Source organism: Ruditapes philippinarum, unplaced genomic scaffold, assembly GCF_026571515.1.
Source record: "Ruditapes philippinarum isolate M1 unplaced genomic scaffold, ASM2657151v2 ctg737_1_1_1_1, whole genome shotgun sequence".
NCBI classification, from domain to species: Eukaryota; Metazoa; Mollusca; class Bivalvia; order Venerida; family Veneridae; genus Ruditapes; species Ruditapes philippinarum.
Genome location: NW_026854988.1, coordinates 164418 through 308596, shown reverse-complemented (window position 1 = coordinate 308596; position 144179 = coordinate 164418). Strand labels below are relative to the sequence as shown.

The 144179-nt window shown below is 30.5% G+C and overlaps 10 protein-coding genes and 1 long non-coding RNA gene across 21 annotated transcripts; 5 read left to right on the top strand and 6 right to left on the bottom strand.

Moving 5' to 3' along the window:
• The first annotated feature begins 18894 nt into the window (after nt 1-18894).
• Nucleotides 18895-19302, top strand: LOC132741700 (single-pass membrane and coiled-coil domain-containing protein 3-like). Its single transcript, XM_060729927.1, has one exon. It carries the CDS (start codon nt 18895-18897, stop codon nt 19300-19302), a length of 408 nt encoding a protein of 135 aa, XP_060585910.1.
• A 9871-nt stretch (nt 19303-29173) lies between these two features.
• On the top strand, nt 29174-30785 carry LOC132741698 (single-pass membrane and coiled-coil domain-containing protein 3-like). Its single transcript, XM_060729926.1, has 2 exons — nt 29174-29283; nt 29734-30785. Exon 2 carries the CDS (start codon nt 29743-29745, stop codon nt 30424-30426), a length of 684 nt encoding a protein of 227 aa, XP_060585909.1. The 5' UTR covers nt 29174-29283; nt 29734-29742; the 3' UTR covers nt 30427-30785.
• A 3320-nt stretch (nt 30786-34105) lies between these two features.
• On the bottom strand, nt 34106-40667 carry LOC132741718 (uncharacterized). Of its 4 annotated transcripts, none has more exons than XM_060729964.1 (5): nt 40366-40667; nt 38413-38506; nt 37399-37485; nt 35847-36014; nt 34106-35261 (listed from the first exon to the last, which is right to left on the bottom strand). In XM_060729964.1, exons 2-5 carry the CDS (start codon nt 38476-38478, stop codon nt 34761-34763), a joined length of 822 nt encoding a protein of 273 aa, XP_060585947.1. In that variant the 5' UTR covers nt 38479-38506; nt 40366-40667; the 3' UTR covers nt 34106-34760. The 4 variants fall into 4 exon arrangements, with proteins under 4 accessions (XP_060585947.1, XP_060585949.1, XP_060585950.1 ...); XM_060729966.1 differs by lacking the exon at nt 40366-40667 and adding an exon at nt 39686-39742; XM_060729967.1 differs by lacking the exon at nt 40366-40667 and adding an exon at nt 38957-39088.
• A 7584-nt stretch (nt 40668-48251) lies between these two features.
• On the top strand, nt 48252-51391 carry LOC132741697 (cytochrome P450 1A2-like). The gene is made up of 4 exons (XM_060729925.1): nt 48252-48407; nt 48911-49176; nt 49598-49725; nt 50406-51391. Exons 2-4 carry the CDS (start codon nt 48946-48948, stop codon nt 50626-50628), a joined length of 582 nt encoding a protein of 193 aa, XP_060585908.1. The 5' UTR covers nt 48252-48407; nt 48911-48945; the 3' UTR covers nt 50629-51391.
• A 7190-nt stretch (nt 51392-58581) lies between these two features.
• LOC132741705 (SCO-spondin-like) lies at nt 58582-71727 on the top strand. The gene is made up of 19 exons (XM_060729948.1): nt 58582-58699; nt 59292-59330; nt 60861-60940; nt 61285-61353; nt 61975-62095; nt 63412-63491; nt 63854-63922; nt 64532-64652; nt 65251-65330; nt 65649-65717; nt 66142-66262; nt 67154-67276; nt 67493-67663; nt 67865-68035; nt 68368-68520; nt 69035-69385; nt 70181-70290; nt 70549-70672; nt 71026-71727. The coding sequence occupies exons 1-19, from the start codon at nt 58672-58674 to the stop codon at nt 71229-71231; spliced, it is 2286 nt and encodes a 761-aa protein (XP_060585931.1). The 5' UTR covers nt 58582-58671; the 3' UTR covers nt 71232-71727.
• A 2209-nt stretch (nt 71728-73936) lies between these two features.
• LOC132741704 (uncharacterized) lies at nt 73937-89340 on the bottom strand. 6 transcript variants are annotated; one of them, XM_060729942.1, is made up of 21 exons: nt 89193-89339; nt 88869-88907; nt 88380-88459; nt 86379-86447; nt 85456-85582; nt 84911-85033; nt 84566-84736; nt 84221-84391; nt 83669-83827; nt 83016-83128; nt 82194-82320; nt 81845-82051; nt 80529-80641; nt 79609-79735; nt 79053-79259; nt 78196-78311; nt 77334-77460; nt 76753-76959; nt 75894-76009; nt 75058-75184; nt 73937-74672 (listed from the first exon to the last, which is right to left on the bottom strand). In XM_060729942.1, exons 1-21 carry the CDS (start codon nt 89218-89220, stop codon nt 74464-74466), a joined length of 2763 nt encoding a protein of 920 aa, XP_060585925.1. In that variant the 5' UTR covers nt 89221-89339; the 3' UTR covers nt 73937-74463. The 6 variants fall into 6 exon arrangements, with proteins under 6 accessions (XP_060585925.1, XP_060585926.1, XP_060585928.1 ...); XM_060729943.1 differs by having other exon boundaries at nt 75894-76006; XM_060729945.1 differs by lacking the exon at nt 81845-82051.
• Nucleotides 89341-104619: 15279 nt separating this feature from the next.
• Nucleotides 104620-105857, top strand: LOC132741715 (ectin-like). Its single transcript, XM_060729960.1, has 2 exons — nt 104620-104988; nt 105451-105857. Exons 1-2 carry the CDS (start codon nt 104649-104651, stop codon nt 105639-105641), a joined length of 531 nt encoding a protein of 176 aa, XP_060585943.1. The 5' UTR covers nt 104620-104648; the 3' UTR covers nt 105642-105857.
• Nucleotides 105858-112036: 6179 nt separating this feature from the next.
• On the bottom strand, nt 112037-119780 carry LOC132741708 (A disintegrin and metalloproteinase with thrombospondin motifs adt-2-like). 2 transcript variants are annotated; one of them, XM_060729950.1, is made up of 10 exons: nt 119705-119780; nt 118713-118833; nt 118214-118336; nt 117738-117908; nt 117426-117596; nt 116702-116854; nt 115930-116274; nt 113544-113656; nt 112630-112753; nt 112037-112317 (listed from the first exon to the last, which is right to left on the bottom strand). In XM_060729950.1, the coding sequence occupies exons 1-10, from the start codon at nt 119723-119725 to the stop codon at nt 112112-112114; spliced, it is 1548 nt and encodes a 515-aa protein (XP_060585933.1). In that variant the 5' UTR covers nt 119726-119780; the 3' UTR covers nt 112037-112111. The 2 variants fall into 2 exon arrangements, with proteins under 2 accessions (XP_060585933.1, XP_060585934.1); XM_060729951.1 differs by having other exon boundaries at nt 117486-117596.
• Nucleotides 119781-120084: 304 nt separating this feature from the next.
• LOC132741717 (uncharacterized) lies at nt 120085-121513 on the bottom strand. Its single transcript, XR_009627319.1, has 3 exons — nt 121312-121513; nt 121023-121061; nt 120085-120172 (listed from the first exon to the last, which is right to left on the bottom strand). It is a non-coding gene; the product is annotated as an uncharacterized LOC132741717 (long non-coding RNA).
• A 4552-nt stretch (nt 121514-126065) lies between these two features.
• LOC132741710 (thrombospondin-1-like) lies at nt 126066-130242 on the bottom strand. The gene is made up of 10 exons (XM_060729954.1): nt 130129-130242; nt 129924-129962; nt 129505-129540; nt 128914-129036; nt 128535-128705; nt 128140-128310; nt 127781-127933; nt 127278-127390; nt 126876-126999; nt 126066-126645 (listed from the first exon to the last, which is right to left on the bottom strand). The coding sequence occupies exons 1-10, from the start codon at nt 130151-130153 to the stop codon at nt 126431-126433; spliced, it is 1170 nt and encodes a 389-aa protein (XP_060585937.1). The 5' UTR covers nt 130154-130242; the 3' UTR covers nt 126066-126430.
• Nucleotides 130243-135311: 5069 nt separating this feature from the next.
• Nucleotides 135312-141194, bottom strand: LOC132741713 (coadhesin-like). Of its 2 annotated transcripts, none has more exons than XM_060729957.1 (9): nt 141011-141194; nt 138970-139008; nt 138317-138439; nt 137955-138125; nt 137312-137482; nt 136969-137127; nt 136489-136598; nt 135979-136102; nt 135312-135762 (listed from the first exon to the last, which is right to left on the bottom strand). In XM_060729957.1, the coding sequence occupies exons 1-9, from the start codon at nt 141030-141032 to the stop codon at nt 135569-135571; spliced, it is 1113 nt and encodes a 370-aa protein (XP_060585940.1). In that variant the 5' UTR covers nt 141033-141194; the 3' UTR covers nt 135312-135568. The 2 variants fall into 2 exon arrangements, with proteins under 2 accessions (XP_060585940.1, XP_060585941.1); XM_060729958.1 differs by having other exon boundaries at nt 136489-136595.
• Nucleotides 141195-144179: the final 2985 nt, after the last annotated feature.

The following is a 144179-nucleotide window of genomic DNA, read 5'->3' as shown; positions in this document are numbered from 1 at the left end:
GATCAAATGTCATTATGAAGATGATAAAACATTGTAAATCGCACATCATAGTTATATAAGTGTATAATTATAGCGAATAAAATGTTGCTTCAAAGCATTAAAGCTTTTTGAAACGAAATGATGTATTTTAAGTTTTATATAATGTAAAGATTAATATATATAACTCAGATATCACGCAGTGCGGCAATTTAATTTAAAGTGAACACACATAACATATTCAATCAAGATTTAGTTTTTCCTGATGTTAACTTCTGTGAGTGCAAATTATGTTTACTAAAACAGTATTAACAAAAGGCGCCGAAAAAATGAAATGATTAGGTAAGGTAATACGATTTGGTGGTATCTTAATGTTTATTTAAATCTTAGTTAATAAAATTCTAAATACCGTATTGCTTCTGTCGTCATAAGCAGATAAGATCGCCCTTCAAAGGTACATTTTGTGCAATTTCAATTTTTCATGAGGAATGTTACGAATGGAGGATCGTAGCCTTTAGCTTCTCACCTGTTCTCCGAAATTATATTATTTCCAATCATTAATCTTTCTTTTTCATCAATCACGAATTCTTTGAAAATGTCGGATTTGTTCTACCTTTGAGCTATAAATAGAATTCAGGACGCTTACGATAAGAACATTCAACAAAAGCGCCTACACAATTCAGACTGACATAACAGTCTTCTGTCCTAAATTACACATAAGAAGTATAATTTAGAAAAACAGTAGGCTAATATTACAAGTATAATCATTGATAAGTACTAAAGTAATGATGATTAACATAAAAAACTTAGTATATGATATCCATTTTGGTAACTCATAACGTTTTAATAACGTAAAAGCAACAATTTACAAAACTGAGATTACTAAAAAAGACGACGAGATATTCGGTTACACTTGGAACATTTCGATGATAGATTGAACACCACCAATTTGTTCGCATCTTATTGGCGGTACAAGATACCTTTATTTATTTATTGATAAAGAAGTCCAAGAAAAATATGGATTATATATTACAAATTTTATGATTGATATTAAAACTTAAGGACTTACCGCCTAATTTCATATTATGTTTAGTCTAAACAGTTAGATTGGTTATTTTTAGTGTTATTTGTAATATTTAAATAAACCACTCTGTTCTCTTTGTGTTTCAATCGTATTTTCAGATTATCAGTGTAGTTGTGACTTTATTTCCTCTGAGGTTTTCAATAGAAGATGAATATGTCTTGAACGAGTTCTTCATTACCATAATAATGAACGATAGACTAGTGGTTTAGGTACCCTCATTGCAGTCCAGAGATGTTCGGTTCGAGTCATACTAAATTTTAGACGTTATTGTCTCATATGGCACGAGTACTGATTACGTTCAGTTAGTCTGGGAATGTTTTTAAAAAAGTATATACCTACAAGCATACGTCACAATCGAATTATATTATGATAAAATAAATAATATTTAAACGTTACATGAACTATCATTACACAGGTAAAAAAGATAAAAGAATAGCCTTGTTCTATCGATTGTTTAGCAACGAATAATACAATATCAGTTAAATGATATCCATATACTGTAAGGAATATTGCAAAATATAAATAATTAAAGATTGGCTTTTTATTATTTACTTTAAGCAAGTTGCATATAAGTGTAGTGTTTAATTAATGATATCAATATAAAACATTTGCTATACTTAAAAATATAAATACTAGGTAAATGTATGTACAGTTAATACCTTCATATATCTTAAATCTAAATACCTCTTTCAATTATTATAGATTAAAACATGCATATATAATTACTTTACCCACTTTAAGGTTATGAAGATTAATATCTTAATTGAATATACAGTTGAAAATATAATTAATAATAGGCTTTGTCGATTATATTACTTATGTTTGAAAACACCGCCTAAATATATGTACAGCTTTTAATTTGTTTATTATCATCACCCCGTGCCCTGATGCTCACATTTTGATTCCTCCCAGAGAAAAAAAGAACTACAAAAAACTTATTCATACAATAAAAGTAATCTTTGATTTGACACGCGTTGCCACTGATTATAATATACTAAAAAAGATGTTTAACTTGCAATTCACACATTATTAGAAGGATATGGCGCAGTTATCAAAGAATAACTTTGTGCGTCTAAAATATGGACACTTGGAACAGAAATAAATTGTATCATTGTAGAACAAATGTCCATGAATTATTATGTTGGAAAATTTTGTTATGCCTCTTAATTACATATTAAATTCTTAAGAAACATGTGTTAAATAATGTTTCAATATATGATTGTCTACATAGGACATGGTTGATGTTATATGTTTAACAACTGAAGAAAGTGAGGTTGAATGTGCAGTTATATGTCGTAAAGGTAGCAAAGTGTAAACAAAGTAGCATTTTTTTCTACCACACAAAAATACTATTTTGTTTATAATAGAGTAAAAGAAGCAAAATTGGTTAATTTACATGGCAAATTCTTTTTTGGAAACTGCAACAAGATACCAAAAAATAGAAAGTTTGTGAGAAATAAAAAATAGTAGCATTTCTGAAGCAAAATGGGCTTTAAAAGCAAAAACACGAAAATGTACAAACTGTTCTCATTTTTTTGTTAGTCTGTACATTGGTAATAAAAACTTCATTCAATAATCGTGTCTGTCATTTGTCACCCACACAACAAGAAATAAGTCATGCTCATTTAAACACAAATGAAAGGTTAGAGTAGCGTCTTCAAAGAAAGCCATTTACTATCACAATAAAGACAGCTAGATTAGAACGTCATGAACCTATTATACAGTTAATGTAATTGTGTCTACAATGTAACTAAGGTTCGAAGATCTACATTGTCATAGAAATAAATCATTTGTTTTAACGGAGTAATAATGCTATATCTCGACATTTTGTTCAGAATAATTATGTTACGACAGTCTTGCTGGTAAATATCCGAAGGTATAATTAAGTTTCATTTGCCGCCCTTTATGCCAGTGTTGTTTCATCTAATTTGTATTTCCGAATCGCTGATTGCAATGAATTACAAGTAATTGTAATAATGAATTGTCCCACAGACGACTAAGTTATGCAAGTATATATAGGAAATACTTTTAATGTTCCAAACAGAAAACATCATCTACAAAATGAAGATCAAGCTAACATAACAAAATAGATGCTTATATTAAAATCATATCGTTAAAGCACGTTACTTAAAACACCCTAAAAAGACATGCATTTATTCGACTGTGTACTGTTAATAGCGTTGGCATATGATAAATAGAATATTATATTTCAGTTGTTACATTGATGAATGTATTGAACTCGTTGAAAAAAATATATAATGCATGTAATCAAAAGTCAAAACCCTTAACTAATAAAAGCATTTTGATTAAATGGTTAATTGTAATATATCATATATCAATATGGCAGATAAGATCATTCGATTCTGGTTTGATTAATGCACACAATAATTGGATTTTGTTAAAAGCATTGCATGGCATAGAAATTTCAATAACTTAAAAGCGATTGGCGCTTGCAAATGATGATACACTTTTTTGTATAAAATGACATTTACTAATAAATTATACCACAATGAATTATATATCCATTACAGTCTATTTAAGCAATTCAATTAATGAACTTGGAGATTATAAAATCTAAAATGTATTATGTTTGCCACAAATTGATTACAGGGTCAATTGTCATATCTAGAGATATGCTTGGTAATTTTTATGATGATAAATTGATAGTAGAAATGTTATGCGAAGAAATGTGAAATGATATTTTCATTTGATTAAAAAAATTGATGGTATCGGAATCATTTTATTTGCACTAGAGTGTTTAGTATAATATTTTTTTGCCATCCTAACATATAATATATCTAGATGGTAGCTTTCTAGGACAAAGACCTCACACACAGTAATGGTATTTGAAAATTGTAACGTATTCATGCCTATATACAATTGATTACGCACGACCGGTTGAATTTAGACAATTTTAAAATAGTAGACAAATACAAATATAAGCAGCAATGGAGGTGTTTATTTATATAGAAAATGATTGATGTGCCATGATAATAGGTTAAGTTTAAACTTTTGTCCTTGTGAAGTATAAAAGCTTTTAGAGAAAAAACAACAACAATTTAACAACAACAACAACAACAAACGAAAATAGAGTGCATGTTTGCAGCACTCACTTCTAGAAAGAACACACGTTCATAGTATTGTAAGATAATGACGAGGAGGAGGAGAACGGCGATGCTGACAATGATAATGATGATGGTTTTGATAAACAGATGATTTTGATGAGTTCATTGTTGAGGATGATATTGATGATGATGATTTAAACGTCAATGACAACCTTTATGATGATATTGATGCTGATGGTGGTAATTTGTTGTTGTTGTTGTCGTTGATGCTGTTGATGCTGATGATGATGATTTTGTTGTTGATGATAATATTAATGATGATGATGCTCTTGATGATGATGATGATGATGATGAACAAATCATATTGATTATCAGAAAAGGTAAGCAGTAATAACAAACATAAATTTATTCATTTTATCATGCCATTTTGTAATACAAAATGTTATATCGATGGACTTTGACGGCACCACGATAAGCACTTTTGTACATAATAATTTAATATTCGACATTATGTTCATGTCAACAACACATAATTTTGAAAATTGTTTCATATACCGAAGTTCAAAAGTTGATACTTTAAATAGATATCATATTAAAAGGGCAAACAAAACTGCATGTGATTAAGTACCAGAATAATTATGATAATAGCTGCATTACACCATTTCATCAAATGAAACGCTAATATCTTTAGACAATTGTTTTTTTTAATTCTTGTTTTGATTGCATGCGATTTCTATGTTGTCAGTCGTAAACAACTAATTAAAACTTAAAAATGCACCAAACACGCACGAAATGATTAATGTTCTCTGGGTAATTGCAGGCTGCAAATGAAGCGTTGTGATTTCTCTGAACTAAAATGTCACTTTAATCTCCCTTCACATTTGAATTGACCTTTGTAAAGAATTAACAAAAGGAAAAGTTACATTATTTCCCAATGTCCTGTCATTGCATGAGATATGATTGTGTACCACTTTAAAGTTGGAAAGCGTTAACGCATCTATCTATATATTGAAATATCCTTTTCAAAAGTAAACATGTCATAAAAACTGCCGTACGTTGATACTTTATAATGTTTTGTTCTTTCTGTTCACATAATGCAATAATTCAATGTACACTGATAAAATTCTCTTTTTGAAAGTATTTTTGTTGAAAAAAATATTTCCATCTTCAGATACACCTGCCTGCATTTTAGACGCAAGCAGGCACCTAGATGGAATCAGAGACTTTCTGTAGGCTGACATTGGTACTACAAAGGTATCTGTTCAGCTCATTTGAATTTGCATAGCATATGGTTTAGTAATATTTCGAAGAAAAATATCGGCCGAAATAAATGGGTTTTACTTGTCACCGCTTTATTTTGTTTCAGTTTATCTTCGAAATTTATTTATTTCCTAGATATATTCTACCATTTATAGTATTGCTTTTGTTATATTACCATTGCATGCTGTTCAATCATAAACATCATTTCGATCAATTGCAAAGTTTTTATTATTATCAATATGTCTATTACATATCTAAAAAAAGTTAAAAAGTCAATATCCAATTGCTAACGATGACGTCTTTTGTTGTTGTTTTTTTTTATCTAAAATGTTTTTTTAAATAAGCACATATTTTTTGTTAAAACTGAGCTAAAATTTATTAACTAAATGTTATTCTAGCGTCAATACACTTATGCATAAAACATACGTTTTTAACAATTTCAGATGATAAAATGATGGAACATTTTATATATGAATGCGTTGGTTTTAAACATCATTGCATTATATAGGCCTCCACTATATATGTCCAGTGTTCGTGAATAACTTATCTTTATATAATAATAGAATATTACTGGTACAGAAAACAATCAACGATCTGGCAATTTTATACAGACTGAATAGAAAAGTATTGTTAAACATGTAAATTTGAACAAAACTGATTCCACGTTTGCAATTCCGCTGCCCCAACTGTTAAATATTTCATAATATTTTATTGTCAATAAAGATGATTTATTATAGAGAACAAAACATGCAATATTGCAAATGCGTGAAAGCATCTAATCAAAGTAATCATAGAACTTCAATAATAACCTTTAAAATCATCTATGAATATTAATGCTCCCATGAGACATTCTTACTTTAAGGTTTTGAAAAATGAAATTCTATAGACTAATTAAAAAAAATAAATAGAAATGAAATGAATATAAAAACAAATGAATTAAATTGAATAAATACATAGTGAAAAATAACAGAAATATGCTTTATTGCCAATGATAAAACGATAAAAATGCTAAATTACAAATGATAAAATATGCTTTATTACAAGTGATAAATATGCTTTGTTACAATAATGAAATATGCCTTAGTTACAAATGATAAAAATACTTTAATACAAATGATAAAAAGTTCTTTATTACTAATGACAAAAAAATGCTTTATTACAAATGATTTTTAAAACAATCTTTATTTCAAATGATAAAAATATTTCATTACAAATGATAAAATATGCGTATTACAAATAATTGAAAAAAGACAGAAAAGGAGTAGAACTGTTCAGTTTGAGGACATTTATTATCACTGAAATATACCTTTATTTTAATGTAAAGAAAAATAGAAAATTCTTTACGGACAAATTTGTTAACGACTTAAATATATTCGTGGGGTCAATTGGTGTTTACACAGTATCTGAATTGTGTGACTATAAATTGTATGTATACAATTTTAAGTTGAACAAAAAATATGTTATATGTTATGTTTAAACCTGTGAAATACGATGAAAATGTAACGAACAAAAATCAATGACAAAAACCAGAACAACAAAGCCAACAGAAATACAACAACAACAACATAAAAAAACACCATCAAAAACATCAAACGCCATTATTGTTTCAATCATAGTAAGTAGATGTTAACGTTGAAAAGGCGCCGGCAAAAAAAAAAGTATTAGCAAGAAATGCACAATGAGGTTTCTAAGAGGCCTCCTTCATGCATTACAAAACCAAATAATCTGTTAGCAGCTTGATATATAACGGCACTCCCTTAATTACATTTGTTTTTGTATATAATCAAAATTAAAATCAAAACATTTCTGTCTGTAATTTACAAAAAAGGAACATAAATAATGTTGCCTGGCTCTGTTCCAATGAAAAATGTACAGAAATAATTGTAAATAGATATGAAACTTATGTTGTTACATGTAATAACGATTGTATAATTATTTCTGACGAATTTTAGCACTATGTAGATAGTTTAATGAAACCGCGAAACAGAAATAAAGCAAAAACGATAGTTAATTAGAAATTTCTGCTTGAGCATCAAAACAAAATGAATATGGTAATTTCAAAGCTTGAGATATTTAAATAGGTGTAGAAAATTAAACACAACTGTTTCTTATTATTGAGTTCTGATTGATCTTGTTATTTCCCTTTGCACAAACCTCTGTTTTTCTTTTAAAATTTGAAATGGTATTATAGCGTTATTTCGCAGCTTTAAGGGAATGTCGAAAAGCGCTCTTAAAATTGAGTAAATCGAAGCAATATCTGATAAACATGTAGTGTATCGTAGTTCATATAAAAATAAATAAAATTGCCGCTTGAGTTTGAAATATCTAAAGTTCATAAGTCTATTATTAAATAATTTCAATTTCTAATGTGGTAGATGAAAACCATTCTTAAAAACAGGGGGATGACGCCTTTAAGAATCATATTCACCCACTCCATCACTCCATTAAAAAGGAAAGAAATTATATCTATAAAAATGACAATTGAATAAATCAGGTAAAAAGGTATTTACTATGAACAGTCAAATCCTCAAAAAATGAAATTTCTGAATCATAAGATTTGCAGCTGCTTTGAGGCAACGGTAGTTTAAATACGTACGTGTATATGTGTTTTTGAGGCAATAAATAATCTCACACTTGACTGTCTTAAATTCGCCATGTGTGTGAGTGTGTTGGGCATGCGTGCGTGCGTTGGTATGTGTGTGTTGTTCCTCGCAACCGGAAGGAGACCATATGGATGGGCACAATTCGCTGTGTCCATAATTTTCAATACGTAATAGCATTCAAAGAATCCATACATTATATTATCTACGATGGTGTAACTTTTTGCTTTATGCAAAGATTGTAAGATTTCATGCAAATAAATTTTGTAATAGAATTCTATACGTTCTCACTAAAATTTAATTTTAGTGCAGTTTTTGGACTATAACAACAATGATTAAGTCAGATGGATATAAAATGTTTGGTATTGTGTCTTGGTGGGCAAACACTTTTTTTTGCATTGGCGAATAAAACAGAAAACACAAATTATACCGAAATACAGATATCTCGTAGATAATTACAACTTAACGTCTCTCAATATGATGAACAAAACTGATTTAGCATAATTCAAACACGTAGAAAGTCACACGCACTTGCTTTAAACATATTTACTCAAGCTTGATTCTTGCAACTTACGTATTTATCACTTTCGAGTCCGCTTCCTTGAACCAACCAGTATTGTTGGAATATGACGGAAAATGGCCGAGACTCAGGTCGGACACGATACAATGATCCATGGTTTGAGAGGCAGACAATATAACAATAAGACCAACACTGCCCTTAACAGAGTCTTCAAATCTTAACTGTTTTTTCCATTTTCTTTCACAAAGGCAAACACATTTCGAGGGCTTAACGAATAAGGGCGTAACTACATTTTTTTCCAAAAATGGTTTTATATCACTTTTGACATTATTTTAGTCTAACTCATTAACTCTGAAAGTTTGAACAAAGTATATTATTTATTTGAATCTCCTTTTTGATAATGCTATAAGGGCCAATTTCAAAGTGACATATGTTTTTTATGCCATGAGAGAGTAACTTGACTTACGTCCTTATTGCATATATATAAAGCATCTAACTTATTTTCTGCAACATAGACATAGGTATATTATTATAATAAATAAATCACAGTGATGCCATAAAAGTGCAAAAAAGATATCATTGTCTCTTTGTAACAATATTAAATCTATTTTAAGTATATAATAGTGTCCATGAAACAAGACTTGCTAAAATATTGAAGTCAAATCGGTTTCAAATGCATTTTCTCTTCTATCTTATTAGAAAAAAAATGCCCAGTCATGCAAGAACAAACTGCATTATCTAAACCTCATTGGTTTCTTTTACTGATACCATTATCTGCTGCTAAAACTTTTTTTTGTAAACAGATTAACTGAATTATATTATTACTATTTACAGAAGTTACCAGCTGACTGGGCAAAAGTTAGAGAAATTTAATTTTAAAGATTTTTCTATAGCACTGTATAACAATTACATCATATATAGTTTGCATACTTTTGTACTGTGTTTTAAAGACATTCATTTGCACATAAAATTAAATCTGCTTAAGTATTTAAAAACATTCAAGTTTATCAATTAAATAAAGATATTTAATAAAATATCACATTTTCAATGTCTCTTTTAATATTTATTTTTTATTGTAAGAGATCATTTACGGAATATACCACATAAGTCATTATCCTAGTGAAACAAGTAACTAATAACTTTATATGTACAGGAACCATTTAAGATTAAAGGAACAAACGCCACTGAGGTACAAAAGCCTAAAATATGAATTTCTTTAAACAGGCAAAAAATTTGCAAAAGCGATTAAAAAATACATCCAGAAATATATTGAAAATCATATTTTTGTGTTATTCATAGCCCGATTTAGTGAAAAGCGTTTCAATGCTTTTCAATTTCCGGTCATTTTATACAATTATAATTATTATTCTGGAAAAACAGACTGATGGATTGAAATGAAATGGAATATTAATGTCGAAAAATAATATCTAGTCCTGTCTAGGCAAATAAATCTCAGTTGAGTCCCTTTAAAGGCACATTATGCCCAAGAAAGGAATATGTTTTGCCTTCTTTAGAAAGAGTTTTATAATGTATAAATGATAGTTTTAGAGCATGTAAGATACATATCACACGAACCTGTGAAATTATTTGTCATAAAAGTAGCAAAATATAAACAAAGCAGTATTTTAACTGCTTCAAAAAATCATTGTACAGTATTAAATGACAAAAAGAAAAGAAACCAATAATGGCTCAGCTGTACCTCAAATGTGTAACATTTTGGAAACTGTAAAAGATCACCAAAAAAAAAGCTTTAGAGAAATAAATATAAAAGCATTTCTGGCGTATAATGGGCCTTAAATCAGACCAAAATGTATTAAACCAATTACTCCAGTATATTGACTGAGACAAGCTTCTTTCAAATCAGGTGTGAGTGTATTCACACTGCCTACCGTGATTTAATTCTTTTTTTAAAAATATTCTTGGAAAATTTTACAGAAAAAAACTGCAAACTTATTGCCCACTGTCAAAAGTGTTGTGAGTGATAGCATGGGAATCGAGACACTCCTTAACCTGTCAGTTGTTCCTATACTACTGAGTCAATGCAATTATCTTATTGTAGCAACAGAGATTTGGATATAGCCACTTACTTACATTATTTAGAAAAAAAAATGTGGATCACACCATTGGATATTTTATTAGATCTTAAAGTGGTAGTCCCTAAATCAAAGTCCGTATTATTTTGCATGTGAGTAGAGCAGAGAAAACATAATGACAAGTGCATAAGGAGTCAAAGTACTTAAAGGTATTAATGGATGGCACGTTTTTGAAAAACTGCACATTATCTTTTTTTTCACAAACAAACCAAGTGATCTAAATAGTTATTCAATAAAGCTAAATATTTCATTCGAGCCCAATCCCTTATGCTAACAATGTAATATTATATCTAGAGAAGATGGACAAAACCCACATGTCAAAACATATTACATATTTATCAGGGGAATTTACTGCTGCACACAGCTTTATTTCCTGATAGAAAAAGGATTACTAAGCATTTGAAACAATTACATGTATAACGAATATTTTTAATGTGCACACATTTGAAAACGTTACACATATTTTTGAAGATCAAACCCTACTGTTATGTAAATGCATAAAAGTTTAATATTGAAGTTAATGCGCCTATTCAGCTAGTCTAAGAAATGATGGCATAGAAATGATTGCAATCATTTTTCAAAAATGAAAGGAATCAATGAAGGAAACAGAATGGTAACATTCACAAATACTTCATTTTTCATTTTCATACAAGTCTTAAATGACACACATGATAGATATGCTTTACTGGTTCAATGTAATTACAAAAGTTCCTTATGTATAAACAAAAACTAGTGTCTGCAGCAATTTCAATAGTTAAAAATATTTGTCAAAAATTCGTGATTACATAAAGCACTTAATTAATTTAATTGCATGCTAAACTTATTTCCAATGAGAATAAATTAAAACAAAAATAAATAAAACTTTAACATGTATTTCAATACCCATGAATAAAATAAGTTAGGCATTTATCATATAATTAAGGTCTGAATATTACGTCAGAAGGTATAAATTTCAAATATATTGATGTAGACTTTTAAGGTATTACTTGAAAAATCATTGAAAAAGTTAACTATCTTATTTTGTTTATTATATGTAACCATGGTACCATATTGCATGACAAAAAATGCCCATTTTTAATGTAAACCTTACTACAATGTGGGCGTAAGTATACTTACACACTTATTACATATAATATTTTCTCTCAAATTATATGTAAAAGTTATGCTACAAGGGCATAAGTCATAAAATGGCAAATAAGTGTTTTTTACAAAATTCATTTTGATGTTGTTATAAGTTATATTTAGAATGTATACTTTCATATCACAAAACAAAGTAATGTAATGGGAATATACAGAAACAAGAAAATGAGTTATAATATTAGTTTTTTTTGCTCTACTGTAAAATTTTCAAATATGTAGTTACGCCTTTATTGCGTTAAGCCATCGATTTAATGTTTCTTCAGTTCTTAATCTTGCAATTTTAGCCGCGGAAAATATTCTTACTCCTGGTTTTCTGTTTCTTTGTCATGAGACCGAACATTTGTGACACAGCCCTAATCTTAACTCTTGTGTTATGTTTACATTGTTGAATACTGTCTGTTAATTAAGGTACAAATAGTACATGTATTTATTTTTTAAGAAGTAATTATCTAACATAAAACACACATAAAATTAATATAGGCAACACACGAGAACACATATTTATTCATATTGTTTTTTTTTATTTACAATCCAGCGATAATGAAAAAAACATCAAGGTTTTTTACAGCACAAGTGCGTCATAATTATAATGACTCCTAAACACACGACTAATTATGCAAAATTAATTTAACAGTGGGAAGTACATGTGACTTTTGCGGTACCCTGTTATGTTTACAAGGGAAAGCATGCAAATAGTCAAGTAGGGTAGATATAGATACTAGGAGAAACAAAGTTTTCAGACAATGTGTTTACAAATAAAAAACTCATTCTCAATAGTTACCTCCATTGCATTACCCATGACGTGAAATATGGAAAGCATGTTTATGCCATGTAAATGTGAAACGTCAAAATATTATTTATTTTGTAACTCAAGCTTCATTGTTTCGACGTCTGTAACATACTTTCTGGTATTGTTCTGCATGTCTTCTACACATTGACTTGTTATCTTTATGTAAGTATTCAATTCATTGGTAGTGTTTGGCCAAGTTTTATTCTCGGATGAAATTGTTACATTCAAGAGTTTTCTAAACATATCGGGTTGCAGACGTGTTTCTATCCATGTGGCTTTCTCTTTAATACAGTTGTTTATAGCATTTACTTTATTCACCATATGTTCAGCGTTGGTTTGAATCGTTTCCTTGTTTGTTACTAACGCATGTGGAAGATTATCACGGAGGATTGCATTGATGACGTCAATTAGGTCATTAGTTGCCGGCACGATGACTCTCAAATTATCAAAGATGGCGCCAACATTTTCTGCTAATTCGCCAATTAGTCTTTCCTTTCCGTTACAATTACCCATGGTGTTTTTATTATATCTGTATAATATATATAATAAAACGTATTCATATTGAATCAATGCAATTAAAACGTTTAAAAACTTAAAATGTTTCTACATTCGGGCCAGAAAGTAAATAAACATTCAGCATTTGTTTAGACGAAATCTACATTATAAAGTCGTAAGCGTTATATTTCAGAGTATAACTATGTAAAGAAATAAGAAGCATAAACCTCAGTGCAACTTTTAAAGTCAATAAACTTAATACAATAAATACTTAATACTAAGGTTATAATCAGACATAAAGCGATTTCAATGACATAAGAACATTTCTTACAATCGGTATAATATACAATAAATTATGGAATACCATAAAATTTGTGAGTTAAAATACGGGAACTGAAAATTATTTTCAATAAAATGTCATGACTTTGAGGTATAGAAACTAAACATTTAACAAGTTAATTAATTTCAATTCCTGAAATTTTGCATAATCACTCAAAAACATATCTTAAAAAAACCAGTCAGCTACATGAAAAGCATAAATTACAAAGGTCTTCAGAACCTTAATAACGAGTTATCAGTCCATAAAATATGCGAAACTTTAAAATTCTAGGCCAAAAAAAACGCAATATATATTAAAGATTGAGTTAGTGACAACTATTTTGTTCCGCTCAATTTCTTTTATATATAATTGTATGCCTAGATCTTGCAAATAAAGTCTGTAATATAATCTAACTTGTATATAACATCTGATGTTCACTCATTGAAAACAAGTATTTCGATCTTACATCCTACCTAACCAGTTGATGGAAATTATATAAAAAGTAGAGTACTTTCGAAATAACTAGTCTTTACGGCTCTGCATTGACAAAATGCATTGACATTATCTGAATGTAAAAAATCGATAAATAAAAAATATTCCTCTTACCTGTACTGGTAATCAAAAAGTTGTTCTAATTATCAAATGAAAATAAAGAACTTTGAAAAATTCCATTCAAAATTTCAAGGTTGATTGATTTATTAAGCTGGATATTTTGGAATCACTCATCTAATTGATAGGCTGGTGACAAAAAGTCACATGAACTGCTAAATCTTTTTATCTTTCAAATCTAATGTGATTCATGGTGTATGACTTAAGTTAAAGGAACTCAACTGAGGTTTTTAAGGCTAAAATTTAAAAGTTTAATTTTTCACATAGATCAACATGAGCACTTAAAACAGCGATATAAATAATATATAACTAAGAAATATACAAGAAATACATTCAATTTGACAATTGTATGTTGTGCTATTTTCAGTCCTATGTGAGTGAAAAGCGTTTAAACGCTTTTCAATTTTTGGACATTTTTCACTATAATTATAATAATTATCCTGAAAAAACGGAGCAAGCTAATGATCTGAAATTTTGCACATAAGTAATTAGTGTAGATCTTCATCAAACGGAGTAATAATCTCAAAGAATTATTTCCAGTCCCGTCATGTCAAAAAACCTCAGTGGAGTCCCTTTAATAGTTACATACATAATTTTAAAACCACTTACTTGTGTCAAGTAAAAAAATTGATTTATTCAGAGAATTTGACGTCTTCCATGTATTCAACAAAAGAGACAAAAAATGCTCTTACTTAAGTTACATGACGAGTTTCTTTTTATTATTAAGTAACTGCCAGTTTGTTATGAAAATCGATTTAATTCTTTGAAAACATCCACCGCTCAGGTCTTTCTGTTAAAAGTTTTTTTCACAAGATTTATCATTCATGTTGATCCAAGCCGTAGAAAATGCTTTTTAATTTTTAGGAATGTATAGGTTAAATTCTATCGAAGTATATGCAATTAACTGATTTTAACCAAGTAAGGCTCTTTCGGTTACTATTTTAAAACATTTAACATAAATATCTCACGATCTTGTGCATTAAATGATGCACATATTAAATTTAAGGTTATTTGTTTGTTGGCTAAAGTTAGACTTACGTGAAAAATGTATTACTATTCAAAGTATTTGCTAATTTTCCAATGTAAACTTTCATTTTCTTCTGAAAGAAAAATTAACGTACATATTAACACGAAACTTTCTTAATTAACCAAAAGCATCGAAATGTACGGAATTCATACGGACTACACGTGGCTTCTTGCTCATTTTTTCTAACTACATGTATTAAATATGCATGATGTAGGACACATCGCTAATAAAAAGGAGATGCATGGTTATAGTCTGTGTGGTGCAAAACATAAAGTTTAATATCACAAAAGAAATCATCCTGACAAATATTGTATGCATAATGCACAGGTCGATATTAATACAGATAGCAAAGCTAAGAATGTGAAAGTTTGACACTTCTCTGCATTTATTTGTATAAAAGAAGTAATTATGAGCTGATAGTTGGTATATTACCTTAAGTGAAAATACCGACACGTTTCAAGCTTGAGCGAATGTGAAATTACACCGAAATTATTAAAGGTTCACTTTTGTCAAAACGTATGATATTGTCAATAACAAAAACCACTTTAGCGAAACCGGATTCACTTTCATTACGAATATCAATTCTACGTAAAGTAGATAGCATCAAAATTTACGTAAGCTTTAAAGTTTGTTTTTACAATTTTTAAGTAATTGCTTAGTCAAATGACATATTCAGTCATGAATGAAGACGATAGTTTCACATTATTTGAAAGCACAATGCCTAAAAAACATGCTTATTTTGATTTTTGAAAATGTATATTGCAAAATATTGTCAAAGAAGAATTGAGGTAAAGAGAAAAAAAAGAGTTAATTCTCGCTTTTGGAATTTTATTTTCTGGGTAGAAAAATTAAGAATAACTACCATTGTACATAAGACAAATAAAAATAAAATACTTGTTGAAAATAGTTCAATAATTTATCATCTATAGTTTTGAGCACGTGTTTTGCCATAGTCCTAATCGCGAAAGTCTATCACTACATTATGAGATGTCTGCATGCACACAATAAGCCTATAGTTTTTTTCCTTATGATATTTAGTGAAAATAGCGTAAAAGCAAGCCAAAGCATCTTCTAGAGAATACGTTCTTTTTTCTGTTTTTTTTTATAGATTCTTTCATGAATTACCTCCCTTTACCGCCATTTTGAGATAATTCATGAAAGCATCTATAAAAACCCCCAAAGAAAACTGACTCTCTGGCAGATGCTTTGACAATTGACAATTAACAATACTCAGCCTCACGGGATCACCGGTGAAACACCTAACGGAAAACCAAACAAAAACAGAATTAGCATAATGTAGGCAAATACACTTCATTATCTTTTATTCATATTTGAAAGTCATTTGAACTCACCGTTTTTAGCTCGACGTTTCGATAAGAATAAGTAGAGCTATTGTAGTTACCCGAGCGTCGGCGTCAGCATAACCACTTATGTTAATTTTTTTGTAATACCTTGAATATTTTCAAAGCCCATTGACATATGGCTTTGAAACTTTGCACACTTGTTCACCATCATGACCCCAACTTGTAGACAGGAGAAGATAACTCTATCAAGCATTTTGACATAATTATGCCCCTTTTTCGACTAAGAATTTACGTTAAAGTTTTTGTAATACCTCAAATATTTTCAAAGTCCATTGACATTTGGCTTTGAAACTTTGCACACTTGTTAACCATAATGACTCAAATTTGTAAACAGGAGGAGGTAACTCTATCAAGCATTTTGACAGAAGTATGCCCCTTTTTCGACTTAGAATTTACGTTACAGTTTTAGTAATACCTCAAATGTTTTCATAGTCCATTGACATATGGCCTTAAAACTTTGCATGTACTTGTTGACCATCATGACCCTTACCTGTAAACAGGAGGAGGTAACTCTATCAAGCATTTTGACAGAATTATGCCCCTTTTTCGACTTAGAATTTACGTGAAAGTTTTGTAATACTTCAAAGTTCATTGACATAAGGCTTTGAAACATGTTGAAATTTTATACTCTTCTTTGAAATTATAAAATAAGGACTCTCCCCAATGCCTTTAACTGTAACATGGATTTGAAGAAAAATTTTGCCTTTTTCTTTACTGAGAAAATTTTACCTTTTAATCAAGGCTTTTTTTACGATCAAGCACCAACAATAGTCGAGCGTTGCTGTCCTACCGACAGCTTTTGTTTATTATATAATTATATACTCAAATGACAAGGCAATTTGTCAAACCGGATAAACCTATTTAAAGCTTGGAAAAAAATGTTTTAAGCAGAAATTGGATAGCGATCACATTTTGAAATTATAACCATGACCGGCCTATTAAGGCGATAAATTTTCTCCCTATATAGAGTTGTTTAAAACATATAGTTACAAATAGTTTTCGAAAACTTGGAATACTTCAGTGATTTCTCCAGTTCTTCAAAGGTTGATCGATTTCTACTTTGCTCCTTTTATTTTTCTTTTATTTTATCATAACATATATAACATTCCTGATATAAAGAATTGTATGTGTTGTTAGCATCTCTTTTCTAATTAAGGTTCAATACTTTAACTGTCTTTGTATTGTTCATATCAGTATATAAATATTTTTTTGTATTGTTGATATCAGTGTAAATAATAATAATAATAATAATAATAATTATTATAATAATGATAATAATGATACTAATGATAATGATATTGTTGATAATACAAAAGAAGTAGAAATAATTTTGTAAGATTTTGATAACTCTAACCAGCCTTATTACAATTCGTATCATTATGGCTATAATGTTTTGTCAAGGCTTCGTTGAAAATCGTTCAGCACGACATTATTGTTGTGTTTGTGGTATTTTTAGTTTCAATTTTTCGGCATTTTCTAGTTGAGTGGTTCCAATATTCCTACTTGAATAATGTTGAATCACCCTTAGGATATGTTGCCTGCTTTTTAAATTTGTCTTTTGACGTGTTATCTGTGATACGCAGGCTTCATAACCTCTGATCCCCTTTCAAAATTCCATTTTATTTAGTTCCGCCCATTGTTTTCTCGTTTAGGGCACACGCTTTTTATTACTTGGGGACCATACGCCGCGTTTCATGGAACGACACTACTGTGTCACATTGAAGGTTCCATGATAACCGCCTTATGAACACATCTGCGGAGGTTTCTAAATTCAAAATTTTACTATTTCATGTTTAAATGTTGAATTCTGCTTAAGCCGGTGCTAGGGGGCGTGGACGGTAACTTGCACTTTCCAATACCGTCCATGAACAGGGTCAATCAAACCGAGCCTGCAACATTTTCAATTTTGCCGTGTTGGGCTTTCTTTAGGGATTCTGTATTTATCTATTTTTCGGACTTCATGGTCATTTCACGTAACTCGGGCAATTTAAAATCATTTTTAAAGCATTTGTGTGTGTTACTCTGTCTCTTATGGACACTAAAGTAATAAATAATAATTTTAATGGAAATTTATATATTAAGTCCTTACCTATTTCCTTATAATAATTAATAACTGCTTTTATAGCTGTCAAATGACGTCATCATACATGTCATAGACACACAGATCCATTAAAAATGAGGCGTCATTTTTACGCAGTTCATTTATTAAATGCGATTGAATTACAAGATATAAAAGCACAAGCATCATCTGGCAATTACCATGCCAGATGAAATTTACCACCATGTATAATATTACCTTTACCTTATGAATGGCGTTCAATAATAACAACTTCGATTTTGTTTTATTTAGTATTTAAAAAGGAGGTTGCCATAAAAAAATGTGCAACCTATATTTCATTTTTTTTTTTAAATTCATCGAATAGTCTCATTCTGTCAGTGCCCAGACAACACACTTCTTTCCGAATTAAATCTGCACAGCTGATTTCTCATCAGCATTTTTTTTTCTCTCAAACACTTATACATTGTTTGTTTATTTTTTTCAGAGATAAACAATGGGTGTATTCGAAGATTTATTTTATCCCGGAAACCCCGAAAGAAGGGCTAAATTACAACAAAACTTAGGGGCACTCTACAATAATCTGACTATAGATGTGACGGCCACAAATGATCTTGTCGACATCATTAACACGCATTTAAAAGGGAACCTTAAACGCGTGTCTATTGACACAAAAGCGACGGTAAGAGCTAACGCTCAGAGCATTGCAGACTGTGCTGATGCCATCAACAAGTTTGTCAAACAAAAGGTTAAAGAGATAAAAACCAAACTGGATCCGAAGATATTCAAAATACTTATGGACGTATCTGTTTCATTTGAAGAAAAAATCAAAGTCGCAGAAGAAGTTGCAGAAAGCCTCGGACCGATTGGTGGCATTGTCGGATTTTTTCTTGTTCAACAATAGCTGAAATGGATTTCTTAGAAAATGTTGTAGAGGTAGTTGGTGAGACAATAACGGCTGCGTTTTCAGCTATTGTTGTCGGAGTCTTATTTCTTGGTATTGATGCGATCGCTGAGGCAATTATTGGGGCAATCGAAAGGGACGAGCTGAATGCGGATTGACAAAACCGATAAATGTGTAGCAAGCATGCAAAAAATGACAGGACCATACATTGCAAAGGTCGAGGAAATCAAGGTGAAAATTGAGATGCTGAAGCCAAAGCCAAAATAAACTGTATATGATATACAAATGGAAATATATATCAATTTTTTATTCATGTATGCCGGTAATAAGCACAGATACTGTAATAGAGCTATATTTTCAACTTCTAGCTGAGGCGAAATAAATATTTCATTTTTCTTTTCATTTTAACTGGTTTAACAACATTCATTTCATTTGTAACAGCGTCGCATTTATATTACATTTCAATGTGGTTACATTTATCTCATTTTATCGAAATAAAACAATATATTAATGGAGCGTGACGGTAACTCGAAAATAGAACAGAATCTTTCAACTATAAAATTTATATATGAAAACAGCAATATACAATACAATATACATTTAATATTTATCTACACATGTGATATATAAACAAATAAAAATGATATCAATTATAGTTGAATCTTATCAATTTAGCTTTGTTTTCATTTACGACTCCAATATGTTGCCTCCAAATGGAAGGAAATTGTAAACTCTAAATGGCAATGATATTTCATTGATTTTAAGAACCAAGTAGATCTTAAATCTCAAAGTCACCGCAAACGAAAAACAACAAAGATGTGACCGTTGTTTTTGTTTGTGAAAAATCAAGACTGAGTGGCATTTTTTTTCGAAATGAATGGATATGTTTTTGTATTGAGCATTCAAAATATATATAAGATAAAATCAAATTATTATTTCACTGTCCAATCAAATTATCATATGAAAATATAACGATTTTCCCCCCGATATGCCAAATACTTAAAGTAACTAGTGCAGCAAATGAATCGCCTTTTTTGTACGGAGTATTTTCATTGGTCTGATGTGTTCGTATATTTGTCATGCAACATTGAATAGTGAGCTTGAACAAAATTGCTTTGAATCATCTACCTTTTGTAAAAGTATAATCGCCCCGGGTATTTCATTTGTTTATGAAACAAGCTTTAATAATTGTTTCATGACCATCCGAAACTATTATGCGCAGATCCTGTGGGATACTTGTTGTGTAGTTGTAGTTGTAGTTCTTCTTGTTGATCTCTATAAATGTTACATAAATTATTTCCCAAAAGTCGAACTTTGCATACCCTTACTCTATGATATATGAAAACAAGATCAATATGAAAATGCGACATTCAAGGCGTATATGGGAAGACATAATCCAAAGGTACAATGCAAAGAGCATATATTAAATAGCTTGGCATGTAGCATGTAACATTTTGGTTACTGACAACATTACTGTGTGTTTGCATTAATTAAAATATATATCGTAAATGAATAAGTACCTGCAATATGTATTAACTCAATAGAAAGTCGATCACTGTTAAAGATCTAAGCAAAACATTTGAATAGTTTTATTGTTATATTCACTAAGTACATTTTTATGCCGGCTACATCGTCCATATATTAAGTTTGTGTCATCTTAAATTCCAACTTATTGAATTTCGTCATATGCCTTGTTTTCCATTTTATTACGTGAAAACATGTTAATTGTAACAGCAAGCAGGTTGTATTTACTTAAATATTGTTTCTCAGATCTTCGAGAAGCACTTTCTGCTGTTTAAAGCATCTTACAATAAAAATTGTCATGAAGTGTAGAAAAGTAGCAAAATGAGAATTTATATCTAGAAATAGTTTCTGTTTATTTCAACAGAAAATGATATTAAAACAATACGTGTAGCAGCAACAACAAACAGGAAAAAAGTAATGAACGAACACACCAACGAACGAACGAACGAACGAAGTATCATATAAAACATTATTAGTGTTGATTGATTGATTGATTGATTGATTGATTGATTGATTGGAAACACATAAAGCTGTTATTAATGAGAAATTGAAATCGTTAATTCACGAAGTTGAGTCGTGAATTTGTGGAGTTGAAATCGGGAATTAATGAAGATGAAATCTGGAAATAATGAAGTTTTAATGTCCCCACAGGTCTTTCGTAGTTACGTTTCCTTACACTATGCTCTCCTAACATTTGTTTAATTATTGATATACCAATATACATGTATCAGCAACTTGTAATGAATAACAATGAAATACTCATATATTAACCCCCTAAAAGGAAAATATATTTAACAGTGTTTTTTTTTAATTATAAAACTGCCTATTTTTACTTAAACTTTCAATAAAACGATAAGGCTAAAATAATTATATGCGTAATTGAATTTTTTTTCTGATCGTTCTTTTGCTATGCTAACCTGACATGATTTCCTCGCCCATGCAGAAACTTGCGTAGGACAGACATTTCACGACCTGAACAAAGATTTACAAGACGTTAATAATCATGATCAATGCTGCGTAACTTGAGGTTCAAAATATTTAATATCATATAAAAACATAACTTTTAACAGGCAAAAAAAAAACATTTACAACAACAAAAGAAGCGTAGCGGCCGAGTTTACCATGATAATATATTAAAATGATGACTTTTTCTCTTTATCCTGTTTTACAATTCCCCCGTGTGACCACGTATGACCTGTAAATGCATAATGCATATTGATGGTTTTTTTTGTGTGTCTGTTTTATCTACCACTCGATTTCTTTTCTTGATAACGAAATGAGAATTTCAAAATTATAATGTGATTGAGATACATGTGTATGATAAAATATGACGTAAGAAAAGGTACATACGCTGATGATATTAAATAACTGATATTGGCTACGAGTCAAGAAGTGTATTTCATTATTAATCTTTATAATTATAAAATATAAAGAGAGTTAAATCAGCAGTATAATTATAACATTTAATGTATGCATTCTTCAATAAACCAGTTTCATTGCCCCCCATTTTGATTAAAAGATGAACACGCACTTCGCAAATGCTATAGAATGTTTGGACAAAACAAATTAATTCCAAAGGATTGATTTTTTTCCTGCTTCTTTAAATTGATAATTAAATTAACAAAACCGAGCGTTTGTAGCATAAAATATGCTTTATTACAATTGAAAAAACGATAAAAATGCTAAATTACAAATGAAAAATATGCTTTAGTTACAAATGATAAAATATGCTTTATTACAAATGATAAAAAGTGCTTTATTACAAATGATAAAAAGTGCTTTATTACAAATGATAGACTATGCTTTACTGCAAAAGATAAAAAATGCTTTATAACAAATGATTTAAAAAAAAAATCTTTATTTCAAATGATAAAATATGCGTATTACAAATAATTGAAAAAAGACAGAAAAGGAGTACAACTGTTCAGTTTGAGGACATTTTTTATCACTGAAATAAACCTTATCTTAATGTAAAAAAAATAGAAAATTATATACGGACAAAATATATTCGTGGGGTCAATGGCTGTTTACACAGTATCTGAATTGTGTGACTATAAATTGTATGTATACAATTTTAAGTTGAATAAAAAATATGTTATGTTATGTTTAAACCTGTGAAATAAGTTGAAAATGTAACGAACAAAAAACAATGACAAAAACTAAGAACAACAAAGCCAACAGCAATACAACAACAACAAAAAAAACACCATCAAAAACAAACATCAAACGTCATTATTGTTTCAATCATCATAAGTACATCTTAACGTTGAAAAGGCGCCGGCAAAAAAAAAAGATTAGCAAGAATGCACAATGAGGTTTCTAAGAGGCCTCCTTCATGCATTACAAAACCAAATAATCTGTTACCAGCTTGATATATAACGTCACTCCCTTAATTACATTTGTATTTGTATATAATCAAAATTAAAATCAAAACATTTCTGTCTGTAATTTACAAAAAAGCAACATAAATAACTTTGCCTGGCTCTGTTCCAATGAAAAGTGTACAGAAATAATTGTAAATAAATATGGAACTTATGTTGTTAATAACGATTGTATAATTATTTCTGACGAAATTTAGCACTATGTAGATAGTTTAATGAAACCACGATACAGAAATAAAGCAAAAACGATAGTTAATTAGGAATTTCTGCTTGAGCATCAAAACAAAATGAATATGGTAATTTCCAAGCTTGAGATATTTATAAAGGTGTAGAAAAGTAAACACAACTGTTTCTAATTATTGAATTCTGATTGATCTTGTTATTTCCCTTTGCACAAACCTCTGTTTTTCTTTTAAAATTTGAAATGGTATTTTAGCGATATTTCGCAGCTTTAAGGGAATGTCGAAAAACGCTTAAAAATTGAGTAAATCGAGAAGCAATATCTGATAAACATGTAGTGTATCGTAGTTCATATAAAGATAATAAAATTGCCGCTAGCGTTTCAAATGTTCAAAGTTCATAAGTTAATTATTAAATAATTTCAATTTCTAATGTGGTAGATTAAAACCATTCTTAAAACAGTGTGATGACGCCTTTTAGAATCACATCCACCCACCCCTTCACTCCTTTAAAAATGAGAAATTATATCTATAAAAAGATTGATAATTGAATAAAAAAGGTAACAAGCTATGTATTATAAACAGTCAAATCCTCAAAAATGAAATTTCTGAATATTAAAAGATTTGCAGCTGCTTTGAGGCAACGGTAGTTTAAATACGTACGTGTGTATGTGTTTTTTAGGCAATAAATACTTTAAAACTTGACTGTTTCAATTCGCCATGTGTGTGGGGGGAGGGGAGCGTAAGTGCGTTGGTGCGTGTATGTGTGTGTTTTCCCTCGACAGCGGAAAGAGACCATAAGGGCAGGCACAATTTGCCATGTCCATACTTTTCAAGACGTTATAGCATTCAAAGAATCCATACATTATGTAATCTACGATGCGGTAACGGTTTGCTTTAGGCAAAGATTGTAAGATTTCAAGCAAATACTTTTTGTACTAGTAATATAATTATAAACGTTCTGTTCACTGAGACTTAATTTTATTGCAGTTTTGTACTGTAACATAAATGATTAAGTCAGATGAATATAAAATGTATGATATTGTTTCTTGGTAGGCTGTTTTTTTATTGGCGAATAAAAAGATAACACAAATTATACCCAAATAGAGGTAGTTCTTTGATAAGAAAACTTAACGTCTCTTAATATAATGAACAACTCAAACACGTAGAAAGTTACAGATACTTGGTTTTCACATATTTACTGAAGCTCGATTGCGAAACAAGTTTTCGCAAATTATACGTATTGATCACTTTCGACTCTGCTTCCTTGAACCAACCGGTATTGTTGTCAAATGAAGGAAAATGCTCGAGAATCAGGTCAGACACGATACCATGATCCCTGGTTTGAGATGCAGACAACTTAAAAATTAGACCATCACTCCCCTTAACAGACACTTTAAATCTTAACAGTATTTTTCCATTTTCTTTCACAAAGGCAAAACAGTTAATGTTTCTACAGCTCTTAATCTTGCAATTTTAGCCTACCCCTTGTTTTCTGTTTCTTTTCCCCCTTTTCAAATGCCAGATGACTTTCACGAGACCGATCATTTGTGACTCCACCCTAATCTTAACTCTAGTGTTATGTTTACATTGTTGAATACTGTTTGTAAATAAAGGTAGAAATAATATTTACTTATTAAGAAGTAATTATCTAACTAAAAACACACGTAAATATAGGCAACACACGAGTACAAAAATTTATTCACATTGTAGTTTTATTAACAATCAAGCTATAATGCAAAAACATGCGAGGTTTAACAGCACAAGTGCGTCATAACTTATGACTCTTAAAAATATTAATAATTATGCAAAATGAATTTTACAGCGGAAATTACATGTGACTTTTGTGGTACCCTGTTTTGTAATGAAAGCCCACAAATATTCAAGTTACACAGTTGACATACTAGGAGAAGACAATGAGTTTACAAATAAAAATCTCAATAGTTACTTCCATTGCATTACCCATGACGTGAAAGATAGAATGCATGTTTGTGCAATGTCAATGTAAAAGGCCAAGCTATTATTTATTTTGTAACTCAAGCTTCATTGTTTCAACGTCTGTAACATACTTTCTGGTATTGGTCTGCATGTCTTCTACGCATTGACTTGTTATCTTTATGTAAGCATTCAATTCATTGGTAGTGTTTGGCCAAGTTGTATTCTCGGATGAAATCGTTACATTCAACAGTTTTCTAAACATATCGGATTGCAGACGTGTTTCTATCCATGTCGCTTTCTCTTTTATACTGTTGTTTATGGCATTTACTGTATTCACCATATGTTCAGCGTTGGTTTGAATCGTTTTCCGGTCTGTAATTGACGCATGTGAAAGATTATCACGGAGGATTAAATTGATGACGTCAATAAGGTCATTAGTTGCCGGCACGATGACTTTCATATTATCATAGATAGCGCCAACATTTTCTGCTAATTCGGCAATTAGTGTTTCCTTTCCGTTACAATTACCCATGCTGTGTTGAGGAGAAGAAGAAGAAGAAGAAGAACTTTTTATTTGCACTAAAGCCCTAAAAAGAGCAATTGACAAAGCATCAATATATATACATACACAAATATAAACATAGCAATACGTGACAAGAAGTCGAGATGGCATGTGTATTCACGTGAAATAATTCTTTGGTAAATGGAAAAGTAGCTCATACACTTTAAGCTGATTCACTGTGCTATATATGAGGATATGTGTATAAAAATAAATGGATGTTTAATTTCAATAATATATAATAAAAAGTGTTCATACTGAATCAATGCAATTAAAACGTTTAAAAACGTATAATATTTCTACATTTGGGCCAGACATTTAATAAACATTCAGCATTTGTTTAGACGAAATCTACATTAAGAAGTCGTAAGCGTTGTATTTAAGAGTATTTACTATGTAAAGAAATAAGCAGCATTAACTTCAATGCAAACTTTAAAGTCAATAATCTTAATACTAAGGTTACATTCAGACATTTAGAGATTTAAATGACATAAGAACATTTCTAAAAATCGGTATAATTTACAAATAATTCATGGAATATAAAACATTTGTGAGTTTAAATTTGGGAACTAAAAGTTATTTTCAATAAAATGCCAAGACTAAGAGACAAAGAAGGTTAACATTTTACAAGCTTATTAATTTCAATTCCTGAAATTGTACATAATCACTCAAAAACATATCACTAAAAAACCGTCAGCTACATGAAAAGTGTAAATAACAAAGGTCTTCAGAACCTTAATTACGAGTTATCAGTCCATAAAATAGGCGAAACTTTAAAATTCAAGGCAAAAAAGACAAACAAACAAAAAACAAACGCAAATATATTAAAGATTGAGTTGGTGACACATAATTTTTTTTCGGCTCAATATTTTTTATATATAATTGTATGCCTAGATTTTGCAAATTAAGTATGTTATATCATTTAACTTGTATATAACATTTCATTTTCACTCATTGAAAACAAATCTTTCAATTTTACATCCTACCTAAAACATTTCTGAAAACTATATAAAAAGTAGGGTACTTTCAAAATAACTCATCTTTACTGCTCTGTATTGACAAAAACGTTTTGGCATTATCTTGATGTGAAAAAATAAAAAAAAACCTTTCCTCTTACCTGTACTGGTATTCCAGTAGTAGGTCGAATTATCAAATGACAATAAAGATTTTGTTAAGCTCCATTCAAAATTTCAAGGTTGCTGGATATTTTGGAATCACTCGTCTAATTGATAGGCTGGTAGCAAAAAGTCACATAAACTGCTAAATCTTTTTATCTCTCAAACTTAATGTGATTCATGGTGTATAAATAATTTCAAAACCAGTTACTTGTGTCAAGTAAAAACAATGCCCCATTTAAAACTGAAAAGTTTAATGTTTTTGTACAGATTACTTGAGGATGATTTATTCAGAGAATTTGATGTCTTCCATGTATTCAATAAAAGAGACAAAAAATGCTCATACTTTAGTTACATGACGAGTTTCTTTTTCTATCAAGGAACTGTCAGTTTTTATTAAAATCGATTTAATTCTTTGAAAACATCCACAGCTCAGGTCTTTCTGTTAAATGTTTTTCACAAGATTTATCATCCATGTTGATCCAAGCCGTAGAAAATGCTTTTGATTTTTAGGAATGTATAGGTCTAATTTAATCGTAGTATATGCAATTAACTGATTTTAACCAAGTAACTATTTTAAAACATTTAACATAAATATCTCACGATCTTGTGCATTAAATGATGCACATATTAAATTTAAGGTTATTCGTTTGTAGGCTAAAGTTACACTTAAGTGAAAAATGTATTACTATTAAAAGCATTTTGCCAATTTTCCATTGTTAACTTTCATTTTCTTCTAAAAGAAAAATTAACGTACATATTAACACGAAACTTTCTTAATTAACGAAAAGCATCGAAAATGTACGGAATTCATACGGACTACAGGTGGCTTCTTGCTCATTGTTTTAAAACTACATGTGTTAAATATGCATGATGTAGGCCACATCGCTTATAAAAAGGAGATGCATGATTACAGTCTTTGTGTGGTCAGACTTATAAGCTGCAAAACATAAAGTTTAATATAACAAAATAAATCATATTTTATTCATAATGTACAGGTCGATATTAATACAAATAACAAAGCTAAGAATGTGAAAGTCTGACACTACTCTGTATTTATTTGTATAAAAGAAGTAATTACGAGATGATAGTAGTTATATTACCTTAAGTGAAATATACCGACACGTTTCAAGATTGAGCAAAATTAATGTGAAATTACACCGAAATTATAAAAGGTTCACTTTTTTCAAAACGTATGATATTGTCAATAACATAAACCACTTAAGCGAAACCGGATTTACTTTCTTTACAAATATCAATTCTAAGTAAAAGATAGCATCAACATTTATGCTAGTTTTTAAGTTTTCAATAGTTTACAAGTAATTGCTTATTAATGACATAGTAAGTCAGCAATGTAGACGATAATTTCACATTATTTTAAAGCACCATGCATCCAGATAAATGATAATTTTGATTTTTGAAAATTTATATGAAAGTGCAAAATATTGTCAAAGGAAGAAAGAAAGTAAGTTATTTAGGTATTAAAGAGAAAGGAGAAAAAGTAATTAATTCGCGCCTATTAGAATTTCATGTTCTGGGTAGAAATGTCCGAATCGCCACAACATTATGAGATGTCTACATGCGCATACTTGACCTATAGCTTTTTACCTTAAGATATAAAGTGAATATAGCGTAAAAAACCTAAAGCATCTGCCAAAGATTCAGTTTTGTTTGTTTTCTTTTTTTTAGGGATAGTTATAGATGCTTTCATGATTTACCTCCCTTGACCGCCATTTTGAGGTAATTCATGAAAGCATCTATATATATATATAAACTGACTCTGTGGCAGATGCTTTGACAATTGGTAATTAACTATGCTCAGCCTCACTGGATCACCGGTGAAAAACCTTACGGATAACCGAACAAAAGCAGAAGCATAATGTAGGCAAATACCCTTCATTAACTTTTATTCATATTTGAAAATCATTTGAACTCACCGTTTCCTTAAAAGAAAATCAAATGAGAAAAAAATGTTAAAGTGGCCCAAGAAAGCCATTCCTGTTCTAATCTAAAAATATTTTTATATTTAATTTATATAATTATTTGCGAAATGACAAGGCAATTTGTGAAACCGGATAAACGTATTTAAAGATAGGAAAAACAATGTTACCTTGTAATTTTGTATTATGAAGAAATTGGATAGCAATCAAGTTTTGAAATTCATTACCATGACCGGCCTACTAAGGCGTTGAATTTTGTCCCTATATAGAGTTGTTTAAAACATATAGCTACATACAGTTTGTGAAAACTTGGGATACCTCAGTGATTTCTCCAGTTCTTTAAAGGTAACCGATTTTTACGTTGCTCCTTTTGTTTTCTTTTTGGTGTAATTTTATCATTGGCAAACAGATCCATGAAAATTGAAACGTCATTTAAACGCACTTCATTTAAAAAATGCAATTGAATTACGTGGTCTAAAAGCAAATGCCTCTTCTGGCAAATCAAATGCCAGATGAGATTTACCACCACGTATAATATTTATGCACATTATCTTACGACTGACGTATAATAATAACAACATCGAACTTTTGATTTATTTTGTAAAGTGGGGTTCACATAAAAATATATGCATCACATATTTCGTTTTTTTATGTATTTTTTTTTTAATAATAAGGTATAATTCTGTAAGTGCCCAGAAAACACACTTCTTTCAAAATTAAATCTACACTGCTGCTGATTTCTCTTCGGCATTTTTTTTTGTCAAACTCTTATACATTGTATATTTATTATTTTAGAGATAAACGATGGGGATTTTCGAAGATTTATTTTATCCCGGAAACCCTGAAAGAAGGGCTAAATTACAACAAAACTTAGGGGCACTCTATAATAATCTGACTATAGATGTGACGGCCACAAATGATCTTGTCGACATCATTAACACGCATTTAAAAGGGAACCTGAAACACGTGTCTATTGATACAAAAGCGACGGTAAGAGCTAACGCTCAGAGCATTGCAGACTGCGCTGATGCCATCAACAAGTTTGTCAAACAAAAGGTTAAAGAGATAAAAACCAAACTGGATCCGAAGATATTCAAAATGCTTATGGACGTATCTGTTTCATTTGAAGAAAAAATCAAAGTCGCAGAAGAGTTTGCAGAAAGCCTCGGGCCGATTGGTGGCATTGTCGGACTATTTTCTTGTTCAACAATAGCTGAAATGGATTTCCTAGAAAATGTTGTAGAGGTAGTTGGTGAGACAATAACGGCTGGGTTTTCAGCTATTGCTGTCGGAGTCTTATTTCTTGGTATTGATGCGATTGCTGAGGCAATTATTGGGGCAATCGAAAGGGACAAGCTGAATGCGGAGATTGACAAAACCAATAAATGTGTAGCAAGCATGCAAAATATGACAGGACCATACATTGCAAAGGTCGAGGAAATCAAGGTGAAAATTGAGATGCTGAAGCCAAAGCCAAAGCCAAAATAAACTGTATATGATATATAAATGGATATAAATATATCAAATTTTGTTATTCTAATATGCCGGTAATAAGCACAGATACTGTAATAGAGTTATATTTGCAACTTCTAGCTGAAGAGAAATAAATATTTCATTTTTCTTTTCTTTTATGACAGCATCACATTTATATTACATTACATTTGTGGTTACATATTTCCTTATTTTATCAAAGTAAAACAATATATCAAACGGAGTGTGACGGTTACTCGAAAATAAAACAGAATCTTTCAATTAGAGAATTTCTATAAGAATACAGCAATATACAATACAATGTAAATATTATATTAATCTACACATTTGATATATCAACAATTAAAATGATATAAATAATATGCAAATCTTATCTTATCAATTTAGCATTGTTTTCATTTGCAAACCCTACAACTCCAATATGTTTTCTCCAAATGGTAGTAATTGTTAATTTTTAATGACAATAATGCTTTTATTACAATGCTTTTAAGTAACAAGTATATTTTAAATCTCATTAGTCACCGCAAACGAAAAACAACAAAGATGTGACCGCTGTGTTTTCTTGTGAAAAATACAAGACTGAATGGCATTTCTTTCGAAATGAATGCATATTTTTTGTATTGAGCATTCAAACAAGATAAAATTAAGTTATTATTTCTTACAATTGTTCAATCAAATTATCATATGACAATATAACGATTTTTCACCCGATATGCCAATGACTCAAAGTAACTAGTACAGCAAATTGCTCGCCTTTATTTTTGTACGCAGTATTTTCAATGGTCTGAGGTTTTCACATGACCAATGTTCGTATATTTGTCATGCAACATTGAATAGTGAGCTTGAAAAAAAGTACTTTGAATCATCTACCTTTTGTAAAGTATGTCCGCCCCGAGGTTACATTAGTTTATGAAACCAGTTTTAAGAATTGTTTCGTGACCATCCGAAACTATTATGAGCAGATCCTTGTTGCGTAGTTTCTTCTTGTTGATCTCTACAAATGTTACATAAATTATGTCCCAAAAGTCGAACTATGCATACCTCTTCTCTATGAAATATGAAAAAAAAACATGATCAATTAGGAAATGCGGAGTTCAAGGCGTATATGGGAAGACATAATTCAAAGATTCCTTGTGAAGCTACAATGCAGAGAGCATTAATATTTTGTAAGATATATGTAACCTTTTGGTTTCTTACAACATTGCTTTGTGTTTGCATTAATTAAAATATATATCGTAGATGGATAAGTACCTACAATATGTATTAACTCAATAGAAAGCCGATCACTGTTTGAGGCCTAAGCAAAACATTTGAATAGTTTTACTGTTATATTCACTATGTACATTTTTTAAACCGGCCACATTGTCCATATAAGTTTATGTCATTTTAAATTCCAACTTATTTAATTTCGTCATAGGTCTTGTTTTCGATTTTATTATGTGAAAACTTATTAATTGTAACAGCAAGCAGGTGCTGTGTAATATTTTCTTAAATATTGTTCAGCAGATCTTGGAGAAGCGCTTTCTGGTGTCTAAAACATCATACAATAAAAGTCGTCATGAATTGTAGCAAAGTAATCCAAGCGAAAATGATGTTAAAAACATTACATGTAGCAACAACAACAAATAAGAAAAAAGTAATAAACGAACAATCGAACAAAGGCTGTGTCTCATAAAACATTATAAGTGTTGACTGACTGATTGATTGATTGATTGATTGATTGATTGATTGGAACACATAAAGCTGTTATAAACAAGAAAGACCATGGATTCATGAAGTTGAAATCGTTAATTCACGAAGTTGAATCGTGAATTCGTGAAGTTGAAATCGGGAATTAATGAAGTTTAAATGTCCCCACGAGTCTTTCGTATTTATTTTTCCTTACAACATGATCTCCTAACATGTGTTCATTTATAAATGCATGTATCAGCATTTTTTTAATAAATAACAAAAAAATACTCATTTATTTACCCCTAAAACAAAAGTAAATATATTTAACGGTCTTTTCAAATATAAAACAGCCCATTTGTACTTAAACCGTTTCAATGAAACGACAAGGCAAAAAGTAAATGTATGCTCAATTGAACTTTTTCTATGCAATATGTTGCTATGCAGAACTGACAGTGCAGAAATTCCACGCCTAAAACAAAGATTTACAAGATGTTCATAATCATGATCAATGCTGTGTAACTTGAGGTTCCAAGTATTTAGATCATATAAAAACATAACTTTTAACAGGAAAAAAACCCAACAACAACAAAAGAAGCATAGTGGCCAAGGTTACCATGTACATATTGAAATGATGAGGACTATATCCTGTTTTAGAATTCCCCAATGTGACCACGTATGACTTGGAAATCATTCTGATGATCGTTGTAAAAAAATCATTTATTCACATGAAAAATGTCTTCATTCCCCTAGAAATAATTCATATACAAAATAAATAAAATGTAAAAGGCGATGGCACAATGATAAAAATGCGATGACACGTTGGTGAAAAAGCGATGGTACGATAGCAAAAAGGCAATGGTACGATGTTGCAGGGTCTTTTAAAATGGGAATTATGAAATACCCCGGATGGTGAAAACACGATTGCTCGATGGTACGATTGACCGAAAGATGCCATCAGCATGCCATCGCGTTTTTTTCCCCATCAAGTTATCATGCATTGCGGGTAAAGGAGTAAATTTTGTAAATTCAATTGGAAATACAGACTTAATTTGTCTTCAACATCGTTTGTTTGTCTTATGCAGAATGTGCATGAGTGAAATGCTACTTCCTTTTCTAAATATCGTAAGGATTTAAAAAAAAAGTTTACAACAATTACTTCAAAAATCGTTCTAGTGGAGTGAATGAATTTTGATGTTTTTCTTATTAACCACTCGATTTGTTTTTTTTTAACGTGATAACGAAACGAGAATTTCAAAATTATGACGTGATTGAGATACATGTGTATGATAAAATATGACGTAAGGAAAGGTAAATACGCTGATGATATTAAGTACCTGATATTGGCAACGAACCAAGAACATTCTTTATTATTGTGAAATATAATGAAAGTTAAATCATCAGTATAATTACATCAGTATAATTATAACATTTCATGCATACATTCTTCAAATAAACCAATTACATCGTCCACCATATTAAATGAAAGATGATCGCGTGAATCGCGAAAGCTATGAAATGTTTGGACATAAAAATCAATTCAAAGGGATTGAAAAAAAAATTCTGCTTCTTAGTTTTATTCGTTTAACCAACAAAACCGAGTATTTGTAGCATGATTTTTAATATTTTTTCTATTAAATACCTATTTTTGAAGCGTAACACTTGAAAAATATGCACGAATGGTAAGAAGTCTGAAAAAGATTTACAAAATGAAAAATACAGTAATAATTTTGATGACTATATGTTAAGATTGTTGTTAATGATGATGACTGTAATGTAAAAGAAACACAACAATGATGAAAAGATGAGTATAAATGATGATGATGATGATGATGATGATGATAACAATAATTATCATAATAATAATAATAATAATAATAATAATAATAATAATAATGATGATGATGATGATGATGATGATGATGATGATGATGATGATGGTGATAATGATGATGATGATGATGATGATGATGATACTTATATCAAAAAAAGGAAAGAGGAAGACATATGATTATTCAGTTATTTTATTTCTTAAAATCTGGTTCTAATAGCATAGAAATAAATAGAATTATTGAAATTGAAGAGAAAAATAAGGAAACGAAGTACTTAACGCTAGATCTAAAAAGGATTCCTTTACTAAGAAAATCACTACTTTCGCAGTACTAATACATATGCTGTTTATAATTAATTTTAGCTGATCGTGCTAGAATTGATCAAGCGTTAAACAATGACTTCTTCATACAACTAACAAAATTAAACACTCTTTAAATCTCTACTTATCAGTTATATTATAATTCAGAAGTTATACATTTATTCTCCTTAACTTCGTCGTTTCATAGCCCTTTGTACTGTCAACATGGCCATCGTTCAAGTTTTTTGAGTGTTCATGTATAAACGAAACGAGACAGAATCTCCCTAGGGTACTAATGCCCAAACCGTCTAATTAAGCTATTTATTACTTAGTTTGGAATTGATCTAGTCTTATAAATATAAACACATTGTAGGTCAAGGACATTTCCTACTGAGGTGACGCTGTCTTCGAAAATCAGGTTAGAAAATGAACAGAAAGCACTTAAATCACTGCTTAACGAAATATCGAAATCTGTATAAAAATCTTATTTTGTTATAATATCTAAAAAAATAAATTAGAATACTATCCTAAGTTAAAATGTCGTTATAGGTGTCGCTTGAGGCGTAATTCCAAGATGGCGTCTCGATGGATACAGACGCGCAGTAATCTCCCTTACATTCTTACTCCTACGTAGACCGCTGAGTAATGGTAAATTTTCTCTTATTTTAACCTCATCCACGTATCTAGGCAACTTTTGACAAACGTATCCTGCACCACTTTTGCTAGCCAATGTCGGCTGCGTCATTCTTTCTACAATAAAGTCTAACTCCTCTGACGGAACTACTTTGTCATCGCTGTAGTCAAAGTCAAATGCGTCTAGATCTTCTTCCTCCTTTTTATTGCCATGATCATAACATAAATGGCACGTATTGAGCGTTTTAGCAAGCGTTGCGGTAGTTGGGCGTTGTAATTTGGCTATAGTTTTCTTGTAACTGTTCACGTCTGCTGATTTGGCACGGACTATTTTTCCTTGTTTAAGATTTTCAGCTTCCTCATTTTTGTATCTATGAGCAGACGTAGCAGTTGTTGGTCTCTAAAATAAGAAGAAATGAATATATGTACATTCCGATTTAAAGTCATTTACAAATATAGCTAACTGAAATGCTTTGATAAATAAGTTGGTTTGAACACTTATAACATCAATATCAAGAAACCAGCGTGTGATAAGTTTACGCGGGAATGCCGTACGGACAATGACTAATTTTGAAAAATTTGGCTGGTCGGTTAAGACTCATCCTCGGTAACTCATGCGTACTCGTTACGTATACACTTCATTCGTGATGAATGTAGTTCAGCGAAATCAGTACACGTGGGTTCCGACGATGGTAAAGACTAGTTAAAACTATTTTTAGAAAGTAAATGAGAAGCTGATGACAAATGAACTAATGTATGCTTCATTAAATGAGAATATTTCCTAAATTTATTACAAATTTCAACTACTACGTTTCCCTATATCTGACAAAAGTATGAATGCAGAGGTCTAGGTAACATATTTATTTTTCGCCTTTCATAGTATCCTTTAAACCGCACCCTATAGGTCTGGAATTCTTAACAACTGTGTAGTTTATAAATAGTATTATAATGATATACATGTAGTCACTATGAGCACCATACTTACTTGTAGTCTACGTATAAGTCGGCTCATTTCTCGGTCTGTAAGTCGGCGCTGTTGCATTCCACTGTCTGACGTCATTGCTGACGACACTCGTGACTGTGTTTGTCTGCTGCACGCGGAAGCGACGCTTCGACGTCCATTTTCTACCAACAAATGCTCGTAGTTGTTTAGCTACAGAGAAAACGATCAATTATTTAGATATTAAAAAGTTTACTTGAATTTTTTTTTAAATAGTAAGATAAACTGCTGTTCAGGATTCATTGAAAATTATAGAAGTATTACAAAAATATATATGTATTTTTACAATAGATCTATACTCAAAAGATATAAAAGCCTGAAAAATTACAAGATTTTACAATTCATATGAAACAATAAAACAAGTGACAGTGTATTGTCACAAAACCAGATTTTATAGAGGATATTTGTTTGCTTTGCATGTAAGATAGAAATATAATTTCACTGAGTGTTCACTCAGTGACCAGATGCAATATTTTCACGAGTGGCGTAGCCACGATTGAAAATATAATAGCTGATGTTCACGAATGAAATATATTTCAATCTTATATGTAAAACAAATAAATTTTCTTTTTATTTCATGCTTTTTAAGTGATTTTAAGTATTTTTCACTGATTTTGCCGCGTAACGTCGCGCATTCTCCTTTGTGACGTCATCACATCATGACGTCACATCATCAATTTTGAAATATAGTTCTGTTAAATTTCTCTAATTTTTATACATATTTTAACATGATGTATGGTAACATCGACTTTCTTTTCCTAAAGAATCACAATTTACGTATGACGGCATTTATTTCTGCCTGTTATTCCATTTATTCCTCGTAGTTATGATTTTCTTTTAATCCGCATTTTGATATAGTCTTGCTGCAGTGAAAATTTTATTTTATAAATTTCACTATTGGTTTATCAGAATATAATCATCTGATATATTACTATAAAACACGGGAAAGCATGAAATAACAGCAGATATTACGAATGTCTTGATAACAAAGGGTCAAAGCTCTGCAAAAATTATCAACTCACAATAACAAAACCAGGGAACGTTTTCACAAGAATTTTGTAAATGTTAGAAATTGAAATTCAATAAAAAGGTAGGACAAGCTGTGCACGGACAAAATCTTTAACGCCCGCTCAGCCGAACCTCGTCGACATTCATCGACATTCATCAATGTTATAACTAGATTAGAAAAACAAATCTAAAAAAAATGTAGACATTCGCAATTACAAAATGTTTCAATTGTCATAGTTATTTGGAATTGTGCAAACTAATACATTCAATATTGTCTATCTATACACATGTATTGTAATTAAAACTGTTAGTGAATACCTCGTTTTCTATAATAAAACAGTTAAGTTAGGCATCAATGCTGAGTAATAACCAGATCTGGAGTACTCTCTAGAATCTCACGATTTTCATTGGTCAGTGTACATTAGTTGACAATTTCTAGCCAATGAAATGTCTGAGGTCTGAGATTGAGCTATGATAATTCTTTTATAACCTCAGGCTTATGATGTTTTTAAGTTTAACACATACATACTTTCCCTGGCTCCTCAGTGTGGAGTTTAGCACTATATGTTGCCCTGGTAACTCTTTTCATTATGTCTTGTAGCTCCTTTGGCGAAACCTGTAATCAAATGATATATATACCTGATTACAGAACTAAGGTTTGAAATATTTAATATTTTAGATTTTATAACACCTGGTTACAGTGAATTAAGACTTACATATTTAACTGTTTTCACATTTAATCGTAACAAGGTCCGATGAGGAAAACGTAGTGGTGACCACAGAAGTGTTCAATACCATGATTCTTGGTTATGAGGCTGACACCTTTTCCTCAAGGTCATTTCTCACTTAAAAATGTTAGGTTACGTCACTTGAAAAGGTAGTTTACGTCACATCTTTTATAAGATAATTTGGGTTTTCTTAAGAAATAAAGCGGACAATGAAATTAAGTAGAACGCTACAAAAATATGTCCATGCTTTAACATACCCGAGAAATAAAGATAAGGCAACGGATTTACAGTTTACAGATTTAAAGATTGGAGGAAAATATTAAAAGTGTTGTTGAAATATGACGTTTCTGTAGCCTTATTATTCAATTGAATTATTTATTCATGATAAATCTATAGCAGATTAAGACACAAATATTTCTTCAAAACAGGATTTTCCCTTTAATTTACAGACGAGAAAGACGAATATGGACACACTATAATTTATTTCATTAACTTTCACAGATTTAATCAGAAGTATGTATGTTGTTTAAAAGAACCTAACTAGATTGAGGCTAAGAAAATGGAGCATCACACTAAATACCGTATGACGGTATATACCGGACAAGGCGCTTGGATGATTAAACGCGAAAATCTCGCCTTTTCATACGCCGGAATGCACTTTTAGATGTCTTATGCATCTCTTTAAATAGATTGATATAAATCATGAAGTAACAATTTAAAAATCGCATGAAAAACCGTATTTGACTATTTTGTGAGCATGATTTCTGCAAGCCTCTAAGAGGTACTGCTTGTTAAATCTAAAAGACTAAACGTACCTGTTTGAAGCCATACGAATTCGGAGGCGGAGCCGATTTTGTCTTTTTGTAGTAGCCGAAACTCATTTTATATGTACACCAATTTTATTTTGACCTGTAAAAGATATACGCATTAAGTTAATATTTGAACTGAACAATAATAAATAAATAATAAATAGCCAGTGTCACTATTTTACATTGTGTGTATATACTAAATCTTTAATGGTTAAATTCATTTTAATTTCCTTTTCAAATCAACCTAGTTACAATAAATTCACACGAAGTAACTTTAAATCCATAAAAGATTTTCTAAAACTTTCTTTATATCTTTTTATCGGAGAATATTCTTTAATTTAAACTGCGACATTTTAGCAAAAACAAAATAATACTTTATAATTATGTACTTAGATTAAGAGACATGTATATTTCCAGTTATGTATCATCTATACATGTAACCGCACTAATGACAAGCATATTGTTATAAACGGAATTAATTCCCATTTAGTATGAACACATTCACTCCCCAGACACATAACTTGATATCCTTGAATAAATAACTACAAACCAATATCCGATATGACAAAAACCCGCTAGATTACAATACCGCGTCATAAACGCACGGAAAGCTAAATATTTACAAAGCTCTCATTTGTAACCGGGCTTTTCATTTTATTTATCCGAACATTTATTTGAATACCGCTTGATCATGTTAACATTGCTTTTCAACGGTAGTGTTAGAGAAAATTGGATCGAATATGTCTCTAATAAATGACACATGTTTTAGATAAATAGATAACAGCATGATTATGTTTACTTTTGTTCTTTAGTTTGCTCAAGTAGAAATACACGAAGTGTCTTAAAACTTATACAACATTTTTGGCTATTTTCTTATCTGTGAAGTTTAAGATATATATTGTTTTTTAAAAAAAAGAAAATAAGACAAAGCAAAACATAGAAATCACGATTAAAAAAAAAAGAATAAAAAGTATGTGTTTAAAAAAACCAAATTAAATGTGTGTTGTCCAATTTATATATTTGTACAGTTTAATTGCCTACTTACTATCAATGGTTATACTTAATCTGTCTTAATCCCTTATTTATTATTAATCTAACTTGTTTATACAACAAAATATAACATAGAATAAATTAAACTGATATAATCGGTCGAAAACATTTTAAAATTCCTTGTATTTATAAGTAAATTATATCTATAACTTAAGTTTTAAACACGGTAAGCTGTCTTGATTTTGATTACGATATTTGTATCGAAAAAGAAATCCAATAATCTTTTCACCTCTTATGAATCGATCAAAAGTTAATCGCATTTTAACTATTGCGCTATTTTACACAACAACTTTAGCTTTTTGAGCGATCTTAAAGGTAGTCAAATTAATTGATTGTGTCGTCATTTCCAGTCTTTGTACGTGTATTGGATATTTTTAAAATACAAATTCTTCACAAATCAATTTAAATTTAAATGATAACTCCGAAACTAGGACAGCGTGTTAATGATATTTTAAATCTTTCGAGAAAGAATCAACTCCCCCTCCACAAAAAGACATATAAACCCACAAAAACTAATCAAATTAAGCCTCAATTTAGAATTGTTAATGTATTCAGTAAGAAATAAACTAATATGAAAGAAAAACAAAACACACAAAAACATGGCAATGTTAACAGACTGAAACTCTCATACTAACTCCTGTTCATTCATTAAGACAGATTTAAAATTTGAACAAATTAAACATCTTAGTAAATTGAAAGTACTACCGGTACTCCATAATACAATGTACACACACACTTCATCTATTATAATTTAATCATGATTTTATAACGTATAAACATATCACATTCTTAAGTCATGATTTGAATAAACATTACATACCCTTTCCTTAAGTTTTTTTTTCTATAAATCCAAAAATCAAAATTTAAACCACTGTTTTGTGTATCATATATTAAGTTAAAACATGTAACCTTTAGTTTCACTATAATTTCAATTTCCTTTCAAAGTATTGTATTTGTATTAGTCAACATAAATTTCGTATCTCTACGTTACAAACGTCCATGTTTATAACACACGACACCTATTGTGTGTTTCAATTAACAATTGATCATTACAATATACCAGAACACTATATATATTTATTTTATTGATTGTAAAGCCGGACGGTTTTCCCTTTCAAATCCATACATGTTAGAATTTTAATCTATTTCGTCGCCGCCAAGCTTTTAAAAGCGTTTGTAAATGCGTCTATAGGTTGACATTAAACCGAGCTTCTATTTAAAACCATCAATGCTCTAATCGAATTTTCAGGTTTAAACCTTATCTAAAGAATTGCTCAAATGAAAGTAGAGATTGAATCCTACCAACATGACATATATCTTTTCATTAACATGACAATTATAGTTGGACTTGACGCGGTTTAACAAAACGGGTTTATATTTAACACATTGAAATAAATAGATTTTAAAGTTTAAAATGCGGTTATATTTAACACCAATAATCATTAAATATGTAAATCATACATTGTTTCATACCATAGATATATTTTTTAAAACACGTGACTTTGCTGATGCAGAAGAATGAATGAATAAAATTTTAATAAATTAAGGTAATTAATATTACAAATAATGAAAAGGGATATTACGTGTAATATATATCGCAAAAAGGCGCAGTCTAAATCTACTGTGTATTTTTACCTCAATAATATCTGTTTATTTTATGAGATAAGTTTAAATTGGTTATGCACACGTGTATTACTAGATATAATGTATTTGTATCATAGTTTAGGGACCTTTCTGCTGAAAATGTGTCAGAGTTAAATCGTATGTTACATATAAATTCACAGTGCGTTAACTGGAGTGGAGGTATTAGTTACCAGCACTCAAAAGCATGCACATTAATTGGCTCATTTTGATTGGATGTTCTTATTGTGACGGCAAAGAAAGGCAGAACGATAGAAATATCATATTCAGATGCTTGTTGATTGGTTACTTTTTTCTGGGGTTTCATATTGTGACAACAGGGAACGTATTTTTATGTTTGATTATGATACAAAAGAGAAAGAACATCAAAACACTCGGCTATCTGATTAATACTCGGGGGATACTCGTACAAATCAGATTGCCTCGTTTAAAAAAAAAACAGTAGTGATCAAGGAGATTATAAATGCTTGACAGAAGTTAAAAGAAGCAATGAAACAAAGAAAAAACATAAATGATATAGTTACGCCAAGTACTATGAAGCTGGGCAATTTTCTTCTATAGCCTCTATGACTATATAAGGTTATCTTATATAAGATAAATGTAATAGCTATAAGATTTATCCTTGAACGTCTGCTTGTGGCAAAACAACAACAAACAAACAAAGACAACAACAATAACAAAAAGTAAACTAACAAATCTTATTGTGTACATATTTAACAACAAATGTTACATAACATATCCTCGTTTAATTTCAAATGATATGTAAATAATTATATAAAGTATCATTTTCAAACATTTTATTGTTCTGGCGTAACCTGTCTCTGACGGACAGGCTGACCTGACCCTATTCTGAAGGCACAGGCTACCGGCAGTAAAGAATGAAAACTCATTTGCAAGTCTAACATGACATATGCCGGCTTCAGATCTTCAGATATAATTACATAATAAAACATGTAAATATAAAGAGACATTTTTGATTTCTTTGATGTGAAAATGTGAATAAGTTAACGTTGCATAAAACAAAGAATTAGCATGTATGCGTTGTAAATTTCATGAAAGCAACTAATTAAGAATAATGCAGAAAAAAGGGAACACGGTATCACCATCTGTGTTTAAATTATGCATATTTATGTATTGACAATGCAATTACAAAGAATATATAGTTAATGATTGACAACACGTCCCAGCTGTCTGATGCTTTTCTTTAGATGTATACATTGAAGATTGTCGTTGTTGTTGGATTGGGTTTTACTTCGCACCAACACAGTATAGGTCATATGGCGACGTTCCAGCTTTACTGTTGGAGGCAGAATTTAAAACGGACTGGAGATAAAAAATATTGAATCACAGCTGGTGGGGGAGTCATTCGGACGAAGTGATAACTATGCAAATATTTCTTCTATCGTCAAAACATATGAGCCGTGTCACGACAAAACCAATATAATGGGTTTCCGACCAACATGGATCCAGACCAGTTTGCGCATCCGCGCAGTCTGATCAGGATCCATGCTGTTCGCTATCAGTTTCTCTACTTGTTATAGGGTTGTAAGCGAACAGCATGGATCCTGATCAGACTGCGCGGATGCGCAGGCTGGTCTGGATCCATGCTTGTCGCAAACGCAATATGGTGGTTTTGTCGTGACGCGGCTCATTTTTTAAAGCTAATGTTCTGACAAAAGCAAAAAAATAGATAAAAACAATACATGTATAACTGTAGCAACAAAACTTGTGAATCATAATATCAATGAGATAATGAATGTCAATAACGAACCATACCATTACACCATTTAACATATATTATGTCTGCTTGTCTGCCAGGAATATAATAATCACCATATCATATACCTTATTAATAACATGTTTTGTAACAATTATTTAAAGTATCAAATTCACAAATACGACCCAGCAGAACAATTATCATTTTTGTAAATGAGCGTGATCAGGACTGACTTTGCAAATGTAATGACACTGCCTTAAGGGGTGAAGATAAACATTTGTAGTTTATTTATTAATTATTTAACGTTAAAAACTATAATATTTTCGTGGAATTTCATTTTGAAAGTCATTCCATAAGCGCCGCCTTAAACTTTGATTGACATTGATGTCACTTTGTGTTGGAGAACATTATTTTATTTTAACACTGTGAGTGTATTTTTTTTGTTACGTTGGTTTGTAAGTTCCTCTGACACTTCACAAGTCAAACCATATGGGAACTTGCTAGCTCGTATACCCCTGTGTGTATTTCTTCAGGCACGGACGGGCACTTGAGTAGAACCAAAGGCGTTTTAAGATGCAATCTGGATAGCTTTCTCTCGTGATGTATTTCAAAGTCCTTGACCAGATTCGAACTTTTCTCTGTGGGTGATTGGCAAATCATTTGAATCAACAAATCTAAGTTATTATCATCAACACTTCATCTGATATTACTGTAGAGTATACATACTAATGTATAAGGCGGCTCTCTGTAACAATGAAATGGGACGCCTAATGAGAAAACCAACATAGTGCAAAATTTTTCACATATTTACTTTTTATTTAACTTTATGGAAATACATTAATTACAATTTACTAAGGTACAATTTTTATATCCTTTTGGTATTTAAAAGGTTTGCAAATATTAGTTCAAAATTAACTGATATATAGCCACTGACGTCATGATAATATAAGTACAACGTAACGTCAAAAAGTCAAAATTAAGAAAATATCAATCAAAAGTGCTTCAAACACTACAATATAGTACATTTATCATAATTTGTACACAATTTGTATGCATTTATCTTTCGCGTTCTACAGAAAAAAGAAAGAAAGAAAAAGTGCTTCGGTCTGTTTAATGTTTATGCTCTGATGGATCTAGAAAAAAAAACATATTGCAGTCCGCGTTCTGTAAAATATACGTCATGGTTATTTACCACTTAATTTTAGTTGGCAAATAAAATACCCATAATAATGCCTTCATTGGTAGTCATCCTGAAATTTGTATTATTTCTAAGTCAACTGGCACTGACATAAAAAAAGAAGAAATATGCTTGTGTACATTATAATACCAATATTATTATGTTTACTTATTAATAAATAAAAGTTTTCTTTGCATGACTTCTATCGCTATACAGTATATTTTAAAGGCCCAAAATGCCCAAAAAATAATTTAATTTTCATTTTTCATTTTTTATCCCTTTTATTGTTTCCAAAAAGTTACTTATTAGCTAATTACCTAAACCGTATTTTGCTCCTGTTGCAATTAATGCAGTTAGTTGATATAGTGATATAGTATTTTGTATGGAAGTCAAAATACTTCTTTGTTTACATTTTGTGACTTTCATGACAAATAGCTTCACATTCAGCGAATATGATAAGAACCTGAAATGCCCTTAAACCAATATGGAAACGTTATAAAACACATATAAAACGCATGTTCGCCTTTCAAAAAAACAAAACAAAAAAAAACTGTTTATTCATTTTTGAGGCATAATGCGCCTTTAAGTTACCTTAATATACTTATAACACGAGTGTTACATTGCATTAAAACAGCTTACACGTAGAAAATAAGTTGTTATTTTTTATTTGGTCAACTTGTCATTACTAAATGTGCATGTTTAAAGGAGAATGTTGTATAAAAATGCTCAAACAATGAAATTTAAACAATGAAGATTTGTATTAACACGAGTTGTTCGTGATGGACTTCATATGCTTAGTCTAAAATAATTTCGTTTATAAGTTAAAATGTTCTTTGAGGTTGTGCAAGTGGCAATGACTGAACGTGATCCTGTTACTGATTTTTTATGGTTGTATATCATACATATTACGCTCAAGTTAAGATTTATCAATATTATAAGTTCCAAAAAGCATTATTGGTAATGATATTACCGTATTTACATTTCATGTCAATAAAGGGAGATAATTAGAAATTTATTTTCTATAAAGTCTAAGTCAATTTTTTTCAATAAGAAATTAATGCATATATTTTAATGCTTACATATAATGTGAGCAAATATTTGCAGTACACATTTTACATATTCTTCGATGTTTGAAAATTGTTATAGAATAATTATACATGTGTACATGTACATATATAAAATTTCATTTAAGTGTAGTAACAGCCTTAATTACAACACACAGGCTCTTTAACAGATTTAAAAGCGTGTAACTGGACCTTTCTTCAGCCTATACTAATAACTGTAGCCTTATATTCATTTATCTTCTTTACTTTTTACATGTTCTGGTTGTTAACGTGCTTATAGCTGGCTGGGACAAAAACTAATCAGTAAGTAGTAAGTGAAAAAAATAAAGTTTATGATTAGTTTAAAAGCATAAGAAGCATTTTAGAAGCCTTTTAAAGGCATTCTGATCTAATCAATAGGAAAATCTTAGTTTAAGAGCAAATTATTTGCAAAATGTGTGATGCAAAAGATTAGAAGCGTACTAAAATTTAAGTTAATGCTTTACTTATGCATTAAAACCAGTTAAATGTATAAAAGCATTAAATTAAAGTGAAGATAGTCGTCATCATTGAAATTTAATGAAGCTTCATTTTTAAAACAAATACATTTGTGATCCAGCCCAATATATAAAATCTAATATATACTATATTCACATCTTGTCATTTGAAGTTTTACATCTAAATTGTAGTACTATAACATGCGCATTTGCTGAATAGAGTTGTGACAATAGTGACAATAGTGAACAATATACCAGGGCCTAAAGGTTCACCTTTAATTGGATGTGCCAAAGAAGTGAGAGCTGATAATATGCATCTTAAATTCATGGAATATGCGGAAATATTTGGAGAAATAGTCCAACTCAAAATTTTAGTGAACAACTTTATTGTATTAAACAGCGAATCGCTTCTACGGAAAGCTTTTGCAGACGATGTCTATAAATCGTACTTCAATGATAGGCCGGACATATTCTTTGGGCACCATTTCAGATGCGGTAATAAGTCTTTGGGTATGACAAGTGACGGCGCTGGCGAGGATCATAAAATTGCCAGGAAAGAAATTGCAAAGGCAATTCATGCGTATGGCAGTGGACTTCAAGATTTGGAAGACAATGTCATGGTGGAAATGAATTTACTGATAAAGAGAATAGACAATATGCAGGGCAAAGAATTCGAATGTCTAGATTTGTTTGGAAGGTCTCTGTCAAACACTATGTCTTTGATAGTAAGTACGAGCTAGCTGTAATTTAAACATAATGTAATATAATGGTTTGATGAAAACATTTTATCAATACATGTATTTCGGGAATTTCTGTCCTGCGTCGAAAATATATCGAGTTTATTTATTGATTTTTACCTAAAGTCATGTTAAGTTGCTTTGCACATTTTATACATGCATTTTCTCGTACATATATATTGATTTTTATCTAAAACCCTGTTTAGTTGTTTTGAACATTTTTCATTCAATAAAATATGATTTGACCAGCGTATATTGTCTTACAATTTAAAGATCATGTATGTTGAACTTTAGTATATAACATATAGAAAGAGCATCGAAACACGAGGCTATCTGATTTGTACGAGGGGGCGTATGTATTTAAAGAAAAAACTTGAATTTTCTGTTTATTATATACATTTTTTTTCTCTTTATTGTATTATTTTAAAAACTTATTTATACTGTATGTTTTGTATGAATATAACAAATTCTTTGTTGTTTGAAAATTGTGTTGGAAGTAAAGTAATACTATATGTGTTTTTAATATACTTATAAATGAAACATTGAGAAATGATGAAATTAAATGCGTTTGTTTTCAATTTCCGTATTTTCACTGTAAAAAAGTTATTTTTCACTGTGGTGAAACATATATTTTCCGTATTTTCACTTGCCGGAATTCTACACAAAATTTAAGGGAAAGTCTTTCAAATTGATATGTCAAAAAGGAGAAAAATGTATATAATAAAAACATGATTTATTGTCATCGAGTGGTATAATAATAAATATTTCATGAGTGGCGGTAGCCGCGAGTGAAATATGAAACTTTTCATTCCACAGGATGAAAATAATGAAGTTTCATTGAAAAAATTGAATAAGTGGTATGAGTGGTGTATTCCGAATAAACCTTGAAAACAAAAATAAACATTAAAGGGCCATAACTCTGACAAAAACCAAAGAACAAAAAAATGCCGACAATATGCACAACTAGACTTAGTTCTGATCATTTCCCTAAAGTGCGAATGATATTCCACCAGTAGATTTTGAGGAGTAGTCCGAAGTTTTGAGACGGACAGACAGACATATGACGGAGAAGTGATCCCTGTATGTCGCAACTATCTGTAGGGGGGGGGGGCAAAATTTAATTCAACCCAAAATTAAATTTTTTCAGAAAAACAGGGGAAAACTTCCCTCTTTAAAATTAAACAAAAAAAGTCCCTTGAAACTTTATGTTTTTTTTTATTGCTTTTTTTTTTCCACCAAAAAAATTAAAACCTTTTGGCAAAGAAAACCCTTGTGGAAATTACTAAACAATGGGTTTTCTTTTTTTTTAAACTAAAAAGGGGTTTAAAATAAAACATCCGTATTTACCCCAGGCCCTGAAATCTTTTGGAAATTTAGTTTAAAATTGCAGATTAGGGTAGTTTTTTAAACTTTAAACCCAATGGGTCAAAGTTTTTAAAAGCGAAAAAAGGGCCCATTGGCTGTATTTCTAAACCAAAAAATTAAAAATTTAAAATTTCTGTTTTTGAAATTTTCCATTTGATTGTACGTCAGATGACAACCGATCCTAAACGTAAAATATTATTGGCGTCACGTCCCATTGTGGCAGATTTCTTTATGAACTCAAAAAACAACCTGCTGATGAAGTCGTTCCCATTCCTACGATATATTCCAGGGAAATTCAAGACCGAATATGATCAATGCAGAGCAGTCCAAGGCCGAATTCTGAAACGATATTTCGATGAAATGAAGGCATACCATATCAACTTGTTACACCATTATACAATTTATTTCTTTGATTTTATTTTTGATTTTGATTTTCCAAACATTTAAACTTGATTGCAAGGCAGGGCGTCTATTTCTTAAAAAGAAAAGTTGTAGCCGATTCAATTTTCACAAAAAGATTATAAAAAGCTTATGTCTAATCAAACATTGTTAAAACTAGTATTTAAACTGTCATTTCTGTGCTACATAAATGTGCAAAGGGAAATTGACATGCTCATATCACTTTTTATTTATAGAGAAGTCATATTCCTGGGAAGATAAGAGGACTTGTTGACCATTACTTGAATACCCAAAGAAATGAAAAACAATCAGGGAATGGCGTATTCTTTACAGATGAAAGAATAACTGCTCAAATAATAGAATTTATAGATGCAGGTTCGTATGTTTTTTTTTATTACTACGCCATTTTATTTTGCGACAATGTTCACGCTATCGCATTGCAAATCAATTTGCTATCTATTTAAAACGTCTATATGAACGATGATATCAATATTCTCTTTACGTATTAAATAAGATTTATTTATTAAGCTCAATCTTATTTCTTTTTCTGTTGCCACTTTTTTACTTTGTTTGTTTTCCGTCTCCTCAATTACATTAATATGACTCACAATTTACTAATTTAAAAAATCAAGTAACTGTATTTTATGGCTCAAACCAATGTATATTGCTTCATATTGGATGGTGCATTTGATTTAGAGAAGCTAAAAGAGTTAGTTCATATTGCAAATGAAAAAAAATCAAAGGTCTCCAGGATATTTATTAAAAAAAACCCATTTCATCTTGCATAATGACAACAATTTTTAAAAGCAAGCTCTTCAAAAGAATGGGTAGTTAGATAGAAAGTTAAAAAATAAGTAAAACAATTACCACTCTTCAAGGTATTGTATCAACATGGGCGTATTTGACGAATACAATGCTTATTCTGGTAAACTTCCCGGAGTACCAGCGGAAAATACAGATTGAACTTGACCGTGTTATTGGTAGGGATCGTAAACCAAATTACACCGACAGGGACAACTGTATTTTCCTTAAAGCCTTTGGAATGGAAGTGCTTAGATTTGCAACTGTCGCCCCCCTACTCATGCCACATTTCTGCAGAAAACGTGTAAATTTCGAGGGATATCATATCAAACCAAACAGTATGGTAAGTGTTAATTGTTTTTTACAAAATTTAAGAAATCGTTACTTTATCTTTAAATGAAGATATATTTTTGTATGTAAACATGTCATATCCGGGGTTACAAACGGATGGCAACTATTTGATTGTCATAACTTTGTCGCTTTAAAAATTTAAAGTAGTTGTCATGACCAGGAGCCGTGCGGCAGCTGTTGAGCGCCCTAAACAGTTAAACTGAAAATGCATCAGCCTCAGTTTATTGAATCTGTTCATGGACGGAAACTGTTTATGGATGATATCGTTCACGACCCACAATCACAAAACAAAAAAACAAAAAATGGAACAAAGAGTTATGGTATATTAATTTTTTTCTCATTTTCGATTACATCAGTTGTAATTCTCAGTTGATATATTATGTTAAAAACTTAAACAATCATTGTATGAATAGGTTTTAGGTAACGTATGGTTTATTCATCATGATAAGGACATTTGGGGTGACCCATGGACATTTCGACCAGAAAGGTTTCTGGACAAAGATGGCAATATCTTACCAAACGATCATAAATTCATGAAAAAGTAAGAATGCATTTTAGGTAACATTTAATTATCTTATTGTAATCTTATAATTTGATATTTTTGAACCGGTGTATAATAACAACAACAACAACAACAACAACAAAATCATCTATAATAATAATCTGTGGGTAACATTAACCGAATATATGTTTGAACCCTCTTCCATTGTTATCTGGAATCCTAACAATATATAAAATATAAATACTATAGTGTCCCATATCTACGAGATGAAAAACGATGACGATATTAACCGGAGGAAAATGCTCCATTGAAAAATATCTATTGTCAGTTTTCCAACTGAACTAAGTAGACGATTATTCTTCACGTGCTTGATGGTACCAAGGATATGTATTATAATTATAGTAATGTTACAAAATATCCATAACACTGTTTGAATCTATTTTAAGTGAAAGAAGCAGGCGAATGAAATGGTGTTATAACTGTTGACTTAATTCACGCAAACGCCCCCACATATATAATCCAATATAACGCAATGAAATACAGACCTGCCATTCAATCACTTGTAATTTAAATTATATGTATACTATCTTCATGCTTCATGTTTTCATTAATGTTTCAAACTGCACTTGTTCTTTTGTGATTATCCGTCTTCGATGCAATGTCTAAACTGCATTTGAACTCCTATTATAAATCATAACAAACGTCTTTTGCTTTTATAGCTATTTACCATTCGGCTACGGTCAGCGACAGTGTGCAGGAGCATTATTTGCCAAGACAAGATATTTTCTATATGTCGCTATTCTTTTACAACGCTGGAGTTTTGAGTTTTCATCCCCGACAGACAAGGGCTGTGATCCAAGAGATCCTGGTGTTTTCGACAACAGACTAATTTTAAAAGCAAAACCATTTGGTGTTCGTGCAGTGCCAAGAGAGAAACAATAAGAAAGTTTTATAAATTTGTAAAACATACCCGAACTATTGATTTTAAATATGTAAAGAAAGCTTATAGCTAAGACAAGCAAGATTATAGGTTTATTGTTTCATACTTTGTGTGATGTTAAACTTGATACTCATTATCCATACAATTATCACATTTATCTCGGACTTAAATCAAATATTAAAACAAGAGATGTTTGTTAAAAAAACATGTCCAATTGTCAGCATGTCAAAAAGGATGCAATAGTGCCTGGTAACTGTTTTGCCAAACAAGGACAATGTTTCTTTTACCTTTGAGCCGTTTTCCTAAAATCAATAGGGGTCAGCTACTGGCAACGACCATGCACCTAAGAAGTTAAGTTGCCGAGGACCAATAAATTTTTGACTTATTGGTCGAAAACGATTTGCCATAAAAGGACACTGTGACATTGACTCATTGACTCCATAATAAATTGGTTCATTTACTTTTCAAGACCAATGTTCATATATATTATGAAGTTATAGGGCAATATGCTCATGTCACATTTGTTCTCAAGTAATTGATCGTAATCAATCAGGAACTTACGAAACGACAGTCGGACAAACCGACTGAGCTGACTGACATCTTAACATGCTGCGAAATATAATAATGTGACACAACACCAAAATCAAAAAGGGCACACCAATGCCCAAGACCGATGCTCATAAGACATTTGACCCGCCATTTGTTCCTTTTATATGTAAATTGTATAAATGTTTGTATAAAGCACCATTTCCAAGAGCAAACTATTAAAACGCTATGTGTCTGATCCGATTCTTTTTTCTCATTACTCCATTACAGCCATAAAGCACCTTAAGCTCTAACCTTAGCAAAATGTTAAGAAGATTTACGAGTTGCATGGCCGTTTTTTGGACCGATCATTTGTTCTTTTTGTATAAAGTGAATAAATGTTCGGTAAAAAATGTGTAAAATCAGAATTCTTCTAATTCATTTGTGGTTTCCTTTTTGCATAAGAAAGACTTCTTTACAACAATATAACGCCTACAGCTCTTACCCAAGCATAATATCTCGGAGATTTACGAGTGACTTGGTCGTTTTTGGACCGGAAATTTGCCTTTTCTCTTTAACCTTAGATCGAATGAAACTTTTGAAAGCAAAGTTACAGAGATTAATTTATTTCTTCTAAAACTGAGTTTTATCATTTCAATGTATTTTGATCAATCACGTTACAGTGGTCTAAAAACTTTATAAGAATATAAATGGTTGCTTTTATGACCGGCGATTTGTACTCAAGCGTTCAAAAACCATTTGTCAGATTTCTTTGCCAATTCGTTTTTCCATTGGCTTGTGTGATCTTCTAGATTTCCACGTGGCATGGTGTTTGTTTAGACCAACGATTCCATTTTCTCGGGCCAATCTTTAATAAAAACATTTGTCAATTTGTCTAATTTAAGGACCATAGCCCTTACCAAATTAAAACAAATCCGAATGATTTCCCCGTGACATGGTCGTTTTTTTTTCAAAAATGCTTTTTCTAGAGCCTACCGTTTAATCGCATTTTGTCTGACTCCGTTGTACAACTAAAGTGTATAAATGTAAGTCAAACATTTGACTGGAGGATTTTCGTTACAGCAAGATAAACCCAAAGCACTTACCTAAGCTAAATCTCCGGGAGGTTTCCGCGTGGCATGGTAGGTCCTTTTGGACAGCGACTTGGTCTTTCTCTGTATAAATTTTCGTAAAAATATCACCATATTTTTTAGGCAAAGATTAAAAGTGCATTGAAACTTTGTCTGATTCCGTTGCGGATTCGCTTTCGATTATTTTGACAGGTCATCTGAACATCAACACCCGTCCCAAACCCGTTACACAAGTCATCATATTGCTTGGGTTAGGGCTTTGGCCCACATATTGTGCAAATAAGACCCTGTAAACATGTACGTTGCGTTCATTTGACAATGGCTAATTTAACAATCAACGATGCATAAAACGACAATGCCATGTGGAAATATGCTTCAGGTTAGGCATTTGGTCTTAATATTGCGTAAAGAAGAACTTTCAAACTTGTAAAAAAAATCGACCTTGCAACGGAATTATTTAAAAGTCTTTTAACAAGAGGCCCGGGAAAATGATGTTTTTTCCGAACATTTATACACTTTATATACACAAATAAAAAAAATCGCCGGTCCAAAAACAACCGTGTCACGCGGACATCTCCTGGAAATATGCTTTTGGTAATAGATTTTGTTCAAAGAAGTCCCTCCGAACTTTTTACAAAATTAAATTTGCAATGGAATTCGGCAAATGGTGCTTCAGGGAAAAAATCGAAAGTCCAAAACACGACCATGCCACGCGGAATATGGCGGACATATTGCTCGGGTAAGGGCTTTCGTCCTCATATTGTGCTATGAAGAACCTGCAAATTTGTACAAAATCGACATAAGTCAAATGGAGTTTTAACAATACACGCGATAATTTGATGGGTTTTTTTCCCCGAAAATTTATACACTTTATATACAGAAAAACAATTCGCCGGTCAAAACAAAAGACCTCCTGGACAAATCCTTTGGGTTCTGGAACTTTTCTCCAAAATGTACAAAGAAGACTCTCAAATCTTGTACAAAGTCGTTATCAAAGGTATTTTAACAGTTGTTTTGAGAACATGATTAATTTAGAAACTTTATACACTTTATATACAGAAATAACAATTCAACGCTCCTAACGCAGAATTATCCCAAATAGTTTGCATTAGGTGAGGGCTTTGGTCCTCATACCGTGCAAAGAAGACCCTCTTATTTATTGGAAAAACGAATCTGCAACGGAATGAGATAAATGGTTTTTAATGGTTCCCTTGAGAAAAGTGTTGTTTTTTCTTGAATATTTGTGGACTTCAAATATTAAATAAACTAATTGTCAGCCCGAAAAGAAGCGACCGTTTTACGTAGCGGGCCTTTTGCTATCATTTTCCTTGAGTGAGAGCTTTAAAGCTGATATTTCTATGTTTAAGATCCTTTTAATTAATAATTGATTGCTTTTATTTTTTTTGCACGTAGCGTTCATTTTACAATGGCTTATACTGTGCATGTCGTAAATTCCTGTCTTTAAAATGTGCTCTAAAGCGCGTTTTTGACACACTCCACTTAATTTCACTCCAATAAAGTTGTAAGACCACTGTATCTTGATCGATCAAAAACATGTGTATTTTATTTTAGAAGCGTTTTATTTCCATAATGTTACCTTTAAAAGTTTCAGTCGATCTACGCTTATAGAGAAAAAAATCATATAACCGGTCAAGCAACTTCCATGCCACGCGGAAATCTGCCGGACTTATAGCTCAGGTTAGGGATTTGGGCCTAATATTGTGCAAACAAGACCCTCGAAACTTGTACAAAATTAATGTTGCAACGGAATAAGTCACACTTCGCTCATGAAAATGATGTTTTTCTCCGAAAATCTATACACTTTATATACACAGAAATAACAACTCGTCAGTCCTAAAAAATGACCATGACATGTGGAAATGTCCCGGATATATGCTTTGAGTTAGGGATTCGGTCCTATTAATGTACAAAGAAGACCCCCCAAGCTTGTAGAAAATTTACTTTACAACTAAATTAGTCAAATGGTGTTTTAACAGCTGCCTGGAGAATATGAATTTTTTTCCATAAAAAATATACACTTTATATACAGAAAGGACAAATCTCTAGTCCTTAAAAACGACCATGTCACGCGAAAACTTCTTGGAAATATGCTTTGGGCTATAGCATTATTCCGCGTTGTGTTCAATGAAAGTACTATATCGAATTTGCAACATAATTAGTCAAAACATCTACCATGCCATGCGGACATATCATGGAAATGTTGTTTTTGGTTAGGGCTTTGTTCCTTATAATATTCAAAAAAGACCCTCCAAACTTTTAGAAAATCGACTTTACAACGGTCTTAGCAAAATGGTGTTCTAAAAGTTGGCTCGAGAAAATAATGATTTTCCCCGAAATTTTATCCAAGAACAAATTGCCAGTCCTATAAACGACCATGCCATGCGTAAATCTCCTGGAAATATGCTTTGAATTAGGACTTGGTCCTCATAATGTTTAAAATAGACCCTCCGAACTAAATCGAATTTGAAACAAATTAATTAAATGATGTTTTAACAGTTGGCTACAGAAAATGATATTTTTTTCTAAACATTTATTCACTTTATAGACAGAAAGAACAAAACGCCGATCCAAAAACGGCCATGCCATGCAACAAACTCCGGGAAATATGAGTTGGTTTGGGATTTGGTCCTTATAAAATGCAAAGAAGACCGACCAAACTTGTACAAACATCAACTTTGCAACGAAACAAGTCAAATGATGTTTTAACAGTTGGCTCGAGAAAAATGATGATTACCCCTCTATATACAGAATGAACAACTCGCCGGTCCAAAAAACGACCATGTCACGTGGAAATCTCCTAGAAATATGCTTTGAGTTAGAGATTTGGTCTTGATATTGTGCCAAGAAAACCCACTAAACTATTGGTTAATAAAATCTGCAACGGCATATAAGAAATGGTCTATTTATTGTTCGCTCTAGAACAATGTTGTAATTTCTACAATTTTTCTCATACTTAAAAACTAATTTTCAGTACAAAAAGCAACCATTTTACGCTGCAGGCCTCTTGCTAGCATTATCCTTGAGTGAGAGCTTTGAGCCCTGTATTTTTCTGTAGAATTTCCTATTAATTAATACAATGTACTTGATCATTACATTTTTAAGCACTTAGCATTCATTTTCCAATGCCTTATACTGTGCATGACGTGAATTCCTGTAAGAACGTGTCCTGAAGCACACATCACTTAATAGCATTCAAATAAAGTTGTAAGAACACTGTTTCATCATTGATCAAAATAATGTAAATTTCAGTTTGAGAAGGGTTTCTCCATGATGCTGCTTTCAAAAGTGTCAGTCGATCTACGGTTGTAGAGAAAATCATATAGCCGGTCCAGAAACGCATATATTGTGACACTACCTAAAATATATAATGTTCTGATTACTCAGTAACATTTATAAACGGCATAATAACCAAATAATCGCATGACATATATACGTCATTTATTATACTTGCCGAACAAGGTTTCAACGATCAAATAAAAAATGATGACATTAGCCAAATTAATAGTTTAAAAAGTTTAATTCACTACATTGTATAGTCCGCAGGAGGGAGGGCATGTGTTTCCTTTCGTTTGACCCATTTCCTTTTTAATTCATATGCACTAAAAACAACAACAACAACAACAACGTATTCAATTCAAACGTATATGTTTATACCGAAGTTATCTATAATGATTGCAGAGTATAAACTAAGAGTAAATTTTATTCCGTTTTATAATTTAACAATGAAATGAGAAATTTAATATGTTACAAACAGTTAACTGAAATTATATACAATTATGATAGTTTCCGTCTAACACGATTGTTAAACATCCATTTTTTTAACAACACATTTTTATACATATAATGAATAAGTTTAAAAAAATCATATATTTTCATTAAACATTCGTCCAAGATTGTGTCAAAAAATAATTTTTTAATTTAGACATATCTTAATCAGATACACTTTTTTTATAACTTAATGATATTGATGATATGATTAATTCTTTTTTGAGCATCTTGTTTTTCAATATGAGAATAAAAGATTCTTGAGGTACAGGCACCTTTAAAAATAATTGATCGATTTTATAAAATAATAATTATAAACTGATATTAATAAAACATAAACAATAAATATATATCGATGAAGGAGAACTATGTAAACATATTTTTTCTTCCTTTTCACGTAATTCTTTGTTTTAGTTTTTTTTTCAAAATTCATTTTGTTTTCGTCCAAAATGTACTCTTACAAATTTTTAACTTCCTACTGATTATGATGCTTATAAACACTGTGAAAAACTTTGTAATTTTTTATTGTTTCTGTAATCTTAATCTTAAAAACTTTAATGTATGGAAACAAGGTAGTTTTTACCATAAACAGATGACAAGATTGTTTAGAAAATGTGACCTAGATACCTTGCATACGATATGACATTTTTAAATAGGGCAGATAAAAAAATTGTAGTCATTACAGCACTTTTCTCATACCATAAAATTTTGGCGTGATTGAAATTGAAATACACGAAAATCAAAATATGTTTCATTATAAATGTTTCATTACATTGTATATGTGTACATGCAATATATTCTGGAAAAATATATGAGCCGCGCCATGACAAAACCAACATAATGCTGTTGCGCATATTTTGTTTTTAAATTTACACACTTCCAAAAGAGTTATTTTAACTGCAATAACATATTGCTAAAAAGGTAAAATATTCAGATACTGTCAAACCAAAGAGCACTGAATGAAAACGACCAAGTATCACTATATGTATACGGCCAAGGGGTACTACAAGTAAACGACCAAGGAGCAAGGCATATATATGACCAAGGAGTTCTACAAGTAAACAACAAAGTAGCAAGGCATTTAAACGACCAAATGAACGCAACATGTATACGACAACGGAATACGACATGCATACGACCGACCAAAGAACACATCATGTATACGACTAAGTAGTAATGCATGTATACGAACAAGGAGCATTACACATATCAGGCCAATGGGCAATACACTTTTAGAATAGGATCAAGGGGCACTGCAAATATACAACTAAAGAGCATTATACGAGTATGTATACGGAAAAAAAAAATATATATATACACTTTATTATAGAGAGTTCATAACATTATATTTTGAAAGCAACTTGCTTTAAAATATATTGTAGATGAAGTCGTACTAAACAATTACAATGCAAAAATTACAAAAATAGGCTAAGAGTATATGTTTTTGTTACCTTTCAGATTCATCTATCTTATCTCAAAAATTTTAACTGATTAAAGTTTGGACGCTGCGTTATATATTTCATATAAAGATGACATCCCTTTAAAAAAATGCATGTTTAATAAATAAATGTCAGTTTATTAAACAAAAACTGCAATTAAACATAACTTACTATTGTTTTGTCATGATGATATAAGAACTATTACTGTGGAAGTAATGTACAAAAATGCCTATATATACAGGCACGAACTGGCACCTGAGTAGATAATGCGAACTTTTACCTATCACTGAGTTTGGCGTCCCTTTCTCTACAAATGAAAGTCTGAGAACTAATCGATCAATCAGAATATAACTTAAACATACAAATTCTGCATCTATTTAGGTAATGCAAGATACATGTAAGACTTTCATTATACATGTATATGGTCTTCATGTCTAACAGCTAATATGGAAATTTGACTTATTTCGTCATCAATAATATTGTATATTATTATATTAATTTTTAGCAAGATCTGCAATTTCATGGGTCAAAACAAACATAGATTAAATTCCTAAATCTTTATCATATTCACATGCTGATTTTGATTTTACCGATCCATAAGTAGAATCGGACCATATATCGTAGATTGTTAACAACACTGACGCATTATAATTTATTATATTAATTGAAATATAGAAAGGTTACACATCATTGATGACATACATTCCGGATAGTTTGTATTTTCAAAGCGTTTTCATACCAATTTAACGCCAGACTTCATGTTTCATTTGCATCTTTGTCCTGCTTTTCAATGACAGTCGTTGAAACTGCTTATTTCTTTATGAGGCTTTATTGTTTGTGATTTTTATTCTCTTAGAATGTTCATTAAATAAAACAGTTGTTGACAAACGAGCCATTAAATATGATGTTATATTCTTGTGAACATCACATCTTATCCAATGGCACAACACATAAATAATTGTATAATATAATAAACGGATATTCCCTCTGTATGAAAAAAATATGATTAAACTTGTGTGAAATAGACAGCCACCAACATACTTTTTTGTCTTGCCTCATAATTAAAAAAAAAAACTTAAATCAGACACACAGGTATCAAAGTGTCATAACGCTTTCGGAATTGTATCATGCAGCATCACATTTATTAAGAAGAATAACTTCTGTACAAAAACATAATTTGTAATATGTTAAATAGTTTTAAAGAATGATGTCTGGGAAATATATTTATACATGTAAGTATATATACTTGTATCTCTGCATATAAAAAGTTTAAAATTAAAAGTGCTAGATCTAATAGCTCACAAACATTTAAAAAAAATTGTGTCTCCGGTAAAAGTCATTGATAGAAGTTGGTGTTGACTGTTAATAAATTTTCATTGTAGTACATACTTTAAAGATCCTGTAACAACTTTTTTATGGTTTAATATCATAAATATGTTGCTCAAATTAAGATTTATCAATTTTGTAAGTTCCAAAAGCATTATTTATAAAGATATTACCGAATTTAAAATTTCATGCAAATATAAGGAGGTAATAAAATATTTTATATTATAGTTTGTAAAAAGAAATGAATGCATATATGTTAATGATTACATATAATATGTACAAATATTTGCAGTACATATTTAACATATTCTTCGATGTTTGAAAATTGTTTTAGAAGCATAATTATATACATATATATATATAATTATACTTACTTGTGGTATACATCCTCAATTACAACATACATGATCTTTAAAGTTCGTTCCAGGATCTTTAAAGTTCGTTTCATTAAGGCAAGAAAAAAACACTTTTCTCAAAAACATTTCCTACAATTTGCAGGTTTCCTTCTATTCTTGTTTCAAGCAGCTGGAAGCAAAGGTTTGTACCTTTCCTGACTTTAAATTAATAAAATTAACGAATACCAAGAGGTAGAATTGATCATAGCCAAATCCGCAAGCAGGTTGGATCAGGCTAGACAGTCCTTGGCAATACACCAAAATAACTACATCATCGCAATACATGGCATAGACCTACATTGTGTTTGAAACAATCCATTCGAACAGTAAACGTGATAATCAAGCTTCGATTATATAGCAGAAAATTTATTTCATTACATTATGAATCGGGTATTTCCCATGGCCCCTGTTTTCATCGCTTAGATTCATGACAGCCTTATTGTCATAGTTGTTACAGATATCATCTTTCCAGTATCCATTTGTATTCTGAAATAAACTCTTGAAGATATTGGAAATCTCTAATAACTTTCCTCAGTATTAATGATTGAAAATGCTTAAAGAAAGGTACAGAAATATGAAGTGTATTTATGAAATAATTTGTGAGTCTTGATCGCTTGCTATTTCTTAATTAAAACGTGTCAAAATAGTTAAAATAGTCAAATGTAACCAAGGTCATTTAAAAAGGGGCCAAATATGATCGATTGAATAGTAAAAGACATATAAGTTAATTGAGATCATACTGCAATGTATGATTATGCACATTAATGTCTCCAATTACACGGTTTGTTTACTATGCCATATATACCGTGAGGAACAGCAAGCGCACGAATAATACACATCGTAGACTATTAACAATTATTTTGCGTTGTTTTTAAACGTTTATCTCGCGTTTCAATGTTCATTATTTCAAAAAAAAAAGTAGTTAAACATTACACTAAAATAATGACTATATACTTGAATACCTTTTGAACGTATGTCAACATTTTGTTTCCCGCGTCTTTTCCCCGTGCTTCAAAGTTGCTTTTTTTTGTTTTATTTGTTACTTACTCCCTAAAAATGTACACTTGTGTTTTAGGCTAGTCAGATAAGTAATAGCAATGTAGATAACCTAATATTCCATAGCTCTCTGGTCAATAATTGTATAATTATTATATTTTAGATGTTTATCTATTATTTCAAACTCTGGCTAATTATATCTTGTACATGCATACTTATTAAAACTATACTGCAATTAGCAATCGTCCTGTTTTCAGAGGATTCCGGTTTTAGGAGGGTGCGGTTTTCAGAGTTTTTAGTGTAATTAATAAATTCTCTATATAGGTTCATAGCAAGATACACGGTATGCTACAAAAAGAACCCTCGGGTTAGCTCTCTGGGTTGGTCTTTTTATTTTATTCAAGCTATATTTCTCGTATATGTCTTCCTTTAATTGGTATAACCAATAGAATAAAGTATAAAACGTCACAGGAAAATAAAATAATCGATATAATTATGAAAACACTTAAATTATTTATTCGAATTACTTTGATTTTCTTTCCTTTTATTCCTCTTCCGTTCTTAATATAAACAAAAGCTGTCTCTTTATTTGTACAGAATTCCGCCTTATGTGAAACAGAGACGTTAATATTCTTTTATTGAATTAAAATTATTGTTATTTGTAAACCGACTTCAGCTACATTGGTGTGCAATAAATGTAACAGCAGTGAAAGCTTAGACAAATGTCAAGACGTTATTCAATGTGGAAACGAGCAAGTATGTGTTTCTGCAGCTTCTCTTGAATACTTGTTTATTAAATTATAAGAAATAATATTGTGAAGCAAAACCCAGAAGTGATTTGATTATCAATAGATTTTTTACATTCAATATATACATGTATATGAGGAGTTTACTTTTAGAAAAAAAAATCTGATGTTGTTCAAGTCGCATGAAAATTGGTTTGTTCTGCAGCTTTATTGTTTAATTTTATCTTTTTTAATTTTTTAATCATATACTTATATAGATTATCTTTGAAAGAGTTATATATTTTCATTAATTTAGCGGTCACTTTATTGGACGTTTAAAATGATGCTTTATTAATATAATTTTACAAATTGCAGTCATGCTTTACCGAAATACAAACCAAGGATGAACAGATCACATACACAATGGGCTGTACCGATAATCAGGTAACAGTTTTTCATAATGATCTTTTGAATCTATAAAACTAATTTATTTGTTAAAGCAGCACGCCCCCAGATTCATGCCGATTTTATTTGCAACCCACGTAAACTACCAACAAAAACAACAGGTGACAATATGCAAAAATAGCTCTTACTGCGATAGTAACGTAGTAGAAATATAGTAATTAATACTAAATAAATCAGTCAATAATCACTTATTACATGTAAATTATTATTTGAATCATTTTACTTTTCCTAAAATGTAAGTACATTTACTCAAATTAGATTTTTTCTTAAAATAGTTTTAGTTCATCTGGAGGTATGTAGATTTAAATGGGAATTTATTTGGTGACAAAATGTCTTTACTACTAAGACCTTATCAATTGCAAAGACACTCAATTACTTAGGTTCGCAACATTTACATAAAACCAAGCAATGGTCGAAACTGTTTTCCATAGAAATACTAATTTTCATTGTAAAATTGATTAAAGTTCATCGAATCAATTTAATTTACATCTATATAACTTAAAAGCGTTAAAAGTCTTGTTTTCGTACTTTAATACTTAAATTGATTACATTGTTTATGTCCTGGTGTTTTGAATTGCAATTCTTTATTCTTTATTGTAGAATTGCGGAGAGATTCCAGAAAATGTTTCAGTTTCTATGCTTAATTCACTTCCTATCAAGAAATGTTATGAATGCTGCGAAAGCAAAGGATGCAACTATCACCTTTGTAATAATCCAAAACGTAAGAAGTTTTTTTTATTAGTATGTTTTCAGAATGAAGATGTATTTCCACAAAATCAGGAACATACAGGAAAAAAAACATTCATACTTTTAAACAATATTTTGGCGCAAAAAAAAAAAAAAAAAAAAAAAAAAACTGTTACAGTGCATTTACCCTGCAGGGATTAATGGACATTTGGAAATCGGCTCATTCCCTGCTTCTCTTCTTAACCTTTTCCAAATAATTGGTTCTGCTTAACTCTGTTGTCTTACTTTAAAATGAAATTTGCTACATGGGATCTTCTTATATGAATGCACACTTTGTGTTTAAGGCTTATCAGATAAGTAATAGCAATGAAAATAACCTAATAGTCAATAGCTCTCTGGTCAATAAATGTATAATTTTTACGTTTTTAGAAGCGAAATTTAAATTTTTTAAGTTATTTTTAGAAATTATATTTTGCCCAAAAGGATTGCAGTATTTCAAATTAATCATGACGCATTTACTTTTGTTAAACGAATGTAATCTATATTTTCAAACTCGAGCTGATTAAGTTTGTAAATGCATACATATTAACACTTACTATACTTGATGATCTTGTCGTATACTGGACTTCAATACATCCTTTTAAATGAATTTTTATAGTTTTCTATTTAGGATATTTTTAACATGAGCTCTTTTTACCAAGATAAATTGGTTATTCCTTTGATTCTATTAAGATTATTTCTTCAATAGCTTTGCTCATGTAAAATAATTTTAATAATTTATAATCGGTTTTCAACATAATCACGGATGCTTGCAAGCATGATCCTTTGCAAACTGCAAAATACGCTTGATTTAAATGAAAAAAAAATCTTTTATATATTTTATTAGTAAAAGTCACCCGTAAAATATAAGAAACACATTTATTATATTTTATGAGAAATTGAGATAGGGAGTAAAACTAAAACTGAAATAGCAAAGGATTTTCAAATTCCAAAAAGTACGATCTCGGGTATTGTGTCTAAAATAGAAATAAATGACTAATATTCCTAATCAAATGCTTTTTTAAATGGCGGACGCTGGTAAACAAACAGTTTGTTATATGTAAATCTGTTCGCTATAAAAATTTCTGATACAAGGAACTTATTCGATATATGCTTGAAAGGAACTCCGGATATAAGGAACAGATTTTGAATGTCCCGATGATTTTGTTACAAGCGGAGTTTACTGTAAATATAAACTGATCGCGTCTCTTTATTTTTACAATATTCAATTTTATGTTTAAATATATAACAGAGACGGTATGAATTATTTTCATATAATTAAAATTATTTTCATTTGTAAACCGACTTCAGCTACATTGGTGTGCAATAAATGTAACAGCAGTGACAGCTTAGACAAATGTCAAGACGTTATTCAATGTGGAGACGAGCAAGTAAGTGTTTCTGCAGCTTCTCTTGAATACTTGTTTATTAAATTATAAGAAATAATATTATGAAGCAAAACCCAGAAGTGATTTGATTATCAATAGATTTTTTACATTCAATATATACATGTATATGAGGAGTTTACTTTTAGAAAAAAAAATCTGATGTTCAAGTCGCATGAAAATGGGTTTGTTTATGTAGCTTTTATATTTATTTCATCTATTTTAACTTTTTTTATTTTATCATATACTTATATAGATTATCTTTGAAAGAGTTATATATTTTCATTATTATAGCATTCATTCGAGTTTTTGTCGCACTTTTGTGAACGTTTAAAATGATGCTTTACTAATAATTATACAAATTGCAGTCATGCTTTACCGAAATACAAACCAAGGATGAACAGATCACATACACAATGGGCTGTACCGATAATCAGGTAACAGTTGTTCATAATGATCTTTTGAATCTATAAAACTAATTTATTTCTTAAAGCAGCACGCCCCCAGATTCATGCCGATTTTATTTGCAACCCACGTAAACTACCAACAAAAACAACAGGTGACAATATGCAAAAATAGCTCTTACTGCGATAGTAACGTAGTAGAAATATAGTAATTAATACTAAAAGAATCAGTCAATAATCACTTATTACATGTAAATTATTATTTGAATCATTTTGCTTTTCCTAAAATGTAAGTACATTAACTCAAATTAGATTTTTTCTTAAAATAGTTTTGGTTCATCTGGAGGTATGTAGATTTAAATGGGAATTTATTTGGTGACAAAATGTCTTTACTACTAAGACCTTATCAATTGCAAAGACACTCAATTACTTAGGTTCGCAACATTTACATAAAACCAAGCAATGGTCGAAACTGTTTTCCATAGAAATATTAATTTTCATTGTTGATTAAAGTTTATTGAATCAATTAAAGATACATTTATATAACTTAAAAGCGTTAAAAGTCTTGTTTTCGTACTTTAATACTTAAATTGATTACATTGTTTATGTCCTGGTGTTTAAAATTGCAATATTTTATTGTAGAATTGCGGAGATATTCCAGAAAATGTTTCAGTTTCTATGCTTAATTCACTTCCTATCAAGAAATGTTATGAATGCTGCGAAAGCGAAGGATGCAACTATCACCTTTGTAATAATCCAAAACGTAAGTAGTTTTTAATAGTATAATTTCAGAATGAAGATGTTTTCCACAAAATCAGGAACATACAGGACGAAAAACCTTCAGAATTAAAAAAAAAAAAGATTTTGGCGCCAAAAAAAATAACAACAAAAAAAACAAAAAACATTACATTTACCCTGCAGCGATTAACGGAAATTAGAATCGGCTCATTCCTTGCTTCTCTTTCTAACCTTTTCCAAATAATTGGTTCTCCTAAACTCTCTGTTGTCCTATTTTAAAATGAAATTTGCTACGCGGGATCTTCTGATATGAATGTACACTTTGTGTTTAAGGCTAGTCAGATAAGTAATAGCAATGAAAATAATCTAATAATCAAAAGCTCTCTGGTCAATAAATGTATAATTATTACGTTTTTAGAGTCGTAATTTTACATTTAAAATACTTTTTGAAATTATATTTTGCCCATTGGTTTTTCTTTTATTTCTCTATCGATCTAAATTTAAACTGATTGTGTCTCTTTATATTTATAATATTCCGTCTTATGTGATGTTTAAATATAACAGAGACGGTATGAATTATTTTCATAGAATTATAATTATTCTTATTTGTAAACCGACTTCAGCAACATTGGTGTGCAATAAATGTAACAGCAGTGACAGCTTAGACAAATGTAAAGACGTTATTCAATGTGAAGAGGGACAAGTATGTTATTCTGCAGCTACTCTTGAATACTTGTTTATTAAATAATATGAAATAGATGAATAGAATTGTCACTTCAATACACATGAGGAGTTTACTTTTAGAAAAAAAAATCTTAAGTTCAATTCGCATGAAAATGGGCTTGTTATGTAGATTCATTGTATATTTTATTTGTTATGACTTTTTTTTTATTTATCATTCAGTTATGGTTTGTCTTTGAAAGAGTTATACATTTTCATGAACTATGGATTCATTTCAGTTTTTGTCGCACTTTTGTGGACGTTTCAATTGATGCTTTATAAGTAATTATACAATTTTCAGTCATGCTTTACCGAAATTCAAACCAAGGATGAACATATTATATACACAATGGGCTGTACCGATAATCAGGTAACAGTTATTTATAATCTTTTGAATATATAAAACTAAGTTATTTATTAAAGAAATACGCGTCTAGATTCATGCCGATTTTCATTTAAAATTTAAAAATGTATTTAAAAGTATAATATTGTGAGGTAACCAAAGGGGAGCAATTTTCACATAATACGACACTTGCTATCCGCGTAAACTACCAACAAAACAACAGGTCAAAATAGTCTAAAATAGCTCTAACTTTGTTAGTAACGTAGTAGAAATATAGTAATAAATACTAAAAATCAGTCGACCAGTTAATCAATTGATTAAAGCTTATTGAATCAATTTAATTAACATCTTTATAACTTAAAAGTCTTAAAAATCTTGTTTTCGTACTTAAATACTTAAATTGATTACATTGTAAATGTCTTGGTTTTTGAATTGCAATATTTTATTGTAGAATTGCGGAGAAATTCCAGAATATGTTTCAGTTTCTAAGCTTAATTCACCTTCTATCAAGAAATGTTATGAATGCTGCGAAAGTAAAGGATGCAACTATCACCTTTGTAATCATACAGAACGTTAGTAGTTTTTTTCATTAAGTTTTCAGAATCAAGTTTTCAGAATGAAGATGTACTTCAACAAAGTCAGGAATATATAGAAAAAAAAGGATTAAAATTGATTAAACCGCTACATTGTTACAGATTATAATCTTAACGACTTTACCATTGTCTTCAGTTAACTTATCTGAAAGTTATATGTCTTTGGTATAATAAAACAACACGTTTAAAAATCAACAAAGCCATGATTTCTATTTTGAAAATAGCAATCGATAAATCAAAAATATGTAAGATGGTGACTAAACAATTAAAACATAGTATAATGAAATTATAAGTAAACTTTTTCTCACTCTTTCTTCTTTATTTATCACACACCCGTGCCGATTTTGCGACTCCGTAAATATGGTATTGCACGGCCGTGCATATATTTTGACGTGACGTCATTAGCGTTATACAAACATAGTGTAAAGACGCGCTAAATGGTAGCGTTATCCTATAGGCGCGTCAATGAAAAATGACTCTTATTTCAATTTAAATGGTCTTTATTTTGGGTATGTGATAAATAGAATATTAAATTCGTGTAAGTTCATTACTGAATTTATTGCACTCGTTGAATAAAATAATATTATGCTCGCCAGAGGCTCGCATAATATAATTTTATTCAACTCGTGCAATAAATTCAGTATTGAACTTACACTCATTCAATATCTTCTATTTATGTAATTGTGCTAGCCTTGCAGTGGATTCAACATTTATATACTTAAAAAAAGTAATTTTTACAAAACAAATTATGATTGAAAACGTTCAAAACAGCAGTCGGCAGATCTAAACGAAATGAAACTACAAGAGGAGATAATAGTCTTTGAAGACCATGTTATACAGATATATTTTGTTTTGATATTTTCCTTTTAGCATCAACGAGTCAAGATGACAAGAGAATGGATTGTGCAAAACTGAATGAAATGTTTGACACATGTGAAGACATAGATGATGCCAAGTTAGTTTGTCCAAAATTATGTACATTGTGCCGTCTAGGTATCACCTTTTGTTATTGTTAAATTTTAAAGAGAGTTTCTAAGAGTTTTTAAACATAAACAATTCATTTGTTTTATTAACTAAATTTTATAGACAATAGCATCAACTTAAAAGCCAATAATAAAAATATCAAATTTTTTGACACTTGCTACGCATCAATGTATATATGCCAAATTGTCTACTTATATTGGTGATAATTATACTATCCTTTAACAGTTGATGGTAACTGGGCAGATTGGTCGCAGTGGTCAGCATGTGACGTGACATGTGGGAATGGAAAACATACTAGAATGAGATCATGCACAAATCCAGCGCCGAAATACCAGGGCTTAGAATGTGAAGGAGAAAAGATCGATTCAAAAGTTTGTCAACGACCACTTTGTCCAGGTACTTTAACTTTTCCGTTTTAAACTTGCCATAGTTCTGTTATCTGTTAGATTATTAAAAAAAATGGTATTATCGTGGGGTTTTTTCCTGGATCGAAATAAAGCTTTGTGTGCGCAATACTTGCTTCTTACATTGTCTTATACAAATGTATATAATATCTGCATTTCCCGGAAACTTATATATATATATTATATTTTGCAGTCCATGGCGGATGGTCAAGTTGGTCTAATTGGACTGCTTGTCCGGTAACATGTGGAATAGGAATGCAAAAACGGCACAGAAATTGTTCAAACCCATATCCTTTGCGCTATGGTGACCATTGTTTTGGTGATCCATTGGAATTCAAAAATTGTTTTGAAAAGCTATGTGATGGTATGCTTTGTACTACTGAACAGAAATGAAAAAAAATATGTAGCAAACAGGCATTTCATAGATAGTTTGATTCATAATACATCTGATTACTGTTAATACCATTAAATTTTTTTTACTTCCGCATGACTATAATGTAATGTTGTATATAAAGGAATAAAATGATAAGAAAACCAAAATACTTATCTATATAAATACATGTATAAGCATTTTATGTAAATGAATAAGAAAATTGAAATACAACTTATTGTCAAATATGCGAGCGAAAATGATGCCTTTTATGAAAATTGATCAGGTTAATATATTTGTATGTACATTCTTCATACAATATTAAGGAGGTGTATGGGGAAGTTGGGAGGAATGGGGAGCATGTAGTGCCTCCTGTGATAGTGGAATACGTAAAAGGTCAAGATCTTGTGCAAATCTGGTTGGAACGATATGTAGCGGGAATTCGTTAGATGTCCAGCTGTGCAATATACATGAGTGTCGTAAGTTTTATTGTAATACTTTATATGATAACTTTTATAATTTTATCTAACCACCTATCATTTCATAACCTTTAATAATTATTTTAGTCTTCCACTTTGATGATCTCTAATATTGTGCCGCCTCTCGTAGCAACACAAATCGAAGGTTAACACTGCAGTCTTGTCCATTTATTATTTTATCTAGATCTAGTGTTAATTGATGATGTTTAATTAATTACATTATCTTCAGTTTCAATTCGTAAAATAAATCAACTAGTGAAGGTGATTATCAACTTGTCTCTTTTAAACAGTCATTGTTTCAGAAATTTAAAATCCTTGTCATCATTTTGTCAAACTGAAATATAAGTATAATGTAAATGTCTTCAATAAGGAAAGGACATACTGCTGTATTTTCAAATATAAGTAGATAATACTTTTAATTAGATTTTTTAAATAATCTATATTCTACCTGTTGGAAATAAATGATTGTGTTTCGGGATGTCAATGTAATGAAAGTAACACATCTAAATTCAAGCTTGTAGAACTTTACCAACTCTACGAAACGGTGTTTTAAAGCTGCAGTCGGAATCATCCTCAAATATAACATATAACATTATATGCAACGATGGATATCAGGTATCAGGTCAGAATTATTCAATCTGTGACAAGAAATCCGGATGGAACGATAACTCAAATTGTGATACAGTTGTTTCGTGTGGAAAACCAGTCACACCATCGAATGGACGGCTTGTTTTTGCAAGTGGAATCACATTCAACTCAATCGCAAAGTTTGAGTGTTTGAGTAGCTTTAGCGCATATGGAAACCCAATCTCAACATGTTTACGTGATGGGACATGGTCAAAAATTGTAACATGTATATCACCGGGTAAGAAATTGTTCTTGAATATTTGTTTGATGAATTATGTTAAGAATTGATGTAATTAACTTTCATATAAACACCTTAATTTTATACTACATGTATTTAATTGAATAAAGATTTTTTTTGCGTCAACAACACTTTTACGAATTAAAAATAACTTAATAAATAAGTTAATAAAAATAACAATGCAATGGATTTTACATAATATTATTAGAGATATTGGGAATATATTATCCACTATACGATTAATAAATATTTAAGTAAATATATAGAAGATAATGAATTACAAAACTTGTGCATCTATTGATCTCTTATGTTTTGAATAATTAAGTCGACTGAACATTAACGCAGATTAATGCTTATATTATTTAGAAAATGAATAATTTAAACATACTTATTATAAAAGAAAAGAAATTTTGTGTTACTGCTGATACTATGTAATTACAATAATGAATACGTTAATTGTACATACGCAGTGAGTTATGAAAAACATAATCATTTCATAGTGTGTAACATCTTTTATTATCTTTTAAACCATTTAAACATTTAATAATTAAACGGGTTTAACCCATATGGCTAGCAATTCTTATATAATTAACCCGAAATGCTAATCACTCAGCAACACCGCCAGTCACAATGAATTCATTAGGTCAATAACATACGTTTTCAAATCATAGTTTTGTGACATGTATTGGTTATGATAAAATTCTAAATACTTGTGGCATTAGTGTCATATGGACACATTTCTAGGATCATATTTTTTATAATTTTTATAAATTTTGTTTAATTTGTTTTTCAAAGTTTCCACGTGTGCGAAGAAGACGTCCTACATCACGAGCTTTTCAAATGTTGCACTCGGAAAGCACGCCACACTTTCTACAGCCAAGTCTTACAGTAAGAGTACGAGTATGGTAAGACTTTCATTTAAATAGTGTGTAATTTGAATTTAAAAATACTTAAATTTGTTGCATATAACATATACGAAAACGTTATTTTCTTTCAATATTTTAATATTTAAATATTCTTTTAAACACTTTTGTATATAAAAGAGAGATTCGGGACTGTAAATTTCTGTTAATGTACCTAACAATTCTGACAGTGTTACAGGAAAGCGTCCCAATTCACACAGTACTGCTGATGTTATAATGTGCATTGATTTTATGTTCCAGACTGACCGCAATTATGATACTTACGTTCATACGTTACTCGATCTTAATCCATTCGCCATTATTGATTTAGGACAGGAGTATGATATTGTTTCTTTCTATGTGGTAAACCGTAAAGACTGCTGTGGTATGATGTTTTTAGATAATTTTAACAATATTTTATTCAAAATGTTCAAGATTTGCTTTATAACGCTATTCAATACGTTTTGAATAAAAACATGCTCAAAAGGAAATATGCTTTAGCCTTTTCACTGTTTAAATTGGTTGAACCCTTAAGAAATCTAGTCATTATTTGCATGTATGAATGTGACTATAGCAGCAAATTACCAAGTGACAGCAAATAACCCCTTTTGTGACAAAAGATAAGTGGATTTACTTTTAACTTTTTCAAATATATGATTATTTAAAACAACTCACCTATTCATAACTTGCTGTTATGTGATTGGAATAATAATATATTTGTTTCTTGATGTCTTACAGTGGACAGGCTACGTGACGTCGTCATTCAGATAGGGGCTGAGCTTTCCAGTTTAACAACTGTTGTTCGTCAAAGGGGAAGAATGGGTACAAAGTGCATGTTTGAACTAGTGAAGCCAATCAGAGGTCGTTTCGTGAAATTAATGATGGAAGCAAAAGAGTATTTACATATCGCAGAATTGGAAGTGTACAGTAAAAGGAACAATTGATTTGATTAAAAAGTCAATTTTTCTATATCTAAATCACCGTGTGTTTTTTTTCTCTTATTTCATTTCAAAATATGTTTTGTAATGTTGACTTAACATCAACTAATGTGGCTCTTAAATATTGACTGTAAAAAATTGCTTTAATTGTTTCAAATTTAAGTGGAAAAAATCAAATTGATCTTTTTCTTTTTGTCTCTTATAATTTAAAAGGATTCTAACTAACTATACTTTTATTGAAATAAAACTTTTCAATGAAAAAATCATAAACTTTTGTTTCCATTAGCTTTGTTAAAGAACTTGTTAGAAAGTTGTTCATGTATTCAGGTAGATATTCTAAAAAAACTCTGACAAATCAGTCGCCTTAACTATTTTTATATCTTAATTGTATAAATAGTATTACCCAGATAAGCTTTTTCTCAGTAGGACTAATTAACACAAATCATAAAGCATTTTGTCTAAAACAATATATTTACATTTCTAATAAACCAACGTAAATATCTGTTTCGTCTAGAGTTATTTCTAAATTAAAACAAGTGTGTATAAATAAAGATTATCAAAACATTAGCTAAATTAAATGATATGTTATTGTCATTAACCAGTGAGTTATAACCTAACACTCCAGATAAATTGCTTGATTTTGACTCTTGAATTAAAGGTACCGGCCATCAGGGTATTTCACTTGGTTTCACCCCAACTGTTTTTAGACAACCCTCATCGATTTTGGCACCCAAAAATAAAAATCATTGTATTTACCCGGCAGGGCCATGACAGCCGCAATTTGACAGATATGGCCAAGAAAATAAATTTGATTGTGCATCCAAGCAACCACTTTTAAACGTTAACGAGACATGCCAAAGCGGACAAAGCGCATGCCCTTTTACTGACTTCCACTGTATCTAACATCACAATCTACCTTTTGAAATTATAATTATATATGACATCATTCTAATGCTTATGACAGAGAACAGAATAAAGAAACAACAAACCAATCCTTTATTTAAGCTTTAGAGGCATTTCAAGATACATATTCCGAACATTTAACTAAACAATATTATCATGTAAACATGTCTGTTATGACAATTTATGCATACAATTTGTTTTATATTTCAAATACATTTACAATTACTTGTACATATCATTATGATTAATAATCCGTCACATCTTATGAATCATTAATATTTATTATTTAACCATCAACGTTTTTATTTCTATTCATAGTCCAACAATTATTATCAAATCCTCACTGTACTTGAAGCAACAAACTTCTGTCAAAATGTCAAAAAGTCGTGTTGTGAAAAAAAAATCATTATACATTGTTGAAAACAATACTGATTCTTCTGGACTCTTGCACAGCCGAAAAAAGCTATACCAGACTCTGCTGACGTCTTGTTCGACATAGGTTTGACAGCTGAATAGTCCTAGCATTTAGTATTGTACTTTATAATATACTTACAATAATGTCTTGCGAGTACATTTCTTTATACAAAATTTCTTCTTTATGCTGAAATTGTCTCCGATATTAATATTATATACAAATCGAACACTGTTAATATGAAAAGAGACGTAAAAATATTTTGCCACGTGACTTCCCTTGTTTTCTAAGTTCATATTATATAGACATTACGTATTTCTTAATATTACACACGTGTAATATAAGTTGTAAAGGAATTGCTTTGTTTAAATTTTGTCATGTGAAAAAAAGAACCTGACGTTAGTTGTCATTTGAAAAAAAAATACAGAACCTTTCCTGGAAAATGAATATTAATATTTCCTGCAAGTTATATTAAAAAGCAACTGCTAACAGATCCTATATAATCTGGAAAGTAATATTCATTCTATGCAATTCATATGTAGATTTTTAATCATTTTAACAATAAACCAAAATATTATATAACTTAAGAAATTAGAATTATAATTTCTACACTGTACATTATTAAAAGTTTTTCAAATTAAAAAAAAAACAGAATTATAGGTAATGAAATATTACAATGAAATAAAAGCAATGGTAACACACGTGCCTGTTAAGGTAAGAAATGACAGCTCAAAGAAAACAAACAAGATTCTTTAACATTTGTACAAGTTAATAAAAAAGATACTGTAAGGCAATAATGACATGAGATAAATTTAGTTTTTCTGAATTATTTTCTTTTAGTTTATATTTAGAATATTTGTATTTCTTGTGCTATTTATTATTCATTTATTAATTTTCTTCAAAAACGTAACAGTTTTCTTTACATGTATTTACAATTGTTCATACGTACATTCGTATGTTTTGATGTATGTATCATTAAAAAAAACTGTTCCCTCACGTGAAAATCTTTAGACTCTAATATACAACAGAAACTGTAGAAATAAAATGCTAATTCAAAATCGAACAGAATAGTACTTGATTGCAAGGAAAACACAGTAATAACACAGTAATATGATTATTGCAAGTGCTTATGTGATAATATTCACGGAGGACGAAAGCAGAAGTGAAATAACATTAGCAATGTCCAAAGACATGAATATTCGCCGACATCTTCTTGTCATATATATTTAATTATATGACCAAATTGAAAATATATTTTTTCTTATTTTTACAGGAACACAAACATTCGGCCTCGGCGATTTTCACATTAGCCAATCCATAAGCAATAATTGTTTACTATTGGCCGGGGAGAAACTAGTAATAAAATAAAGATATTCACTTCTTTTAACATGTTGGCAAACATCTGCACAACTTGTACATTCTGTGAAGTCAAGTTTTCATAGATAATGGTGAATCAAACAAAAGCATATGTAAATATATATCTAATTTGAAGCCCATCATTTTATTTCTTACAGAACTTTCATTTTGTGTTATCTTGTTACTTGTTTTGCTGTTGTTGCTCACTTTACAATTGGTACAAGTATAGTAAATAAGTATTTCGTACGGCAGTCAAAATGATACTGTGTTTACATAATGTTACATTTACAGATCCAGGGCTATTGTTTTCGGTTGTTTAACATCATACATGTTCTTTATCCATTATTTTAACATTAATTAAAAAATGTTTGACATTTCGAATGAATAAACAAATACTGCCTTCTTGGTAAATAAGCTTAAAAAAATGAAATATTTAGACAAATTAAGTTGAGAAATAAAAATATTTGTTCTGTGTAATATGACATACATTTTTCAAAACATTGTGAAAATTTTCATATTAAACTCTCATTATATCACGAGGATTTACAAATGTGAATCTAACGCCACTCAGTATTTTGTATCACTGTACACTTCAAGTTCTGTGATCTGCAAGTACTCGCCGCTTGTTTCCAACTTAACCTTCAAGTAACGGCCCTTGACTGGGTTGTCAAACCGGAATGTACAGTCTACACCTATGACCGTCTTATGTGTAGCAACTGTTGTCAACGATGAAAGCGTCTCACCGAGTTGTACTATGACGTTCTTTAGTCTATACGCTGAAAAAAAAATAGTTTCACATTGTTGTCATACATGTATAAGATAACAACATGAAAGTGCATATTGAAAACGTTTATGATTTTTCTTTAAATAATATGTTCATCTTAAGGAATTTGATGAGTTTTTAATGTGTCAAGCTTTAGCATGTCAAAACTAGGTTTTGAAATACATGTATAAGCATTATATATAAACTAGATTGTATGGTATGTCTGTATCAATTCTCTCATTTCTATATATGCACAAACAAAACATCCATAGCAATATTGAAATTTATTAAATGCAGTATTCTCATTAATATTATAAAACATAAAATGACCCATAACTTTATTTTCAACTACAATTTACAGCAACGTTATAGTTATAAAATATTCAGGGTCAACCTACCCCAGTCTTTGCGGTTGAATATATAGATAGAGGATATTGTATATACGTGTTCTAGATCAACAATTGCGTATGGGTTTTTACGATGTAGCGTTATTGCGACGTTATCTCTCTCAAAATTTCCGTCTACCTAAAATACAGAAATATTACACAGATTTTGTAAAAGCAAATTTTGTAAACATTTTGTTTTTTTGTTGCTGTAAGGATTAATAAAACACCAAAACTACCAAATTTGTAATGATCGCTACAGACCCTCGTATGTATCATAGTAAACTATTTTACACATTAATATGTATATCATAAACTGTACATGGTTATAACTATTAAATTTAAATTTTACTTGATTGTTTTCATTCTGCATTTTCAGTTTTTCTGGACATGTGATACGTCGTTCATGAAATAATGTATCACCCGAGGTTTAAGGTAGAAATACGAAATATTAATTTGAACGTGTCAATGAGACTGAAAATTCAACCTAATGTATGATATCATAAATCTTGAGTTTTATTACGTCGCTTTTACTTGTTAGTTAATCGTGAAGTTTTATAAAAAATAAACTTTATAATCGGCTGATTACAATTAATGAAGTAATTTCATCTTCTTGTCTAACAAATAATTGTGTCGTTTTAAAGAATCTTTGCCGGATACATCACCGCAAAAGGATTAACGGCTTCGATTATACAAATGTATTAGCGAACAACCGATTGGTTTCGGCAATATAACTTGTCAAAATATTAATAGCTAATACTATTTTATACTCGGACATAAAATAATTGTTCATCATAGAAAATATTGTTATTATTTTGATTATAATGTAATAATTTTAATTCTGAGATTACCATTTTTGGGCCATTGTACGTAGAAGAGTACGTTGACGATAATGTAACTTTTTTGCCCAGAGCAACGTTTGTAAAGCTGTTGTTGTATGTCGGCTTCTTTGTGCATGTCGTTACTCCTAAATAACAAAACAAAGTAATGTTAACATTTTATATATCTCATTATGTGTAATAGCATGGAATCAAAATCTTAGATGGTACAGTATCAGAAAAATACAAGTAGTTGTTGCCTTATATATTTTTGCTATGATTTTGTTTTCCCGCTAACCGGGTAGAATTTTTATCCAAACCGTCATTGGTATTACAAAAAGCGGTGCTGGAAAATCATACCTCATATGGGTTTATCTCACACTGCATGTGTTAAATGTTTTGTTAGGGCCAATGTAATGAAAGGTAAGTCTAAGGGTTCCACAAAGTCAAATTATATCTATAATAACTTTTACGATTCGGGAGCACAATTAGCATACCGCGTACAACTAAGGGTAAAACTTTAGATTTGACAGAATTCCTCATACACGCTTATATTGATAACGTGCATGGTTAACATGTATTTGTTTGTTTGTAATGATAGCTTTGCTTCTTGAAAAAACTATCACATTTGAATTTATTTTCACTGAATATATATCGTCAAATTAACTGGATAAGTAGAAATCTATGTGCATGGGAGATTTAAAGAAAAGATTTTTTCAACAGCTACTATGATAATATGGACTAATTTATTCGTCGCGTCGTTAGTATTATTGTTTAGATAGTTTGCATGGTTAAGGAAGTGGAGTGATAGCAGTCCCTCTAACGAACCCGGTCATATATTATTTTACTCTTCGCGCATATGAATTGTTATTAAAATTTGGATATTAATAACCTTTTTCTGTGTTACTGTACACTTCAAGTTCTGTGATCTGCAAGTACTCGCCGCTTGTTTCTAACATTATCTTCAAGTAACGACCCTTGACTGGGTTGTCAAAACGGAATGTACAGTCTACACCTATGACCGTCTTATGTGTAGCAACTGTTGTTAACGATGAAAGCGTCTCACCGAGTTGGACTATGACGTTCTTTAGTCTATACGCTGAAAAAAATTCAGTTTCATTTTGTTGTCATACATGTATAAGATAACAACATGAAAGTGCATATTGAAAACGTTTATGATTTTTTTTAAATAATATGTTCATCTTTAAGGACTTTGATGAGTTATTAATGTGTCAAGCTTTAACATGTCAACAATATATTTTGAAATATAAGCATAATATATAATATAGATTATATGGTATGTCTGTATCAATTCTCTCATTTCTATATATGCACGAACAAAACATCCATAGCAATTTTGAAATGTATCAAATGCAGTATCCTCATTAATATTCTAAATCATAAGATGTACCATTATTCTTTTTTCAACTACAATTTACAACAACGTTATAAAATATTCAAGGGTTAACCTACCCCAGTCTTTGCGATTGAATATATAGATAGAGGATATTGTATATACGCGTTCTAGATCAACAATTGCGTATGGGTTTTTACGATGTAGCGTTATTGCGACGTTATCTCTCTCAAAATTACCATCTACCTAAAATACAGAAATATTACACAGTTTTTGTAAAAGGAAATTTTGTAAACATTTTGGGTTTTTTGTTGCTGTAATGATTAATAAAATACCAAAACTACCAAACTTGTAATGATCCCGGAGACAATTTGCTACAGATACTCGTATGTATCATAGGAAACTATTTTACACATTAATATGAATTTTATATTTCATAGACTGTACATGGTTATCATTATTAAATTTAAATTTTACTTGATTATTTTCATTCTGCATGTTCAGTTTTTCTGGACATGTGACAAGTCGTTCATGACATAATATATATCACCCGAGGTTCAAGGTAGAAATACGAAATATTAATTTGAACGGAAAATACAACCTAATATACTATATGATATCATAAATCTTGATTTTTGATACGTCGCTCTTACTTGTTGGTTAATCGTAACGTTTTATAAAAATCAAACTTATAATCGGCTAATGAAGTAATTTCATTTTCTTCTCGAACAAATTATTGTGTCGTCATAAAGAATATTGGCCGGTTACATCACCGCAAAAATGATTTTAGCAATATGACCCGGACTAGCGGCTCCGATTATACATATGTATTAGCGAACAACCGATTGTTTCGGCAATATAACTTGTCAAAATATTAATTGCTAATACTAACTAATACTCGGACTTTAAATAAATGTTTATTGATAAAAAATATATTCTGATTATCTCGTTAAAATGTTATAATGATAATTCTGAGATTACCATTTTCGGGCCATTGTACGTAGAAGAGTACGTTGACGATAATGTAACTTTTTTGCCCAGAGCAACGTTTGTAAAGCTGTTGTTGTATGTCGGCTTCTTCGTGCATGTCGTTACTACTAAATAACAAAATAAAATAATGTTAACTTTTTATATATCTCATTATGTGTAATAGAATGGAAACAAGATCTTAGATGGTACAGTATCAGAAAAATACAAGTAGTTGTTGCCTAATATATTTTTGCTATGATTTTGTTTTCCCGCTAACCGGGTAGAATTATCCAAACCGTCATTGGTATTACAAAAAGCGGTGCTGGAAAATCTTTCCTCATACAGTTTATCTCATACCGCATGTGTTAAAAGTTTTGTTGGGGCCAATGTAATGAAAGTAAGTCTAAGGGTAACCACAAAGTCAAATCTTATCTATAATAACTTTTACGATTTGGGAGCACAATAAACATACCGCGTACAACTTAGGGTAAAAACTTTAGATTTGACAGAATTCCTCATAAACGCTTAAATTGATAACGTACATTGTTAACCATTTATTTGTTTGTTTCTAATAAAAGTTTTGCTTCTTGTAATTAAAAACCATCCCATTTGAATTTATTTGTATTGAATATTTAGTCAACTTAACTGGATCAGTAGACATCTATGTGAATGGGAGATTTTAAAAGATTTTTGTCTCTAGCTACTTTGACAATATGGACTGATTTATTCGTCGCTTCGTTAGTATTACTATTTAGATAGTTTACATGGTTAAGGAAGCGAAGTGATAGCAGTCCCTCTATCGGACCCGGTCAAATATCGTTTTACTCTTGGCTCATTAGAATTAGAATTATAATTGGAAGGTTAATTACCTGTTTCTGTGTTACTGTACACTTCAAGTTCTGTGATCTGCAAGTACTCTCCGCTTGTTTCTAACATTATCTTCAAATAACGACCTTTAACAGGAATCTCAAAACGGAATGTACAGTCTACACCTATGACCGTCTTATGTGTAGCAACGGTTGTAAACGAGGAAAGCGATTCACCGAGTTGGACTATGACGTCCTTTAATCTATACGCTGAAAAAAAATCGTATTTTGTATTATACATGCATAGGATAACAACATGAAAGTGCATTTTTAAAAAGCTTACTGAATAATAATAATCTTGTAATAATAAGTCCATCGTTAAGGATTTAATAAGTTATTAATGTGTCAAACTTAAACACGCCGAACAATTATGTTTTAAAATCTAAGTGTCATACTTTTATATACATATAGGCCAGGTCACACAAACAAAATATCACGTAATCATTATCGGATTGTAAGAGTTGTTTGAATAATTAAACATAAAATGACCAATAACTGAATTTGAAACTATAATTTACAACACCCATTTAAAATTTAAAAGAATCAAAAGGTAACCTACCCCAGTCTTTGCGGTTGAATATATAAATAGAAAATATCGTATATACGTGTTCTAGATCAACTATTGCATATGGGTTTTTACGATATAGCGTGATTGCAACGTTATCTCTCTCAAAATTACCATCTACCTAAAATATAGAATAATAACATATGTTTTTTTTTGCATTCATTATTTTGGTTAATAAAACACCAAGACTACCAAATATGTATTTACCGGTTATATGACAAAAACGGATTCGTGGCAATGTAACCCTTGCCTACCAACTTATATGTATTAACAAACAACTGTTAAGATTGTGTCACATAAACTGTCAAAAAAAATAACTAAATTCAATAGTATTTAATACTCAATTTGGCTTAAGTTAGATCTGCCTATTTCATAGTCATGCTAATCTTATAAGCACCTCTATTATGATTCAGATTTTTGCAAAAAGCTATTTTAGCCAGGTAATCTAACCGGTTTTTTCAGATAAGCATTTGACGAAATACCAAATTTAGCTGTCCGTGGAAGTAAAACGAATTGTTGATTTTTATTAGAAAAAAACCCTACAAGTTAACTGGAAAAAATATGCTAAAAATTTAATGGGCAAGATTATAATGCCAGTTTACCCACTGGCTTTACGAACAACGCCATGTGTGTTCTCGAAATCGTGGAAATTACCTTCTCAGTAATGGTTTTCTAGCAGTCAAATTAGAAACCACATCGCTTTCAAAATTGTGAAAGCTCGCCGATGTTTGGCTGTTTGAATAATCAAGAGAAGGTGAAAACATATTGCTTATCGTCAGATCCTAACGCGTAGCGTTATTTAGGAGCTGATTTTAGTCAGATTGATCTAACACTCGGACATAAAATGATTTTTCATGATATAATCGATTGTGATTTGTTTGGTTACAATGTAATAATTTTAATTCTGAAGTTACCATTTTTGGGCCATTGTACGTTGAAGAATACGTTGACGATAGTGTGACTTGTTTGCCCAGAGCCACGTTTGTGAAGCTATCGTTATAGGTCGGCTTCTTCGTGCATGTTGTTACTAATAAGTAAAAAATATAAAAAAATAAAGATGTGAACTTTTTATCAAATCTTATGATGTTTTATAATATGAAACAAAGTTCATGGTACATCATCAGGACATAAGCAAAATGGAAATAAAAAACAAGTAAATGTTGCTTCATATATTGCAACTATTATATTGTGATTTCCCGTTATCCGGGTAGAATTATCAAATCCGTCAGTGCTTTTAAGCGGTAATTTAAAATCATTCTTGTCTCAAATGGGGTCATCTCACACTGCATATGTTAAGATTTTGTTAGGGCCAATGCAATGAAAGTGAATATTAGCGTTTCCACGGAGTCAAAACATATATGTTATAACTTTTACTCTTTGGGGTCTCAAATAGCATACCGCGTACAGCTAGGACCATACATGTTCTCCTACTGGCTTATTCTAAAAGTTTAGATCTGACAGAAATACTTGTTAAAGTTAATATTGATATGGTGCATGGTTAGCATCTGTTTGTGTGTAATGATAACATTGCTTTTTTATTTTGATTTATTTTTACTGCATCAAGGTCAGATTTACTGGATCAGTGGAACTCTCTGTGAATGGAAAATTTTAAAATATTTTTTGAAAATAAAAAAAACCTTTTATTCGTCGACAGCGTTAACGTATTGATACTTTTCATGGTAAACATTCATGCTTTTGTAACGATAACGATGTTTCTTTATGATGAACCTCACCTGAATTTATTAAAATCGAATGATTGGCCACAATTAATAATTGGGTCAGTACATAAATCTGTGCAAATGGTTAAAGTGTTTTTTGTCTACTGTGAAACGTTCACGTTGTTCCGCTTCTAAACCGGTTAAAAATTTCAGTGCACATTTAAAACCGTATAACTGATTTTGTATATATTGTTTCCTATGTGCCCAGGTAAGTAAGAAAACATAATTAACAAATCAGTATGTGGAGGGTTGGAAATCACAGTCTTTCTATGGAAACCGGTCATATATTCTATAACTCTACGTTTAATTCTTATGACATTGCATTCAGAGGAAACGGTTGGCAGTTTTTATCATCAAATTAAAAATGTTGTAAAAACATATTCGTTGAAGCAATGATGATGCAGCGATTTAATTCAACTCAACTGAAGTGTGGTTTCTGTCACGTCTTTGAAGATGTTTTGTTCATAGTAATCATGACGTTGATTTGTCATTATAATTTAAAGGTTAATTACCTGTTTCTGCCTTACTGTACACTTCAAGTTCTGTGATCTGCAAGTACTCTCTGCTTGTTTCTAACATTATCTTTAAATAACGACCTTTAACAGGAATCTCAAAACGGTATGTACAGTCTACACCTATGACCGCCTTATGTGTAGCAACTGTTGTTAACGAGGGAAGCGTCTCACCGAGTTGGACTACGACATTTTTCAGTCTATCAGCTGAACACAAAATTACAGTTTCATTTTTTATTTAGGTTATAATTTGTTTTCAATAGTCTCATAAAACAAAAAGTCATAGCTTAATTATAAACTGTAATTTACAACAACGTTACAAATCCCAAATAATCAAAACTTTACATACCCCAGTCTTTGCGGTTGAATATATAGATAGAGTATATCGTGTATACGTGTTCAAGGTCAACGATTGCGTATGGATTGTTTTGAAATTGCGTTATTGCGACGTTATCTCTCTCATAGTTACCATCTACCTAAAAACAGGGAAGTATTAAATATGTTACAGCCGTTTTTGTATTATTCGTCGCCAAAAGGGTGAATGAGATATTGTGTTAACAGAAACCGAAAATAATCTCGAAAACAAGTTGATACAAATACGAGTACTCATATGTTTGAAACAAAACTCGGGCAAACTCTTTTATTTAATACTATAATGTATTTTATACCTAACATTAATATGAAAAATAATTCTAAAAATTACATGATTATTCTAATTTAGCACGTCCAGTATTTCTAAACAGAGGACAACTGAGTACCTCACTAGTACATGTAGTAAAGCAAGAAATTCGCAATATGAAATTGTAAGAAACTTGACCTTTGTCACGTTGCTTATTCTTGGATGATCGTGGTTTTTAATTAAATTATATACTCGACTGCTGTATATTTGTAAACTTATATTATTTTTCTCAAATAATGGAAGTTAGCTGTATTTTTAAGTAGTGATAAAGATTTTAGACCGGTTTTAAGACCGATATAAAAGATAATTTGCAATACTACCATCGCCTGAAACACCTCCGGTGATATAAGCATACAACCGTTTAATGAACTGGTCAAAATATTTAATAACGAATACTATATAATACTCGGACATAAAAATATTGTAATTTGATGTTAGATATTGTATTATTGTTTATGGGATATATTGTAACAATATTAATTCTGAGGTTACCATTTTTGGGCCATTGTACGTAGAAGAGTACGTTGACGATAGAGTGACTTTTTTGCCCAGAGCCACGTTTGTGAAGCTATCGTTGTAGGTCGGCTTCTTCGTGCAAGTTGTTACTACCAATTAAAAAATATGTTAACTGTTTTATAAAAACTTATGTGTAATAAGATGAAAACAAGATGTAAGATGTGACATCATCAGAACACAAGCAAAGCAAAAGAAATATGAGAAGATGTTGCTCCATCAGTTTTATTACTTTACTTATACTTTTCCAGAATCCCAAAAAGATTACCACGTAACGCTAAGGGTAGCAAGTTCTCCTACTGGTTGTTACTAAACAAGCTTACCTTTAGATTTTACTAACTTTTCTTCCCTCTTACATATTTAGCGATGTTTGGCTCATAGTTATCCTAACTTTGATATGTCAATATTTTATATTTATACATAAATCTAAATAATGTATAACGTTTTTAAATGAAACACAAACTATCATACGCTAAAGATGTTTTTGCCTTTCAATTTTTATGTCACTCACTTCTGGGGTTTCTTGTGCCTTTTTGAATTGATGCCTATATGCATTTTATCTTTTTTATTATTTATTCTGTTTATTTGGAGGGGGTGTAAAATGTATTTCTATGAACATTCGTAATACTTACGATTACGACACTTCTGTAAATTGCAGGGCTGAACTTCGAACGAGTTTCCCTCACATATTGATCCAACACGATTCGCACAAGACCTTGACCTTTGGCGTATGCCATAGTCGCAATAGGCACTACATGATCCCCATTCCTCCCAATCTCCCCATATGCCATCTTGATATTGTATTAAAGCTTATATTAATTTTTATCACTTTTGTTCCTATATTTTCATTATACAATGCATTTCACTAATTATACACATGAGTAAATCTTATACAAAAATATTTTATTTATCGTTACCATTTTGTTTCAGATATCCGGTATAATTTATAAAATACAAATTTATACCTATACGGAAAGAAAGAAATTTGATCAATAATGAATATTATATTGTCCAAGACAATCACCTACCTATTAAACTGATGTCAAAAAAGCCTTATATACCCTGTTATTAATGAATGTAAAATTACGTTTTCTGAATAATGTGTATAAACTGAAATTTTGTTCAGTAAATTTAAAAATCAATTACAAACAACAAAATAAATAAATAAATAGTAATAAACTTACCATTACACATCTTTTCAACGCAATTTTTGTATTCCACAGAGTCTCCAAAACAATGGTCACCATAAAGCATGGGATATGGGTTTGAACAATTTCTGTGACGTTTCTGCATTCCTAACCCACATGTTACCGGGCAAGCACTCCAGTTAGACCAATTTGACCATTCACCATGTACTTCAAAATAATACATAAACGCAATGTCCATGTATGCTAAAATCAAGCACGAATTCAAGGATAACGAGTACAAGGCCATAATTTGATTTTAATGATAATATGATAAATGAAATTAAAGACTAGGACATTAAAATAGATGGTACGTTCTTGTATGAAATGTAAATTTTTAAGTACCTGGACATAGCGTTTGTTGACAAGGTTTCGAATCTATTGCTTTTCCTTCACATTCATAGCCCTTGTAAGCCGGCGCTGGATCTGTGCATGTTCTCAGTCTAGTGTGCTTACCATTTCCACATGTAACGTCACACGCTGACCATTGAGACCAGTCCGCCCAGCTACCATCAACTGTGGTGAAATAATTTACATCTTCATCATTGATTAAGTTAAAATGTCAACAGAAAAAAAAATATGTAACATGTCAACATTTTTATTAATTTAAGGACAATCAAGTGATTTTATATTTATGTACAAATTTTGAGTTATAAATCAACAAAATATTTCAACAAACGCAACTGTTACCTAATCCGCACAAGTTACAGAAGTTGGGACACACACGTTTGGCATCATGTATGTCTTTACAGATATCAAACATTTCATTCAGTTTTGCACAATCAATTGTCTTATCATCTTGACACTGTGATGCTAGAAACAAATATTGCTTGAAACTGTATAAATATATTGTATTGTATATGTTAACCTTTAAAGTCTCAAAAAGTCCCAATTATTAAAGTTCTAGTGAAATTTCTTTCATGACTTTATTCGATCGAAATGTATAATAATTTACCACTTTAAGCCGACTTAAACTTTTATGTATTATTATGTTCTTTCTTAGAAGTTAAACAGAAACAAACATATATATTTTGAATTATAGGCCAACTTGCAGCTTCTGTTATGTTAATACGCCAGAAAATCATGATGGTAGTGCCATTTGGATTTAAAATTGTAACAACATAATTGCTTGAATAGTTAGTTGGATAATTTTAAAGCGATACATGTTTTTATCTATTACATTCGATATATTCCTGACTTTATGTCAATCACTTTGTATATAAAATATTACGTACGCTTTGGATGTTTACAAAGGTTATAATTGCATTCTTTACTTCTACAGCATTCATAGCATTTCTTCACAGAAAAAGCGCTTAGCTTGCTGACAGCATCATAATCATATTCTGGAATTTCTCCGCAATTCTACAATATATTCTCTATTGTCTAGAGCATAAGCACTTAATGTGTATAAACATGAATAATAAATCATCATTCCGATTGTAATATTCACATCTATTTTCAAAATTCAAAGCTATTCATTTTTCGTAATTATTATAGAATGATGTATAAATGTATTTATTTAATACAATAAACAGATATAAACGATAAAAATTACAAGAATGTATTAGAAACATATATATATGTAGAGCATTAAAACAAAGCATTTTGTAAATATGCAAACGTTGAGGAAAATTGTTTGTAACAAAATGTAATGGTAATTATAGTCATTCCGCTTTGACGAAACCATAATTAGTTTTTACATATATTTATTTTAAGCTCAACTGCGAAACAAGAGTTTGCAACTTATATTAATCACTTTCGAGTCCGCTTCCTACATATAACCAGTATTGGAGTCATATGAAGAAATAGTGTCGTGATCCGAGAAGGGCCCAGGCCAATGATTTATAGGTTAAAGTGATGCCACAGAGGTCTTTTGACATAACGGGACTGGAAATATTTTTTGAGATAAATGTTGCATTTAGTTCTAGACCATTATCTTGCGTACAAAATTTCAGATCATTTGGTGACAAAATTGAAAATCGTTGAAGCACTTGTCACTCTAATAAGACTAAGAATTATATAAAAAGTACGATTTTCAATTTATTCCTGAAAATATTGCTTAAATATTTTTTGAAAATTATATATGTTAGATCTTTACCATTAAGAAACTGCCCCCTTAGAAATATTATATATAAAACATAGTATTATCAATGACAACCTGATTATTAGTGCATCCCATTGTGTATGTAGTCTCTTCATTCTTAGTTTGGATTTCGGTAAAACATGACTGAAAATTGTATAATTATTAACAAAGCATTCTTTTAAACGTCCATATAATCACAACAAACAACTTTGATAAATGCACACTTTATATTACAAATATTACTTATTTAAACATCTCAAATATCAAATTGGTATATATTTACTAATTTATAATTTAATTATTTTAGATAAAACATCAAAACTACAAATGACTTCAATTTCAACTGTTTCATTTCTCTATACAATTTATTCCGCAATTACAAATAAGATTAGTTAATTGACATTACGCCGCCTGTCAATCAAGCTGGCAGGGGTCTAACAGATAAGCCAGTCGGCGATTGTTATCAGTTTCACGCTTAGATGTCTGCAAAATCCGCCATTTTCCTTAGACAATCTATTTGTATAAGACAATGGTGCAGCAGTATTTATATTGAATTATTTTGATTTTTTGTCAATTTAAAGCTATTAAATCGATATATCAAAGTTACCAACTATCCTGACAAAAACTATCCTGACATATTGACATATGGAGTCAGTTCATTTTACAAAAAATATCAGTAACTTTGTATATATGAATATAATAAGTTATATTGTAGGTACAAAAGCAGAGACATAGATCTCATCTAGATGTTGTCTACATCTCTGACGAAAGTTAAAATATAGAGAAATAAAGAATCCCCAAAGTACGTACAAGACGACAAAATTGAAAATATTGCAGGCTCGGTTTGATTGAGTCTGTTCATGGACGGTAATGGAATGTCCAAGTAACCGTCCGCGCCATCTAGCACCGGCTTAAGCTGTATTCAACATTTAACGTGACCTGGTAAAATTTGGAATTTTGAAACACCCGCAGATGTGTTCATATGGTGGCTATCATGGAGCCTGCAATGTGGCATTCCATGGACAGCGGCATAAGGTCCCCAAGTAAAAAAAAATGCGTTTGCCCTAAAAGAGAAAACAATGGGCGGAACTAAATAAAATGAAATTTTTAATGGCGATCAGAGGTTATGAAGCCAGGCTATGCCACAATGCATTAAACAAGGAAAAAATTAAACGAATACTCTATTCTTTCCTTGATTTCAATTATGTCTATTTATAATCACATAAGGTAATATAAGGTCTGATATGACACTTTTTGTTCGTTCTTAACATAGTGTCAATAAAATGATGCAGTAGAAAAATAAAGTGAGAGAATATGCTATGGATATTTTATGTGAAATTATCCTACCTAAATATTTCTATTAAAGCTCAATAACATCATACCTGATCACGGTTTTAGTTTAAAACCGAAGTTTCACCATCTGGTGTATGCGAAACTTATTTTGAAGTAAATAATATTGCGTTTTATCACGAAACATATTTTATGTACAAATTTACATATAATTATATATCATACTACAAAGTTACGCAAGGGCAATTTTCTCATTGAATTTTAACAATTTATGCACAAATGCATTATATATAAATGATTTCGCACATAAAACCCTCAAACATTTGTAAATGTTACTGTGCTATTGATATAAATTTACTATATATATATGTTTCGCTACTTAAATTTAACTATCTTTGAATTTGTAATTTAAACTGATATTTTGTCAGTAACATCTTCCTTGAAGTCAACGACAAATATAACAAGATCTTTGCCAAACGTTTTATTCATAATTAATGCATGAATGAAGTTATTTTTTAAACACCATTATACATTGAACTTTTCAAGAAAAGCATTAAACATTTATATATACCAAATTATATAAGGAAAATTCATTAGTAACTTTAGTGGCATAATAGTTTCCTGTAAACGTCGGTACCGTGTTTTGTCTAAGGTTCTGAATGACCGGGTCACGTGAATCAGTGGGCGGAGCAATCACTTCTCTGGCGTAATGTCAATTATTAAAGCTATTAAAGAGTTATCTATTCGTTATAATTTCTTTTACATAAATAATGTATATAAACATACTTGTTTGTCCCCACATTGAATAATATCCTGACACTTTTCTATACTTTCACTGCTGTTACATTTATTGCACACCAATGAAGCTGAAATTAAATTTTTCTTTTGAAAAATTATATTATATTTTTTCTATCAAATAATTCACAACGTTTGAGATTATATTTTATATTTGAACATCACATATTAACAACGTCTTCAGAAAAGTAAATAAATATTCTGACACATTTTAAATCATATTAATGTAAGTTCCTTAGCCTCATTTAAATTATTTTATGTATTCGCCATAAATTTTCTTTACCTATTTAAAAGATTTTACATTTTCATTTGGTTTATAAAAACATAATTCTTGAATGATACATGAAGCATAATTACAAACTCAAATGGTGCTACAATCAAGCCTAATGATAAGATACTTATTGTTGGAATGAATTGTTCAGGATTCATTCCATTTAATTCCATTTAATTCTGTAAACTTTATCAAGTACAAATACTAACCTGTGATTTGAACTGACTGAAGAAGAAAAAGAACGAAACCTGCAAGTATTCAGAAACGTTTAATATAGGGTTGCTATGAGAATGATTATTATCTTTTATGTTTTATGTAATAAATATTTGATATATGGCAATGCAACTTTTTCTAACAAATACTACAAACTCAGTAATTTAAAACATAGTCATATTTTCTATCAACGTCATTTAATCATTATTATTATTTATTATTTATTTCGTTTGTTTTCAGTTATTCAGAATTAATATTTTATAAGATATTAATTTGAAACAATTATATACGTACATACATGTATATATATAAAAACTTACATGAATAGATAAATTTTCCAGACATCATTTTTGAAAGCCAACATAACCTTATATGATGGTGTTGATGTTGTTGATTTTTTTTAAATAAAGAATTAATAATGTTTATAACATGCAGGCTGCATGTACCAATCCTTCAAAATGAATGACACTTTGATACCTGTATGACAAATTTACACTTCAAACCATATTTAGGCAAGGCAAATAAATGTGGTGGTCGTATTCTTTTACACTCAAAAAATTATTATATTATTATATATTTTATCCATTATTGTTGGTTGAAAAATAATTCAAAGTTTCAAAAGCATGTACGTTATAAGGTAAAAAATGCGATTAAAAGAATAAAATGCATTCCATTCATTGCAAGACTTAGAAAAAGGTTTTGCCAAATGCAAATATTAACCATATCTTGACAGTATTGATTAATTCTTTAGACTTTCATCTATAGATAAAATGAAGCAAAACTAAGCAACAATATGCATGTTTGTTTCCGGTTTCTAGCTAGGTTCTAGTTCGTGACAGCATGTGGTACATTTCTTTCATACCATGTTGATTGGTGACAAACAAGGGGAATATCTTAATAGGCAATACATGTATATAAGAATCGAAACTTTAACCAATTAAAATAATAAAAATGAAATGTCAAAATCATTCAGGTAAGATAACTCAATATTTTAGGGGACGCGCAACCACTTAAAGGCTTGGCCTTTTCTGTAAAGGTGTACGTTTACACATTGTAATTATTTGCTACGACCTCCTAAGTGTAATTTAAAGCAAGTTTCTTACAAATAATAACTTTATGAAATTTCTGAATTGTTTGTTTGTTTGCTTTTATATGATTTTATATTGCAGGGAAATTTAAATTTTTTTAACCACACTAGCTATCTTTAAAGCACATTTTGTAACGTTTAAACTAAATCTATTTAGAGAGTGTTCACTGAAACATATGTTTTCTAAGATATCCACATAACAACATATACTATTGAAACACATATTGGACCACATTTTCTACTAAAATACGATTTAAAAACATATTTTATAACATTGTCCTACTTTTACTTTAACATTTGTCAATTTTCTAACAAAGTTTAATATTTTGAAAAATCATAATCATATCAAACTTAAAAATGTGAAAAACAAGACAGCCACCAATAATAATTCGAAACTATAAAATGAAAAATGTTTAGATAAAAGGCAGAAAATGATTTGAATTTTAAAAAAGAAGCTACTGAATGTATATTTTATTTTCATCCCAACTATATTACAAAATAGACTCCTTTAATGAATTTTTTTTGGTTTTAAAAAACATTTTAAACATTGTCATTTCAAATGTGCTGCATTGTTGTTCTGTTTTGAATACTCTCGTCATCCCTTGGTAAAATCTTCCTTGTTTCCTTATAGAACGTTTTAAAGATAAAAGATTTTTTTTTAATTTTTAACATGTTCATATCATTACATCTAGTCATGTAATACTCCTTAAAGGAAGTAAAATGATTAAGAGATCTGATTGGAAATACGTCTGGCATTATGCTGGACAACAGCCATTGAAGAATTTAGTTTGCAAACGATTTCAATACAAATTGACGTGAAAGGGAAGAAAAATATGATTTAAGTATATTTGAACCAGTAAGAAAAAAATTGTTTCAAACTTACAAAACAGAAATAAATAAACCAAAAAACTTGTCCTTGCGTTGAAGAGCGGTAAATATGTCTTACAAGCAATTTTAGGATTGCTGACAACGTTGGTTCAAACCCCGTCAGGAGGAAAAAGTTGTGTCATTGAGCAACTGACTTTACACTCATTCCTGTGTACTGGCTAGTTATGGAACGGATATGTAAGCGTGTCTATAAGCTTAAAGCTACCTAGAGTATCGAACTTAGACAAGTTATGTATTAATTAAATTGACTTAATTTAAGTAAATAGACGTGTTACAGCTGATTCTTATCAGGTGATGTCCACGTAACAAAATATACAATTATAACAGTTGTTGGACAATAAAACATTATGTAAGGTGAAACCGACTAAAGCGATTAAAGTAATGCAACAAACGGGGTGAGGAAATTAAAGAGCCCAATAGTGATCAAGGTTGAAAGGGACGTATGGCATCAAAATAAGCCAAGTGGCATCAAGAAAGCAGCATGACTCCATATATATTTCAGTTTTGAGTATGGTGCAGGTGTTTGCATAAAGGAACTTACAAATGAACTTACAGAATCATTGTCATCTTACAATAAATAGACCAAATGCTTTTTATCAAGATATTGTGTATTTAATCTTCTTTTACTGCACATAATTGTAAACAACTAACACTAACTTTTGTAAAATCTTTACCAGAAAGATATGAAATCTTACTTGTGAGTTTCAAACGATAGAGGCATTCATGAAAATGTTTAAAGATTCAAAAATCAAATGAACGTATTATCTAAAAATAGACTATTTTTCATTTGCCAATATATGCACATTGGTCTAACCTAACCTAATGTGACATCTCATTTGAAAAGGAATTTATGTTTGAGGATAAGTAAAATCCCAGTTCCGTCAAATAATGCAGTCCGTTGTATTTAAGAAAATTTTCAAACCGCTAGTTACTTATAAGATAATTTTCAAGCTTTTTTATTGCATGAATACATTTTTTTAAATATGGGAGTAAAAAATAATCAATAACGAATTATTATATTTTGTCGAGGACAAAACAAAATGTATTTTCAACATGATGTTCTCTGTTACTTTATCAATTAAATGCAATCAATATTAACGGGATTGGGATGTTAACGTATTATATTGTACATAGATTTTCATATGCACTTTGTACATATTTCAGACTTTATCCTGCTTCCTTGAAATCTCGCAGACTTTATTTAGTTAATGGAAAATATTTAATTTCACATTGTTTAAATGTATCAACTTGCATATTAAGATGGTTAAATCCTTATTTAAAAACAGTACAAATCTTTCAGTTAAATTTCTAAACGCTTTAATAAAAAATTTTTTGATGTGAAATACCAAATTCATATTGAAACAAAAAAACGATTGGCACAATGGTCAAGTGATTAAATGCTTATTTAGCAGTTGCCGGTTTTTTTTTGTACTGCGTGTTATTTATTTCAGAATAAAGAATGTCACATATTTGACCTGATTATTTTATCATTAAATCATTCACGAATCAAATAGTAACATATTACAATAGACTAATGATTAAAATAATATGGTCATTTTTCCTAGTAAACAGTGAACAGTTTTGAACCGTGATATACTTTCCGCTTAATTGAAATTTGTTTTCGAATTTTATAGAGTTACAGAGTCAAGTAAATAAACTTTAAGCTATATTCAGTCAAGATGGGCGCCAAATTTTACTGGGTGAGAAAATTTTGTAACCTGACCGGGACTTGAAATTTGGACCTTTGTTATACTGTTTCCCGCCTGTGAATATCTTGTGTACCCCTACACTATATCGTAAAATTCAAATTGTACACAATATATGTGTTCAATATGGGTGTATTTCAGCAATCTTGTCTGCATTATCTGTGAAAATCTGTCCACCTACAATCACATAAACGGAATCTATAAACTGACCTTTCCATAAGTCTTTTATTAAATTAAATATAGAAATAGTTTTGATTAATCAATTTATATATATACTTGCCGTATACCTGGTGTGTACCATTTTTTACAACATAAGCAAAACCACTTGCCCCCCCCCCCCACCGCTGTCTGCTCGAATTTTCACAGGGACCTTAGGATCATTTATGTGTGGAAGCTTACGAAACGTCAGTGGTTATACGCAGGTGCCCGTTCGCGCCGAAAGACACCTGAGGTCTACTAAAAGCTGGATCGTTGCAATATGACATATTCTGTGTCGTTGTGACGTTAAACCCAATCAAACAAACAAATTTAACAAACTACAGTATCAGTTATGAAAGTAGTCAACAATTTGGATTGACAAATTTTCATTTGATCAATTAAAGAAAAAAAAAACAGCGTTTTTGTTTTGTTGCATTTTTTCATTTCCAAGCACCTGTGCACATATGTTTTCATATACAGCCGACCGATATTATAACCAATACAGCATCAGGTTTCCCTTCCTTTATATGGTAGAAATATTTAAATTATCGGAAAATCCTATAATTTAGCTTAAAAACTACCGGACAATCACCACTGGTTCACCTTATAAAATTGTGTAAAATATAACTTCTTTCTTACACTCTCTTTATGTCAATATATGTTTATTCATTTTATTTATATAGTGTACATTTAATTTAATGATAAGCAGAATATCATCTTTCAGCCTCGTATTAATGTTATTTTCAAATTTCAAAGAGAAACCATTTTAAAAATTATAACTGTTATTTATCACAATTTTGTTTCGAAATTTCGTATTAATATTTTAATTTACAACAAATATCAGTGGCGACTTACCATGACTTTAGAAAAAAACGTTCACCGCGGAATTTTTTAAAAAATCCCTACTTTATAAACAATACATTTTATATAACGCTTCACAAAATGTTATTAGTTTTTTTTTAAAATGAGACTTCAGCAAATTAAATAAATAACTAAACAATGTTATATTATAACGTTTCACATATTGATAAAAATAATCATGTTTTGACTTTTTGGTGTCGTACATATTTAATTGGCTAGGTGCATTTTTACCCATTTTGAATATCATGTTTTTATGTATCTTATGTATGTAGTTTAACATTTTACGCTTTTCATGAACATTTATACAGAATCTGATTTAACGATATTGACAAAAGGGATTTTATATTTCCAAACTGTATTCTTTTATTTCATTTTAATGCTTGTGATCAATAAGATAAATTATTACGGTAAAACTAAGTTGTATCATAAAACAATTTAATGTTGTTTCAATATTTTGTTTCAGATATGTGAAACAAACAAGACAAAACAACAGACGTGATATACGGAATCAACTAGATATCACACAGTACCTGGATTTTAGAATTTGAACGATAATTTTATTGATTGTCTGACAAACTTCATTTCATCATGCTTTGCTTATTTATTTATTTATTTCTGTTGTTTTATTTTTATCAATTAACAAACATATCTTGAACAATAGATTACACATGTATGGTACTATGTACGAATTAAAAATAAAAAAAGAGAGGACTGAACTTTCATTTGTTTTTTTTAAAACGCTAAAAAGAAGATAGTACAGGATTAAATAGATGATGTTTGAGTTCTTTTCAATAAATACAGATTTGTTTACTGGTATGAAAATAGATATTTTGCGGCAAGTGAAATATCAGAACATTCATGTCACGATGTGAAAATTAATCCTGTATTAAATTTTATAGAAAAAAGAACTTGAATTTTCTGTTTATTGTATACATTTTTCTTTTCTTCCGCATTAAAATATGACTAAACTATAATTATGTGATTTGGCTGACTTAGAAGAATATAATCCGACAAGACACCAATGACAATATGAAAATAATTTCACTACAGTGAAAAATAAATTAAACGGAACCACTCATATTATGTAATACATATTTTTTTCAATATTTCTGAATTGATATTAAGGATATTCAATAATATATTGAGAAGAGGATATGAAGTTTTATCTGTAATTGCGTGTTTTATTTCAGCGAGTGATATGGAAATAAATATTTCACCATTTGTTGTAGACACATGTTAGATTAGATACAATGTATAATAATTTGATAATAATCAATTTTTGGAAAAATAATTGTCTGTTTATTATAGTTTTCTTTGTTTTAAAATGATTACAGCGATTACAGTCCTTTTTTAATTTATTTCAATATGTATATTGACAAAAGTAGTTACGACACCAGAAAATATGTTACATTGTAGTAAAGTAAACTTCAACATAGAAAAATATGGAAAATGAAAATACCCGTTACGCATTTCATTTCATCAATTTTTAAAATTATTATATTTTACTTAAATAATCAAACGTGTAAGTTAGTTATTTGATAAATAAATTTATTTTCTTCACAGTAAGATGAATAATTTACAGATAAATGTAATATGTTACATAGCCCATTATTATATTTTTATTGTATGCACATTAATATTGGATGAATTTTTTGCTCTCTACTCCATATTCTCAGAAAATGTATGAAAATATGAATCTAAAAATGATCAGACATTTGTGTTCTTCTTTAACCCTTCAATTTCATATTTAAAAAATATTGACCGTCTACAATTAAAAGGTTTTTTAATCTGCGTAAATAATTGTTATTTTAACCCATTTAATAGTAAGATGTGTGTTTTCATCAAATAACTCCGAATATTATCCTTAGAAAATAAACCCTTTTAAAAGATAGTGGTATATAATATATCCGCAGAACGAACAGGTACAATGCGTTTCATCTGAGGTTTAAAAGATAGGAGAATTATTCTCCTATGTCAGCAGCCCTCTACAGTCTCTCTCTCTCTCTCTCTCTCTCTCTCTCTCTCTCTCTCTCTCTCTCTCTCTCTCTCTCTCTCTCTCTCTCTCTGTGCATGTAAATTTGTTGATGAAAAAGCGCCTTGAGGTCGACCCCCGGAAAAAAGACATCTGGAATTTCCTTTTTTATTCTGGAACGCATTGTACATGTCGCACTATAATAATTACTTCATCTTATTTTATTGTAAAGAACAATACAATGGCCTATTGTGAACATTTTACTGATAAATGTTAAATTATATAATTATATGAAGATATCCTTAAATGTATGACAAAAAATAATTGGTTGTTGCTAATTATTGAAATGACAATATACACATAATGAGTCGCTATGTTGATATTTTACAACAGTCATGACACTTATATGATATTCCACTATTTTGTATAAACATCTACTATTATTTTCCTTAATTTCAAAAACAAATATTAACAGACACAACGAGACAGATTAATTTAGCCATATTCATCCGGTTTTCTAAAAAAGCAAATTGTAACTTTTAATGTAATGTTTGTTTTAAGTTTTCTTGTTCAAAGTTTATTATCATTTAAATAGTTCGTTTCTAATATTTCAATTGTTTGTTATTGCTGTTGTTTTTTCCCTCTCTTTTTCCCCATTTAAAACATATTTTATTCAAGAATTATATGTGCAATTTATTCTTAAAAGAAATGAATGTTTAATGTTTTCGTAATGCCACATTGGAATTGCAATGAAACATGACAATACGTTGACATGGAACCAATGCGTAGTATATGATACGAATGCCGTACAGGATCTAACATATTTCTTAATAAAATGTTATTTATATGATGATTAAAGACTATTCAGTATCAAATGGTCGGATTGACAATTTTCCTATTTAAAACACATCAATACATTAAGCTCAATACAGACATAACTGACATTCTGCCAAGTATAATGTTAAAGTTTAAACTTACAGAAGAATTTACATAAAAGTATATATGTATATGTGTACTAATTCATTCTAATTGTGCTCTGTTTATCGCGTTTATTGTTTTTATTACTGTATACGATGTTGTTTGTAAAACATGTCGCTTTTTAAAAAAAACAAATAATTAGTTACTTCCTTAGTGAAAATTTGTCTGGCCTAGAAACTGAAACTATGTGAATTGTCATAAGGGTATCAAACTGTCATTCTTTCATAGGATTGCACTATGCAGGACCTTATTCGTTAAAATTATAAATATCATTATTTTTCTTGGTCTTGTTGACTTTCAAATACATGATGTATGGAATGATTTATTTATGTAAGTACATATTTATGTATACCTACAAATTGAAACTATAAATCATGAAAATCATCTAAATGGATAGAAGGGCTCAAAGCAACACTTGAAAAAGTTGTCAGCCTAAAGTAAAATAGATGGATTTTTTTAATTGTTATCTCATCTGCTTCAAAATGTCTTTCTTATACCTTTGTATTTTTCATTTGTTATCTGATTTGCATTAAGCTAAAAAGGGTGTATGTATTTTTCGACCTTGGCCACTGGTCTCTCTCTTATATCTGCCGGGATCTTCTTATCGTCGATATTCGGTTTTGGCGGTAGTGTAAGTAACTTATGAAACTATCAAAAGAAGAAGAAAGTAGAATTAAAAAAAATAGTCGTACGTTAAAAATATTTGAGAAAATGCGATAATGTCTTTTGAGTGGCCAATTTTAGATTATAAATTTTAAAACATGTATAAATAAAGCAGATTGCCTTAGGGAGATAAGATATATCTTGAAATTTTATTTTAAATAATAATAATAATAAATACCACATTTATATAGCGCCCTTTTCATTAAAATGTTCAAAGGCGCTTTACATCAATCATATATGTCTAAAACAATATAAATGAACAGGATTATGAACATTAAAAATATTTTGCATTAACTAATTAAAAGTATAAATTATGGAATTATTTTTACATATTAATACAATATAACTTAAAGATCCTTAAAACTCACTTTACAATATTATTGTCATACATTAAAATTGTCTTCAATATATAAATGTGTAAGAAATAATGTGCCTTTTAACATAAACTCATAAATAAATATTAAAAGCTACTTTAAATGCATATTGATGATTTTCATTGTTTTGTTGTCATACTTTACAACAGAAAATATATGAACGATTTTTTTTTTTTTGATTTAAAAAAAAAAAAAAAAAAAAAAAAAAAAGAAATATTCTGTGCTTAAAAATGCTAGCAATGGATTTATAATAATAGATAAGATCTTGCTAAAATCATCGTTATAAAACAATAGAAATACTAAATTGATTTAAAAATTGTTTGTTTAAAAAAAAAAAACTTTTTAATAAAACTAATATTCAAATAACAGATACTTCGTATTCACTGTTAATAAAATTCATTCATAACAGTCACTGATTATTTTCCATAAGCTAAATTGAAGTAGTGTGTTTTAAGATGTTTTTTGAAACTTTCTACTGTGTTACAGTTTTTTAGATGACTTGGTAGTGAATTCCATAGCTTAGGAGCTGATGCCGAAAAACTCCTTTCACCAAATTTCAGTTTAGTTTTTGGTTGCACTACTCGTACAGGTGCATTTGAAGAGCGCAGATTTCGGGAAGTGGAATAAACTTGAATCATTTCCTGCATATATGATGGAGATTGTTGTTTCAGTGACTTGAAAGTATGTAATAAGATCTTGTAATTCAACTCTATATTCGATGGCAGCCAATGAAGATCTTTCATCACTGGTGTAATATGATCTTTCCTAGATGTACGTTTTAATCACACGGGCTGAAGTATTTTGAACAAGTTGAAGTTTTTTCATGGTTTGTTGAGGTATACCATATAGAAGAGCATTGCAATAATCCAGTCTTGATGTCACGAGAGAGTTAACGAGTGTTTTTGTAGCTTCTTCGTTGATATATTTTCGAATACGTCCTATCTTACTTATTTGGGCATACGAAGATCTGCACACGGAGCTAACATGATGTTCCATATTAACCCTTGAATCAAGGAATGCACCCAAATTCCTTACACTTGATGACTGTTTGATTTCAGCTTGGTCCACATTGACAGTTATATTTTTCACTGAGTCTGTATTGCTACCCGACGAAAAGACTATAAGTTCTGTTTTGTCTGAATTCAGTTTGAGAATGTTGCTGTTCATCCAGAATGTTATTTCTTTTAAGCAGTTTGAGACAGAATCAAGTACAACTTCAGTTTTGGTGTTGTCCAACGGTTTGAAAGAAATGTATATTTGAGAATCGTCAGCATAGAAGTGACATTGCAGACCATGTTTTCGACAAATTTCGCCGACAGGTTTTGTGAAAAGTATGTAAAATTTTGGTCCTAATACAGAGCCCTGAGGGACACTGTATGTCATATGCACAGGGTCAGATAGTTCTCCATCAATACAAACAGTCTGATAGCGACCACTGAGATAAGATCTACACCAAGCGAGCACTTTTCCAGTAAAACCAAAGTCACATTCGAGTCGATTAAGAAGAGTGTTGTGGTCAATCGTGTCAAAGGCAGCAGATAAATCGAGCATTACTAATATTGTAACTTCGCCTTTGTCAAGAGATTGGAGAATGTCATTTTGCACTTTGATAAGTGCAGTTTCTGTGGAATGAAATTTCCTGTATGCAGATTGAATTTGGTTCATGTAGATTGTTAGTGTTGAGAAACATATCAAAACTGACAGTCAGCCGCAGATTCTAGAAGTTTTGAGTCATATGTTTCATTAGCAACTGGTCTAAAAGTTTTTTCATAATTTCTTGATCCAAATTGTCTTTCTTTAATAGTGGTCTGATTATCGAAGTCTTATTGCGTGGAGGTACGTCGGCGGTGTAAAATGATAAGTTGAACATGTGCGTTAGATATGGTGATACTTCAAGTTTGCATTCTTTTAGGAGCCAAGTCGGTATCGGATCTAGTTCACATGATTTAGTAGATGACTTTGATATGAGCTTAAGAACTTGCTCTTCTGTAATAACTTCAAATTCACTGAATGTTTCTTTAGGCTTTTGTATTTGAGTTGAATTAGATTCATTTGTTATATTACATTCATTTTTAGATGCTATATCAGATCTGATTTTTTCAATTTTGTTTTCAAAGAAATCACTAAAATCTTGAGCTAGTTCTTTAGCAGAAGTGTGTGATGGGAGCTTAACTTCAGGTTTGTTTCCAAGGAGATGATTTGTTACTTTGAAAATTTGTTTTTGATCATTACACACGATTTTATTTTGTCTTTGTAATATGTTTCACGAGATCTTTCAATTACATCATTTACAACTAAGCACTGACTTCTGTATATTTCATGATCTACAGTTAATTTTGATTCCTGCCATTTTCTTTCAAGTTTACGTTTAATGTGTTTCTCATCATGTATTTCTTGATTGAACCACGGGCATTGGGGTCTGAGAACAATTGTTTTTTGTTTTCTCAGGTGCATGTTTGTCTAACAAAGATGAAAGGACAGTGTGATATTTCTCTGATGCTTCTGCCATGCTGTCTGGTTTAGGACCAAAAAGTTCAGATGATCTAATATCTGCTTTGAAATCTTCAATGTTTATATCACGAGATTTTCTGTATGTGACTGTTTTACGAATAGGTGGTGGTTTCGAAACATTAACTTTCATTAGGATAGCAAAATGGTCACGTGTTACTTTTCCGTTTGAAGTTTTAAATCCAGGATCAGTTATTTTAATATCAGATACTAATTTTCATTTTCTCTTGTTTATGACTACATCTAAAATGTGTCCAGCTACATGTGTCGGTTCATTGACTAACTGTTTTAATCCAAATGTGTTCAGGATGGATAAGAAATTCTGCGCATCACGATTATCAAGTTTATCAATGTGAAAGTTTGTATCTCCTAGAAACACTGTGGTTTTTGTCAGTTTCAGCATATTTCGACAGAAAATCAGGAAACTCATTGTTCAAGAATTTTGAAGTACTTAGGCCATTCGTTTTGGATGGAGGAGGTCTATATATTACAACAAGGCGGGTTGAAAAGTCACGAACACTAATGATACAGTCCATGAATTCGAATTGTTCAAAGTCTCCATCTTTACTTGACGAGTCAATTTTTATTTTTATTGAGGTCTTGTGAAGAATGGCAACACCACCACCTTCTCTCTTTAATCTAGGAACATGAGAGATTTTATAACCGTCAGGCACAAGTTCACTAAGATACACTTTGTCTACTTTACTCCCAAGCCAGGTCTCTGTTATAACCAACATGTCAAGGTCATTGGAAATAATAAAGTCATAGATGGCTAACGTTTTGTTTTTAACTGATCTGCAGTTTATCAAACATATTGACATATATTTTGAACCACTGACTGTAGTTGTTAGAAATTGGTTTAACTTGAATCAAATTTTCCTTAATCAACTTTCTCCTGGTTTTATGTTCGACCCCCTGTAATTTACTGTTTGATTCAACTGTAGGTATAATTTGATTATAAGTGTTTTCAGATTATTCAGGTGAATGCCTTGATTTGTGTCCCATTCTCTTCTTTTATTATTTTGTCCACCTTTAGAATTTCTATATTGAAAAAGATTATAATCCTTTAAAGTTTGAATGGTATCATTACTTAATCCATGTTGCTTCGGGGTGGTTTTGCTAGTTTTAACAATTGATCTCTATTGTATCGTATAAAGCACATTGTTGTCTATTTTATTATCCAGGTTTAAAATTTATATCACCATACATGTATATTTACAAAATATTTTCTTCTAACTATATATATATCCAATTGTTTGATATCAGAATCCAATTAGGAAATGAAATATCCAAGGATTATTCACACACAATATTTCTAATATACTAATAAGACACTATGCAATTTTCCAGCAAAATCTACTTATTCGTTAAAGCACAATAAATTAAATTTAAGGAGCACAAATTTTCGCAGCCTTACACTTAGGCGCAACAGTATAATTTATAATTTAAAAATGTGGATGTTAATAAAAACTGTCAAAAAGTAATTATATCTTAATATATTAGCAAAATATATGATTTATTTAGAAAAAGTAGGAAAAAAACCCATGTATCGATATGAGAAAGAAACTTGGTCTTGTATTAGTAAGATATGTTCATACAATTCATATACATTGCAATAGATTCTGGTGCATATTATCATAATCATTTTTTATATTTAGAATCCATTGTTTTTTCAAGAGACTGCTAAAACCTGACATTTTAAAATTCCAAAAAATGCACAATGGTACGGCTTCGGGAGTCCCAACCAGCAACTGTTTAATAGATTTAGCATATGTGAAAATGAATGTTTTAAAAAACTTTTTGTTCCAATGCAATTATTGTCAAAATCATTATAATTGTCTATTTTCAGGGTCATTTCTTTTTCTACTTCGATCTACGAGAAGCAATGGTGTGTATATCACTTGACGTATTATAAGTGAAAAGAAAAAACATTTGAAACAGTTTCCATAACTAAATTCTGATAACAAAGGATATTTTTATTCTTAACATAACAGTTTGAATCAAACATGTCAAATATTAGTGTTTTTTTTTAAATTTTACCACATGCACTAATAGGTAACCTATTCTAATTTTAAATATCTGTTTTTTCTTTCATGTGTCCAATGTCGGACCAATGTTCACGCTGTTTCACGAGAGTGTTGAAGATTGTAAAAATAATTGCATAATGATTACGGAAAATGATCTTAGATAATCTCTGTGCACTATCAATTCATATTGTATTCCTAATATCTTAATTTGTGATAATATATTTTTATTTGAAGAACAATAAGGTATAAATGTGGTTAAAAATGTTGATGCTTCCTTATTTGCACAAACGTGAAATCATTCAATTTAATTATGAGTTTCGCCATTCGACACTTTGAAGTTTCGTCGCGCTAACTCTTGTATTAATTTTGTTTTTCTTTTTTATCTTCTTTTTAGCATCAAAGTGCCAAGATGACAAAAGTATTGACTGTGCAAAACTTAATCAGATAATTGATATACACGATGCCAAACGAATATGTCGTAGCTTCTGTAACTTATGTCTTCTAGGTAACAGATGTTGATACTTCAGGTTGATATCCTTAAAGCCGCATTAAATAAAATATGTTTTGAAAAAATTTCCGTCGGCTTAAAAACCAAGCTTTCTATAGTTTCGTGAACATTTGTAACATTATTGTTGTAAATCTCATTAAAATAACCCATAAGTTATGATTTTAAAACGAAAACCCAACGGTAAAAGAAAATTTCATTAACGAATTTTAACATGCAAATGAAGACTTATCTTGTATAATAAGCTCGTGTATGCGCTACGTCATCAATTGTTACCATGTGGATCACAGAAATATGAGATATTATTGTGCAAACAAATTCTCATCGTTTATGTTCCACGGTGCATTAGTCCTGTCCTTAATAAAAATGTAATTGTCTTATAAAAAGGGCGAATTTGTATGAAAATATTTGTAACACAATGTGGAAATATACTGCTACTTAAAAATGCTTGTTGACTTTCTTTTGATGTATGATGACGTAAAGGCGGAGTTTCTTATGCCAACAGAAATTATACCTCTGATTTTGCCAGAATGCAGATTCTTATGCTTGTAAAACTCTTTTTGGTTTTCTGGACACCAAAATAAGAACGGTAGTCTATTTAAAACACATTTAATTAACGAAATGTTACTATTTCTTTTTTTTATGAAATTTATTTAATGTAGCTTTAAACCTTTAAACCGTTTAATTAAATCAACCATACTCATAAAATAGTTAATAAACTATTTGATTTAATTCAAAATAGGATAAAACGATCATTTTACTTCTATCGGCATTGTTTTTCCTTACTCTCAAAACAGTTGATGGTAGCTGGGTGGACTGGTCGCAATGGTCAGCATGTGATGTCACATGTGGTGATGGTACGCAAACTATAGTCAGGACATGTACAAATCCAGCGCCTTCCAACAAAGGTTTAGAATGCAAAGGAGAAAGGATAGACAATAAGCCTTGTAAATCACCATCTTGTCCAGGTAATAAATATACTCCAATAAGACAAGAAAAATTATCTAAAGTTTTTATAAGATTTCTTTTGTTAGAAAGTGTAACTTAAAAATAGTAAAAAAATAGAAACCTTCAAGATCGAGCAACATGACATTGAAAATGTTACTGAGTCTGTTTTTGAATATGAATGGTAGATGCAAGCTATCGCCCACGCCCCTAGCACCGACAGTGCTTAACACTTTAAAGTGACAATTACAATTCTTAACTGATCAGAACAACTTCGCATTTTCGTTGATCATTACAATTCAACATAAAACCTGGTATATGATCCCCAAGAATATGTGTGTCGTAAAATAGATAAGTCTATAATGTGTACAATTTCCATAAGAATTTCAAAAATAATAAGAACAATAAAAAATCATTTGATTATTCCTATGAAATATTCCTTTTTAGAAAGAAATAAATAAATAATAGTTCTAAGTAATTTAGTGAGATAAAGAATAATACTTTATTATCTGCTACATAAATGTATGTATTTCACACTTGCCAAAAACATCCATATATGATTCTTTAGTTATCTGTTATTATCAACGTTATTATTTTTTAAAGACCATTTATTATAGACCAATTCACTTAAGACCGGAAATATATAAAATTGAATGTTCATCAACGGTGATTCAGAGGTTCTGAATACTTTTTGAATCTATATTGTTTACCATACCAATGTTTTTTACAGCTTGTACTTTCTGTTAAAGATAAATTATACTATGCTCATTTTTGAGCAAAATATTTAAATCAAAGAAATTTATTAAAACGTATGAATTTTTTACTAAATATGTCTAATTTGAATAAAAAATGAACAAACTATGTATTTGAAGTCACGTTCTCTATTACAAGACAAGTAAAATTGGTCTTTTTAAAAAAATGCCATTTTTTAAGAAACTATGTATTCATATTGGTCGACCTTTACAGGTATAGTTTATATTATGACATATCAACTCTATGTTAAATCAAAGCATGTTTAATGTGTAGCAATTATCAATCTTTTCTGATATCAAATCTTTAATAAAATGTCCATTGTTGTTGATCTCGATTGTCCATATAATTTTACATTTTCTTTTAGATCTAATGTTTATGAAACAGCATCATTAAGTCATGTTTTGTTGAACCGAAATGTGTTTTACAGTATATTATCAGCAGATGATCATTTTCTTTCAAATCTACTTTGGATCGTTTCAAGTCCACGGTGGATGGTCAGGTTGGTCTTACTGGAGTGCTTGTCCAGTCCAGGCGGGTTAGGAATTTTGAAACGTCACAGAAATTGTTCGAACCCATATCCCTTGCGCTATGGTGATCACTGTTTTGGAGATGCACTTGAATATAGAAATTGCGGTCAGAAGTTGTGTGATGGTACATGCAACATTTAATTTAATATAAAAAAATCAGTGTTAGAAATTTCTTTTGTTTTCTTACCAATTCACTTCAAAAATGGTAAAAGGACACTTAATTTATAGATATAGAACATATAGACACTTTAAAATATGACCTGGGTAAATCGTAAAACGTATTAAAACATTATGATTTAATATAAAAGCAATGTTCACATTAAAGTAAAATACATACGTGTTCGATCATTATCAGTATTATTACATTTAGAAATTCATGTTTATTTATTCTTTATATTGTCTAAAATATCAATTTCCGATTTAGATTAAAAAATTTCAAAAAAGTTGTAAATGGACGATGCATAAGAGGAATTATGTAAGTCTTTATTAAAGATTGTCTCAAGAATTATTTAAATACAGCTTGTCTTTATAAAATAAGGGTGATAACTTATAAGGAAATATGATCAAAAGTTCACATAATATGTAGATGGAGTATGGGGCAACTGGGAGAGATGGGGAACGTGTAGCAGTCTGTCTTGTGGAATTGGCGTGCACCAAAGATCAAGGTCTTGCGCAAACAAGATTGGGACAACATGCAAGGGGAGATCTTTTGAAGTAAAGCTGTGCAAACAACAAGATTGTTGTAAGTTTTATGAAAGATTAGTTAGTGAATTATAAAATGAATAAATATTACTTGTAATATCTTGCAGTTATCCGAGACAATGTATTATTTCAAGTTCAATTGTAAGTTTAATTCAATGAGAATTTAAAAGATTGACGTTTAATATGATCCAAGAAATAGTTAATATTTTTAAACTAGCTTCAAATATGTTTAAACAAAATTATGTAACATATTAACTGAAGATCAATCTTGATGCAAGATTCTTTTCCCTCTTCCGAGCTGCAGCAGATCTTCTTACAGAGAGATTTGACAATCGGTATATGAGTATCAAAACACGAAATGTACAACAAGAATTGCGTCATAAATAGAACATTATTGTGATTCTAGATAAAAAGCATACTATAGCCTTAATATGACACTATGAAAAAGTAAAACTAAACTTATTGTAACATAGCTTTCATTTACATACTCGATACTTCAGATTTTGTTAAATATTTTGGTAAGGAATGAACTTTGATCTGCATATGCCATGAGATTACGTATGAATGTTTTGTATGAAAATGATATATTCTCTCTGCACAAAATGCCATCATCACAAGGGCACTTTCTTATTTATATGAGAAATATATTTCGTTTTCACGAAAATGAAAAACAACAAACAAACGAAAATACACAAATGCTTAGAGTATTGCCCATATATATTTCTCTTAGTAAGAGACGTAAATAAATAAAGGTTATCGGACGATAAAATGTTGCACTACGTTGGACATCGTTGCAGTGTTTCCAGTTACTATTTAGGTATAGAAATAATATGTGAATGGAAAAAAATTGCAATTAAGGCTTAAACGCAACTGATTTGTAAAATAATCATAAAATCAAATTGCAAGCAAAAAGTTTAGCAAAGTTTTAGTACACACGGTGAAAGAAATCTAAAGAGTAATATGTATTTTACTTGACTGATAATCCATGGGAAGAAACTCAATGTCGGGCATGAAATTGTGTTATCATTCCACTGTTTTGTTTGTTTGTTTGTTTTGGGTTTTACGTCACATCGACACAGTATAGGTCATATCGCGACGTTCCAGCTTTACGGGCGGAGGAAGACCTCAGGTGCCCTTCCGTGCATTATTTCAGGCACGAACGGGCACCTGAGTAGAACCAGCGACGTTCCGTAAGCTAGCTGGATAGCTTCCTCACATGGGCAAGAATCCAAAGTCCCTGTCGGGATTCGAACCCGCAGCGGTGAGGGGCAAGTGATTTGAAGTCAACGACCTTATTCCACTGCTACACAATGTTTGAAATATGGTCATGAATTTCTTTTATTTATTAGTTGTCACATTACGATAAAATCAGTAAGATTTTCCTTAAGTTTAAACATATTTAATAACTAGATTTTTATGAAAACTTGAAGTTTATTTCCTAGGAAATAACTAGTACTTGCGTGACGTAAAGGGAATGGATGTCCCTCATCTAGGGTTCGAACCCAAGATTTTTCGGTTGAAAGGCTGACATATAAACAGTTGAACAATCTTTCTCTTAAAGCTATTTAAAGTGTATATCTTTATACAGATTTTGTCTTCATGTGCCTATTTTATAACGGTTTTATCTTATCTAATTTTGTTGTTGTTAGTTAAAACTTGCACTTTCAAGCCGGCAAACATTGCTTCAGATTTCACAAATGTTGCGTTGAAAAAGAGTGTAAGACTATCTTCGGTCCTTGCCTGGTATCATGCCAAATATATGGTAAGATAAGTTATGATATTGTCATAAGGAAATGTGTTATATAGTGTTCTGGCGTGTTATTCATTTAGATCTAACAGTACAATAAGCCTCAGAATTATCTTTTTTTTCAAATTCTTACAAAGTCAAACATGTTTTTAATTATGTTTTATTAATGGATTGGTGAGTATGTTTGTCAGAAGTTAATCACAGCATAAAGTAGTGATGAACGTGCGGTAATGCAATATGAAGGTATGAATGTTAACAAAGTAGTCTGGCTTCCATACAAAATACTAAACCACGATATACTTATACCTTTTGCCAACATATTAAAAGAATATTCAGCTATATGGACAGTGAGTAACGTTTTAGATTTGTAACAAGATACTAAAAATAAATAAAGTTTTTTGAAAAATGTTGGCTTGATTAATGTGTGCAATATATAAAATAAAATAACAGATGAGTGGTGACGTCCTTGTATCAGCTAGAGTCTTAATAAAATTAATGAAATTGCTTCGGAAAGTTTACTTACATGTAAGATTTTAGAATTGTTATTAATAGATGGATTCTGTCTTTAAGGGAGACGGTAACTATAACAACTACGCACATTCAAACTCTGAACGATATCCATCTGCTTTGGTTGACCTTGGAAGCATTTACAGAATATTTTATATTCATATGGTCTGTCGTATTGGCTATGGTATGTTGAACAGCACTTTCATTAAGAATGTATTCTTTCATTGTTATGATAAAGCCCAAAATTAGAATATACAAGTAATAATGTATACACAATTTCTTGTTGTTCATCTGATCGTTCTGTATTCTCAAATCCGCAAAAATGCATTATAATGTATGTATTTAAGCTCAACAAACTGTTTTGATTTTTAAAGATATTTGCGAATTGACACCCTGTCATTATAGGCATGTGAAAGTAATGCCTTTATATCTTCATGTTATTTCAGCACACAGATTTCATGACGTCGTCATTCAAATCGGGGTTGAGTCTTCAAGTTTACTTACTGTTGCTCGTCATAGCAGCTCCATAGGTTCTCAGTGCACTTTTAGTTTCGAGAAACCAGTTAGAGGTCGTTACGTGAAAATAATGCTAGAAGCAATAGAGAGTTTAAATACCGCTGAATTGGAAGTGTTTGCTAAATAAATGACTGACTTGTATTAAAAAACACAAAATGACACAGTTATCATAACTGTTCCTTTTTTAAATATATCTGTCACGTTCAATGAATATACATCGATAGTTTGACTGTCCAAATATTTTATATGCTTGTTTTAAAGTTTATAAATTGATTTTTTTTTCAAAAGCTATAATTATATGATTTCACCATACCATACTTTGATTACATATATACATCTATCACTACAGCATGAATATATTATAAATTATTGTTCTAATTAGACTGAGTTATGTGAAATACTTCAAACAATTGAACAGCAACAGGTGAATCTCAGCTAACTGCATTGTACACTATTTGTATGTTAATTATGAATTATGTAATGCACTAATGAATATGGTTGTAAATTAGTGAGATACACGTTTTGTCACAAAATTGTTACTAAAATATATAATAAATACAAATGAAATTTACTGAAAATCAGGAAATAACATCAATTTAAACATATTTACACTTTAAAAGGAAACTGAAATTAGTTTAAAATTATGCATTCAGATGCAAATTTTATCTAATATCCAACAGATTGTATTTTCATTCGATTAATCATGTTTTGCCTCTGACCTTTTCCAACAAATATATCTATTTCAAAAACACAAATGTCCATTGTAAGGTATTGCGGTCACCAAGAGTGGTGTTTTTCAACTTGCGTTTATTGGCATACCCTACATTTTGCATAGGTTGGGGTCTGGCAACTGAATGTGACATTACACATACACTGCATTATTTTCCTTAAATTTTCCTATTGTATAGGTCATGTGATACTGTGTAACATCATTACTATTGACAACAAAACAAAATTTAATCATTTTAACACAGTTGTTGTAGAAGGTCCAATGAAGACTTTGTCAGATTATTTGCTAGCATTACAGTCACGTGCACACAGTAAAGTTCGATGATGGTAATTTGATGATGTGTTGATGTAGTGTTGTACAGGGCAACTAGTACATTGCAGAAATCATCGGAAGACTGCATGGCATGGTTTTCATTGGCAATTTGAGGGACATAACTGTTCCTTAAGCACATTTGTTGGAACAAATTAACAAATAATAACACCAGGATGATGGTGCACTGTGTCACGAGATCAATATAGTCACCATTAAGAGCGACGTACACCTGACAACCTGCAAGATCTTGAAACAAATAACTATAACCTTGCACAAATATTAATTTTTAACTTTGTCAAATGCTTATTTAGGACATGCTTATCTTTTATTCATGCTTAAGGTGCATACATTTATAATTCAATAAAGGTTAACCTATGTAAACAATTTTGAAATATTGTGGATTTCCGTTAATACATGAAAATGTGAAATTTCCTGTTAATTCTTTATTTGACCTTAAATAATAGTTCTTTATAAAGAATAAAATTTATCTTAGAAATGTATGAAATCTTTGTAAAGTGTCCATTAAGTCAATAACAAAATGTGTAAAGGTATTTATGGATGACACTGTATACATGTATGTTAAAGTATAAGATGTGCTATTCTCAATAACTTCTTGATCACTCAATGGCTATTTTACAAGAGAAAAATCAATGTTCTTTATAATGATTTCTTAGATGTAAAATGTTTAATGTGCAAAAATAGTGTCTTTGATCTTGATTATATAGTGGCTGATTTGGAACACTTTTGTGCGTCGTGTTGTCGCTTGCGACAGCACGACAAAGCGCCAAACGGCGCGTTGTTGCACTTTCGTCTTGTCGTCTTATCGCAAAATGTCGCAAACGATGCACGCCAAACGGCACGTTGTTGTGCGGCGTGTTGTTGCGATGTCACACTATCGCTCGGCTCAAATCGAAGGATGGGCAATATGTATGTATATATAAGTCGAGCGACATGGTGACATCGCGACTTTTATTCATTCTGATATATAAAAAAAATTACATGAACATTTACATCTATGTACCACAAAGATCTAACATGCTTTTTGATAATATAATGGTGATTTCATGACGCATATCCATGTAATAAAATATTGTCAGAAAAACAACACATCAAAGTATTACGTTTTATTAAAAAAGGTTAATATTAATTATATGCAAGATTATGTTGTTTAATAAACATTGTCATTCATACTACTAGTATATGATCATTAAACGAATGTCAATATAATCGGTACAGAAATGGGTTGTTTTCAATTGAGCCAATAGCAACGTTTAAAAGTTGATTTTTTTTCTAGCAATAACAAACATATGGTGTAACATATAATATGACACTTAAAATACATCTAATATTATTTAGTACAGATTTTATTACTAATATTTAAAGATTTCCCTCTTCCCCTTCGTTGAGAAGGCCCAATGGATCGGCAGGAGATTTGAAAAACTTAGGACGGCTAAAATAGATAAAGTCCTGCTACCAGCTGTCTATGTTCTGACTGAACCCGAGGGGTTTGGCCCTTGAAAATTCCTGGGACGTTGAGGAATGGTGCAAGGTGCATTGCCCCCTAACACAAAAGTGACAGATTGAAAGACAGGCCTTTTTCTGGGCAACAAGCTGTTATCAAGGCTACCCCCTTCAAAATGTCAAAGGTTATTGAACATTTAGGTTCTCATTGACCGCCGTACGGTGCCTAACTTTCAGCTCAGAAGTCATATCATAAGCAAAGTTTTAGTGGAGATTGCATGGAGGGGCATCATCACCACTTTGCGCGTCAAAATTAACCTTCTTAAAGGTATAACCGGCGTCTTGTTAAGCGGAAGCTGCTATTTGCGACTTAACGGGCAGATGAACCTCATTAAACAAAGACTAAATTAAATCTTGATTAAAGCACACTTTTAACAAACAAAAATAAGCCCAGATGGTTTAAACACATTGAACTGTTAAATATTGAATTATATTTTCTGTACATAATTTATAGTTTTCAGTAGAATGTTTAATAATGAATTAATGAGCTCTTGTGGTATTAAAAGCAATAAAAAAGTACGTGCATGCAGTGATAAATTTGCAACACATTGTTTATACAAATTGCATTTATGTTTTTACAAGTAGATTCTATCATATTTTCTCTCTTTAAAATGAAAAAGAGATGTCAATAGTATTTTATTCTACAAAAACTTAGAACCGATATTGATTTATGTTAGTGCTTTAACAACATGCAATAATAAATTAAACTTCCAATAAACTGGAAACAAGTGCCTATTTTGTTTAACATCTAATATCAATGAAAAGAAACCTTAGAAACCTTAGGTAAACAGTACACGTTAAACATGGTTTAAGAAGAAAAAAATGATTAAGTGCATCATTTAAAAGATGATGAAACGATCTTATGAAATACTCAAATTTGAGTAAAATACTTTTATTACAGCAATATATTGAAATCAAGGAAATTTTTACTAGTTTGAATGACAGAACTCGGGAAGCTGTATATCCTATGATTGGTCAAGTTAATTGGTCCTTAAAAGAAATTGTAAAATTTTTAATGACACAATGCGTTCATACTAAGTTTACGGTTGTGCGTGCGTGCGTGCGTGTGTGTGTGAATAATGGCTGAAGCTTAATAAACAATGATTTCCAATTATTGTAAAGAAATAAAGTCAAAAATCCAAGAAAGTAAATATATTTCCTCAAAACACTCAGTTACTTTATGATATCCGCAAATTTTAATTCCATATCAAATTAGGTTCTTGTTTGGCTGAATACTTGGAATTCTGTGATTTGTAAATATTCTGTGATTTCAAGCATAATCTTTACGTAACGGCCTCTTAGTGGATTCTCAAAACGAAGCGTGCACTCCGCACCTATTGCTGTCTGATGACGGGCAACAGTTACTAGCTTGTTGGCCTCGACCCCGATTTGGATTACAACGTTTTTAAGTCCAGTTGCTTAAATAAAGGTAGAACAAAGTTGTCAGATAAATGAATCGGGCATATAATTGTCAAAATTTGTGACAACACATTACAGTTAAACGATTTAAATTGATCACAAGTATAAGTTACTCATTCTTACTATATTGTAGTGCTATAATCATATGCATTGAATATTACACAAGTGAAAAATATAAAATGTGTATGTATGACCTTTAAAGTATTCATACTAGCATGCTGTTTTTCTTTCTTTTTTAAATTTCTTATCTCGAAAATATTTGAATAAACTACACAACAATGTACTGATCAAACTATAGAAAATAAACCTACCACAACAGTCCTTTCTATTGACAATATAAATAGAAAAAATCGAATATATGTCTTCTAGATCAACTATTGCAAATGGACGATACTGTTTCTGTGTTATTGCCACATTATTAAAATAACCATCAACCTAGAACAATGGAATAAAAATGTAAAAAAGAGATAAATAATAAAAAAAAAATAAAACAAACATCAACAACAAAACCCCAAAAAAATTTTTTTTCAGGTTTTTTTTTCAAAGCAGATGTTAATAATAATATGAATTTACAGCCTATATGTTTTGGCAGAGAGTTTTACACAATCATGACGTCATTTTGCAATACGACACCGATTTCATTATTACTTCGCTCCGTCAGAAATTTATATTTCCAATATGTATTTCCACAGTTGAATGCAAATACATTAAAGCTGCATGCGTCTAGATAAGTCCAAATAATTCAAGAACATCAAACTAAATATTGAGTAACTTGTACGAAGATTTTTAAAAAGGTAAACGATTAAAGTAATGATTAACATGCTATGTGCGATTAACGACTGATTTTGCAGTATATCAGCATATTTTTAACTAAAGCAGACTGGGTTTATTTTGCATATTTTTTTCTGTGGGTTATAAGTGCCGCTTGCAATGTGTAACTCACTTTCTTTGTTCAATTCGCAATATTCTTTTCCACATTTTATGAATATTAGCCCTAATCAAGGGGAAGCTGTTTTTAGCACAGACAAACCCTCATACTTGTTGCCTACCTTTTACCTGAGATGCTGAGATATGTTATGTAATCCAATTTTATTTTTGCCCATTATTTGGCATGAAGCATTTTTACACTCTTTTAAATATTCTTTTCTTACTATTGTGTATGAAACATTGTCTTTATTTGGTTATATTTATTTCGTACTTAAATTATGATTGATTCCTGAATTACCATTTTTGCTCCTATACAAGCAGCTGAATATGTTGACGACAGTTCGACAGTTTTTCTGAGAGCAACATTTGTGTAACTTGCGTTGTAGGTCAACCTTGCTGAACACGTTTTAACTGAAAGCAACAAAATATATGTCAAAGGTTTGATGTCATGTAAACGTAAAAAGAGGGCCATAATAGACTTTTAATTACTCACTTGACTAGACTAGACTATGAATTGTCAATCAGTGGAAAACCAATGTATGCTATGAAAGTAACTGGTCGATATATAAAGTCAATGGTTGCTATTTAAGCCACTGTTTGCTACGGAAAGCAATCATGATTACTATTAAATATCAGTGATTTCTATCGAAGTCAATTATTGCTGTGGAATGTCAATTAATACTACGGAACGTCAATTGTTGTTATCGAATTTATTGGTTTATATGGAAAAAAAATCTGGAAACAAAGTGATCCCTCGGAAGCATTAATCACAACAAAATAACATAAGAATTTCAGACTCGGTTTGATTGAGTCTGTACATGAGGGATAATGAATAAGTGCAACATCCCCCACGCCCCCTAGCACCGGCTTGAGCGGTACTCAATTCTCAACACTTTATAGTGTTGGAATCAATGATCCCGAAGGACCAGAAAATATAACAACACTGAAGTGAAGTACGGGGCAACTTTTTACGGCTGCCACACGGCACTTGACACCTGCTGTTGTGAAGTACAAAATTCTGGAAACAAAGTGATCCCTCGGAAGCATTTATCACAACAAAATAACATAAGAATTGCAGACTCGGTTTGATTGAGTCTGTACATGAGGGATACTGAATAACAACTCATTTGTTTCTATGGAAAGTCATTGTTTGCAATTGAAGTATATAGTTGCTATGAAAAGTCAATTGCTGCTTTTGTTGTCACTGGTAGTTATGAAGTGTCAGTCGTCGCCATGGAAGTCACATGTTGGTATGGACGAGATATTATTGAAGGCACTTGTTGCGACGGAAAGAAAATGATTGCTATAAAATTTAATTATTGCTTAAGGGAATCAATTGTTGTAATTGAAGTCACTGGTAGATATACATATTAGGACAATCCTAGACACTTCCCTTAATGGGTCAGCCAATTTAGCCTCAGGGCCATGATTTTATCAAGCACAGAAGAGGTGAAGAATATAATGTTCTTTGTCAAATATCTTTACTCTAGCTTTAGTAAGTATTTATAAGATACATAATTGTTAGGAAACTTTATGACCACCTTCCCGGGGCGGGGCTAATTTAGACCAAAAGGCTATCATTTGAACAAACTTAGTAGAGATCCTCTACACATTGTTTCATGCCAAATACGTAAGCGGTTGCCTCAGTTTTTTAAGTTTAGAAGTTGTTCTATAGTTGTAAACTTTCTGTTTATAAGGAAAATCCAGGAGCCGCAGAGCGGAACAGATTTAGACCCCCAGGGCTATATTTGAACATTTTTTGCAGATATTTACAAGACAATGTTTCATGCCAAATATATATTAAGATTTTGTTTTAATGGTTGTAAAGAAAAAGGTTTTTATCATATAAATGTACATCAATGGCCACTCTCAGGCTGGGATATCATTTAAACAAACCATGTGAAGGTCGACAAGACCATGTTTCATGCCAAATATCTAAGCTTTGGCCTAAATAGTTTTAGAAAAGAAGCATTTCTAAATTAATACTATAAAGATATATGGAAAACTCCGGGCTCGGGGCCAACATTGACCCAAGGACTATTATATGAACAGTTTTTTTGTAGAAGCTCATTTTATAATATTTTTTAAAAATACATAAGAACAAGTCCTCGCAGTTTTAAAGTATTGTGTTTATCAGGAAAAGCCGTGGCCAACGGAGTGGGTACAGTTTTGATACCAACGCTTTAGATTGAACACAGTTTGTAGAGTCGTATGGGGTCATGCTACACACAACATTTCTTAATCTAAGCATTGATCTTTCAAAGAAATGTTTATTGCCCGTCTGACCCAAATGTTAAATGCAGCAGAATCATAAGAAACTATTTTTTAAAGGTTCATGCTTAGAACATCCAAGGAATAATTCGTTGAATTCAACATGCTTTTTTAAAGGAAACGTGCGATGTTCGTACGATGAACCCCTGACAAATTTTTAATAAAAAACTCACCTTAAACTTTGTGGGCTCAGATGACCTAAAAACCGTTTTAAACATGTGACAGCAATTTTCGATAGTTTTCAGAGCACATGGAAAATAAGAGGTCGAGTGTTATCAATTTGAAAATCTGATGTTATGTATGGTATATTCAATGTTGAACACTGATGATTTTATTGAAATGCAAACTAGTTTTTCGGGAAAATCGTATTTATAATAAAAAATCTTACCTTATATATTAAACATACTACTTACCAACAGAAGCACATGATAAAGAGGTGGACCATTTTCCATTACCTTCACATGTTGATACAGGATTTCCAAAGCTAATAAAACCACTTAAACACTCAAACTTTGCAATTGATTCGAATACGATTCCACTTGTAAAGACAAGTCGTCCGTTTGATGGAACGGCTGGTTCTCCACACGTTAATTTACAAATTGGCAACTTGCTCCACCCCGATTTCTTGTCACATGTGGTATGATTTTGACCTGCTACCTGGTATCCATCGTTGCATACAATGTTAAACGTTATCTTTGACGGGGATTCAGATTGCCGTTTCAAAACACCATTGCGAAGCGTTGGCATAGTATTGCAAGCTTCAATATAGATATGTAACCAACATTACATTTAAATCACCAAACGCAATATCTAATCACCATTATGTAGAAAAATTTTCTCTTAACAGTTACATCTGAACAAATTGAATACAGAAATATGTTTATCCTTACATTATAACTTATATATCAGATTGAAAAAAAAATTCTCAGAGATTCTCAATTACTTCGTCTTAAAGACCAAATTTATAAAAACCCTTAACTGGTATAGTAATAATGTAATTTGAAAACAAACAAGATTACAATACATGTTGAGTTTAAAAATGAATGTACACTATTGATGTGCTTACTTTTGATTCTGGTTGCTACCGGAGACATCAAAATACGGGGTGCCATAACAATAGTAAATATTGAACTTCTAATAGGATTATTAAATTATGCAGGTAATGATATGAGATATATTACATACGACAATCCTGTCTATTGCATAGCTGAACTTCTAAAGAGTTCCCGTTACATATCGTTCCAACCAGATTTACACATGATCTTGACCTTTGGCGTATACCGCTATCGCATGAGGTACTACATGATCCCCATTCCTTCCAATTTCCCCAAATGCCATCTAGGAATTGTATTCATATATAATAAATAAATCTAATCATATTGCGTGTTAGGCACCAAATTTGTTTTGAAATTTCATGGTAACATGTATTTGAATTTAATTTTCTGATACATTTATCAATATGATATATACAAGGCAGTCTGAAGGGCATCTAAATCCCCATTCTCAGCGGACATTAATGTGTATTGCTTGACCTTTAACCAATCATGACCTTAATGTTTTACCATGCATATCATAAGCACATTTGCTAATCATAAAGTCTGTTTCGGTAGTTTAAAAGTTAAGGAGCGGACGGACGGACAGATAGACGGACGAACGGTTTGACAGAAGGAGGTCAATCCTTCAATCACCTTCCCGGTTGCGGAATTGGATTAAAAAGCGTTTATTAAACAAATACGGATGCTTTTATATACTATGCTAAATACTGATGAAGAGAAAAACAATTAGACAAATAAATGAATAGTAACTAGATGTCTTATATATTTAAACTATTTATAGTATGCATTTTCATTAAACTACAGAAGAAGAACAATTTGTGATTCTGTTAAGGAAATAAGTAGAAGAAAATTACCATCACACGACTTTTCAATACAAATTTTGAAATCAACTGGATCCCCAAAGCAATGATCACCATAACGTAAAGGGTATGGGCTGGAACAATTTCTGTGACGTTTTTGTTGGCCAAGCCCACATGTTACCGGGCAAGCACTCCAGTCAGACCAACTTGACCATCCGCCATGGACTGTGAAATAAAGAAGTGAAAGCAGCTGCGAATATTGCGGAAGGAACAAATCGATTCAAGTAGAACGAAGATAAGACCATGTAATTTAATATCTTTATGATCATATTATTGTTCAACTTTGACACGGAAAAGTTAAAGTACCTGGACATAGTGGTCGTTGACAAGGCTTAAAATCCATATTTTTTCCTTCACATTCTAAACCCTGATAACTTGGCGCTGGATTTGTGCATGTTCTGGTTCTAGTATGATTACCATTACCACACGTGACGTCACATGCTGACCATTGTGACCAATCAGCCCAGCTACCATCAACTGTTCAAGGATGTAATTTCATAGTTTAAGTAAACCGTATATTTGAAAATAACGATTGACACATAGAAGACGTAATAATTTTATGTTGAGGTACCTTGGTTTATAATTATACCTAAAATGGATTAAATATATAATTTTACTATACGTTCTTTTATTCTTTATAATATGTAATAATTATCTACATATAAGATATATATGATGAAATATTAAAAAAAAGATATGTTTTAACTAAATATTGTTTATCTTAAATATCTTAAATAAACTTTGAAACTTTGAAGAAGTTCAGCAAAACCAAATGGTGTTACCTAGTCGACATAAGTTACAGAAGTTAGGACAAACTAATTTGGCATCATGTATGTCTTTACAGATATCAAACATTTCGTTCATTTTCGCACAATCAACTCTTTTGTCATCTTTGCACTGCGATGCTAGAAAGAAAAACATCAAAGCTTGTTCAAAATGAAAATGTAAGAATGAAGTATCTATATTACACGATCTTCAAAGAGTAAAATTACCTTTTGTCATTTTCATCCACTTTAGACCCGCCTATTGATTTTTCGTTCAGGGGCACAGATGTTTTTCAACACTTTTCCAAATTAACCATAGTGCGTATGCACAAATACATGCATAAACGATTGTCGCCAATTTATAGCTAAGTAAATAATACTTTGTAGCCTTTAGACTCCATAATACAGCTCGTTCTATTTCAAATGGTAGAATTTGCATGCAAAGGCATTGTGGTATTTTCAAAAATATGAAATCGTAACATTGATATTCTCTCAACTAACTCTTTAAGCTACATACGTTTCGGATGTTTACAAAGGTGATAGTTGCATCCTTTGCGATCACAGCATTCGTAACATTTCTCTACAGGGAGTGCATTAAGCTTAGTGACTGCATCATATTCTGGAATGTCTCCGCAATTCTACAATATATTATAATATGTCTTAAAACTAGGATAGAGACTTATCAATGCAATGTTTAATATGAATAACCAGATGATAAATTGTAATATCCGATGAGTCTTTGTCCATGAAATATAATTTTTTTCAAAATGTACGGGCATATAATTTTTGTAATTATCTTAGCTGTATATTGATTAAAGTCAAAAAACGTATTTTATGTGTCATGAAATTATTTATATGCAAGACAACATAATTCTTAATATCATTCACTTTAGTTTTCTGTAAATCCGCATATATATTATATATTAAACACTGCAGATAGAGGCCCGCATACCGAAGTTTCGTTACCGACAAATAAACGGTGCATTTATAATTAGCCTACGTCACTTCGCGTTCCTCAGTGAACGAAGAAAACTCGCATTTGCTTTTCCAGCCTCCCACCACAATTATAAATTAGCATTGCAGTCGTGCAAATTAACAGTTTTGTAACGTCATGCTTATTTCTTTTCTAGTCATATACTGATTGTTAATATTGATTTATCATGTTCTTTCTAGTTGTTACTTGGTGCTGGCGGTTTTTACCTGCCAGATATGTCAAAAAATTAATACATTCATGTTCTTATTATACTTATGGCTTAATTAAGCCCAAATATCAATCTCATAACATGGTTGTTTCTTATTTCTCCATACAAGCTTCAATTGAGTTTTAATGGTTGTCGCAGTTAATATAAATCGTTGCAAGAAAGAAATGATCAAATGTAATATAAATACATGTAACAATATGTGATTGCATTTTTGCACAACATTTAAACAAATAATTGCACATTTTGCACATAAAACAATTATTGTTATTATGCTTTTTTCAAAAATCAAAACACAAACAATTGTTACCTGGTTATCAGTACATCCCATTGTGTATGTAGTGTGTTCATTCTCAGTTTGGATTTCAGTAAAGCATGACTGAAAATTGTTTAAGTCCAAACAATGTCGACAAATAACGTTGATAAATGCTCATTTTATCTAACAAATATCACTTATTTATCAAAACCAAAAGTTCAAATAGGTATATATTAAATTATATTTAACTAACTATTTTGTATATTAAAACAACAAAAACTACAATCTACAAAAGACTTTAATCTTAACTTTTTCTTTTCTCTATAAAATATAAAAGCGATTCGCAATTACCAATAAGATTTATAAATTATGAAAGTTATTCTAGAATTATCTATTCTTTATTCTTTCTTTTACATAAATAATGTATAAACTATAACCATACTTGTTTGTCCCCACATTGAATAACGTCATGGCATTTTTCTAAACCTGCACTGCTGTTACATTTATTGCATATCAATGAAGCTGAAATTATAAATTTTCTTGATAAATAATAGAATATTTTTTCTATCAAATAATTCATTTAAGATTTAATCATCGAATACTAAGAAAATAGACTATTTGACAATGAGCATTTTCAGAGAATTAATATATAAATATAATGTTAGAATTTAAACTATAATGATTTATATCAAGTTCTGTAGCCTCAGTTAAATTATTTTTTGTATTCACTTCAATTTCTTAACCTACTCTTACATTGTCTTAATGTTTACAAAATCATAATTATTGAGATCTTGTGAGTAATTAGACACATGAACGATACAAACTTGAATGAATATGACAATTAGACTTTCATTAATCTTTACGATGAAACCTAATTACACTGGCAATATCCGACTGCAAAATTGAATGCAATTAATGTAATTTTATCTCTGTCATAATGGAAACTTAAAGAATTTGTTTTATACTATAATCAAATTTGATAAAAGATGATATTCAATTTGTTAATTGCTACACAGTATCTTTGTAAATATAAAATAACTTGTTTTCAATTCAAACAAAGTATATATGTTACGTTTAAAATTACACATACTACATAAATATAAGTATAGTGTCATGAAAACTCAAACAACTTTACTTGACCTGTATAATAGGGAACACAGCTTCAAATACATAGCTTTTTCATTATTTTATTCAAATAAGACATAGAAAGTTAGAATGTCATAGATTTCAAAAAATAAAATCTTTGATTATAATATCTTTCTCCAGAATATGCATGGTATATCTTTAATTATAAAAATGGTTGTTTTTATTAATTGAAGTAGATTCTTTGTACCTCTATAAACTTTATAAAGGGAAAGGGAAATGTACAAACCTGTGCTTCGTGTTGCTTGGAGTAGGAACAGAAGGAAACCTACAATTAGTCAGAAGAATTTTTTATGAGAGTGATTGTCGTTTTATTATTTATGGAATAAACTATCAACATATTATGTTCAAGTCTTATAAATAAAAATATTACATTTAACATAATATAATATAAATATTTTAATTCAACTAATGTCACAGGTAATATATATATTTTTTCAAAGTTTTTAGTGATTCAGTATAATAATAATCAAATCAGAAGAGATATTTGTTTCAAACAGTTATTTATAGAAACTTACATGAACAGATAAATTTTCCAGACATCATTTTTTAAAAATCCAACTGAACCTTGTAAGAATAGTGTTGTTGCTGTTTTTATATAAAGAATTTATTGATCTTAATAAATTGCAGACTGCATCGTGCAATCCAACAAAATGAATGACACTTTGATACCTGTATCTCTTAAAAATCTAATAAGGAAAGACAAATATTATAATTGTTGTGGTCGTCTTTTACACACAAATATGATACCTTTATTTTTGGACAAATGCAATATCAACATAATTATATTATCCATGTTCCTTGGTTATGAAATAATTCAAAGTATTTGAACATGTACGTTGTTAGCCAAAAAGACGAATAAAAAAATAAAATTTATTTTTTGCAATCGCACGGCCTCGATATATATTTATGCCTTGCAAAAATGCAAATATTAACTTTTTCTTAACTGTTTTGATTATTTTTTGCATTTATATTTATAGATAAAATAAAGTAAAACCAAACACTAGACAGGTTTCAGTTTGTGGCAGCATATAGTACATTCCATTTCTGCCAAATCAATGTTGATCCATGTTCATACAATGGTGAGTGATGACAACAAATAATTGCGGGTGTGTTTATTATTCTTAATAACCTTTAAATACATATACATTTACGTTCTAAAACATATGTAAAAGTAGAATATCTTTATTTAACAATATACAATACATAAAGTCAAACTTTTATCGAATTTTCTAAATAAAAATGATGAAATGTCGAATCATTCAGGTAAGATAACTCATTATTTCAGGTAACGAGCAACATTTTATTTGCTTAACCTTTTTTCTTAACATTGTAATCATTTGCTACGACCACTCCAAAGTGTATTTTAAAGCAAGTTGCTTACAAATAGTAATTTTATAAAAAAATTTATATATGACTAGAGTGCATTATATGACTTTAAATTATAAAGAAATGTGTTTCATGACCCCAATAGCTGATATTTAAAGTACATTTTTTAATAGTAAAACTATATCTAAAAAGAGAGTGTTAAATGAAACACATTTTTTCCAAAATATACACATAATATACTTTTTTACACAAATTAAACCATATATTCTAATAAAAAGATAAGATTTGAAACATAGTTTATAACATTGGTCTGCTTTTATTTAAAATCGAATATGTATCGATTTCTTTACTTAAGTAACTAATATATTTTAAGAAATCATAAATATCGAAATTTACGCAAAAGCTTAATCAATAATAAGTTGAAAGTACTTAATGCAAACAAAACATTTAGGTAAAATGCAGAAAATGGTTTGTATTTTAAAATAGAAGCTTCTTGTTGTTAATTTATATATTTTTCCTTACCATATACTAAGCAAGGACTCCTTTAATGACGTAGCATTTTGGTTTTGCAAAAAAAATATATTTTTTAAATATTGTAAGTTCAAAAAGGCATCAAGTGCATTTTTTGTCGTTTGTTTTGATGATCATATCATCCGAAAATGGATACTACAAATAGTAAAATCTTCCTTGTTTCCGTATAGAATGTTTTAAAGATAAAAGATTAAAGAAGCAATAAAATGTTTACAATGTTTATCATCATTCCAATCATTGTTCATGTAAAACACCCGTAATGGGAAGTAAAATGATCTAAAGGGGATCTGATTGAAACCTCGTTTGCCATTGTAATGAACAAAAAACAGATTTTGAAAGAATTTACTTTGCGAAAGATTGAAATAGAGGTTGAGGTGATAGGGAAGAAAATTATGCTCCTAGTATATCTACATCAATGAAAAAAAAAGACAATTATTTTACAAAATAACTTAAAAAAGATAAATTAACAAAATTAAAGTCGCTGTGTTCTCGAGTGGTTTATATGTCCTACTGCTATTAAAGGATTGATGTGCTCGTTTGTTCAAACCTTGGAAGATAGTACCGCTTCTATACCTATTGAGCTATTCGGCCACTGACACATTTTTCTCCTAAACAGTGAACAGTTTTGAACCGTGATATACTTTCCGCTTAATTTAAATTTGTTTTTTTTTTTTAATTTTTAAGAGTTACAGAGCAAAGTAAATTAAACTTTGAGCTATATTCAGTCAACATGGACGCCAAATGTTACCGGGTTAGAAAAAGTATGCGACCTGGCCGGGACTTGAACCTTGGACCTTTGTAATACTCTTTTTCGCCAGTGAATATCTTGTGTTTCTATACAATATATCGTAATATTATAATTGTACACATTATATGTGTTCAATACGGATGTTTTTCAGCCATCTTGTCTGGATTATCTGTGAAAATCTGTCCACCTACAATCGGATAAACGGAATCTATAAACTGACCTTTCCATAAGTCATTTATCAATATAGAAATGGTTTTAATTAACATGATTAATGATCAACTATAATTTATACTTGTATACCAGTTGTGTACCTGGTGTCTACCTTTCAACTACAACATTAGAAGGGGCGTTTATGGCCGAGTGGTTAAGGTCGTTAAGGAGTTCAATCCACTTGCCCCTCACCGCTGTTGGTTCTAACTTCGACAGGGACTTTGAAATCATTCTTTTGACAAAGCTATCCAACCAGCTTACGAAACGTCGGTGGTTCTACTCAGGTGCCCGCTCGCACCTTACATAGTGTTCGGAATGGTCTTGCTCCACCAGTAAAAGCTGGAACGTGGCCATATGACCTATACTGTGTATGTGAGACGTAACTCCAATAAAACAAACAAATCAAACAAACTACATCATTTGTTGTGACATCGTTATATTTACATTTGATCCATTTAATATTGACACAGTCTTACGAGATGTTGATATAGCTTTCCTTGATATCAGGTGATACATAAAAAGGTTATTTCGGTGTTAAATGCGTTGCATCCATTTATACATTTATCTATACGTTATGCATTTAATTTAATTACGTAAACGTTCTTTTTTGTTTTGTTTTTTACTGTTGTTTTTTATCTAACAGACAAACTATTTCATATTTAATGAACTATCATTAAAATTATCATCAAAATTCAATTAACAGTAAAGTGGAGAACTTACATGACTTGTGGAAAAACAGACTTCATGGCGGAATGGTTCTTTTTTCATTTAAAACAGCACTTTTCACTCACTAAACATATTGAATTTCATACATTTCATAGAATCATACAGTGCTTCACATTCTGGAACAATTTGTTTTAAACGACTTATTTGTTAAATAAGAAAAAAATAAAGTAGGCATTGTTTTGTTAATAAGTATTAAAACGCTTCACATATTGATAACATTACAAATTCTTTAACTTCCTGGTGACATATACATGTTCAATGAACCGGGTGCCATATATCCAACGTGAATATTATGTATTTATATTATGCACATATCACAATTATAAAACAATGCATCTTAATTGATTGTTAAGAACAATAGCATTGCTTATTGTAAACATTTTCCGACGCATATTTCATTATGATCATACAAAGAAATCCTTTGATGTATAACTAAATATTTGGACAAGAGTGATTCACTGGAAAACATTAAAACCAGCAAAATTTCATGAACATTTCAGACCCAGTTTCATTGAGTCTGTACATAAGGAAATACGAAAAAGCGCAATATCCCTCACGTACCCAAGCTTAAATTGTACTAAATTTTCCACATTTATAAGTGTTGGATCCTATGATCTCGAACAACCAGATCAAATATAAGATATCTAAATATAAGACACATTTAAATTCAATGATACGCTAATGATGAGTCGCTATGGTGATTTCTGTTACCACAAAAAATTTCGTCACGCCATGACACTTATTTCATATTTTGCTATTATACATTAACCTCTTCTATTATTAACCTTTAATTTCTAAAACAGATATAAAAAGACAAAACGAGAAAAAATCAGTTTGGAATTTTAACATTTATTAGTCATATACACCAGCTTATAAAAAAATAAATTATAACTTTTGATATAACGTTGTTGCGGTTTCCTATTTAACTTTCCTTGTTGTTCAAAATTAAAATAATTTGAACACGTTTATATTATATCTGTTATATTGACAATGGTAATGTGCATGCAATATTGAAATACCGTAGTCTGTCTTTGAATGGAAAACAGTCAGGGAAACCTTCAAATGCACAAATCTTTAACATATTGTTTCCTCATGACTGCTAGTGCTTAAGCAAAGCTTGTATATTTTAATACAACAAACGGAAACTACGATAAAGAAAACAATAGTTATAATTATACTTTATCTCATATTATATCGTTATTACCTCTAAAACATAAGTAGACAAGCTATTAATGTCATTAACGTGAGATTTATGACTGACTTGTAAAATCAGTTCACATGGCTCATTTTGGAAATATAATCAAAAGAAACATTACATACTGACTTCTTTTCTAAAACAGAAGAAGTTGTCTTACATATCGTAATTTTCATTTTAGCCGCGCAATGATAAGACCAACATAGTGCGTTTGCAACCAGCATGGATCCAGACCAGCATGCGCATCAGCGCAGTCGGATCAGGATCCATGCTGTTCGCTTTTAGAGACTATACTTATTATAGGGCTTGTACGCGAACAGCATGGATCTTGATACGACTGCGCGGATGCGCAGGCTGGTCTGGATCCATTTTGGTCGCAAAAGCAGTATGTTGGCTTTGTCATGGCTCGGCTCAATTTTAATGTTATAGTATTTTTCTTCAATGTCAATATTTTCTAAAAGCTGATTAGACACATATAAAAACGGTTACGTTACACATAACAAAGTTATATGAGTTTAACAATTGAATACGGTTGATGTAACATTGTAAACAACTTTTGAAAGGGCTTGTAAACCAATTATATAACAAAATAATTCATCTGCTAAATAAAAAGGATGTACATTAAAGTTAACTTTAGTCTAAAGTTAGTGATAGAAAGTATTTGAATACATGTTAAATGTTTTGAAAGGGTTAAATATACCAAGGTACAAAAATGTATATTACTTTCACTCGCGACAGTTAGATATTATTGGTCATTATACTATGTTATTTTGAAATTCTATAAACTTCAAATTCCAATCTATAACCTTAACAAACAAATAAATACATTATTATTATGATGGTCAATATTTATAGTTTCCTTATGTTTATGTCGGTTCACTTATTTAACCTAGCCAAGTCAATTCAAATCAGTCACGTGTTCCCCAAACACTTCAAGCTCTCCGATGTTTAAAATCTCCATGGCTTCCAGCATGATTTTCACGTAACGACCTCTGACTGGGTTCTCGAAACTAAAAGTGCACTCATCACCTATGGCCGACTTATGACGAGCAACAGTAAATAAACTGGAAGGCTCGAGTCCGACTTGAACGACGACGTCATGAAGTCTGTTTGCTAAAATAAATAAACTTAATGAAGCAGGTGCATTATTTCAATTACCAGTCAGTATTTCCAAATGTCAAAAAAAGAAGAAAAAAAAACATTTAAGATGTGTGAAATGTGAAAGTATGGACAAAGTAAGTAAGAAAATAAAGACAATCTAAAGCTATTATTTGTTGCCTTTTACTTGAGATTTAAGAATTTATATTTAATTTAAAAAAAAAGGATATTTGATTAAAACATACCACAACAGTCCTTACGATTGACTATATGAATACGAAATATTCTATACACGTCATTCAGATCAACTAATGCATATGGATTTCGTTCAGTATCTGTACGTGTAAAAGTATCCTTGTCACCGTCAACCTAAGATATAGAATTTATGTATACATATACTTAAGTCAGATTTCTGAAGTATTTCATTGTCCTGCGCATAAGTTCTTTTTCGTAGAATGTAATTTCTATAACATTAGTAACAATATAATGTTCATAAAACTCTCTAAATTATGCTGTTTGAAAAAAGTGTAATTTATCAATATTGTTCATGTTGTCTGTGACATTTAAGTGTTATTTCAATTTTTTTTATGAAACTTGGCCATTTAATTTAAGGTAAAATTAGACAATATTTAAAAAAAAGATCTTACCATCTTTGCGCCGATAAATGCATAATGGGTCGAAGACAGGCGTACATTTTTTCCAAATGCAACGTTTCTGTAGTTTAATGATACGTTGTTCGGCTTGAATGTACAGGTATTTACTACAACATACAACACAAATAAAAATAGAATTATAATGAAAAATAAACTTGGAAACAAGATCTAAACCTTTCTCTTAATAATATAAAAAGATTTCAAGCGCATATAAGTGGAAAAATAATGCTTAATGCTTTATTCCTTATCACTTAAAACTATTCATGTGCATATTACCCTTAGATTTTTTGATAGCGAAAATAAAATAGTTTAAAATGGAGTTTTTTTTATAATCAGAGCACACTAAAAAGGAACTTTCGTCAGCAAAGTAAGAGAAATTCAATTTTACTTTTTCAAATAGCATAATTCTAAGTAATAAATTTACGTTTTTCGAATTATTAATAAGATATATAAAAAACTTTCAAGTTTTATTTTCACTTATCTTTAATAAAACTTACAGCAATCATGTTTATTGCACAACTTCACTTCAAGTGCTCTCCCCTTACATTTTGTACCAATGTGGTTTGTACATGACCTTGACCTTTGACGTACTCCACTTTCACAGGAAGGATTACATGCTCCCCACCTCTCCCAGTTCCCCCAGACAGCATCTGTAAATTTTCATAGTCTAGTACTTTTTTTCATTACATAATGCAATGTTATCAAGATGTTTAAAATTTTCGTTCAATATAAAATTAGAAGGTTTATAAAGATAAATGAAATGCCTTTAATACAATATTGTACGTCTTTTATGAACAAGTCAATATAAATGATGGTTCAAACTAATATTATAAATGCGTCTTTACTTGGAACGTACCATCACACGGCTTCTGATCACAAATTCTATGTTCAAGTGCATCTCCGAAACAATGGTCACCGTACCGCAAAGGATATGGGTTTGAACAATTTCTGTGACGGACCTCCATTCCTATTCCGCATGTTACTGGACATGTACTCCAGTTCGACCAACCAGACCATCCGCCATGAACTTGTAATCATTCAAAGGAAACGATCATATGTTGATATATAAATACATGTATTATGACGTGTTTTTATTCGATTAAAACAAATATCTAAAAAAGAAAGAGTTGTGGGATAGGAAAAATGTATAATTATATACACACACACACACGCACGCACGCACGCACAAACAAACAAACAAACAAACTCCAGCTGAACCAATAAGAGAAAGTGTACTGTAACATTGATTACCTGGACAAGAAGGCCGTTGACATGGTTTTGCATCAATCTTTACTCCTTCACATTCCAGACCTTGATGGGCCGGCGCTGGGTTTGTACAGGTCCTGACTCTAGTATGCTTGCCATCACCACATGTGACGTCACATGCTGACCAGTGCGACCAATCCGCCCATTTACCATCAACTATTGCAAGATGGATAATCTTTCATTGTTTCAAGAAATCTATATTTACTTTTTTATACATGATGTGTTTAATGTCGATGTATGTTAAGTTTACATTTATCTTATTAACTTCTCATTATCGGTATTAATCAATAAATGGAATATGTATCGATACTCATTATTCATTGGATGACTACTATATAAAATCAAAAATTTCAATAGGCAATACCTAGTAGGCATAATTTACAGAAGCTGCGACAAATTGTTTTGGCCTTGTGTATGTCTTTACAAACATCAAACATTTGATCCAGCTTTGCACAATTCATGCTTTTATCATCTCGACATGTTGGTGCTAAAAGAATTTTAAAAACATGAATCTGAATGAGGATTTATTTTAAATACAACGTATATAATAATAAAGGAAAAGAAAATATTAAAACAAGTGGAAATTCTTTTAAGTTACAGTGTTTTTAAATTTTGATCTTTTATGCTTGCTAAAATCACCTTAAGTGTACATTTAAAACATTATTGAATCTCAGTTTATAAGCACTTCCGAAATGCTGAAAAAATAATTCATGATATATTTTAGTGATTTAACAGCATTGCACGAAATGACAAATAACAATGACTCGCAATAATCTGAATAATATTTCACCTTTGCTATGTATAATATTTTATATGCTGGCAACATTTTATGTAAAATGTTATCAATTCATTTTCAAATTATTTAATTATGAAAGCATAATTAAGACAAATGTTTACTTAACAACAATAATTTGAAGTTTTTTAAAGTTTTGATTAAGTAAAGAAAGCTTTAAACCTTTGTTATGAATATGTCCGATGAAATGAAAAAATCCTGCAAGAATAAAATGTCTACCATTACTACATGTATATTAAAAGTGATGAATGACAATGTTTTCAGCAAATATTTACATATCAACTCGCTTTCTTTAGAAAAATATTCCCCAAAAGAAACATCAACGTATATACGTAATACATTTTCTAACAAAGCAGTCGACATTGTTTTTATATTTTGGCAAGCATTAGGTCAAAGCTGTAAAAGCTAAGTGTCTTAACTTTGGTTAAACCGTTCATTGATAACACTTTAAGTAGTAAAAATGGCTTTTATTGTTTATTTATTTATTTATTCATATATTTATTAGTATTATTATTTTTATTATTTTTATTATTATTATTATTATTTAACAGCGAGTTATTAAAGAATAGGAGTCTACAAACCTGTGCTTGGACTGGATTGAAGGAGTAAAAGAAGGAAACCTGCAAGAAAGTGAAAGTTGCAATGAGAATAACAACCATATCTATTTGTGCTTTAATAGCAGCGTTATGTAAATTTAAAAACAGTGAAACAGAAACCATAATTATATCATATTATAGCCATTAATAATTTAAACTCATTGATATACATAAAATAATGTAAACTTACATGAAAAAATACTTATTCCAATCATCGCGGTTTTTAACTTCTTCTAGTAAATTAAGTGTATTTTCATTGTTATGATTTTGAATAAAGTCGATGCTACATGGTGCAATCCTTAAGAAAGAATGACTGTATATATACCTGTGTGACAGATTAATATCTTTTAGTTCTAACTGAGGCCAAACTTATTTTCTTTTCCGTTTTAGAGTCGTCGCTTATTTATTCAATGATGAGATTATACTTCTTTTGTACATTGCATATTTAGCAGAGCGTATTATCTTATTTAATTAGTAAAAGGTAAACCTTACAGACGAACAAACAAATTAGAAAACCTTCCTTACAAGTTCTGGAAAGTACGACATATACATCATAATGTAATTTATGTCAGAAAGAACGAAATGTAAATTTATTTTATCTTACGTAAAAGTAAGACTTATAAGTATCTACTGATTAATTTTCTCTAAACCTTTTGATTTTTTTATCTTTTAGTAAGAAAAGCTTGTCACATAAGATCTAATTTTTAGAAGTTTATCTTTAGCGTTATCATTGTTTGCATTTACTTCATCTATTAATTAGTCAAAGCAACTCGTTTCGAGTAGTTGTTTTTGTTCTTGTTTTACTTTCTTTATTATAATTATTATTATTGTTTTTGTTTCAATTACAAATGAATATTTATAAGCATAACAGTATGCAAGAAATATATTTATCTATTTGTCGATAAATATTCTCTATTGTAGTGTTATTATGCATCTTACCATAGCTAATATTGAATGGTTGAAACTATTCTAGCGAGTGAATGGTTGTAACAATAAATGTATTTGAAAAATACTATATTTATATTCAATAGTTACATATAAACATGGAAAAAATTCTCACATTTTATCGTATTTATTTTTAATACAATGATAAAAAAGAACGAAATTTTAAAATTATAAAAACAAAAGAACTCCTCTTATGATCAAGGTCTTAAATTCATTGGGGATGTGTGTTCAGCTTACTTATTACTTTATTGTCTTTGTTCTACAGGTATGTAAAATAGGCATATGATTTAACTTTGACAAAATGTTTTAGATATGTGACATGTTTGTCATTAAAGTTTATGTTTGAGAATGATACACTTATTATAAGTCTAATAAAATGTATGTTCTTCTCTGTTCTGTTTTCAGCCTTGTCATTCCAAAATGAATGATGTAACGTTACATTATCCTTATACAGTTGACTTAACAATTTGTAAAATCTTCCTTGTATATTCACATGAACGTTTGCAAGTTTTTGTTACTATTGTAGATAAAAAGTAACATTAAGTGCATGTAACTTAGCACAAAAGCTGAAAAATAACATGCAAAAAACAATATCATGGCCATTGATAAGTAAACATCGCATTCTACTAACCTTTGTGATAACCTCGTTTAAAATACGAACGAAAAGACAAAGACACATGATAATGAACCATTTACTTTGTTATACTTGAACTTAAAAAAGATTAGGAAGAACAAACTTTTCTAAATATATATCATTTGAACTTGTACAACCCAAGTGTTTTATTTTAATGTTCATTGGATTAAATATCCAATCATACGTATTCGTGAATATTGTTTTTGGGATGAAGTACTTTTTCTATGTTTACATGTTCATATTTTAATAGGAAATCATTTTGTCAAAATATGTTTTTTCAGTATATTATTTTGTACCCAAAAATATGTAACATAAGTAAGCATTTTATACGCCTTAAACAATTTACGGCGTATATTTTTTGCACTTGGCAAATTGTCCGTCCGTCTGTAAGACATTTTCTGTTCGCTCTGTATCTTTTCAACCGAAAAAAGGAAGTTAAAACTAGTTGGTAAAAATGTTCATTATAATAAGGCGATTGCAGAACGCAGATATCTCACAGGTAGCATTGCCGTTTGGACTTTTTTAAAATTATATTAATTACACCTTTTAAGTAACTATTCGCCCGCCCCTTGGAGGCCGTTATTTCCTATAGCCTTATATAAGAAAAGACATTTATTATGTGGTACATGTACTACAATGGGCCAGATATTTGGTATGTAGCATTGCCTTGTAGACACCTTCATATATATTACGTATGTAAAACTTAGTGCCCAGAGCTTAGATGTTGGAATGTAGATCGCTCGTAATCGGGACTGTGACGACAGCCGGTGTTGATTCTTTTCTTTCATATTAAAAAATAATAATATTTCTAAAATAAATGACGAAAACTAATATTCTATGTAGCACTTTATTCTTAAAATATTGTATGTATTTACAACTTTATTCATAATGGAGAAATGACGTCACCCTATGAATGCAATTCATTCATAAGAGGCGCGCGGTAATGACGTAATTTAAAGCACGTGAGCTGTCTTACACGGTTGTCTAGCACCGGTCTAAACAGTCGATTATCCTATTGAATATGCAGGAAAAATACCGCTTTGTTATTTAGACATGTATAATACCGTTATTTTGTCATAAGTTATTTCACTTAGCATACATGTTCCGTTTCAGGATTAACTATTTTAACGTCCATTTCAGGATTTACTGTTTCACTTTTAAAACTTGTGATTGGTATAAACCACCATAAAATACATTTTGTGTCACAAACCGGCATTATTTCTTTAACTGAAGTGTTCATTTCCGTAAATATATCATGTAATATGAACAGGAAATAAAATGGTTTAGTGTGTTTAAAATTTTAAATCTATTATCATTTTTTTTCAGGAAGAATTGACATATATCAAAGGAGTTATCTACAAATTTTCATTAAATGTGTGGTGGCCCTGACGATTAAATTTGCTTAGCCTTTTTCAAATGTTTAATCACTGTTAAATTTAATTTGAATTATTTAGTATTGTAAACATTCTCTTGTTAAAAAAAACACATTTTATCATTTTGGTCTGTTAGTTGACATATTAATTATGATAATCCATTTATATGGATGAGTGAAAAATCTGCACGCCTTTGTTCATAAAAGATGACATCTTTGTTCTGATTTTCATTATATTATTTCAACGCAACTCTTCACATATGTTTTCATATACTGGGTGCATGATCGTTTTCATAATTGACTTGTAAATCATTATGTATACTTGAATATCGCAAATAGGTGTACAATAAACGGTCGACCATACTTATCATCTATACAGCACCAGATGTCCCTTCTTTTACATTGCAAAACTATTTTATTACTAATTCATCAAACAAAAATAAAATAAACAAGAATTGTCGAACAATACATATGTCCCCCTTTCTAGCCATTGAGTCATATAATTGGTAATTTCGTTATAGGAACTTGCTATAAATGGGTTCAAAAAGTGTTCAGTTATGGAAAAAAAAAACTTTGAACTAATGATCCTAAAGTAAATAGGGTCATCTACTACATATGGCTTTTCAGTGTGTGAAAAATGAAGAAGGTGAAAAAAGAATTGAATGAGCGAAAACCATTTTGACATTTAAGGCACCTGCCACTATTATCTTTAACCTAGTAACCTCAAAATCAAAAAGCGTCATCTACTAGATATGCCAAATCAGTAAGTGAAATATGACATGTATAAAGACTTCGTAAAAAATAATTTAAAGACAATGAGCGGAAATAAGTCCAACTGTTAAGGCCCATGTGACCTTGACCTTTGACATAGTTTCCCCAAAATCGCTAGGGATCATTTAATAGTAATGCCAAATCATTATGTGAAATATGGAGACTTTGTGATAAATAGTTCTCAAGATAATCAGCGGAAACCATGTGGTCTACCGACGGACATATTGATCAACAAAACAGTATTCTTCTTCGAAGGGTTTGGGGTGCATTATAAATAAACAACACCTACTTCTTTCCTGACTGACATTATGTTCAATGGGCCGAATATATATCCAAATAGCTTTTTGTTATTAATCTACGCACCTACAAATATCTCATCATATCCTATTGTAATGAAAACTAGTATTGGCATCTTATATTCAAATAACTAATTATAAAATATGTTTTGATTTATGCCTAAATATTTGGGAAAGAATGATCCCTTTGGAAACATTATTTTTTCGGCAAAATTACATGAAAATTGCAGACTCGGTTTGATTGTGTCTGTACATGAGGTATTGAGAAAAAGTGCAACATCACCCAGGCCCCTAGGACCGGCTTGAGCATAACATAAAGTGCTGTAATTAATGATTCAAAAGGACCAGAAAATTTTAAGATATTTAAATATAAGACATGTTAATGGCATGATACTAAATGATGAGTCGCTATGTACATTGTTGACCATAATTTTTTGATGTCACGACACTTGTATCATCCATTTTTACTGTTTTGTAATTTAATATTTGCTATAAATTACAGTTAATTTTAAACAGATATTTACAGACATAACGACACAGATAAGTTTTTAATATAATGTTTATTAGCCGTACACACCAAGTTATAAAGATATATATTAATTTGTTTTCTTTTTTCCGTTTTATATTTGAGTACTTTTCTACTATTTCATTTTTATTGACAAAATGGAAATGAATATACTACTTAAGGATGTTTCTGGTAGTTTTCATATAGACATATAGGCAAAATTAAAACTGTTCAATAGCATTTCTTTAAACTTGGCATGTTGTTAGAAAATGATAACAGAAACATTTTAAACAGAATAAATGGGGTCACCGTTCTCATTTTCGAGTTATCTGCCCCTGAATCAGAAAATTTTCCTTATGTGAGATCATTTCATTGCCTACGTGTATATGTCTATATGAAAACTCCCGAAAACGTCCTTAAGAGACACTGAAATGAAAAGCACAAACGATTATTATTATTTATTGTTTTACATACACTGCTTTGTTTTGTATAGTTTAATACAAGAAGCACAACCTACGATAATTTAAACAAAAGTTTCCTACCTGATCTCATATTAAAATTGTTATTAAGTTTTAAAAATAAATCCATGGCATATAAAAACCATTAATGTGAGATTTATTTCGGGAATATAATCTATCAATGTTAAACCAACTAATTTCTTAAACAGAAGTAGGTTGATTGCATATTGTAAACTTAATTTAAAATTATTGTAATAAAGTATTTTTCTTTTAGAAAAGGCTTGTAAATGAATTATATAACAAAGAATAATCTGTCCAAAACATATGATTAATAAAGAAAGAAATGTATGTTAAAGCTCATTTAAGTCCAAAATTAGTTACAGCAACTATTTGAGTACCTGTTGAGTTTATTAAACGGATTAAACATAATAAGGTAACAATTGTATGATACTTTCACACAAGACTCTACGATATTATTAGATATATACTATGGTATCTTGAAATGCTATGAACTCGTACAGACAAATTGAATTGTCAATGTATAAAATCTACAAACAAATAATCACAATATTATGAGGGTCAATATTGATAGTTTCCTTATCTTTATTTCGGTTCACTTAAGTAACCTAGCCAAGTCAAATCAAATCAGTCACGCAAACACTTCAAGCTCTAAGATATTTAAATCATCCATGGCTTCCAGCATGATTTTCACGTAACGACCCCTGACTTGGTGCTCGAAACTAAAAGTGCACTTAGCACCTATTGCCGACTTATGACGAGCAACAGTAAATAAACTGGAAGGCTTGAGTCCAACTTGAATGACGACGTCATGAGTTCTGAAGGCTGAAATAAATAACCGTATTGAAACAGATGGTAAGTCAGGATTCCAAAATATAAAGAAAAATATTAAAATTATGTGAAATGTAAAAATATAGACAGAAAAGGTGACAAATAAAAAGAAAAGTCTCAAGATGAGATTTGTTGCATTTTACTTGGGATTATAGAATTTATATTATAAAGGAGGATAATAAGAATACTTAAATTTGAATTAAAACATACCACAACAGTCCTTACGATTGACTATATGAATATAAAATATTCTATACACGTCTTCAAGATCAACCAATGCATACGGATTTCGTCCACCAAGTGTATGTGCCATAGTTGCCAGGTTACCGTCAACCTAAGATGATATAATTTATATAGAAAATATGTATCAATTAACGAAACTACATATTATTTAGTTTTCCAAAGTAATCTAGTTGTCCTGAACACATTGCGGACTTTTTTTTTCATGTTGAGTTTATTTGCCATCAGAAAATCATTACACCAATAATAATTCATTCTGACTAATGTTTTATCTATTAATGGCTGAATTGATATAAGGCAGTTATCACATATTCTGAATATTATAAAGAGATGTAGTTTTAATTTAAATACACTAACATTTCATGAATATAACTTTCTATTATAATTGTTTAAAGCCCATCTTCAATCATATTTATTACGTATAAACGTTTTTTAAATTACACATTTGTAATATGTCACAGTATTTAATCTAGATCTTACCAACCAACTGCTTTTAAAATCCGGGTGGGTTGAAGATAGCAAAACATTTTTTCGAAGAGCAACATTTGTCAAATTTGTGTCTGCCGGCTTGGACGTACATGTTTGTACTACTATAAAAAACCAACAAAATTTAACGAAGATGAAACGTAATAAAAAAGTTATGTTCATATGTCACTTACAATATGCACAAACGGTCCTACGAGATACGAGTAGTGTCATAATCTTTACATATTAAATGATTCATTCGTGAAATGACAACGTAGCAAAAAAATGATACCGGTGGATAAGGTTTTACTTTGATTTTTCGTTTCATATATTTTGCATTTTACCTACTTTTACTATTAAAACATTCATTTGATATTTCACTGGATGAAACTAAGAAATTTTATTTATCACCTTCGTTTAAAGTTAAAGTAAAATGATACAATTGCAAAATTGCAGTTTCTCGATGACTGCAATAACGGTATATCAAAATCTTACTGCAATCATTATGTGTGGTATTGCAGAGATGAACGTCGTTTGATCGCCCCTCACATATTGTTCCAATCTGCTTTGCACAAGACCTGAACCTTTGACGTAGGCCACTGTCACAGGTTGGACCACAAGTTCCCCATTGTTCCCAATTTCCCCAAACGCCATCTAATTATACAATCATTAGTAATACAATAGGAGTGAGAAAACATACATCTTAGCATACTGCAAGTTATCTTTCCTTTAAACGTTATGATATGGAAAAAAATTTCACTACATTTATACACTCATTATATGTTATTTGTATTATTCGTTCTCTATTGAATTTAAATTCAGTTTCATTTTAACGTACCATCACACAGCTCCTGATCACAAATTCTATACTCAAGTGCATCTCCGAAACAATGATCACCATAACGCAAAGGATATGGGTTCGAACAATTTCTGTGACGTTTTTGCATTCCTATTCCACATGTTACTGGACATGCACTCCAATTCGACCAACTTGACCATCCTCCATGAACTTGAAAAGAAATTTCGGAAAATAAGTAAACTTGATAATATTTCTGCTGATATTTAAGTATTTAACAACCTTACAGAAAACTAGCGCTATTTCAATTTGTATATATATCGAAATCTGAAACGTCCTCATAACCATATATTCAACCTCATTCCCCGTCTAAGACACACATATTCTTTAACTATGGGAACAAACGTCTCTTTTAAAGATGTGTCCATGGTCACCACTGTGACTGTATCTGTTGAGATGTGCTAATTGTTTAAAAAAGGACAATTTTCACTTTGAAGTGCCATGTTATGGTGGTGGCGCCGGTTGTGGCTTACAATACCACTTACGTATCAAGAAACAAATTGAAACAAATCGAGCCTACAACACTTTCAATTCCAAGCTCTCCATCGTAAATGTTTCCATTTTCAATGTTTTTCTTTCTTTATATTTTTCTGTTTTTTTTCTAGTCTTAACGGATTTCTTTTACCTGGGCAAGATGGACGTGTACAAGGCTTATCGTCTACTTTGTTTCCCGTGCATTCTAAACCTTGGTTGGAAGGCGCTGGATTTGTACATGTCCTGACTCTCGAGTGCTTACCATTACCACATGTGACGTCACATTCTGACCAGTGCGACCAATCCGCCCATTTACCATCAACTGTTTTTAGAGAGAGAGGTATAGACAGAGATAAAATGACATGCAGTTTCATAAACAGAGTGAAGGAGTTTAATAAGCATTGAATCTAAATCATAATTGTACTCAGTATTTTGTTTGATAATCTGATGAATGATTATTTATCATATTTGTTAATCTAATAAAAAAGAATCAGCAATATCAACAGGTATTACCTAGACTGCATAAGTTACAGAAGTTACGACATACGAGTTTGGCATCGTGTATGTCTTTACAGATATCAAACAATTTGTCTAGTTTTGCACAGTCCATACTTTTATCATCTTGGCAATCTGATGCTAAAAGAAGAAAATAACAACGTAAGTAATTGAAAAAAGCATTTGACTAGAACAGAACATCATCATTCTGTGTGTTAAATAAATGGAATAACATAGAAATAATATAACATCTTTTAAGTTTCAGCTTTAACCGTTTTCTTCATAATATTTCAACCACATCACTAACATTGTAATTGTAACATTTGCATAAATTGACAAGGATAAATATAAGCAAATCCATATTTAATGTTTGCTCAAAATCCCTAATTGCATACTCAAATCAATATTTACTTTTCGAAGACTAAAAACACATTACAATGTTCACAAAAAATAAATTTAATTTTGCTCCGTAGTGAACAGTCATATTAACACATGTTCAGACTGACAATAAGACGAGCGCGAATCTGAATTTTTATGATAAAAGTCGCAAATATTGATTACACTTGATTAAAACTCATGATCAATTTAAGTGTCTTTATTATCAGAAGCGAATTTTTAATTATAAGTTACAGATACGTTCCACTGCCTAATAAAAATAAAAATGTGCAAACCTTTTATTCTGATGGCTTGAACCAGAAATAGAAATACACCTGAAAGTATGCCGCAATAATGTATTTAAGGAAATTGCAATGATACGTTCGGAATAGCTATTTGCTCTTGGAAATCCTGATTTTTAAATTGCTAGGTAATTATAAAGGTATGACACTGCCGGGATTTTAAGTGTTGGTGTCACTTAGTTGTCACTTTTTATTAAGAACAAGGTGTTCTTCATAATAGACCGTTCTATACTTTTTAAGAATATTTTTTAATTGTGTAAATGGCAAATAATGGTATACATGTTTACAGTTGTTTCTTCCTGATACCAGATATTGTTTGATTTTATTAAAATGTATGCAGATACGGTCAATGCACACAATAAATTTATATTCGATGACTTTCGGTAAAGGTCGTGAGATAAACATGATAAGATACAATGTCATAGACATATTGTAAGTTATACTAAGTGTAATAGTGCAAGCGGGGAATTTACGGGTTGATAAATTATACATACCCTATCGGGACCGCTTAAATGCATATTGTTGTTGTTTGTTTATTTCTTTATTTAAAAAAATATATTTATTGCTTTGATCATCATCGTGCCTTTTTTCTTATTATATAAGTTTTGCATTTCTTTTGATAAAGTCTAAACTTTCTTTAGATAAAATCGTTAAATGATTAAATGATAAAATATATGTCATTCCTAATCCATGAAATACAAACGAGAAAAAAGTGTTTCTTAGTCATTTTACATACGTGCCTGCATTTTTGCAGTCACTCAGTCATTTCGATAAAATTTCTGCAAAAAATAATGATTTTACAAAGAGAAAAGAAAAGGCAACTGTGAGGCTTGAACTACAGATCTCTCTTTTATTAGGTAATAACTTTTGCCGATTGTGTCATTGCGGATGTTATGAAGATCTATACATTAAGCTAGTGGATATTTTCAAATCATTCGTACTATTTCCCATACTTATTAATAATCTCAAAAATTATAACTTTCGAAAACGACACAGGGCAGAACCGAACTTGGATTGAATATTTAAATAAGTACTGTAATGTTTTCATAATAACAGGTCATTTAAATCAGAGTTTGTCTAGAAATTATTCGTTCTAAGCAGATTTTAGAAATGGGAGAAGATCAAATAATAAGTATAATTTAACTTCAGTTCAGAATTGATTTGAAGTCCCAACACGGTTTGAAATTTTGTTTTATTTTCATCGAGAGATATGAGAATAAATATTTCATGAGTGGCAGTATCCACGAGTGAAATATAATAATAATTGTCATAACACAAGATGAAAATGAATCCTGTATTTTTAGAAAAGAAATCTCATTTTTTTGACATTACAATTTGAAGGACGTTCCCTTATTCTTTTACTGGCTGGATTTAGAAGAAAGTAGTCCGTCAAGGCAGTTGTGTAAAAAAACGGTAAATATGTTTCACTGCAGTGAAAGTACGGAAAATAAAAATATGCATTTTATTTCATCAATAATTCTCAATATTTCATTAATATTTAAGTATAAAATAATATAAACATATATCAGAATAAATTATGTCTTATTTCACCATTTATTATCATTTTTTAATTCTTTGTTTTTTTGTTGTTTTTTTTTATTTTTCAATGATATGCAAGAATTATCTTGCTAAAACATTTTTATTGTATATTTTACAAACTAATTTACATGATGTAACAAATATCTATATTTTACTAAAAGACTGACTCCGTTTAACTCCGGTCTACGGCAGACAGTCTATGCTGATTGCTTGGCATTTAGGAAGTCCCGACAAATACCAGGAATAAATGCCGGAAAACAAATAACAACCCGCTCAAAAATATCTTTCTTCTTTCTATGCTTAATATTTATCAGAAATTGAATATAAAATATTAATGCCGCAAATGAATTTTTGTCAGCAGATAACAAATTATTAACATTTTGTTTAATGTATATCAATTCTATTTTCATTAAATTTTTACAAGTGTTGTGTTATTATGTCAGTTTGTTACTCGAATTTAAAGTTTTAAGGTACACGTAATTAAAAGTGTACTTACATGAATAAATCATTCCACGCATCTTGCTTTTAAAAGAAAAACCTACTTGATGTGGTTAAACGTATTTTAACAATAATTGTTTTCTTAACGCAAACGATGCCACACGTATAAGATACAGTCCGGAGTAAAGAATGACACTTTGATACCGGTATAATAAATATACCTCGTAAATTTTTTTAGGACAATGCAAAACAATAAATGTGGTTGTTGTCCCTTGAAGATATAAAACATACCCTCATATTGGTCCCCGTTATCTTTTCATATAACAACAAAGCAATGTAAAATAATATAAAACATTTCCTAGACGGCCTGAATAAATAGATTTTTTTCTCTCAATACTAGTTGGTAAAGAAGAATATATGCGATAAAGTTAGAACATGTAAATAACCGGTTGTACTTACACTTTTTTTATCAATTTCTTTGAAAAACGAACAACCGATACTTCTATTTAAAAAGGTTTGATAGAAAATGTATTGCCTTGGACATTCATTTGATGATAAAATGACGCCAAAACAATTTATAGTTATGCCTATTTCTTTCATTTTAATGGTTATCATTTGCATTTTAACATGACATACCTAAATGATGCTGTTTTAGCATCAGTTACATTTGTACTATCAACATCCTTATAAGGGAACATCCTAAAACCTCAAGATTTTAAGTGATGAAAACGTTCCACTAGCAGAAAGATAGGTAAATCTCTTGAGTAACCCTAATAGTTAACTCAAAATTTATCACAAGCTTAAGTTGAAAATTATGTATTCTTAATATATTCTAAAGCAAAAGTGTACTTCTCAAAGGAAACAATTTGATAAAATGTTGTTTATTTTTTGGTCAAAGATCGTCTTAAATACAATGTACAGGATGGTTTAAAAGTAAATTTTAAGGATATTTCTTTAATTTTCTAGCTCAATTACTAAGATGTATAAGTTCGGTTTAACCATTCTTCTTCTACAAAACATTTCACACTGTATGCAGATCTCATTACATTTACTGGTGAACATTTATTTAACATAAGAACTTTTTGAGTTTATTTTACGCAAGAACTTAATCAGTTAATATTTTCCCCACAATAACGAGACCACAAATTAATGTTGACGTTCATACACATGAAAATATTTATTTACATACACCTTGATGAAAATAAATCCTGTACTTCTAGAAAAACTTAAATATTCTTTACTTTTCATACAAACAAAACGTTTTCATATATAAATTTCCTTTTTCAATTTCACTTTGATTTAAATGTGTTAAAGTTATTCTTTAAAATCTTAAATAACATTAAGTATGTAAGAATAAACAATTTACACTGGTAGTAAAACTAAATTTACGAAGTGACTACACACAAAATAAACGGTACTTCGAAGAGACATCATTATTAATATGCTTATAATTCGGTTTCCTTGTTTACAAATTATAGGTTTCATTTGCCACAAAAAATATTATGTCATTGTATGCAAGCATTGCTGGCATTTCTATATGTATCAAAAACTTGTGCATGTTAACCAGCTTTATTTCGACCGAGTATCATTTTTAAAATTACTTTTTTTGGTCTTCCTTAAGCTTAAAACACATATTTGTTCTTTGTTATAAATGATGATATGATCCGTATTCAAAAGACAGTACAAGTTTCATTATCTTCCTTGTGTATTCATGTGACCGTTTTTAAACTTGAAATACTATTGCAGATAAACCGAAACAATAAAGATTTAAAAAGAAATAGAACTAAAGAAAAGTCATAATCATTCTTTACCGACGTCAATAGGTCACTCCACAATCAAGCGAACAATAAAACGTGATCTACTAAGTTGACATTAATGATAACCTTGTTTAAAATATAGACAAAACAGGCATGCTATAGAATCATTAACATTGCTTAAGAAAACATCGATCGACCTAAAATGAAGAAACGTAATAATCTTCAAGTATGAATGATGTTCATAAATAATTACAAAAGCAAATGAACCAACTTCAATTCTAAAAAGTTTGTACATTCTATGTCACAAAGCCATTATGTTGGTTTTGTCGTGACGCGGCTCAATTCTCTGTAACTCTGTGAAATTGGAGGATGAATTTCAATATAGCAGGGGAGTATGTCATATGGTTCAGAACTGTTCACCATTTAACAGAGATGATGTGTAAGGGGCCGGATAGCTAAGTTGATAGAGCCATGGTACAGTATTCTGAGGAGACGGCCGCCGTGGTCGAGGGATTAGAGTTGATGACTTCTAATCCAGTTACTTCTCTGGCATGGGTTCGATCCCCGGGAGATGCTTTGGTAGTTTAGCGCGGAGGAAGGTAGTCTAGTACTGGTGTAACTCTCCAGGAACGATGGTTAGGAAACTACCCGCCTATATGACTGAAATACTGTTGAAAAAGGCGTAAAATGAAGCAAACAAACAAACAAACAAGTATTCTGAGGGTCCCGGGTTTGAGTTCCATTCAGGCTGCAGATTTTTCTCAATGACCCTGTGACACTTGGCACCAAACGGGGGACCGTGACTGAATATTGCTCAGAGTTTAATTAACATTTCTCTGTAACTCAGTAAATTTGAGGATGAACTTAAATATAGCAGGGGAGTATGTCACGGTTCAGAAATGTTCACTATTTAGGAGAGATGATTTGAAAGTGGCCGGATAGCTAAAATGACTAAGAGCGGCAGTGTAGTATTCCGAGGGTCCCGTGTTCAAGTTCCGGTCAGGCTGCACATTTTTCTCACCCTGTGACACTTGGCACCCAACAGGGGACCATGACTGAATATTGCTCAGAGTTCAATTTACATTTGAGCCACGTCACGACAAAGCCAACTTAATGGTTTTGCGACCAGCATGAATCCAGACCAGCCTGCGCATCCGCACAGTCTGATCAGGACTCAGGATCAGCTGTTCGCTATAAGTTTCTGTACTTGTTACAGGGTTTGCAAGCGAACAGCATGGATCCTGATCAGACTGCGCAGGCTGGTCTTGATCCATGCTGGTCGCAAAGCCATTATGTTGGTTTTGTTGTGACGCATCTCAATTCTCTGTAACTCTGTGAAATTGGAGGATGAATTTCAATATAGCAGGGGAGTATGTCATGGTTCAGAACTGTTCACTATGTAACAGAGATGATGTGTAAGTGGCCGGATAGCTAAGTCGATAGAGCCATGGTACCGTATTCTGAGGGTCC

Coding starts and splice junctions, on each gene's coding strand:
- LOC132741700 (XM_060729927.1), top strand. CDS start 18,895: ATGGGTGTATTCGAAGATTTATTTTATCCCGGAAACCCCGAAAGAAGG.
- LOC132741698 (XM_060729926.1), top strand. CDS start 29,743: ATGGGGATTTTCGAAGATTTATTTTATCCCGGAAACCCTGAAAGAAGG.
- LOC132741718 (XM_060729964.1), bottom strand. CDS start 38,478: ATGAGTTTCGGCTACTACAAAAAGACAAAATCGGCTCCGCCTCCGAAT. Junction 37,486..38,412: donor ATTCGTATGGCTTCAAACAG/GTACGTTTAGTC, acceptor ATTTGATTACAG/GTTTCGCCAAAGGAGCTACA. Junction 35,262..35,846: donor GACTTATACGTAGACTACAA/GTAAGTATGGTG, acceptor TTCTTATTTTAG/AGACCAACAACTGCTACGTC.
- LOC132741697 (XM_060729925.1), top strand. CDS start 48,946: ATGCTTATTCTGGTAAACTTCCCGGAGTACCAGCGGAAAATACAGATT. Junction 49,177..49,597: donor ATATCAAACCAAACAGTATG/GTAAGTGTTAAT, acceptor TTGTATGAATAG/GTTTTAGGTAACGTATGGTT. Junction 49,726..50,405: donor GATCATAAATTCATGAAAAA/GTAAGAATGCAT, acceptor TTGCTTTTATAG/CTATTTACCATTCGGCTACG.
- LOC132741705 (XM_060729948.1), top strand. CDS start 58,672: ATGATGTCTGGGAAATATATTTATACAT. Junction 60,941..61,284: donor TTCAATGTGGAAACGAGCAA/GTATGTGTTTCT, acceptor TACAAATTGCAG/TCATGCTTTACCGAAATACA. Junction 70,291..70,548: donor ACAGTAAGAGTACGAGTATG/GTAAGACTTTCA, acceptor TTTATGTTCCAG/ACTGACCGCAATTATGATAC.
- LOC132741704 (XM_060729942.1), bottom strand. CDS start 89,220: ATGATGTCTGGAAAATTTATCTATTCAT. Junction 85,034..85,455: donor CCTTTGTAAACATCCAAAGC/GTACGTAATATT, acceptor ATTTGTTTCTAG/CATCACAGTGTCAAGATGAT. Junction 84,737..84,910: donor CTGTAACTTGTGCGGATTAG/GTAACAGTTGCG, acceptor ATTTCACCACAG/TTGATGGTAGCTGGGCGGAC.
- LOC132741715 (XM_060729960.1), top strand. CDS start 104,649: ATGTCCATTGTTGTTGATCTCGATTGTCCATATAATTTTACATTTTCT. Junction 104,989..105,450: donor CGGTCAGAAGTTGTGTGATG/GTACATGCAACA, acceptor CATAATATGTAG/ATGGAGTATGGGGCAACTGG.
- LOC132741708 (XM_060729950.1), bottom strand. CDS start 119,725: ATGGGATGTACTGATAACCAG. Junction 117,597..117,737: donor TCAACGACCACTATGTCCAG/GTACTTTAACTT, acceptor TTTATTTCACAG/TCCATGGCGGATGGTCAAGT. Junction 116,855..117,425: donor TATTGAAAAGTCGTGTGATG/GTAATTTTCTTC, acceptor TACAATTCCTAG/ATGGCATTTGGGGAAATTGG.
- LOC132741710 (XM_060729954.1), bottom strand. CDS start 130,153: ATGATTGGAATAAGTATTTTTTCAT. Junction 129,541..129,923: donor TCAATCCAGTCCAAGCACAG/GTTTGTAGACTC, acceptor TTATTCTTGCAG/GATTTTTTCATTTCATCGGA. Junction 128,706..128,913: donor CTGTAAATTATGCCTACTAG/GTATTGCCTATT, acceptor ATCTTGCAATAG/TTGATGGTAAATGGGCGGAT.
- LOC132741713 (XM_060729957.1), bottom strand. CDS start 141,032: ATGCGTGGAATGATTTATTCAT. Junction 138,126..138,316: donor CTGTAACTTATGCAGTCTAG/GTAATACCTGTT, acceptor CTCTAAAAACAG/TTGATGGTAAATGGGCGGAT. Junction 136,103..136,488: donor ATTTTAAAAGCAGTTGGTTG/GTAAGATCTAGA, acceptor ATATCATCTTAG/GTTGACGGTAACCTGGCAAC.